This window comes from Corvus hawaiiensis, chromosome 30 (genome assembly GCF_020740725.1).
Source record: "Corvus hawaiiensis isolate bCorHaw1 chromosome 30, bCorHaw1.pri.cur, whole genome shotgun sequence".
Taxonomy (NCBI): domain Eukaryota; kingdom Metazoa; phylum Chordata; class Aves; order Passeriformes; family Corvidae; genus Corvus; species Corvus hawaiiensis.
The window spans coordinates 6,491,169-6,635,347 of NC_063242.1; the positions used below are offsets into that span (position 1 = coordinate 6,491,169).

The window sequence follows — 144,179 nt, forward strand, 5'->3', positions numbered from 1 at the left end:
ATTTCTGGCAAAGACAAAATGAGTAAATTGTCTGCAAACAAATTAGTCACCCATGGAAATGATACATTACTAACGAATTGAAAATTAAGAACATCATCTCTACCTGAAATTTCTAATGACATCAATGATATTATGCAAACACATCCTGCATCTCTTTTAAGTATATAAATTCTTCCACTGTTTCAGTTTTGCTTTTAAAACCCAGAAGTGCTGGACTCAGCAGAAGAAATGTGAGAAAATCTCCTATTTAAAATTACATGGACAGAGGAACTCTGCTGGTGACTTTCCGTGAAATTAATATACCGCTTGATTGTTTTTAAGGTCTCTGCGTCTTCTGAATTTTTAATTGCCTTTCCATTAAAGTGGAATACCCCTCGCTTACTAAGCTTGAGTTGGGTTCTCCTGTCCTTTCACCCCTGTGGCCTCTTATTTTCTTACGGGGGTTAAAGAAATGTAAGACTGGGCCCTATGGAAGCAAGTATGGAAAATATTAAGCATTTTAAGCATTACTCTGTCAAGAAATAGAGCAAGAACTGTGTTGTGTATTCTCATGTTTTACTGTCTAAGGAAAAGGATCTGTACAGACTCCGAGAGAAAAGGAGTAGGTCATAAAAATCACATTTTTAGGTAGAGGAGTTGAGAAGTCTCATGCACCTTTCATTGCTCTGACTTGTCAATTTTCGCCATATGGAAATTGTTAGCTTAATACTGTAGTTCTAAATACTGCCCAGGAATGCTGATTTATGATGGATTTCTTACTCTTTGTGTAAAGAAATACTAAAGTACTATATAAACTGTGATTAGAGAATCTACACGCTTGTGTTACAGGCGTGTGCCTGGGGTGGATTCTTCAGGCTCAGAGAGGTGACATCTGCTCTGGTCCACTCACAGGTAAATCTGGCACCAATGAACTCAGAATTCCCACAAAATGCTGCACTTCTGGAGTAACTGGGAACCCAATTTGGCCTGCGATTGAAAAAGTGTGCAGGAAAGATGCTGATGCATAAGGGACAAAATCCAGACATTCCAGATACGTTATTTACTATTGAGGCACTTAAAGACACCACATTAATGTAATGAAGCTGCCTTTGAAGAACAGGCAATGTGCATTTTTTAAAGCATGTCCTCTATATTTTGACCAGCTGCTATGCATGCCTAGTTATTTTTTCTTCTGTGAATTAGAATTTAATTTGATTGTCCCAAATACATCCCACTCAGGCATTCATGCTGAAAGCAGCAACAATTGTCAATGACCTTTAACACGCCTGCTATACAAATTAGTGCAGATCATTAATCACACATAGCTTACATTTTATGATTCGTGTATCCTTCATTACCAACCTTCCCCTCTCGCTCGCTGCCCCCCACCCCCACCGCTTCCCTTTATTCCGAGGGTTCCTGTAGTAAGCACTGGAAAGGGCAGGATTTAAAGCCTCCCCCGGCCCCAATTTTGTTTTCTTCTCATTGCTGGAGCAGTTCGCGTCCCAAGTGTGAGACGGAGGGAGGGTGGCAAGGGGCCGGTGCGCCCAGGAAGGGCCGGGACAGGGGCGGGGGCCGACCACGGCGGGGAGCTCGGAGCCGGGGTGCCCGGGGGCGATGGGGTTGTGCCGGCCCGGGGCGTCGAGAAACACCGTCCCTCCGTCAAAAGTGCTCCGTGTCAATTGTACGTCATCGCACATTACGAGACAAAGAAAGAAAGAAAAAAAAAAAGGCTCCATCCACACCCTTGATGTCTAGTACCGAGCGTTAAATTAGGCTTCCCAGCCATAGACTAAACACACTCCCCTCGCCTGTGGCACACACAGATTTGGCGTGATTAAACCGAGCTTCGCAAACAGGCAGGAAAACAAGAATTGAACTTTTCAGCCATAGGAAAGGAGGGTGGCATGGGGGCCTTTTCTGTTGCTTGTTTTTTATTTTTTTTCTTTCTAAAGCCATATGGCAGATTGATTTGTTCGGAGGTCTTTCAACTTCCCCAGCGTGGCTGTTGAACAGTATTCCTCTTTGATCTTGATTGAGGACTTTAATGTTGTTGTTTCTGCGCATTTCAATAGATCCATAAATATTTTACCAGTGGAATTCGCCCCCCCCCCCCCCCAAAAAAAAAAAAAGAAGAAAAGAAAAAATAAAGTTTCTCATAGAAATGCATCTGGGGCAACTCCAGCCCGCACCTTTCGCAGCGGAGGAGGTACGTGGGAACCGGAGCGCCGGTGGGCAGAAGCGCCACTCCGCGCCCGCACAACGCGGCGCCCGCCTTCCTCCCCCCCGCGCTCCCGCAGCGCCCGGGGGCGGCGGCACCCGCGCCCCAACTTTGCCCCGCGCAGACAATGGTCCCCGGCGTGTGCGTGCGGGATCCGCACCGGCCACACCAGCGCGACCGCCGGGGGACGCGCGGCGGGGCGGGCGGGGCGCGGCGGGGGCGGTGCGCGGGCGCGGGGCGCGGTGGGGGCCGGCGGGGCCGCCCCCGCCCGCGCCAGTGGAGCCGCTCGGCGGATCATGTGCAGCGCGGCGCCGCTCGCATGCGGCGCGTGGTTTCACCTTCAGGGCGGCTCGGCGCGCCCTTCCCCGAACGCTGCCGCCGCCGGCCGCGCAGGAGGTGAGGGGCGGCGGGGCGGGCGATGGCCCGGGGGGCGGGGGGGTCCTCGGTCTGTGCCCCTGGGGGGAAAAAAATCCCTCAACTTCGCGCTTCCCCCCGGATACGGGGACTGTCCCCCTGGTCATCGGAGCAGCTCCAAAATGGTAACTTTGCGCTGTTCCGCGAGGAGGAGGTCGGGTTTACTGCAGTGGTGGTGCCGGGGGGTGGGGGAAGCCCTGCGGGCTCCGGGAGCCTTTTGGCTTTGTACGCTCCGTCAGGGGCGTTGAGGGGGGGGCGGACTGCGATATTAATCCATTAAGAGACAAAGAACAAATTGCCGCACTTTAAAGTAAAAAGCTTCGGCTGAAGAAGGTGGGTGATGGGTCGTCGAGCCCCGAGTAGCCACTTCAATTATTAACAGTGGGTTGTTCCCCCCTTCTCTCCCTCCACCCCCGCTAATATTGATCCAGCGTGTGCGTGAAATACCCGATGTGGGGCTGGGTCCGTGTGTGTCCCCCCCTTGTTTGCGAGTCGCACTCGGTTCCGTGGCGAGTCGGTCGCTGCGTGATCCCCGTTAGAGAAGTACACAGTTTATCAAAGGAAGTTGGGGGTGGGCGGGCAGAAAAAACAATTATTCACATATAGACAGCGAGGAGGACTCGGAGGACAATGTCTCCGTAGCGATTATTTCCAGAAGAGGAAAAATAGCCCGTTTGATGCGGGTGGAGTGGGGGAGGGAGGCAGGGAGTTTAATGTACATGTTAAAAAAAAAGGGGGGGGGGGGCGAGAGGAGGGAAGGAAGGGGGGAGAGATAGGGAGGGAGAGAAAAGAAGAACAGAAATAATGCAGTTCCAGACATTTTGTGCTATAAAAGATTTCCTCCTCCTGGTCCCTCCCTCCCTCCCCCCATTACTATCTTCGGTGATCATTAGCATAGCGCCGAGTCGCGATCCTAATGCGAATTAAGCACTTGGGCAAGTTGAGGAAAGTTTGGATGGGTAAACTTTGCTATGAGGGAAGAAGGTGGGGTGCTAAAACTGGCAGTACGTGTGGGGAGGCGTGTGGAGCATGACAGCCGGCCGTTGTTTTTCCCCTCAAACCAGCTAACCTCTGCAATTAACTGCTGGAGACAAACCCTGTGTTTTAAGCCGAAAAGTGTCGGTTTGGAGTCAGCACCATTTATTAGGAGCGTTAATAAGCTCCCAGCAGCAGACAGGGATCTTCTGGGGAATGCGCATTGTGTGTGCCCACAGCTTATCCTTTACATTACCCCTATAGATACTGAGGCGCTTGGGCATTGGACGTGCAAATATCATTTTGCTCGGACTATTTTCGAAACATTAATTCTCTTCTTTATTTAATCCAGATGCAGGGTTCCCCTCCCCCCCCCCTCCCATTTGCTGCCTTATTGTTGGTGTACATTTTCTGAAAAGGCGACTGGTGTAACCTGTGGAATTTGAAATGCAAATAAAAGCCTGTGGGAGTTGAGGCAGAACAAATCAGCATTTATAAAGTGAAAAAGATTTAATGTCTTTGAAACCACTGCGAGATTTATTTTTTTTTTTTTAAATAATAACTGAATCGTGACGTCAAGTCGTTTGGGCAAGATTTTTTAAATTTTTTTTTTAAATGTCTGAAACGCGGGTATGCGAAGTGCTTACAGGAAAAACAGATTACAAGATTAACATCTGTTAACATGATCGTTTATCTCCAGCCAAAAATAGGTCAGTCCTTTCTTAAGGAAACACGATTGCTGGGCGCATGATTAAATAATGAAATTAGGCTGATGAGTTCATAAATTAGACGCTGTGTCGACGTGCGTTAGGATCCGACCTGTGACAAAAATATGTAATTCGCGGACCGCCGGAGAGCGGTGCGGGGTCAAAGTCCCTTTTTGGGGAGAGGCGCAACTCTCTCACCGTCTCCTCCTCCCCTCCTCTTCCTCCTCCCCTCGCTCCCCATCGCCAGGCGCTCCCCGCCGCCCCCCCCGCCCGCACCCAGCGTCTCCCCGGCTGGGAAGCCGAACTCTCCCAGCGAGCGGAGAAGTTTCCTCGGCGGGGAGGGACGCGGGGGTGCCGCGGTGAGGCGGGGTTGGGAAACGGGGCCGGACGGACGCCGAGCCGAGCCCCCGCCCGCCGGCGGCCCCGCCCCGCCGGGGCGGCCCCAGCCCGCGGGCCCGCCCCCTGCCACCGCCCGGCCCGGCTGCGCTCCGCTCCGCTCGGCCCCGGGGTGTCGGGGCGCGGTGAGGTGGGACGAGGAGCCGCCGTGCCGCCGCCTTTCCCCGGCCTTCCTCCTGCCCTGCCGTGCTCTGCCCTGCCCTACCCTACCCTGCCCTGCCCTGAGCGCACCCCCGGCCCGCCCTCGTTACTGGTGTCCGCTCGCCGTTCCCCCCGCAGCGCTGGGATCCGGCTTTTTTTTGGAAGTGGGTGCAAAAGTGCCTTTATGAAAAAGCTCCTCGGGCCTGGCGGGGCCATCGATCTTTTGATTTTTGCAGGGTTTATTTTAACCTTACTATTATTTTGAGGCTGATTCACCGGTTTCTGGAGATTCTCCCCCCAAAGCTGGTGGCTGGCTGCCGTGCTCCGGGCCGGCTCGTCGGCGGCCGGGGAGAGGTCCCAGAAGCCTGCCCGGCAAAGGGCCGCTGCGCTTTGGCCCCATGCCACGGACTTTATTTCATGCTTGCTGCACTAAATGAGTTAACAGCCAAAGGGTTTTTCATTAACTCGACTTGGCAACCGTGTATTTCGTTGGCTTCTCCCCGACCCCGCTCCTCCCCCCCCCCCCCCCCCCCCCCCAAAAAGCGTAATTTTAAGCAAAAGCTGAGTGGCATAACATGGGTTGATTTTGATTTGGGAGCGGGAGTCTTTTTCAAAATCTTCCGTCAGATTTCCTTTGTGCCCCCATCCCTGGGCATGGTGTGTGGGTGGGATGATAGCTGAGTTTTATTTTGTGAGATGTGATGTGTGTCCTGATTTTTGACCATTGCTTTCCAGCAGTGTTTTAAGGCCCTGTGTGTCCTGGGCCAAGCAGGAGGATGCTGACCCTGTAGGAGGGCAGTAACCTTCAGCTGCCCCCCCCCCGCCCCCCCCCCCCCCCCCCCCCCCCAGCCCTGCGAGGGATATGTGGATGGGGCCGGGGGAGTGTGTACATGTACCTGCTGGGGAGCTGGGTGCTGCATGCAGGACAGGTGCACGCAGGGCCGGGAGGGGCGTTGTGGCAGGTGGATAGGAGTGTGTGTGCGCAGATGCAAGGCAGGGATGGGGTATGTTGCATTGCTGCATGGGAGCCAGATGTGTGTGCCTGCAGGTCCTGCTGGGTATGTGTGTGCATGGCAGTGAGGCTCACATGGCTGCAGGGAAGGGGAATGCTTCATTGAAGCAGGTGCGTGTGTGTGCTCGTGCCCCCGTGTTTGTGGCTGTGTCCCACGAGTGGGTGTGGGTGGTAGTGCATGTTGGGCTTCTCTAGTGAGGCCCCCCCATGTGCTTGCCCCCCAGGCTGGCTGCTGCCAGTGGGTCGAAAATAACTGCATTGTAAGAGGTGTTGGCTGTTTTTGGGGGGAGCAGTGCCAGGGAGGGGTGATGGTGATCATAACAAAAGTTTCCTCTCAGCGTGGAGTATATTGGGAGTTTTGCTCCAGTCCCTTTGTCCATGGCAGCTGGCTGGGATGAGTCGTTTGTTAGAGAATGTTGTTGCTTTGTTTCTCCACCAGCGTGTCCTTTACCTCTGTCACAGCAAACCCACAATCATCAGCCTGGTCATTTGCTACTCTGTGCATCCCAGCTTTGTCCCACTAGGGTGGGCCACAGTGGTTTTTGGAGCTTTCCTCATGTTGAAACTGGAAGCTGAAGTTGCATAGGAACACCTGTGGTGTAATTAGTATCAAGGTGCGGATATTCCAGGAGACATCTTTTCACAAGAGCAGCTGCCGTAGCTATCTTTAGTGAGTTTTGTATAATAAAGTCATTTGCATGGGGCTCTGTGTTACTGGCACAAGAACCCCTTTACTAGCTCCTGGTGTAAACTGGTTTTTAGCTGTCTCTAGAAATTCTTGCCTGGGGTTTGTTTTCAAGCCTTTAGTTCCTATAAAACTGAGTGGTGTTGAAGTGACACCTAGTTAGTGATAAGTACTGTGGAGTCTTTGTGAACAATAGGGCATTATAACGCCCCCTCTAAACTGTTAGTTTAATATGCAAAGATAATGCTTACAGAAGGGAGAGAAAAAACAAAGCATCAGTGAGAATAACATTGTCCTAAGGAATAATCTAAAACATGTTTAAGGAGAGGAGTGATCTTTGTTAGCGTGGCACCTATCTAAGCTTAGCACAACCTTCTAAACTTCTGTACCAGACAAACTATGTATTAGTCCCTCTATGAATGTGAATGACTATTTCTCTGTGCATCACAGAATAGAAAAGAGTTTACATCACTAGGGTGAAATCTACCTATTGTTACTTGCAAGTGACCTCAGTAACTCTCTCTGCCTAGAATGGAACAACATTTTGTAGATTAAAGTTTTCCTGTGGCAGTGACTAATGTATTTGCTTTAAAAATTAGATTAATTTTATGATTTTATAATTGGTCATAGTATCATGCTGTCACCAAGATTTAATAATAGCAATTATCAGTACAGAAGCATTCATTGAAGGAGTTGAAAACTATTGTGCCATTGTTCTGAATCTCTCCCTGTTGAATTGATCCTTGTTTTAGCAAAGGAGGATGTTTATGTTTTAACATCTTACAGATCACCTTCAGAAGCTGGGCTGTTGGCTTCAGTTGACTGAAAAATGAGTAACCTTTAAAATGCACCTTTGCTGTGGGTGCTTACACCAGAGGGGGCAGCCTGGAAGAGTATCGTCATAGAAATGGTGTAGTTACCAACTCTTAAAAACTTTGGGCAGTCTGTTTATTTGGATTTTTTTGTTAAGGTCTTTGTGTGCAGGTGACTTCAACAGTTATTTTTAATTACCTATAACTATTATCTTGTATAGTTATATGTATGTATATAGTTACCGATAAGTATTATCTGTATGCAGTTACCTATAACTAGAGTTATCTATAGTCATCTATCTATAGTTCTCTGTGATTAAGATCTGGTGAGTTTTATGCTGAGGTCCCATCTAATGAAGGGCATCTATATTTAGTATGATCCAAAACCTGTCAGCTTTGAAAGGCCTAACTTCTGTGAAGACTTCAGTTTGTGCCAAGAACTTCCAGGAGTTCTCTGGAATTAAATGCAGTATGTAGAATAATCCAGTGCATAAGCTTTCATTGAGACCAGTGATGAAGTCTGCATATGTGTACTTAAACTGGAAGTCTGGGTTTGACTGTACTGTTTCTTAAAGTCATCAAAATAGAAAGCTGAAATGCAAAGTGATTGCATTTTGCAGGAAGCAACTTGTCCAAGCTTGAAGATTTCACAAGAAAATGTGCCTGTTTAAGTTTTTGAGACACAAGTATGAATTTGTAGATACATACCTTTCAAGCCCAAATGGGCATTGGATTTCTGCACAGAAAGGAGAAATGGACTTACTACTGTTTTTCACAGCCATGTGATGTTCTTCAGTTGGGTAAGAGCATGTACTAAAGAAGTCCTAAAAACTGACTTGTTGCTTGTGAATCCACTGCTGCCCCATAATAAGCAGCCTTTCCACTCCCACTGACTACTGGGAGTTGCATGAGGGTGATTCTGGGTGGAATTACAGTTTCTGTATGCAAATCCGAAATCCTTAGTTATATTGGCAGTTAATCAACTAAAACTTACTATGGTCATTTCTTTTTCTCTAGCCATAAACTTAATCCAGATACCTAATCACAGTGTGGCAAAAAAACAGGAAAAAAAAAAGTCACATTTATTTGATTAGGTATCTGCAATATAAATATTTGAAACTTGGAGCAACATTGCTTTTTCAAAGCAGACATCTTACATGCTGCAAATATTTATACACTTCAGTGCTAGGATAAAGCTGTTCTGAATCAGACACTGAAGGCAAAATTCTGTTTTTCAGTTACCCACTGTAACTGCACAGAAACTCTGTGCAATACTTGGGAGTTAGAATGACTTAACAGATAGCAATATTTCTTGATTGTCAATTCTATGTTGAAAGTAAATGAAACTTCCTTTCCTTTTCCACCAGGAGCGATTCCAGTAAATATTATGTTAGTGAGCCCGCCCGCACTAAGACTTGCTAGTGGATTATGGTCCAGGTAGTTAACACTGCCACGGCTTTCATTAGGATGATGACTTCATTACAAATGTTTACTTTCATTACCTAACTATTAGTCAGCAAATGTTTGGTCTCTTGATCTGCTGAACCTGCTTTACCATTTGAAGCCAGCGAGCTCTCTTTTTTTTGGTGTGATGATTACTCAACGCTGGTTGTTCATTTTTTGATGTTGTGTACATCTTGGTTATCTGCAGAGCCCCGTCAGCATTGTTACACACTTGGTGTTAGCAGTTTCTCCTTGTGTTTCTGAAACTGCATTACGGCAACAGCGCCTTGTGCTGAACACGAGGCATTAAGCGTGTGTTCTGAGATTAAGTTAGTGCATGGATGGACAGAACTTGCATCTCATAAGTTGCTACCAAACTATTTATTGCCAATAAATTCTAGCAGGTCTCATAGCAGTAGCACAGGTCTGCTGTGAGATAAGTTGTTTATTTACCACTCCCAGGTTGTGAGCTAATATTGCACATAGTGTCCATTGCAGGGACACTGGGACAGGGCTGCTGAAGACGCTGGTCTAAACTGTTTTAAGTCATGGAGGAACAGAGGCTCTTTTCTGTGGATTCAAGACTGCTTACCTTCTGAGAACTACTTAAAATTCATTTTTGCTAACCTTTCATTTAAGTGATTACATTTGGAAAAGAACTTAATTTGTATCATCAGGATATTGTGTAGCTTAACGCTTGTTCAATAAAATCCGCATTTCATTATGAGCTGTTGGAGAAGCTGTAGGCCTGGCATTGCTGTTGTACCGTCGTGGCAAAACCCAAGGTAACTTTAGTAGGGTGACTGAATTTACAGCACTGGATGTGGGGATGAATTTAGCACACAGCACTTAGCTCCTAATTAAAGCTTATAGTATTACATCTGTAATCAGGGCACTCTTAGAATCTCTAAGAAATTACTTTTTGCTTTGTCTGCTATTCTCCCTTTTCTTTCTCGCCATCTAACTGTGTGGTGTTGGGAGCTTGCTTCTCCATGTTGGGGCTGTCATATTTATGTCCCAAAGGAAATGCTTTCCAGCAGTGTACTTCAAATTGCAAAGTAGAAGAATTTTGTGGCTCCCCAAATCTTTAAGGCCGGTTTCTAAAATGATCTAGCTTTTAATCTTCTTTTCAAAGTAAAATAGAAACTACAAAGCATGTGTAATTACAATTTGTAGCTATTTTTAGACTCCTGACATGTTTCATTTATGGTATAATGATAAAAACAAATATTCAGCACAGAGGCTAGACAGACAATTTTCAAACCAACAGCATCCGCTTCAGCTACCCTGTGTGTATTTCATACGTGTTTCCTTTGTTTTTTTTTTTTTGTTCTTTTTCGGCTGGGAGTGTACTGAAACTGTATGTCTCAGTACATGCTGGGGGGTGCAGAGAAAGTGAGAGCTCTGTCTGTTGGGCAGGTCCTGTTGTGAGTGTTTGCTGAAAACCGGATCGTATGTCAGTGAGTTTTAACGTACTGCACACACACACACACACACAGACGCACGCATGCTTTGCTTCTCCGGCAGGTATAAGAAAGGAAGAACGGTGAGTTGGCTTGTCACTATTTTTACACTGCATAGAAATGCTTATGTTGGCTTTTTACAGGGATAAAGCTGACTGAATAGTAATTTTTCCTTGCCTTTTTTAAAAAGATGGTGAGCAGTGAAGTGGTGTTAGTTTTCAGTAAAGAAAGAAAGAGAGAAGCTGGTGGAAATTGAGGTGTTCTAGTCACAATTGTAGCCTAATTTTAAAATGATCACGTTTACTTATTTAAAAATAGATTTGGGAATGAAATTAGCCATGTTCTTTGTTTTTAAAAGGGTAACGTGTGCGCACTCACCATATGGTAGCATTTAACCCATATTGTATGAGCTGACAACAAGTCACATTTATTCTCTGATTTATTTCAGTGTTTCAGAATGTTCTTTTTCTGAAATCTAGTACAATAAAAGATGCATTTAAGATTGTGCAATGTAATTGTCTGTAGCTGTTTTGCTTCATTGTTACACTGATACCAGGTTCATGAGTAAGCAATATTTTTCCCTTCTGAAATAATTTCCTTAAGAAATAGTCATTCTCTGAATGTTGAAATGGTTTGCGGGAAGAGTTATGAACAATAGCCAGTGACACGGTGTGTTGTAAAGGATTGCGGGGTGAGGTGTTACAGTCTCTGCTGGCTGAAACTAGAGCTGCTCCTTTGATGGTTGAGTGTGTGCTTGCAAAGTCTTTCTCCCCCTCCCGCCCCCGTCCTCCAGTCTTTACACAGAGGTTGCTTAGTTGTCTATTTTAATGGATGCATTCTGGCTTCCTTTGCGGTAGACTCTGAGGCACCTGTATTGGTGAGCTGGTACCAGCATTGGCAGCCACAAGTATGATAAAACCATGAATCAGGCAGCTTAAGGATTGACTTAAACTATGCAGTTAGGGAAATAAGATATCTTATTTTCCCTTTGGATTTCCCTGGGTGTTGTATTTTTAGGCTTTCTTTCCCCTGTGCCATCCTATCTATGCACATCTTTGGGGTTTCAGGAGATTGAGGCTCTACTGCAAAGTTCCAAAGTGTGCAGTAAATAGGAGTCAGCCCCATACGGTGCGTAGCGTGAGAACTTTGAAAAGTCAGTGGCACTCCTCACTGAGGTACCGGTTGCTCACCATCTGTCTCCTAAAGTAATTTCTTTTAACCTTGGGACTCTAAAATGTTTCAACAAGGTTATTCATGTGTTTGTCTGAAGTGTCTATAAGTGTACCGAAAAACTGCTAAGCTTCTAATTTCAACGTGGTGTTTGAATACTAATGTATACTAATTAGGAATGGCTGACGTTGTAATTTACAGAAGTTGAAAGGAACATTAAACACCACCCTTCCAACACTAAATACAGCTTTTCCTCCTGTGTGTAGCTGCTTACTTGAAACCAAGGGTCTGTCTTCCAGACTGTTGTGCTAGCACATTGATACATCCTTGGATAAACTACCAGGCTCATGTATTATCATCACATCAGTCCCTTTGCAACATCCTGTGTGTAACTGTACCTTTAGGTGATTAACACAATGCTTTCTTGGTACTGTTTTTGATGGCTCTGTGAATGCTTATTTTAAGACCTTTTTTAAAGAAGTGTTTTCATCACTAAAGAGAAAAGCTGTATGAAATCTGTAAATACTTTAATTAGATTTGCTCTGTCTCTTTTTTTTCTCTTTCCCTCCAGATAAATTTTACCTCAGTAATGAATGCTGTGATCTTCAATGCATAATTTATATTGACATTAATAATGATAGTTGAAGAATATTTTAAAGCCAGTTTGAGAAAACATGACAATTTATGTTGATAACCTTGGTCCCAATAAATTTGAACAGATTTTAGAAGAGAGCTGTGACTATCAGTGGTGTGATGAAATAACCCACTTCTTTTCATTGTGGCAAGCATATTGGAGAGTTCATCTTATCATGAGCGGTACATACCAGGTGTCAAGTGACATGCCAGACACACAGCTTTGCTTCTGAATGACTCTTTCCAATTAGAAAGTAATGGCTTTAACGGGATCAACCAAGTAATCGGAGTCTGTCAGTTCTCCAGTGCCAGGAGGTGTATATTTGCAAATGTTACTTATTTATCTGCTTTTTAATGAGTTGCAAAATTGTTGGTAACCTTGAGTAAATTTGGGGGGTGGTGGAAATACTATGTGGAAATTGTGGGATTAATGGTTTAGCAGTTGGGATTAAAAATAGTCTCAGCAAATTACCCTGTTGATACTGAAGCCAGAATCTGTTAATGGGGTTACAAGCAGATTGGTTTATCGGTCATTTATTTTCTAGGTTGATTAGGGATTATAGGTTGCCATCACAAAAGTAAGCAGTGCAAAAGGCGAGGATTGCTAATATTTCACTTCGAAGTTTCATGGATTTATAAGGAGGGTGTCTGGAGCTCAAAAGTGGCTTCTAGATTGTGGGCAGCCTTTCCCCTCAGATTTTTACATTCTGAAGTAGATGTCTAAGGAGCCTAGGTATTGTAAAGGGGTGGTTTGGCTTGTTAAAAGTCTGAAAAATGGTACAAAACAAGAATTGTGAAATTCATGCAGGCCTCTAAGAAAATTTAAAATGCCTGCTGCTGAGTTGCCTGCTGTTGTGTCTCCTGTTTCAGTGCAGAACCCAGGGCGTTTCTCGCTCACAACAATGTGTATGATGTGCAGTCTATGCAACAGACTGGAGGATTTTGTGTGTCCTGTTCTAACCTGCACAAAAACTGTGTGTACCTCTGCATGACAAAATCCTTTAACTCCGACCTGTTTATTGCAGATCCCACATTTGTCTCTGAGGTAGGGATGGAGTTGCAAACCAGGCCATCCCCTCTGAGTCCTCATAAAAGGATGACAGCCATGATGGAGCCCTTTAGATATTACTCTTATCTTCTGCTATCTAGCTTGGGAGATGCTGTGACTTTCACACTCTTTGCTACCTTGTCCTGACGTACAGCTTGAGATAACCGAGTGACATTTATTTGGCTTTTCAATACTTGCCAAGTGAAATGCAATGAAATAGCAGGTGAGCATTTCTGCAACTTTTTAGCTGGATGTGGAGCACTGCACAGGACTGGTGGAGAGAACCATAATTGTTTTTGTGTCCTTGGCTCTGACAGAAAATAAGGGGGAGAACAAGAAGTTTAAGAAGAGAAATGCTGACTTCTTTTGTTAAAGGAGTGGATGATATGAACTTAAAAGGAATCCTCTGGGGACTGGCTGGTCTGGCAGGCTGGTGAAAGGGAAAGAAACGGGAACCTTGAGATATAAGAGATTCTTACCCTTCTAAAGACTAGGTCTTCTAATGTCCTTGCAGAAGGCTTGTCCGAGCTTCCTGCAGGTTCTGTCACTGGTATCCGAGGATCAAGACTTGTATCACCAGGCTGGAGAGGAAGACAGATGGTTACCTGCTTAATGTGGCTCTTTGAGTTTTGTGCTCCTGGGGGATGGGAGAGAGAGTGTAATGGACTTGATGAAGGACAAGTGGTCCAGGCCAGTGACCAGGGTCAAGAAGTTTGTCTGAATTTTGGTTCAAGTCTTTTCTCCTGCAGTTCAGCTTGCAGACCAGAGCAGGTTAGTCTGGAGTGTGTAGGGACCTGTCCTGCTGGCTCAGTGGGATTGGGAATGCTGTCCTCTGAGGTGGTACTTCCTCTGAACAGGAAAAAAAACACCTTTGCTTGGTACAGTCTGTGTCATCTGTGATCCGCGTGGAAGAAGAGCACTCTCTCTTAAACTAAACTCTCTTCAATATGTAAGAAAAAGGCCAAGATGATCAGAGTTGAGAGTCTGACAGCTAAGAAGATGCTAGACGAGACAGATTTTTGTTTTCTTACAAACCTGGTTTATTCTGCTTTATTCATTGTATTTTACAGTTTCAAGAAGATAACAGTATTTGAAGGGCTTAAATATCAGTTTCTCATTCTAATATGCAAAATGAAGTTTTGAACTTGAATCTTCCCTTCTTTTAAAAAGAAAATATCTGTGTCAGTGTAGCAGTATGTGAAGGTAGGAAAATAATTTAGCAGACGAATAATAAAAATGCTCTTCACACAGTCCTCCCTAGTTTCCTCCCATGCTGTTAGGGTCTTATGGATTTTGACTAGCATAACTCAATTCTTGTGGAATCTTACGGCAGCTCTGTGAAGTCTATTGAAGACCAGATAACCAGAACTACTCCTCGTGTAATTCCACCCACAAGTAAGATAATTACACCTTGTGTTTGGGATAGCGGAGCTGTGCCAGTATGAGCTGGTTCACTCATAAAGATCTCTCAGCCGTTTCACGTCTGGCATCAGCATTGGTCTCTTCGCTCGGAAGTGATGAAGAGCTGGTGCAAGCAGCAGGCACAGCAAAAGCTGGAGGAGAGGAAAACGGGGTGTGATGAGCTGAACACAGCCTTAAAGGAAAAAAGACAGTAACAAGATTGTACAGAAATAAAGAGGAGAAAATGGATGTTTGGAGGAGCTGTGAGTGTCCAGGAAGACTGTTGAAGGTGGAGGACCACTTTCCCCTGTACCTAGGGGCACTGAGTTTCTGTAGGTGGGCGTCTTTGTTTCATCAGAAATCACCATGGCAGGAATCTGTAGTTACCTGCATTAAGGTAGCAGAAGAATCATTGTCTTTGGTGATCCATTTCTTCATGAGTGGTGAGGCTGAGGTTGTGGCCAGGGCTCCGTTGGTCATCTCGTCCCTGAACAGTGTTGCTGGATGTCACTGTCTGGGATGCGTTAATGGGGTCTGACTGAGATTTGTTTTATTTCCTGTGGCACTGGTCTGCTGGGTGGTCGCTGCCGTCCTGCAGCAGCACCAGAATGAGATGAGGTGTGTGCAGAGTTGTGTACGAGCAGGATATGGGAGATACCTGGTGTTTTGTCTGGTGCCTAGCATGTGCAGTCCTGCTTCATCAAGGTTCTGGGAGAAATTAAAGTGGTGGTGGTTGTGGAGAGGAGATGTTAAATAGAAGGAGAAGAGGAGGTTGGTCAAGCACGTGTTTGCATATGCATGGGGTAACTGAATTTTTCTTCTGTGTTGTTACTTGGAGGGACTTAAGACTTGGTTCTTCTGCACAAATCACCGTTTGTTGTAGACTTCTTTCCTGTCTCTTGTCCCCTAGGTGTACTTTGCTCTGCAATCCCTTTTTCCTGGCTGTTGCACACTTCTGAACTTGAAGGTGGCAGAGACTTGGGATGAGTGGGTGGATGTGGCATGCTGAGCATGAGAGTTTTTGGAGGAGGAATATGAAGTGGAGCAGGTTTGTGTTCAGAATGAAAACAGGAGCGATTCGGGTGTTGCAAGGGGCCTGTGAGAAGGATGAAGCTATGCTGAAAAACCAGGCTGTTGGCACAGAAGGGTTGGGAGGATGTCAGGCATGATGCTAACAGCCACCTAAGACTGATTAATTTTTAGCACTGGTAGCAAACTTCCTTAAGAAAGGAAACAAAGAAATTACTGTTAATGAATAGAATTTGTTAGAACTAGCTGGGTTTGTGAAAGATGCATGTCAGCAAAAACAGCCATGAAAAAAAACACTTGGGAAGTCTGTTGTTCATCCCGTCTTTTTTGTGAATACTGTCATGAATCTGTCCTGAAAGCACATTTTCTAGACGACTTTTACTGCTACAGCCTTAACTCTGACTACTTTTGCAAAGAATGTGCTGGCTATAATGTTTCTGCTCTCCTAAAAAGAAGTAGTAGCTTTATGTTTTTAGCATTATAAAGGAGATAAAATGAGGACTTGGAACAGTTCCCTTTTCCAGGCTTTTGTAGCTCTGATCAGTTCCTTTTGCTAACAATCATCCTCTACATCAAACCACAACATGATGGTCAGGTAAAGGTGCATGGAAACACTGCAGGCATCTGTTTTTATCTGACACAAAGTCAGCGGTTTAGGCTTACAGAAGATGATGATTTATCAAGAGAGTATAATTATAAGCTGTTGTCATATGGTGGCACCCAGTAGCAGTGATGATCTGTTGCTGCTGTTCTGGGATGTGTACAAACACACAGTGAGAATAAGTCCCAGGACTTGATTGTATCTTGTCTGTGTACATGTGGTTGTAGGGATCCATTAAGGGGTCATTAAAGTTCTCCAAAGCATATCTGCTGTCAAATTAAGTGCTAATAAAAGACTGTTAATTATCACAGTCCTCTTCACAATAATATGTTATTAGAATTGAATTTACTGTGCATTTTACTGCAGTGGGGGGAAGCCAACTTTGGCGTTTGATCCTCACCTGGCATTTGAATGTGTGTGCATAATACGAGGCAAAATTTTGCCACAATCTTCCTGGTACTGAAGGCTGCCTGCATGGTGGTCCTATGGAAGTGCCCTCTGCTCTCCTCCAAACTCAGCTGGTTTCTGTGCAGGAACCAGTCCTGCCCCAGGCTTGCAGGAAAACAGCACCATGGGGCTCTGGTTCTGCATCACTCCATGGGTGCCTAGAAATGTGGTCAATGCCAGAGTCCCTGGGTCATTCCAGAAATTAGCCTGCCAGCTACCTGGAAAATACTCGGATGGTTCATTGTGTCCATTACAGAGGGGTAGTACTGAAAAGTCACTCAAGAGATGAGTGACCAAGGAGGAAAAGGTTCAGCATACCATATAGCATGGGTATAATCAGGTGAGTACAGCTTTCTTCCCTGGGGAAAAGTGTTGTGTATGGAATTCTCTTTCACTGCAAAGATACTTTCCTTTTGCAAACAGCAGCAGCGACTTTCTGGTTTTGGCAATTTAGCCTATTAGTAAGAGCTGTGTGGCATAGTAAATATACACAGATATAAAGCTAAAGCTTACTTTTATATATTTTCTGAGCAGTGCAGCTGGAAGTGAAGTAATGCCACATGCTGTGGACATGTAAATGGCATTGTAGTTTCTTCTAGACAGTGGTCAGAAAATGATACAAATTCCATTACTTTAGGACATTGCATCAACTTGACCCCAGAGAGTAAACCTTGCTCAGTTACTGTGCATTTTGGTGGTGTTTCTCCAGTTACTTTGGCCATGTTAGTTTAAATTTACATCAGCATACATTAGGCTAGAGCTTGGCATTAGGTGTGCTGAATATGCACTGTGGCATAGAAAGTGGAGCAGGATGACAGGGAACTGGGCTGGCAGAAGGAGGTGTGCTCATGGCGTCTGTTTTGTTCCTCTGTATACTTTATTTCAGCCCTGTACTCCCTGAGTCATGTTAATCCTGGTATCGATAGGTACCGCCTACGCCCAGGTTATTCCTTCCTTGAGGTCATGGCATAGGGTCATTTATCTCACTTTCTGACTGCTTTTCTCGGTAAGCCATACTGTGCTTTGTAGGTCAATGATGAATTCATGGCTTTCAGGGAGTCATGTCTGCTCATGTGCATGTGCACACACACATACACATACACACGCCCCACTACAAAATAGCGACTTCAAAGCCCTCACTGGGTAATCTTTACTGACATCAGTGAGTACTTGTTACTCATCTGAGGAGTCTTGCTGACTTGAGAGGCACTTTCTTGTGAGTAGGAGTTTGCCAGTGTTAGCAATGGTGGCCCAGCTTGGCCCCACAGGGTGATCGTATGACTCAAGTACCCTAAGCTTAGCATTGCCTGGGCACGAGCACATACACACACATGCACAAAGAAAAAAAAAAAGGAAAAAGGGTGTTGGTGTTACCAGGCCAGGATTTGAAAAATAAGAAATTGTTGGTTTCATGTCTGTTGTTGGTGCTGTTTCAAGTCAAGCAAACAGAATACCTGCAGCCCTGTAGGTACAAGTGCCTCCTTGGCTGCACATAATGATGTGGAAGACTTTGTGTTTATGACAGTGCAACGTGATGTGCGTCTGTCCCCTTGCTTCTTTCGTGACATTATGGGCTGGATTCTCCTCAACTCTTCGCCACCTCCACCTGCCAATCAGTTCTGGGGTGTAGGCCGGGCCAGTTTGGTTCTCCGTTTGTACAGGACATAGACCTGCATGCTCAGAATATATTTGTTTAAACAAGAGGTCAGTTGTTAACAGAAAATGGTATATGCCTTGCTGGGTAATGGGAAAATGAAGGCAATACTGTCATGATGATGGTTTTAGAAACAGAGATTGTTTTCTGTAGTTCCTCGAGTATGACAGAAGACACCTAGCTAAGTATTGTTAAAAAAAGGTGTTTGCTAGACTAGTAGTAAGTGTTTGATGAGCTTAATGCCAAAGATGGCAATGCAATTTAATAGAGTGACTTCATAATCCTGTAGTCATTCAGTATTTCTGCTTCTTTTACCTTGGTAAAGAGCAGATTTAATTTTTTTTTCCCTTCTCCTATTTCCAGTTTTGTGGAAGTAGGTTATTTGTAGTCCTCTATAGTTTTGAGGTTATACATTAGCAAGCATCATATTTTTAACCCTTGCAAGTTAGTGTTGATTTTTTGTAGTATAAACATAGTATATGCCTATACATGTGGAAACAAAAGTCAGAGATTTATTTTAAAGCTTTAAAGGTGGATATGTGGTGTTGGCAAGAAGCAGAGTGTACCCTAAGGCATCCTTACATTGCCAGTTGGGATTTAAGCTTTTATACTAGTAAATTTTATTGTCTAGGTTAAAAGCCAAATTCATTCAACCAAATTAATCTCTGGATCTTTTCCAGTGTGGCAGAGTTTAACCAGGGACAAGTGTAGCTGTTTGGTTAAACATTAAAAGATGCTGTTGATTTGATAGTTTTTTAACTAATATTAGAGTGAGCTCAAAATGAAAAGAGGTTTTGAAGTTTTTGCATGGGGATGCCATGCTGCCAATAATAAAATGGATCTTTATTTGTTTATTTATTTATTTAATCAACATGCTTGCCATGAGTACAAAGCTGGTAATTTAACTCTCCTCCTACAGGGTCCAGCAGGCTGATCCCTGTAGGCAGATGCTGGTGGCCACTTGGAAGTCTATTGAACTGACTGCAAAGATTTGATCGTGTGGGTCAGTCTGTACAATTTGGGGTTTAGTTTCAGAGACAGTGATTCACTGTTGCCTAATTTTGGAGCTCAAATAATTGCTTGCTATCTGTGCTTCTTTTGAAGTGTTCTTAACTAGGGTGTAAAAGCAGGTAGTTTATGTTAAATGGCAGGAGAAACAGTTTGCCTGCTGCATGAAACCACTGTATTTGTGTACTGGTGTAATGTGTGTAATCCATCCATAAGTTTATGCATTCAGTGTCCTCCTGGAAGTGTCAGAGATCCGCAGTGCCCCCGAGCACTAGATTTAGCATTTGATGTTCAGATGTAGTTTTCAGATCTATAAAGTGTCTGCATCCTTACAGCTCCCCACTGGCTGTGTTTTTCAAGGCATTGAGGTGCTTGGTTCTCCTCCCAAGTCAGCTGTGATTTATGCTCAATCAGAGAGGACTGAGGCAGCCCACTGAAGTTACCCTAAGGGAAGCTTTCATCATCAGGATGATTAAAAAGCCTCGTTTGGCATATGATGCAATACCAGTGTGCAGGATAGCCCTCCTGCAGGTCTAGGGCTCAGGCCCCAGCTGATGCTTCTGCCCAGGTACCTTAAGGATGGCAGAACCACAGGTGCAAAGTCAGGAACAGAAGGAGCAGGCAGGAATGGTTGTTCCTTGTTCCTGTGGATTTTTCTTGAAGCAGTAAGGGGAATGGGAAAGAAGGTTTAGGAAAGCTGAATTACCAACTTGCATAAATGAAAAACAGCTTAATAAATGCAGTGCTGACATAGCATAGGTGAGATCTTGTTGCCCGGTTGCTCCACATGCCCCGTTGTGGCAGCTGGGGCGGTTGAGCAGGGTAGCACGTATCCGCTCCCCTCTGCAAGTTTTCATGTTGCAACTCCTGTATGGATGTCTTCTGGCCGAAAACTTCTCTCAGGCATCACTTTAGGAAGCATGTTTTGACACTGCCATCTTGCATATGTGCTTAGAAGGAGTCACTGCAGGTGTCACTGCAAAGACAACTCTTCTCTCGTGTGTGGTTGAAAGGTTGCAAAGCAAAGAAGTCAGTGAGAATTACTTTATTTTCTTTGAAGAAACCAAACCCTAATCTTCCTCGTTAAAACTGCAGAAATGTTACAAAAATGTGTATCATCATTGAATATATCTGGGAGGAGGTGATTAGTTTTAATATGAAACATTGGGTTTGGAATGCTCCAGATCCAGGGCATGGTATTGCAAGTATAACATGATTTGGGTAAACCAAAACGGTATTTTAACATTTTGTTTTGTGTTTTGTTTGTTTCTTGTTTTTTTGTTTGGGTTTTTAAAATTATTTTAAACACATCAGTATATGCACTTGGGCCCTTCATTGGGACCTGTTTGTGGAGAGGTGACCTTAACAAGACATCCTGGCCCGGGTGGGTTCCAGCCTACTCTACTCCTTCCTTCAGCGGAAAGGTTTGGTATGGAGTGGCTGATTCAGTATTGAGAGGTATGGTTTTTTGGGTCTCTTTTTGGATTTAATCCATGTGCTTTATTGTCCCTTTTTTTTTTTTTTTTTTTTTCTGTGGTGGTGACACTGACATTTGTGAAAACCAGGTCTGCTGAGAAACATCATTAACACACTAGATGTCCTATGTCACTTTGCCAGGGTGAGGAGGAAGGGATTTGGTTGGGATGTAGCAATTGGCAAGTATACTAAAGTGTGGTAAGACCAACTGGATGCAGTCACCGGGGTGCAGTCAGATTTGATTGTCCTGTGCTTAGTTACTCTTCCTGTGGTTACTGACAGGTGAGGCATCCTGCAGTGTAGCAGGCATCTGCATGTTTGAGCTAGGTCATACAGTAGCTGATCTTACAGATTTAGTAATCTGGAGTGGTTTTGCAGCATAACAAAAAGAGTTTGCACCCTACTTCAGATTAATGAGATCTGTCTCTTAAAGCAGGGGTTTTAAGATGTAATTACTCTGTATTTATATAACAATCACTTACTGTGGTGGGAGGTAGCTTATATAAACTTTCCTTTAGGATTGTTTTTGTTACTGTGAATGAAAAGTCAGTTGAGTTTTCTTTTTTTTTAAATAAAATTTGAAGGTAAAATCAAGCTATTTTTTTCCCCCTGTGCATAGGATGTAACCATCGCAGTGGTGCAAATTGCAACGAAGGTGTTACTGCTTTATGTTGATTCAACAACATGGAAGTTCTGCCATGTGTTGTATGGGTCTCTTCTTCTTTCAAGCCCAGTGGGCCAGACTTCTTGAGTAGCCAAATCTCGTAAGAAAGAGCTCCTGTCTCTTGTGGCATGGTGTCTCTCATAGTGGCCATGCAATGGAGGGCAGAGCCCTGGTGGAGGGGTAGGGGTGGAAAAGGTGGAGACCTGAGGGCAGGACTATAGCCTGGAGGCGTTGGCTCACCTCCATGGAATCATTGAGACATTTTTGTTTGAGTTGAGGAGTGCTTTGAAGTCCTCCGGTGGAAAGCCTGCCTCCTCCCCCCGTCTTAGCTTTCAGGTGGGTAGATTTTTCTACCTACACTTTACCAGAAGTGTAGGTTTAGCTGCCTGTACTTTACAAGAACAAAATGTTTCCTGTGGCAAACAGAAATTGCATGCAGGAAGCCATGTTTGATTTCTCAACTCTAAGTCTCTCTGTTCTTACAAAAGAATAGGTTTGATGAACTTCTCTTTGTTCCACTTGTTAAGTTTTAAAGGAAAGGATTCAAATTGTGCTATTCAAGACCATGTAAAGTATTTAAGTCGTTGTCTTGTCGAACAGAGAAGACCTGGGGGAGTTGGGAGGTGGAAAGGAAGAGAAAACAATACCTGTTCAATTAAAAATGCTGGTGCAGATTCAGGAACCTGTAGCATTTTTATGCCAAAACTCAAACAGCAGTTTCAGTTCAACTGTTGACTGACACAATCATTGCCCCTGTTTCAGCATCTGAGTAACTGTGAGGAAATACCTGAGTATCTCCTAGTTGCTGATGGTATCTTGGTGACTTCATGCAGTGAGGTATGTTTTCTCCCACTGGTGCCTGAACACATGCTGCTGCCTGGGCTTTCTTCTATCCACAGTGGACGGGAGTGAGCACGAGGCTTCACCTCTGTGCTGCTGCCTATCCTTGATTAAAACTGTTGTTGCCTCTCTTGATGCATGGAAGCACATTCTTGGATGTTGAACGCTGGCATCTTACTTCTCTGTTAGGAGTGAAGGCTGCCCTCTTGAGCTTGGGCTTATGAAAATTGCTACCTTAGTGGTTTTTATGAGGTTTCCTTCTTCTGCTTCTGTTTGTTTTTCAGTAATTGAAACTTGCCAGTGTTTGAAATTTGCACGTGAAATTTTAATTGCTAAATAAAACTTAAGTTATTGATACAAATTATGAGGAAACCAGTTAACAGCTTTGTGTTTCTTACTGTTCTGGTTATGCCTACTAGGAAACTTTAAGGAAATATATGAAGCTGTCAAGGTTGCAAAAGCAAGAGTCTTGTTCTTGAAGAGAAGAGACTTGGATAGCTCATAAAATTGCAGCCTTTGGGTGCTGCGCAGAAGTAAATTGAAGTCATTATGACATTATGGCAGAGAGCATCTGATCTGCCAAACTGTCAGTGTTTGATGGACGTGGTATCTACTGACACGATGTTGCATGAGTGCCAGCCAGTTTCTCTTTCTGTCAGCACAGTGTTGATACTGCCAAGTGCCTGTTACTCCCTCGAACTACTGCACGTGTAGAAAAAGCTGCTGATCAATACTATAAAAGGGCAGTTTATGTTTGGTGATTATCAAATGCATATTGATCTGTTTTTCGGTTATGGGTGTGTAATGTTAGGAAATCAGTGATTGAGACGATTGAAGTATTGGTAACAGATAATTTCTCTAAATTACAACATAAACATTTGCAACACTTAATAACTTGCCAGATATAAATAGTTTCCTGACAGCTTTCCAGCATCAGTTTCATTTGGGAGCTGAGTCACTAACACCCTAAAGTTTAGGAGGAAAAAAAATCAATGGAAGTATCAGGAAGTGACTTTTTTTTTTTATAGTATGTTTGGTGTGCTTTTTTTTGTTTGTTTGTTTAACATAGCGCAAAATGAGCATCCCAAAGAAGTGATTTTACCACCCTGCTATGACTAAATGCCTCCAAAATGAGTCTGGAAGCAGGTTCTGAAAGTGGAGATGCAGCAGAAACAAAGATGAAAGTTGAAAGAGCAAATACTGATGTTATGCAAGATAGAAGATGAGAAATGATTCAATAATGGTTACAAGCATTCATACAAGGGAAGGAAAACCCCCCCAGATTCCCACTTAACAATATTGATTCCACACTTGAAAAATGAACTGCAGTTTATTGTGTCCAAGTTGTAGAGGATGCTCTCTGCTCATCCAGGGAGAGGTACAACAGGAAGGTTTTTGCTATGTGCTTAGACAACAAAGTAATACAGGAAGGATTAAAGGACTTCTCCGGTGAAGTCATCCTCTATTTAATGCTTATTGAGAAAGCACTACCATCTTGTAGTCTTGGCTGAATATATTTTGGAGGGTTAAGGATATTTCTGCCACTGTATGTGTGACTGTTGAAAAGAAGATCAAAGCTCCAGTCTTTTATTGGCATCCTCTCATAGCAAGGGTGTGTGCTTTGTATTTTACTGTGTCATAATTTCTAGAGGGTTGTTTTTGTTTGGTTTTTTTCTTGTTTTTGTGTGTTTGATGGTTTGTCATCTCTAGTACAATGCACAAATTAGTTATTCAGGTAAAAACTGTAAAATCTGGATGACCTAATTATAGATTTCTTAATTTGCACTCCTGTGTCCTGGTATTAAGTATTCCCTTACTCAGAAGAGCTGAGTACTTGGAAATCCCATCGCAGTCAACGGGAAATGCAATAATAAGCACTTTGGAAAGCAAGCTTTCCTTGTTAGGCACTTAAGCATGATGGTTTGTACAGATACCCGAGACATGAAAATTCTTTACTTAAATTAGTAACCTAGTTAGTATCTCCAGAGCCAATTAAGTGTTTGAAAAATATTTGCACATCATTTGGGAAATTTCAGGTTTAGTTTTAAATAATTCTGAATGTTGTAGGTATTTTTGCTTAGAGCAGATGACTAGAATTTGATTGTGTATTTTAAGTAGTGTCTTTTTGGAAGAAATTTTCAAGTTTCACAGTGGAATCTCTGATTTAGTTTTTTGTTAAATCTACTATGTCATGATTCTACTCAGACTTAAAAGGTATGAGTAGTTTTGAAAATAAGAGTAGCCCCACTGGATTTAAGCAGATTATTTATGTGTGTGAAGTTACTCAGTTGCATAAGTGTTCGCAGAACTGGGACTTGTGTAAAGGTTCAGTTAATGGCTTAAATTTCTTTTTGTTCCATTCTTAGTAATTTTATTTTTAAGATGTCTGAAAAGCTTGTATTTACAGCACAGCTCACTCGCTGCATTTGGTTTCAGAAAGGAAAATCATTTTAGGTCATCTTCTCTTCATGTACAAGGAAAAAAATTGATGTGGAAATAGAACGGATTTTGGCTTCATGCATGTTTCATCAGTGATACAATGGATTCATTCATAAACCTTTAGTAGGATGTATTTTGATATTTTTCCTTTCATTGTAAAACATAGGTGCAAGTTTTCCTGGAGAATTAACAACACAAAAGCCTTAATTTAGAGTTATAATTAGAAAATGATGACTTTACCATTTGCAGCAGTTTAATGGTTTTATGTGGAATGAGAACACGGATGAGGCTTTCTCGAATGCAGGCCACTTTAGGACACCGTGAATAATGTGCAACAGATAATTTTGTTCAAGCAATATACAACAAAATACGGAAATGCTAAGACTACATGTCTTTAGGAAAGTGTATTCATAAATGATCAGTTTTAAATACATCCTGAAATAGTTCCATACACTATGGACATGCTGTGAAGCTCAGGATGTCCTAGATTTCCTCAGACAATATAAAATACTTCTTGTTATTAAATTTCAAGCAGGATTCACTATGTGTCCTTTTTTGTAGTTGTTCTGGGTAATACCTGAAAGTTTGATGGTTTCAGACAGTTTTTAGTTTGCTCTGCAGACAAATTGGGGCATTTTCAAAGTAGCGGTTAAAGCAAACTTAACTCCCACGGACTAAAGGGTAGACCAGAAAGTACTTCCCTCAAAAACACACACTATAATCTCCCTCCCTCTGTCTTTCCCCATTTTCCTCCTATGTGTAAGAGATTTTTTTTTTTTTTCTTTTCTAGCTCTGCATTCTTGAGTACTTATCACCAAATTATCTGATTAACTCTTGTATAAAAACCCGATGAGGAGACTTACAAAAAGCATAGCTGAAGTTTTCAAAGGAACCTCCATAACAACATTTCTAAGACTCTTCAGCTACTTTGAAAATTTCAGTTCATGCCTCTCTCCCTGTCTGCCTGTATTGGGCATCTCTGCATGTGCAAGTATATAGAATGTACTGTATGGTGAAACTGGCTAAACATCTGTTTCAAATTAAATGTAGTCATTGACAAAAGATTGCTTTAGGCTCAGGTTATTTCACCAATATTCTACATTGAACTTCTATTCAAACCCAGTATTGCCTATTCACAGTCTGAGGAGTTGGAGTGAGGCTTGAGTGAAAAGAAATGTCTTCATGTGGCTGGGTGCCAGAATGAGCTGACCTCTCAAAGACATTTGACCTGTGGAACTCACTATGCCGAGATATTATCAGAGTAAAACATTACAGCTCAGGCTAACTAATGGAGAGGTTATGACATATGACTTTTGGCATAAGAGGGCTACTCAAAGCATGAAGTGAAGAAGACACATTTTCAAAGAAGGATGCTCTTGCCTACTTCTAAATCACTTTGTGCCCTCTGAAGTTGGGGTACTGGTCTCATCTCTTACTGCTTTTCTTAAGATGAAGGATGGCTGTGGTTTTAGAAAAAGTGGTTTTTTTTCATCTGAACCACTGCTATAGTGGCTCAGATTTTAAGGAAATATCCTCATGATTGTGCATGCTCTGTTATTTTGATACCAAATATGAACAGTGTGTGTCGCAAAAGGGAACTTACTATGATAAAATTGATTTTTAAAAAAACCAGTGCAACAGTTAAGCTTAGTCAGCCTTAGTAAAGCCACAAAATGCTTGCAATGTCACTGAAACTACACTAAATTGTATGACAAGGAATGACCTGGCAGCACTTGATTGTCCTGAGAATTTTTGTACAAGAGGTTCCAGTTCATATTAGAAACCAACACTGCAGTATTAGGAAAGCAACACACTGCTGTGGTCTGCAATTTACGTATTATGTGCTTCCCTGAAGATTAGCTTTGTTAAACCAGCCACTGCTTGCAGATCTGCTTCAGCAAGACCGAATCTGAGGCTTTTTTTAAACTTTTTTTTCTTTCCCTCAATGATGAAACAAGCAGAAGCAGACAGACTTACTGCATGTTGCTTCTCCATTCATGGAAAAGATGAATTCAGAACTATTAAGACAGTTTCCTGTTTAAATTGCTGGATTTTTTTGTTGCCCAGAACTGGAATTCAAATGAAGCAAGAACCACTATTTCTCTCTGACCTTGACACATGTTTGCTTTTCTTGGCCAGCTGGAAAAATGTTAGAGCAAACTTCATGGCAAGACACTAAGAGAATAATTAAAACCTTACATGTAGTTTTTCGGCTGTTGGGTTATGTTTCTTTAGAGAATTGATTCAAATAATTATAGATAAAAATAATTGTAACACTAGCAGAAAATCTGCCTGTGGATGCTAGAGTTGAAGGGTGAAGAACTGTGATTTTGTGCACATTTTATGATTGATTTTTGATTATTGTGGTGACTCTCCCTGAAAGATTTTATTGTGCTGAATGAATGTGACCAACTTTTGACTTCAGCCTTTGTTTTGTAAGGTACTTGAAATGAGGAGCGCCTTTGGTGCTCAGCAGCTGCATTTCTTCCTTTAGTGCTTTCATCAGTGCAGAACAAAAACAATAATGTGGAGATAACTTAATTATAAAATGCATAGATGTTGTTTCACTTACTTGCTCAATAGGCCAGAGACTTGGGAATATGAACCAGTGAAGCAATAAGCATTCTTCTAATAAGGATGCATTTACAAATGAAATAGCTTTTAAATTTGGTATTTCTGTGCTGTGCTAAAGATATGTTGTGTTTTTATGCCTTGGAGTTTAGTATGTTCATGTCAGGGGGTTATTGGAGTGGTTTAAATATTTTTGGGTTGCATATCCCTTATAAGGAAATGCAACATGATACAAGGTGTTGCACTTTTGGGTTATTTGATGTATACGGAAAAATACTTCTCTGTTTTGTGAAAAACACCACTCTAATAATACCAGTACAAAATGTGGGTCTTTTCTCTGAGCCCCACGCTGTGCACTTAAAACTAAGCTGGGCTATGAATTGCTCTTTTTTGCAATACAAGCACAAGCTCCATATTGGCATAGCTCACCCCTGTAATTAGCTGCCGCCGCACAGGCGTGGTGGCCAAGGGTACAAACTATTGCAAGCACATCTCTGGATCTGCATGTGTTGTTTTCATTTACAATGTTAATGTAGATGACAAACATTGCTAATATAGGGTAATTAAAGTGTACATCTATAACTTTCTGACATCTCTGCAGTTTGTTTTATTTTTGTCTGCAGGAAGCATTATGAACTCAGAAAAAGCTGTAAAGAGAGGTTAATGGAAGTTACTTAAAAGAATGTGAGATTTAAATGTGAAAGCCTGTAAAATTAATGCTCTTTCTCTTATTTAGATATTAACATATATTTCATGATTTCTAAATTACTTTGGTCAAGGGCTTATATAGATTCTGGGTTAGGAGAAAGACTTTAGAATAAATGTTGGGATGAAGGTTGATAACAGATGAGTCCAACTCTTTTTAATGATTTAAAGTTGTTATTCATTTAAGTTAGACCTTGCTGCACTGGTACACATCTGGTCATTACTTTCTTTTGGCAGGATTTCCCTAACAGTTTGCGTTCATTAACAGCTACCAAGTGAGTCTTTGAAAATAATTAAAATTTTATTTGATGGTATTTGTAATACGATGGCTGTATTGTTGCTGGAAAGTGAAATCAAATGTTTGTTAGCCACAAAATTTCTACAGATGAGCTTTACTGTTTCAAACAGAGAAACTATTGGTTTTACAATGAAAGGTGTGAAGTTTGGTGTGTGTGCCAATACACTGATAATGTCCTCTCTTCATGGTAGCATACCCTTTACTCAGAAAATCTGTACTGAATGCACTTTAAATCTTACTGACATCTTTTTGTATGTCATGATTTAAGATGTAAAAACTCCCTGTCATTAGTTACCAAAGTTTATTAATTTGATTTTTGTTCCTTCCCTTTGGATGCAAGATAATTGGTGTGAGTTGGTCATTCGATGGAGGCACGAGGAGGCTGTCTCTGAAGCCTCTTGTAGGCAGCCATGGCAGTGTCAGGTTTGTAGTAAGGGAGGTGTCTGTGTTCCTGGCAGCCTGCGTGGTGGGAAGTAGTGACGTGCAAACAGAGCAGGTAGCAGAGCGGGAGATGTGTGTGCTTTTAGAGCTTTTTTTTTTTTTGTTTTTGTTTTTGTTTTTTGTTCCAGGGAATCTGCACTATTTGCCTTCCCAGTTTGGAAGTTGTGTTGTCAGCTCTTTCGGAGACTGTTGACCTCTCACAGATGTTCATAAAAAGGTGGGGAAGGGAGTCCTCTTTACCTTGCCAAGGCGTGTTTCTGCTGCTGTGCCAGAGGTGGCGGCTGTGCTCTGGGTGGCTGCAGCGCCAGCTGTTTTGCAACTTGCCGTGGAAGATAAGCCTTGCCCTGAAATTCTGCGGCCACATAAAAGTGACTCCCCACCCTTTGACTGGAGGTGGCTGGGCTGTAACATCTGAATGTGGGGAGGCCTTTGCCCTTTTCTTGTACAGCAGCAGATGGCTTTGGATTCCTCACTAATAGTCATGGGAACATAAGAGGGTCTGAACTGGGACAGGCTGAAGACTCATGTGCCCCATCCCTTATCTTTTCTCTGACAGTGCTTGGTGGCAGCTGCTTGGGGAAGGAGCATCAGAAGCCTCTTGGGGTGCTCTCACAGTTTGACCTGTTTGCAGTTCAGTGACTAAGCTAGAGGTCATATCTGAGTCTTCTTGGTTTCTTAGCCTGGATGGGCTTTTCTTTCTGGAATTTGTCCATTTGCAAATACTAAGCTTTATGTGAATTGGGTAGATAGTGGTGAGGTGCTAGGTAAATTGGGTACTTTCTTAAAATTTTGGATGCCTTGGTTTCCAGCTAATGTACATCCTGTAGGCTCAGGCAGGGTTTAAAAAGAATTCTGGTGCAAAAGGAAATAATTCTAAATGTGTAAGAAAGATAAATGTCAGCCTTCCAGTTTAAAACAAAAACTGAAGGGCTGGTGTCTCCCTTCTTGTATAGGTATAAGCGTGCAGTGGGTGCTAAAGTCGTCACAGTAAGTCAGGAGGGACACCTGTCTGGCTTAGGTTAGAATTTGACCCATGGTTTGTAACTGAAGCCTTGAGTGGGTCTAAACTTCTAATATGCTGGCAGTCTTTCTGCAAGTCCCGAGATGAGAGAAACTTGTTGATTAAATGACCTGTATCCAGCTGCCCTAATGGGGTTCCCAAAAAGCAGTTGACGCATGCAAGAGGTATCATGATGACCAGTGACAGGGCCCATTGGTGGCCAAACTCCACTACAGAGGCTGGACCAGCCTCAGTTGGTCCAGCCATGTAGAAGGCGGCATGAGGAAGCATCTAGGTAACAGCATGAGACCAGTCTTTGTACCTTTGGTTTGTTATCTGAAGCATATGCAGGAATGTTGTCTTCCTAAGTTCCAAATTGATAATATGCTAGAGAATAAGTGGTGAAACAGAGGCTATTCTGGACCTTATTTTCCAGCATTATTGCTGTATCTCAGAGGGTTGGTCTGTTGACTTCTCCTTTATGGGATACCTCTTAATTTGGGTTGAAACAACCTCTTAGTGGTTTCAGTGTTAGCAGATGCTGCAACTGCCTTTAGCTGTAACCAGGACAGACACAGTTTTGCAGATGAAAAACCCAGTGAGACATAGCGGGGTTTGTCACCTCCTTCAGAGCTGTCTTATCTTACAAAGGTATCATGAACATCTATTCTGCTTATATTCAGGGTTACACTAGAAACATTCTGGCAGATCTTTCTTTTGCCTAATTTTTTGATTGCCTGTACATCCTGTGGAGTAAGTGGAGACTATGCATGCTCTGTAAATTGGACCATCCATCCACCAATGCACATATGGAGGGATTGTTCTGTCCCCCTGCATTAGATGTTTATAGGTGAGCTGGTGTAACCTTCTGAGGAGTATTTTATGAGTGAAGCAGCAGAGCAAAGGAATACCACACCTGTTTGCTTCAGTTATGATGTTCCCACTTAAAATTTTTCAGTGGAGAAGGTAGGGATCATTTCCTAAAGCCCCTTTTTCTGCAGTCCAGGTTCTAAAAGAGAAGATGTAAGCCTGTGAAAACAGAAAGTTCCTTGACTTCGTGGTTGTTGGAAGAAGCTTGAGATATGACTGAATGTACTGTAAAAGCTCAAAAGACAAATAAGAGAATCCACAGCCAAGATACAGTCAAAAACCTCTCCTAAGTCGATGGATGTACCGTATTTGAGTACTTGACCCATGAGGTTTAGTGCTCTGAGTTGGCAGTACTATAATAACCATTTCAATTGTGCTTTCTGTGCAAGTTTTATCCATACCTGGTTTTGGATATTGTATTTAATTAACACCTTGATTTTATATGTTAATTGAATGAATCACATTTGAATTAATCAAGTTCAGGAGATTCTTGAAAGCCTGTCAAAAAAGAAATGTGACAGAATGAGGAACAATACTTCTAGTTGTAAACCTGTATTTTCAGAATCATGGTACTGAAAGGAGTTGTCCTGCTTGAATACAAGCCTGATACAAGGGTTTAAGGAAAAAGTTTCCTTATGTTTACAAAACACTTGATTATAGATAAGGTGGTGTACTTTTGACCCCATACATGGTAGTAATAATGTGTGTGTTTTTCTTTCAAGATTGTGGGTTTTTACTGCTGGTGAAATTGAGGCTGTTTTTTTCTTACATATATATGGCAAAATTTTTCTTGTGAGAAAATCATCTCTTCAGATTATAAACAGTAGCTTTGATAAATGTACCCATTACTTAAGGAAGTGAATACAGGTGTGCTTATCTAAACCTGTTTAAAAAAAACCAAAATCCCAAATCCTCTGAAGTATTAGCAAACGTTGTAGCTGACTGTTGTAAACCTGCCAAAATTATTTTACACCTGCCTAAAAATGTGCTTTTAGTCGGGCATTTTCTACAACTTATGTTTGCTATTTCTACTGAAATACAAACCTCCCTGGTGTAGATTGGTTCTTTTTATTTGTATGCTCTTTGTTTAGTGCTGCAAGTGGCATAGCCATGGAGTACTAAAGGTAATATATAGTTATAAATGGTTTGTTTTGGTAGTAAGAAGTGTCAGGTAACTGTAGTCTAGCAGTCATTTATATATAGAGCAAGTATAATACTGTGCTGTTACATCATGATTATTTAGCACTGTCTATGGTGTAGAAATGTATTAAATAGGGAGTAAATGAGTAATAAATGGGTGAGATGCAGAGAAGTGAAAGCGATGGTAAAGATGGATAACCTGAAATAGGAGAACGGTCTTTATGTATGTGGCCAAGACAAATGGCGTTTGTGTGTTAGGAATAGCATCACAAACATCCCATAATGAACCAGCCACGCTGTAATCCATGCTTATTTGTTGTGTAACAGGTTTAAGGATTTAGTGGTGTGGCTCAAATTCTGCTTTTGGAGTTAAAGAGTCACAGTTATGTTGTGCTTCTCTAGTGGAAAATCTACTCACTTCAGCATTGCCCTGAGGGGTGAAGGAGTGTATTTCTATTTGCAGAATGGTAAAATGGGTGATATAAAGCACCATGCCCATGCTGGAGGAAAGTGAGTTTGAAGAGCTTTCAAATCATACCTACAGTCCCAGGTGTAGAAAGAGACTAACTCCTGTAAGAAGAATATGTCACTGAAGTGAGCATCACCTCTAAGGATCTTACCCTTTAATTTCATGTTCTGCATAGCCTAATTTTTTTCCAGTTGCTTGTGAAGAGATGGAGAGAGAAGTGCAGCACTTGGATTCTATTTGTCATTATGCTTTTTGTTTGTTATTAAATGTAAATGCATAACATTGGCTGGAAATGTATGTTTCAGAAAGGCAGACAGGCTAGAGGTTAGTGACGTGATTTATGCCATGTTAGCTTCTTACTAGCTTAGCTTTACCATTTATTTGATGGTCCTTTTGGTTAACTTACGAGATGAACTCTGGGTAGGCAGAAGAGGGGATTAGTTTACTTTCAGAGCTCATGGGAAAGAAGCTATTTCTCAACTTCTGTCTGTACCTCTGATGAAAAGAGGGACTTTGACTCTTTGAAAAGGTGAATCTTGACTTTATAATGATAATTTGCTCTTAGAAATTATTTGAAGTTGGAACATTTGGCACTGTATAAAAGTACATAAAAGAGCACGTATAAAAGATCTCAAGTTCCTGCCTTGAGGAATATACATACCAATTAGAACATAGCAATATATAGTACACATATTATGTATTAGGGGCAAGGAACTATACAAAATTGAGTGATGGATTTAATTTTGGAAAATAATTTTGAGTCATTTTTGGAAAATATGCTTTCAAGAATGAATGAAAATGTAATGAAAAACCAGTTCTAAATACAGTGTCAGAACACAAGCTCGTAAGTGGGAAACCGATATAAAAGATGTATTAGGGAGGGTGAGTCACTGCCCACACAAAAGAGAGTAGGGTGGAACTGTGTAGGTCCTTGAAGAATGGTGCTTGAACGTAACATGCGAGGCATATGGCATGGGTGTTGGCATCCTTTGATTTTTGGGAGAGCAGAAGACAGGGGGGCAAGTTACAGGCTTGGTGGCTAGAGATGATTCTATTGTAACTGAGGATATAAAAGCTTGAAAAGTGGGCATCTTCTGTGGAAGAGGACAGAAGGGGCAAGGAGACGGCATGTGAGTGTGTTGGAATGTCCTGGCAAACAACAAGCCAGTGAGCAGGGACTGAACTAATGAGGGAGAGCCCAAATGGAAGAATTAGTCATGAAGAGCCCAAACAGGTTTGGGAAAGAGAAGAAAGTGAAAGTGCTCCTGGAAGAGGCAGAAGTGTTGGGGACAACTGAGAAAGGGCTGGAGGGCAAGCAGACAGATGGGGAAGAGTGGGGAAAAGTCATGGCCTTTAAACTACATCTGCGGGATGGCAGTGGCTGGGAAGGGAGTGTGAGCCTGGCATCTGGCCTCAGGTGATCCAGAAGGAATCTGACAGGCAGGCAGTGTGCGTGGACAGCTGGGGCTGGGAGGCATGGTGGTGACGGAGGTGGGGTGGAGCCAGGTCAGAGAGCAGCAGTAAGAAGGTCAGTGCCACAGAAGTGGTGTGGGGGCGGGTGGGATGGACAGGGACGTGGGCTGCCGTGGAAGGTGCAGCGACATGTGCAGTGATGGTGGTGTGTTGAGTTCTCTGTTGTGAAGGGTGGTGAGGGGAGCGGGTGTTGGTGGGTGCATGTGGTACACACACTCATTTCTTTGAAATCAGTAATAAAGTCTAACTAATATTTTGTGATGCAAACAGATTGGTGTTCTTGGTGTATGTAATTCATGTTTTTCTTACCAGTTGATAGATTTGTCTTGCAAGTTTTAGTTGTAGTGTATTGAAAAATAGATAAACCAGCAACAGCCTGTGCAACAGACCTTTCTTCCTTACAGGCTTGCTTGCTTGCTATGCTATGAGTGATCATTTCAGAGGTTTTGTTTTGAAGTAGTTGCTCAGCATTTGAGTGTTGAGGCTGTTAAGAGAGTATCTAAGTAGGGGTGGGGTTTGTTCCTTTACTTTTTTCTGCTCTTAACTCTACCTTCCTGTACCCAAGGCCAGCAACGAGCTCAGAAATGGTTTTGGAGATTGATGTCCATCCAGGCCCTTCTTTTTCACAGAGGATGTAACACAGAATCATTTTCTGCACTTGGGTAAATTTCTGTCTATCTTTGGAGTTCTGGGAAAGTGCCTTGTACACTGTAGGTGAAGGACTGGCCCAAAGGTTCCAAGTGTTTGATTAAATGGCAAGGAGAAGTACATGTACAGAGTAGTTCCGAACAGAGTTATCGGGGCTCATCTTGTGATTCCACAATGTCCTGACCTGCCAAATTCTGAAGCATGCTTTACATTGTGCTGTTATGTGAGCAAAGTTGACAGGGTTGGTAAAATGTGCTTTGAAATTGTATTTATAAGGACCGGATGGAATGTTTGTCTCTTTTAGGTGATACATTACAGTGATGTTCCACAGAGATAGTTCAGCACTTCATACCAAAATAAGCCAGGCCAACAGACAGCTGAAAGATTTGATTTCAGGTTTAGTTTCTTTTCTCCTGACTGGAAGGTTTGAAATCCAGAAAAAGTCATCCTGTGCTTTGTATTCATTTGGCATACAAGAATATTGCTTTCTTCCCTTTGTGTTTAAATAAGTATATGAATGAAAAGAGGACACGAGTAGTTATTTCAGTGTGCAAATCAACTCATGCTTTATGGTTATGCCACTTTCATTGTACTGGCTATACCTCTTTGCTTTTCTGTGCTGACAGGGAAGGGCCAATACAAGATTCAGTATATTTCAAAGTTGGATTTATCACATATGTAATGGAAATGGCTTTTAATGATGATAACTGCAGAAAACTCTAAAATGAACTGTTGGAGTAATGCAGCAACAGCTGACTTCTTTAAAACTTATGCTGAACTTAGGAACTTTTGATCCTTCTTTTAAACTGCTAGCAGTCAGCTGTCTTACTGCTACATGTAAGATAAGCTCATCATCACAAATTACACTTGTGGATGGATTGATCTTCAGGGGTACTGTGTACTTCAGTTTAAAGAAGGTGAAATGAAGGTGTTTCTGAGACACCGGCTGTCCACAGATTGGCCTTTAGCACTGTCCTCTGCCAGTTTGGGACTGGTGGTGTCATGGAGCCAAAGCTGTGTGCGATTTAAGCAGCGCAGTAAGTGCTGAGTCTCAGCTGGTGTAGAGCAAGCTTCAGCTTGGCTGGTGTGGGATCTCTGAAGTGCAGTGTCTTTGCTTGGGCCTGGGCATAGTCTGCATGCTTGAAATTCAGAAATGCTGCAGAGTGTGGAAAAACTGTAGTTGAAAGTCTTAATGAATTACCTGCTTAAGTTCTTAAACGTTTAAGAAAGCTTCCTAAAATAGAGCTTGTCCATGCTGTTTTGTGTTTCACAAGAGCTTACAGTGAAATGCTTTATATATACACACATATACAGACACATACATATCTCTACACACACACACACACACAAAAAACTAGCCCAACATCTGCAAATGTGTGTTTTGTGAGTTTTGTGTTCCTTCCCAGTGCTAAGCAATGCTATCTCAGAAGGTAATGTTTAAGAGAATGCTTCTATGGTTTATTGCATATGATTATTCCTCCTTGTATTTCAGGGCACAGTCCCTCTGCCCTTTCTGTCCCACTCCTTCTCCCCTCCCCCCAATTTTTTTTTGTTTTTTTTTTCAATGCACTCTTCTTGCTTTTGTTTCACTGCTTTACAATTCCTTTATAATACTTTGGAAGGGGAATAAGTAAGCAAACAACTTGGTGGTGTTACTTCAGAAATAATTTTTGTTACAGTAAGAAATTAGTAGTTCATCAAAGCACAGTTCTGTAATTCTAAGTCTGTTAATGGGTTAACGCTTGGCAACACTTCTGTTTGTAAGGTAATGATTTTACTGTTGTAGTTTGAGCTGTAGGATATATTAGGTATAAGCGAAATTAATTTATTACCTTGAATTTCTGAATTCTTCACACAGCTTATCTTGCAGCAGTGGCCTATAGAAATAATATTTACTTTGCATTGACCTGGTGAACACATAACTGTGGCTAGTAAACTTGTTTGGTATTAAACATACAGCTTTATGCATTGAGGTCTGCTATGGACAAGTTGTTACAGCACTGCATGAATCTACTAAAGCACTGAAGTTTGTTCCTTACTGGTGTAATTGTTAGTTGTGGCAGAGTAGAATATGGGCTCTTAGGGCAAGGTTGCTTTGTGTAACTTTTGCTGGGGTAGGAAATGAACAATTCAAAATGTTTACCTTCAATTATGCTCATGTTTTTCTTGCATTCAGGTCTTGATGTACACAGCACAAAGACATTCCAGTTTTAGTTAGCGGTACAGCTTCTGAATTGATACAAATTGATTTCATGGCACTGTGTGCAGTTATGGCAGCTGAGGATGTGGTTTGTGTGTAGCTTGCATTGATGGGGCAGAGGAAAGAGGCAGTGAGAAGGGGAGGGTATGTGTCTGTGTGTGCCATGTCCTGCACTCCTGCATTTTCTGCCAGCTGGTGATCCAGTCCCTGTTCTTCTATACAGATAATGTAAAAATTGCAAAAACCCTAAGTATTTCCTTGTTGTGACACTGCAAATAAAAACAGATACTTTAAAATTTTTTACTGTTGTAAGATACAAACTGAGCTTGGAACAGAGCATATTGACAGAAAAATACCCCGCCCGTAGAGCTTGAAATCAGCCCCCACACTGGAGATTTAAAATGGCCATGTTACAACCCTGTGTAAATTGGTCTGCAGTGGAAACCCTAACAAGATCATTAAATATAAAAGCACTATTGGATGCTGGGAAAATACTGTGCTGCCCATATATATATGCATCTCCATAGACATGCATGAATAGACAGCATCAATGCCATCGATTTGAATAAGGAGGTAATACACAGTATTGAGGTGACTCTGCTTGTAACTGAACTTATTTTTTTGTTTGAAACTATCAGGACTGTAAATGTTTCTTCAATGTTTAAATCTTAGGCTTCGGGAATAATCAGCCACTGAAGTTAACGCCATTGGTGGGTGTGGCCAAATAGGAAGACATTACTGTTATACTGAAGTAAAATGGAGGGGGTTTTTTTGTTGTTGGGGTTTTTTAAGTGGGGGTTTTTTTTTTTTGAACCTAAGTTCAAACCTAAATTGAACCTAAGTTGATGCTTATTTTCAGAATTAATGATACTGTTACAGCATGTCAAAATAAGAGCTTTTGACTTGCCGGTATATATCATTAACGGCCCTAGGAAAAGAAAAATCACATCTGCACTAGTGCAGTTCTTGGCTTTTCTAGGGCTGATCAATAATCGCATTGTGCATTCATTCCCGCTAGCCCCCCACCCTGCGAGGTCAACTTTAACTACTAGTCTTTACATTTCAGAAAAAGGACATAGACTGCCTTATGCATTAGTAATATCAGTCTCAGTGTTTCCTTTGGGTCTAATTTACTGTTACCCATCAAAAAAATCGGTAACTTTTCTTTTTTTTAATTTAGGTTCTTTATCTGTAATTTTTCGGGAGAGCTTTTCTCTTCTGCCTTCTGGTGCTGCTGTGCTGAGAGGTCTGAGTAGAAAACTGGACTCAGGATGCTGAGGTTTGCTATGGTTGTGTTATTTAAATGGATCCTCTCTTGATTGTATTGTAGCATCTGACAATGACAATGGGAGAACAACGGTTTCAGGGCCTCATGTCTGGATGGTAACACAGCTGCTGCAATAAAGTCTTGTTATGGTTGACCAGTCACATTTGGACAGTTATTTCTAATTAGAAGTTCTTATTTACGTTGCATTAGAAAATAGTTTGAAGCAAGCTGGTAGATGGTTGGGTGAAGTTAGTTCATATTCTCCTCCTCGCCTTGAAAGATTAATGTTGCTTTTTGTTTTGTCCTGCAGCCAGAATAAGTAGCCTTGAAAAAATCTTGCTGTTAAAATAAGCTTTTTTTTTTTTTTTTAAAATAAAATGTAATTGTCTCCAGCAACTGCTGTAAAATAAAGGATTATTGTGGGTAGTTCTGTCAGTGTTAGACATCACCAATAGTTTTAAGTCTTGTGATGGCATTTTGTGATTTCTGCATTGTTGGGTTTTTTTCCATGAAAGTACTAGTGTTACTGATTCCCTTTTATTCATTTCTTCATATTAGGGGGAAATGTAGTTTGTTCATAATGGATTATTGATTGGTCTGCGAACAGCAGAAGCCCCAAGGCCTTGTCATCAATGGTACTTACTCTCCCAATAGTGAATGCATCGCTTCATGCAGCCATTCGCAACTTCAGTCTGTAGAATATAAGCCTGTAATTGTTACTCTTGTGCAGCACAGTTTTTAGGGAGACGAACTCTTCATTGTCATTATGGGATTTTCCCCCTCAATTTGTTCAAAGAATAGTCCCTTTGTTTTGGTAGCAAGATAAAGCTTGTCCTAGATGTTAATGATACATTTCAATTCATTGCTTAGAATACTACAGTGTAACTAGTAAAGTACATTTCTTTGTCTCTCAGAAGACAAACACGCACAGTACACTAAAACACAAAATATGTACTGAGTGGGTGACAGCTCTGTGTTTCTCAACATACCCTGTAGCAGTGAGAAAACAAACTCCCCCCACCCTGCCTTGCTCCTGAACTGATTCCTGAGGACCCACCAAAAAATCTGGGTTACAGAGGTTTTGCTGACTTCATTTTGAGAGCGATCACCTTGTTGCAAATGCATACCTCCAGCTTTTTTCAGCATCAGTGTTTTTACCTTTATTTCATGTATTTGTTCCCGTGCTAAGGGTGGGGCATCAGTTGGGAAAGGCCTGACTCTGCTTTCCTGGCTCCCGCTCGGAAGCCTGCTGCAAAATGTCATTAGCTCATGGAGGGAGAAAGACACAAAAACACATGATGTATTTGGAGAAGCTCAAAATAATATCTCAGGGTTCAGACAGCAAACTTTGAAAACGGGAAGAGCTTCACCAGCTGCGGGGGAAGGCTGGTTGAAAATAATTAGACAAAAAAAGTATTGCAAAATGCTGCCCAAGGATTTTAAAAGCCTGAGTGGAAATAGATTAATAGAAATTTCTTGTTTGTTTTTCCAGAAGCTTTTTATTTTTCTTTTTCAGTCCTGTGTCAGTTTTGGCACGCTTAAACAGACTTCAGGAGGTCTGTTGTCAGGATTGCGACTTCTAATAACTGAATATATTTGGAAAATTTGTCAGTCTTCTTGGGATTTTTTCATAGGGCTTTACTGGGTTAGTTTGGATTACTCTCAAAAAATTCATTCAGAACTGTGCTGCCTTTACCGTTATAGGTTGCAGAGTGCCAGAATTTCCTGCAAATTCAGGTACAGGCTGACTGTTTAAAGATAAACTTGTTCTTCTGTGCTCTGGTGTAGTCTGTGGTCCATAGTCTGGTGATACGGTCTATAAGAGGCATTTAGGTAGGACTGGTGTGTAAATAAGGATGGCAGGATTGAGCCTTTAGTCAGGGTGATGGACTGATGATGCCTGTAGGATCTGGCTGTTCGGAAGAAGCCGTGTCCCCTCCCAAAGTGAAGAGAAGGGTGTGCAGGTAGGGCAAGGCTGGTGTGTGTGGAGGACAGTCTGTAGCCTGGGAAGAAGACATGGAGGGGGAGAAGGGTCTCTGCGGTTCAGTGAGCTTGAAGGCTGGTAGGGCTGCTGTAAAATGTTCTCTGTCTTTTGTCTCCTCTCTTCTGGCCTCTTTGCTCTGAATGGCAAAGCCTGTTAGGCTCTGAGGCAACCTGAGCCTTCTCAAATCAGCAGAGAGCCTCTCTCCAGGTGGCTGTTCTTGAAATACACAACTTCCTCAAATTCACCTCGATATTTACGTGCTATGTCCTATCATTTCATCATCTAGAAGGAATTTCAGTAAGATATTTTTCCACAAGATCATGATTCCCCTTGGCTTTCTTTTTTTTTTTTAAGTCCTTGTTGCTCTTGGCAGAAGAACATGGTGGAGTGATTGCAGTATATGTTCAAACCTCTTGGAGATTAGAAGAGCGATTATTTCTCCAGTGCATTTATCTTTCAGCTGGGACTTGAAATACACCCAGACTGCAAGCAGCTTGTTTTAAAAGATACACTGAGCTATTTGAATAGGTCTATGTAGCTTCCCAAATTGTATTTTCTTCTTTATTACTTACTGAAGAGTTTTCCCTTCTTGCTACTATAGACCATGCAGTATGATTTTTAAAATCATGTTTAATTGAAGAGAAATTTAAAAGAAATGTATGTTTGCTTGTTGTATGTTGGAACAGGAATAATTTTGTATGTTTTTCTCTGTCTGCACTGCACAGCATATTTGTATGTAAGAAATGAATTTGCAATTACTTTTTCAGTGTGGTATCTTTTGAATTCTTCTTTTCTTGATTTATCCCCCCTCACCAATTTTCCTGTGTTGTTTATTTTCAATTTCTCATTTTACTAATTGTTTCCCAAGAGGCACAAAAGGTCCTTAGGGGGCTCTATCCTTCCCTGTGGGCAGTCCTCAGTAACTGGTCCTCTTCCAGAGTATTAAGGTGGGATGAAGAGAAATGTGTATTTCAGAGTTCTCTGACGTTACACGAAGTGCTCTTTCCCTGTACTTCTCTGCATGCTTCACTTCAAAGCTAAATGAGGGTCTTGCAGAAGTTGTGAGGATGATGCAGCCGTGCACCAGAGTACCTGCCAAGCTGCCAGCAGGGACAGGCTACCACAGCCTCACTGGGAAAGCCACAGATGATGATGGAAAAGATGCTGGGGCTCTCTGGTGAGAACAAGTCACTTTGGTCAAATGTGCTTTCTCTGAAAGGAAGCAACTCTGTCTGAGTTAATTTTAAAAAACAGAGAAGTTTTGATGCCTAAATGTTTGAAATAGAGTAGATTCTGACAAGTAGTTGCTTTAAGAGGGTAGGAAGGCTTGTTTTCCCTTCAGGGGCACCAGGGGGATAAAAAAAAGTTTGTTAGTATTTATTCCCATGTGGGTCAAGGCAAAGAATCTAGTGAGGCAATGGTGCAGGAAGAAACCTTATAACTAAAATACTTGGCTGTGCAAAGGCATTTCTCAGCACAACACCCCTCCTGTTTTTGGTTTTTTTTCATGTTTCTTTACCATCTTGCTTTATATACCAAACTTGCATGTAAACAGTGATGATAGCTGTATTTTAAAGGGGCTGAAAATGCCCCTTTATACCGGCCAGCTGCTTCTTACACGAACTGCTGATTCCTTGTTCAACAAAATAGACTGAATCTAGTTCCTGTGCCCCTTAGAGTATCACACCTCTTCCAAGTAGCTGGATGGCATTTGCCATAGACTGCAGCGCCATTAAAACACACAAAATATTTTAAAAGACTACATATTAATTTACAATTTACATTTACTTGTGTTTTCTTATGGATTGCCTCTCTGCTAGTGGGGATTTCTCTGCTGTGACAGTCTGGCAGGAGTCCGCAGGCTGGGTGTGACTGCTGTGCATTCTGTGTGATGAGCCAGTGCTACGGAACTGCTGGGTGAGCTTGGACCCAAGCAGTGAAAGGCTACTGGTTACCACCTGAAATTACTGAGAGGTGAAACACTTTTGGTAGCCTGAGGGTAGCTGGAGATGGCTGCATTCCATGCATGCTGATAGAGAATTATTTCAGAATACTTTAAAATTTGGAATTACTTCAAAATACAGCTATGTTTATCATCACAGCCGGAAAGAAACAGATAACTCTGGCAAAATTTTACTCCTAATGAAAGAGTAACCGGTGTTGCTGGATGTACCATTTGATGTCTTCCATCCATTCTGCCACCTTTGATGTTTAGTAATTAATCCTGAGATAAAAATAATTAAGGCAGAATGTTATTTTCTATTGTTAGGATTCTTTACAGGTATTTTTTTCCTTATTTTGTAAGTTCAGTCCTCTAAATTGAAGCTTTTTTAAAAGTTGTTACTTTATTTGCACTTTCCAATGAACAACGAGCTTTGCTGTTCTGCAGAGACCCCTCTAGAAGAGTTACTTTTAAGTAGCACTCAAATGATATGAGGAGCAAGAAGTGAGCTGTTTATATATTTTTGTTTGTGTCAGTCAAGTTACCAAAGCCTAAGGCTGACCTCTACACACCGTGTAAAGCAAGCTCAGGTTTGGTGAACACCCTTCATCCCCCTAGAGTTTTGTCTGTGGAATATCAGACGTGAATTTTTGTGAGTCTTACATGTGTATGAACTCAAATAATCCAAGTCTAGGAATACTTTATTTCAACTATTAAAGTCACAGATTGCAGTGCACTGGCCAAGATAAAGTAATAAAGATGAAAAAAAATTCTCAGAATATTTTTGTGAAGACGATAACACTTCCATTAAATATTTTAGACTAATAAAATTATTCAGTAGTTCTTTAACTCTGACATTTTTCCCCCTCAGGCCTAATTTAATATGGGACTAGGGGGATCTCCTGTGAGTGGCTAATACCCTTCTTATAAGTAATGCTTTCTTCATAGCCTCATTTTCATAACTAAGTTTCATTAATGAAAATGCTATAAATAATTAAAGTGAAATATGTCAAGACTAAGCTCAGAGAATCTGTGGCCAAGTAAACAAAGGGACTCTGAAGCTTTGGATCTACATGTGCTTGGACTGCTGCATACAGCATTCTTGTCTAAGCTTGGCTCTTAAAGCTCTTTTGAACTTTCAGACAGGAAACACTGCAGAAAGTTGAGTTAAAATGGGCCCTACATTTAAAAATAATAAAAAAAAAAGTAGTTAGACTAAAAACTAGCCTGCCAATAGAAGCAGTGTTCTCACTGGTATAAGCTGTAGAAAATTATGAATGTATAAAACACATGAAGAAAATTGTTCCCAAAGCTTTCTGGTTTTTTTCTGCAATGGTGTGGAACATTTCAGAAGAAGCTGTTGCTTGCATTTAGCATAGTGTACTTGAACAAGGACCTGGTGGGTTTTTTTATGATTTAATGACTTTTAGGTTAAATCTTTGATTATAAGAGTATAGGTTGCTAGTTGGCAGTTTTAGATTGTGGGTCAGATAAATAAGATGTTGTTACTCTAAGTTATTTCATCCACTGATAGGCAGTATAAACTGCACTGGTATTTGCTGTTTGGTGTGTTTGTACCTTCTGGTGCAGCCACAACTTCAGTGGCTCACATCCTTTATTCACCCAGAAAGTTTCTTCTGAGGCTGTCCCTCAGTTTGGTTTTAAATTACTAATTTCAAAGGTTAGTTTAGATACTGTAGTTCGTAAACTTCCTGCTCATATGGACTTCTGAATTTGTGATACCTATTTCTTCTTTTTCTTTATTAATAACAAAATGCTTCATTCAAGAAATGAAATTGCTTTTGTAACTCACCCCTTAAATGTTATTGTCAGCTCTCTGATGAAAAGGTAGTTCGGGTTTGATGCTGTTTGATAACTCCTAACATGCTAAATGGATACTAGATATGCAGAATATCCAACCCAGAAATGAATGCTTTGTAGCAAATAAGAGGGCTAGATTAAATTAAATGTAATGAAGTTCTTCTGTAGCCTGTGACTGAGATGAGAATTGCGACAGTCTTGCCTTGCTTTTTGTTAAGCTTGTGCTGGTGATGTGATTAGACTGTTTATGTACGTATTGAAGAGACTCAGAGGTGAATACAGTGACAAACCTTAAAATTTGCAGCTGTAGATCTGTAGCTCTTGGTTGAATCATAGATGTCAAGTGATGGATGTGGGAATATATGGTCTTGTTAGTGCTCTGCATATTTTTAGCTACATTTTGAGAAGCTGATGTTTTCTTAATGTGGCAATAGATCAGTTCTCTTCATTAGAGAATGCTGTGTTCTTTGATCTTAGTCATGTGGTGTTTGTAGTCCTTAATGAGGATAGGAGGGTGGGAAGATTTTGTTTCACAGTGTAGTAATTGGAAAAGAAACAACCTATGTGGATTTTGATCATTGTTTTTTGCTGTGTACAGGGTGGGGAGTTGCTAGTGTGTTCCATCTTGCACTAAGATACTGACTCTTGAATTTAATCATGAAATACAAAGACATTTAAACTTTTATTAATCTGTTCTGTTAATCAGAGTTTTTTCTTGTTTTTGTTTGTTTATGGTTAAAATTCTGTTTCATTGAGGTGGGTGGTGGTGTCATTTCCTGTGTGTCATGTTGACATAAATCACTCACATTTCAGGTAATTTGATCCATACATTATCACTTTGCTTTGTTAGTTTGAGACTAAAATTTATACTTGGAGGGGTTTTGTAGTTTACTGTCCAGCAGGAAATAACTTAGTTTTCATGAGTGCTTTGTCAGGCTCTGCATTCTTGTTTGCTCTGTAATCAAAGTACTGAGCGTCCTCAGCCTTTGCGCCTGTTCTGTGCCTGCTACTTCAAGCACAGCAGAGCTGTCTGAGACACAAAGTAATGCAGTTGCCAGCAGGAATATGATACTTGCTAAAGTCTCTAGGAAAGCCTTTTATCTTTGGCAAGTAAGTATTTTACATGAAATTACACATGATGGTAAAGCCACAGATTTAAAGTGTAATAACCCCCACAAGAAATGTTTTCCTCATTTAAGGTGTATTTTTAGCCACTTCTGCCTGGTTTTAAAACAAAAAATACTTTTCAAGTTTGCACTTCCTTCAAGACACTGATAGCAGTGTATGGAAATGAGTATTTGCTCTTTTATGGATTTTACTTATTTAGTAATTATGCTTGTCACTGAAGTCTAGAACTTCAACAGAAAGAGAAACTACTGCCTTTTGGTGCAGTAGATTGTCATATGGTGCGCTTCTGAATGCGGAGTGAGTGATGGAAGCTGTTGAATTCAAAACATGAATAGGTTTGAATATATTTAAGAATCTGTACATTTGTATGATTTTGTTCTTGTTTCAGGTGATCTATGCCATCTGCTTACAGAGCACACGGAAATAAATTGGTGCTTTGGACTCTGTGGAGCAGCTGAAAGGAGAAATGCTACCCTGAGAATGAAGCAATAAAACACCTCTCTGCAGAACCGTGTGATTGAAAACGCGGTCCAGCCCTCCTCTGCTGCCAGACATGCTTTTGTCCTCCTGCCCCGCTTACCCTCTGTTGCAGTAATACAGATGGATCATAGCAGAGAAGCAGAAATGGAGTTACGAAGATCCTCCAGCCCTGGCAAGCTAAGCAAGAACGACATGGATGCTGACAAGACCATGTGCCACAGTTGTTGCATCTGTGGTAAAAGTTTTCCTTTTCAGAGCTCCCTGTCGCAGCACATGAGGAAGCACACAGGTGAGAAGCCCTACAAATGCCCTTACTGCGATCACAGAGCTTCCCAAAAGGGCAACCTGAAGATTCACATCCGCAGTCACAGGACAGGCACTTTAAGTCAGGGGCATGAGGCAGAGATGGGAGAGGCGCAGCTGGGGGAGATGGGCGTTTCAGAGGGCCTTGGCGGGTGCACCAGCCCCACTAAAAGTACGTCTGCCTGCAACAAGATCTTGAACGGTACTGCTCAGGTCGATAGCAGCAAGATCTTGTTGAGAAGCAGCAAGAAGGAGGTCACAGAGACAGCACCAGCTGAGGAGGATGGCAAGCTGACCTCTTACAGGTGCACCTTCTGCAAAAACAAATTTGAAAGGAAGAGGGACCTGGAGCAACACCTGGACCAGGTCCACAAACCGTTCAAGTGCAGGTTGTGCAGTTACATGACCCTGAGGGAGGAGACGCTGTTAAACCACATAGAGAAAGACCATATAACAGCTCAGGTCCCCAATGGGGAGGTCTACACTGAGAACTGCAAGAGTGAGCTGAATGCAGGCGAGTTCCCATGTGAAGTCTGCGGTCAGACCTTTAGTCAAACCTGGTTCCTGAAAGCTCACATGAAAAAGCACAGGGGCTCATTTGATCACGGGTGCCATATTTGTGGCAGGAGATTCAAAGAGCCCTGGTTTCTCAAAAACCACATGAAGTCGCATGGCCCCAGGTCCGGGAGCAAAAACAAACCAAAAAATGATTTGGAGCTGATAGCCACTATCAATGATGTGATACAAGAGGAGACAATTGTGACAGGCCTATCTCTGTATGAAGTTTGCACCAAGTGTGGAAATCTGTTTACAAATATGGAAAGCCTGAAAGTGCATAATGCTGTTCACTACCGTGTGCAGCCAGGCAGCACTGGGGATAAAGCTGAGGGCTTGATTGATGGGAGCCTGAGCTCCTCAGTAACCAAGCAGTTTTTCTTGCAGTGTCTGAATCTACGGCCATCTGTAGGGCTGGATAGAGTTACGAGAGGACAGCCTGGGAAAAGAGTAGCTGAGCTGGATCCGGTCAGTAGCTACCAAGCTTGGCAGCTGGCCACCAAAGGAAAAGTAGTAGAGCCCTCAGAGTATGTGAAGTATGTGGGATGGGATGAGGCCCTGGCAGATGCAGACGTGACTTATGACAAGGATAAGAGGGAGTATATCCTTGTGAACCAGGAGAAGCGCAAGCGAGATCAGGACTCACCCAGCAACCCCAAGAAGAAGAGCTGCACCAGTGGGCGCCTGGAGAAAACTGGCAGTGCCCCAGCGGGGGAGAGCTGCCCGCTTGCCCCAGGGGATCTGGACTATCGCCCTGCCTCGCGGCAGAGCCGGCGGGCCACCCAGAACAAGTCCACCGAGTGCTTTGAGTGCGGGAAGATCTTCCGCACGTACCACCAAATGGTGCTGCACTCGCGGGTGCACCGCAAGGAGCGCAGGAGCTGCAGCGAGAGCGGGACAGCCGCCCCGCCGGACCGCTACGGCTCCAGCAGTGAGGAAGGTGACTCGGGGTCCGTCAGTGGGCCCAGCACCCCTGGCTCCGCATCCGCCCCAGAGGACTCGGCCACCTCTGGCTTGGGAGAGGAGGGGGCTGAGGAAAGCTCGGAGGAGGGAGCAGCCAACCCCTTGCTAGGTAAGATCGCTCCTAGCTTTGCGTGGTAATTGTTGCAGGTCCCTGTGTCTCCTGGTCTGGGACACAGCGATGGCCAAAGGGAGAAATACATGAAAGCATGTGAGAGGTTTTAAAGGTCCCGTGCCCGCTGCTTGTCTCAGTGGGGCAGCTAGTTTCTGGTGCAGGTAATAAAAGCGAGATGATGTTTTTGTAATGTGCTGGTGAACTTGTATTTTGGTGAAGGATACCTGAGAAGTATTTTAGTTGCCTATAGCAACACGGTAGGGTAGGGTTGTGTCTTCCCTGGATATCTCGGGGGCTGTTTTTCCACAATTCATGGGTGTCCTCTGCAATGTTCTGCCTGCACTACACAGGTGAAGCCTGCGTAGCGTAGCCCCAAAGCACATAAACTTGTTAATCACCAGCGTGAGAGGAGTCTCTCTCCTCTTCTCCGCTTCACTTCCCAAATTGTGTTTATAACTCCAAAGGCTATAATTAATCTCTCTGGATTAAAGTGGTCCTTTGAGCCCAATGCTACTAAATGGAACAAATTATTCTCCAAATAGCAGCAAAGTAAATATTTAAAAGAACACCATTAAGCACTTTAGTATCTTTTTTTTTTAAATCCTTTATTTTTGTTGTTCACCATGCTTTGTTTATAATACCCTTTTAGAAATGTGAGATTAACCATTCTTTCCTTACTAGCCCTTCTACTGGTTTTTGTTTGTTTTCCGTTTGGTGAACAAAAACGCTTTCCTCTCATTTTCATTCCTTTTGTTGTGAAGAGCATAGTTATCTATAGAGTTAAACTCATTTTCACGACCATCGTGGATGAAGTAATCTGCACCATTGTGGAAGAGGGTGGGTTTCTTCAATTACCTTGCTCTTTCAGGATATTATATAATGTTGTCTTTTCTCCTGACTTCAGACCCCACAGCAACAAAGCAAAATTTTCCAGAACTGTGTATTGTTACATGTTTTTCATAAGTTTTTGAAGCAATGTTGGATATATTAAAATTAATCCAAGAACACCACTTTTTTTAAATGCTTTTTTACCTTTCCATGAAAAAACAACTCCAAGTCGTCTAGTGACGAACTAGATTCTTACAGATTCTTAAATATTTGCAGTATGGTTACTTGCCCATTTAAAAGACTCAGAATCTGGCTTTCCCATCTGCTGTTGAATTCTTGAACACTTAAATTTCTTCACGGGAGTGTGCCTACTTTGTGTGAAAGTCCATCAGCTGCCACCTGAAACACTTCGGTACAGCTGACATGAGGTGTGGTGATAAAATTGCAGCTTTGTCTAGATTTAAATGGGGCTGCCATGATTCACCAGTGGAATGTACAGTGCCATAATCAGAACTGCTGTGGTGGAAAACCATCTCTCTGGAGACGGGCTGAAAACAGCGCAACACTTTTTCGCATGGTGTTCAGATAGGAAAACTGTTCTTACATGCTCTCCATATTAAGCCTTTTATTTTTAACAAGAGAAGTTGTCTCATATCTTTACCTGTTCTGCTTCTTGCCTCAACTCAAGCTTTGAGCCGTTGTTGCAGGAGTGAAAGGGGAGAATTAGAGTCACACTGCAGTTTACTCTCACAGGAATTAAAGTTACTGGCTTAACTGATGCCAGCAACTGGAAACTCACTTCTTTGGGTACCAAACTGGTCCTTGTTTTCTTTAACTATAAAGAAGCAGCAAACTGATGGGCCTGAATAGAGGCACATTTTGGAAAAGGGATATGTTTGCAATGATGGGCCAGGAGGGTGGCTGCTGAATTTTATATTTGCTAACATCACAGCTGAAGAGCTAATCAAGTATTTAATTGGCTACTAAGAAACACTTTATTGCTAGAGAAATGTTACCTATTATTAGAGGTTACTTAACACAAATCACTGTCTCAATGAAGGGAACATTTTTTACAAGTGACAGGGTTTTTTTTTATTTGAAAGAAAGTTTAGGGGTTTTTTGCTTATTTGTTTTGTTATTTTTAAAAGGAGTTTTTGTAGGTCAGTGTTCAGGACTAAAGTTTCCCAATTGTCTCTTTCTGATATGCAAGTTTATTGGCACTGCCCTTATATTGTGTTCTGAGGAACTGAGGTCCTTCTTTCCAGCAAGCTGTAGGATTAATTTTACTCTTTTGCAGATTGCTGCTGTAACTCCAGAGGCTTTTTTTCCCCTCCTCTGTGAGCAGTAACTTAAGGTGTATGGAATATAGGCCAGATTCTGCCCTCATGTATGTGCTTGCAAAAATGAGGTGTTCTGGTATGGCCTTGAAGTGCATTTTGTCCTAGAACTGCTGTAGTTTGCTATCCTTTGCTGCAGCCTTTTTTAGTTCCTCTTCCAGGTGAAGTTTTTCCTTCAAGAATAGAGCTCCAGCCCCATGGACAGGATTCCTCCCCAGTGGAGGCAGGCAAGCAGGGCTCTTGGTTCCTGTTCCTGAAATTATTTCTGCAGTTTTTTACTGCAGTTTTTATTTTTACTCAGGCCATAATCAGGAAAATCTCATGCTACTCATAAGGTTATACAATATCTGTTGTGGTTTTTTTTACTTTCCTATCTTTACTCTTTCCTTCCCCCTTTGACGCATTACTAAGTTACCCTGTGTCAGAAAAGGGCCTTGAGACTGCCAAGTATTGAATGTTGTGACGTTGACTCAGCTGAAAGTATTTCTTTGTGCATTTAATTCTTAATAATCTGAGGAGTGCTGTTGATGCACAGCGTCTCACAGCAGGGAAGCTGGCAGTGCACCTCTGTGGTCACTTAGGGCCAGCAGGTTGTCAGGGCTGAGGGTGGCCAGAGCTGGAGAGTACTGACAGGGCTCACTGGGAGAAGAGCAAGAATTGGGGTTGAGAGCCTCTAGGGTAGGCACTCCTTTGTTCTTAACCCTTCTGTAATTTGCCACTGCTGCCTTTGTCGAGTAACATCATGATTTCTCAGGCACCGGGGGTGTAGTGTTGCAAACTCGGTTTATCAGCTGCCAAGGGTAAGCTAGCTGATTGCAAAGTGTACTTCATCTGGTTGGAGGGAGGGTAGAAATGAGTTTTCTAGAGTTACACATAGTGTACTGTGTGATACCTGTCATGCAGAGATCATGCATGAAGTATCTGTGCTTTGTGTGACAGCCACGTGGGAAGAGGTGGCCCAGAGCGCATTTGCTTTGTTGAGACCAAACTTTGAATATTTTTGGGGTATTCCTGCCCCAGGTGATTCTTCATTTTTATTTATCATTCAAGCCATTGGTGAAACTGTACCTGAATGTTCACCAAGTTGCATCCAAAGCTGTGTGAACCATCTGTAGGTTTTTGCTCAGCTCTTCCCCAGATTCTTGGTTGGGTTTTTTGTGGTTTTCATTTTTCCCTGAAAGGAACCCTAGAGATATGACTGAGAGAGCAGAGAGGGATATATACATGTTGATAAAAGTGAAGGGAAAGCACTATCTTTCTAATCTTCAAGCTTCTCACTTAAAATGTAGTTTTAGATATCTCAAAGTAATTTGGTGGTCAGTGTTTTTAAGGCATGAGCCCCTTCATCGCCATGGTGTGTTTAGCAGTGAAGGTGTTTGGGTTTGTTACATTAGGCTCTGTGTCAGTCCTGAAATGAAGAAGAATAATTTTTGAGGCTGCAACTGCTGTTGTCAGGTGGGAAGATGAAAAAAAGAAGTGGAAAGAATTTAAATACCTCTTGGTTCTTGGCAAGCATGTAGTAAAAGCACAGACCTGTGATAGCCCAATCAGTGAGGGAGTTCCAAAAACATGGTACTTCTTGCGTGTAGGTGTCAGACTGGAGTGGAAGTAAATGTTGAAAGTAATCTAGGAGAGGAAAATAAAGAAAAGAAAAGTAGTGTTACATAGGAATGAAGGAGAGGAATGCTGCTTCTAGTGTGACCATGTCAGGGAAGGACATCAGGGAAAGGATGTAGCACCTCAGAATGCTGCTTCCAGTGAAAACCATCTTGTCTCTTCTATTTCCTTTATCTCCTGCCTCCACTCTCCCTTCTCTTTGCCTTTTTTTTCCCCTTCTGTCAGACTCCTCTGATTTTTTAAATGATTCAGGGAGATCCACTTGTATTGCGCACATGCTGTTTCTACTAAACTGGACATTGCAGGAAGGGCCTGATTGCGAGTGAGGACTGTTTTGCCAGGCTCTGTACCAATACTGCTTTCAGCCCAAGAAGCTCATGGCCTGACTAGGTGAGGTGGACACAAGTCTCTAGACTCTGCAGAATATAAAAAACCCTCAAAACAGTGGTGTGTGGCTGTACTTGGTCTACATCAGGAATCACTGGTGGTGTGGTGGGACTTGCTTAGAACATGAGCACCATGTGGGATGAGTTGGGAATAAGGTGCAGGGTGGAGAGTAAGGAGAATGGGGGAAGGCAGAGAGAAGCAGGACTTCGGTGAAGGGAGCTGTGCCATGTGATGAGGTTTCAGAGGTGATGGGGGCCTGAAGAAAGGTGTGCAATGGCATTGGGGTTCAAACCCTCCAAGGCAGTGTCAGCATGCTGGATGGCTTGCACTGAAGCTGTAAAGGCTCATGATGTGCTGTGCACAGGTGGATAACTCCCAGAGGATTTCTATGTGAAAACCAGAAGGTCTGGACCTCTTCCCTTGTGTTTGTTACATTTCAAAAACTCTTAGAAGAGCATGGCCAGAGACTGGTTGAGTATCTTTATTAGTAAACTGAAGAAGAGACAGCTGCCTGTGAATTGCATACAGGTTATATACAGTCTTGGGGATGTAACACCTGGGATTTATCCCAGGCATGTTATAAGAAAATCCTGTATGTAAACTGGAATGCTTGAATAGAAACATAAGAACATTAGCAAGTTCTGTGGAAGAAGAGTAGGAGAGATTTATGAAGCATAAATTTGGTCTTTGTTTTGCTCAGATACTAATTATAACAAATGCAAGACCTGGGACTTTAATGAAAAGTGTGTAATTTCAGAAGTCATTTGATGTAACATAATTCAAAAGTAAAAGTAGTTTAGAGTTGCTTTAATATTTTAGTTAAGAAGCAAGGCTGTAATTTTGGGGAGGAAAACAACAGTAAGAATAAAACAGCTAAGCAAATGAAACTAGAAAAATAAAAATGTACAGTAATTCCAGAGAACAGAGAAAGATAGTCCTAGTAGATGATTTCTGTTGCTAGCATGAGTGTATGAACAGCTGCCAGTATCCAGTACCAGGACTTCATTGTTCTTACATGAAAAAATGTTTCTCTGTGTGCAAGGGGAGGTCTCTCTATTATCTAAAAAGCAAACATTTTTACTACATATCAAGAATAATTACACTTCAGATACTTCTCATGCCAGACTCTCACTTACTGGAAATCCCACAGTATCATGCTGCTAAAGGCAGTGCTCTTGGGGCATTTTACACCAAATGATACCTTGTTCTATATGTACAGTCTCAAGTATGTTTAAGTTATTTAGTATATTTAGTTTGCTGAAGGAGCATACAATAAACTGGAGAATGTTTCAGTGCTGGACAATTGGTAACTTTTGCCCCAGGCTTCCAAGAAATAAGGTAGTTTCATGAAGGAACAGTGTCTCAGAACGGCGAAGATAAGAGTGTTATGCTGTGATTACACATTCACCAGTTAATTTGGGCATTGCTGAGGGGTGGTTGTTGGAATATAAAACCCTCTCAGCTTTACAACTAAAACTAATTGTTTTGATTCTTAACTCCACTGGGATCAATGGAACTCTGGGACTTGGAAATACAAGCAATTGATGATTCAAATCATAGGGGATGTTGGGCAGAGGCAAGGACACTGTGCTAGCAGTAAGAGATCCATTAAATGTTGGTTGGGAACTTAGCAGAGTTCAGCTGTTCCTTATATCAAATTTGGACTAGATCAGTTACCTAGTTTGTTACCTAGTTTGAACACATCTAATAATACCATTTAGAAATTTCTCTTTCTTATCTGCCTTGCTGTAATGCACGTAGTCCAATCCTGATGCATGTTAGCAAAGCCATATGCAGTGTGGTACTTTCTCATTATCTGGGGTTTCTCTGCAAATCACTGCAGGTTGAACCATCGTTTTTGACCAGTACAGGCCTGTGTGTATCTCCACAGCAGCACTTAGTTCCCTTTTTCCTCCCCTTTGGATTTGTGTACTCTCCTCAGGACTGCAAATGAAATCTCCTATATGAGTATATATATTCCTGTGGTGCTCCCCTCAGCAGTAGTATTTGCTTCTATTTCTCTTTAACTGTGGGTTGATGTTAATGGGAAGAACTATTGAGGAAACAGAACAAAATAGAACTTACGCTGATTGTCCCAAGAAAATGGATAGCAAGAAAAATTCTGGCAGCCAGGATCAATCCAGTGTGTTCTGAGAGGAAGAGAGAAAAGCCATGGGACATCTAAAAAGTGGTTAAAGCCTCCCTTGGCAGGTGCACCTCACACACATGAAGTTGCTTGTCCCGTCTGTATTTTAGGCTGATGATGGGAGCTATGCTTCAAGAAACTCATGCAAAAAGTGTTTGACTGGAGCAGGGCAGCAATGCTTTGGCACAAAGCAGTCTCTGTACCCTTTAATACTATCCATTAACCTGACATCATACCGACTAAGGAACATGTAACCATTGCCTTGTAGGTATCTTAGGTAAATTCCACTGTGCTCCTGATTACCACACTCTGCTCTGCTTTACCAAGGCCTGTTTTACTCAGTCACATGTAATGTGGGTGGCCAGCAAGAGTGTTAAAAAGCAATTCCAGTTCCTCTTGAAATGGTGCATGGGGCATGGTGGTGACGAGCAGATAACACACGGTCAGCTCAAGTCAGAACTAAGGACTGCTGGCTGAATTTGGGATACTTCAGTAGATTAATGACTTCTTGTGACAGAGATTGCCTTTATTGTTGCTCAGAGACAATTTCTTATGCAGCATTTTGAAGTTATTAGACCGACTGTAGCACTGCTTTTATTCCTTGTAAACATTTCAGTAGGGGTTTTAAGTACAGGAGAGCTTTTTGCCTGTCAAAGATACTTCTACTCTATTTAGTTTTAATTGTTGATGTTCCCTTTTTGCAGGTTACCATATGCAATAACAAGCAACACAGTGAGATAGAAGTATTTTTTAGGCAGTTTATTGTAGCTGTCTTTCTGTGATGTGAGCAACCAAAACACAGCTCAGCTTGGAAGAAAAATTGTACAAGATGCTAAGAGAGATAGGTTTACCCAGCCTTTATTTTATCTGTTAGGAAGCAAGGAAGTGAGTGTGGTTTCTTAAAGACAGGTGATAGTAGGATATGCTTTGCCCTGAAGCTTATAGAAGATGCCCAAGATTATTTCTTCATACTACTACTTCCACAGTTTTTGGAAATGTAGTCCCAACAGCTGCTTCAAAGGATTGCTTGTGTCTATGTTTAGTCCTTCCTGAGCTGTCAGTCACCATTCCACGCTTACCATGCACACTAGCATATTAAAAAGAATATATCCAAAGGTGGAAAGCTATTGGCTACTTGGTTTCAGTTTGTGCATTCAAAAATACCCTTTTAAGTCAGTTGCACAGGGACTCCAGTGTTCATAGTAGACTTTTAGCTCTTCTTCAGTAAATACTATAAATGTCTGCACGTAGGGATGTGTGCTTGGGAATCCAGCTGCATAGAACCTCAGTTTTAAAAAACCCCTCACTTCCTGGCACCTACCCTGGCCTTGCTGCCTTGTAAAAGTCAGTTTAGCATCTCTGGTAATTCTTTGTACTGGATGTTTCTATTACATCAAACTATAGCCTGTGAAATACTGCTTTGTGACATTTATAGTCAAAAGATCACATTGTGTAGTGCTTTTATTTTCAAGCAGTTTCCGATCAGTGAGCAAGGACTGCCTTCCCCCCAGCTAGTAAAACAAGATTCAGGCAATGAAAATGGCGATGGTAGTGTTTTAATCTGATTCCCAAATACTTCCATAGCTCCATGACTCTGTTTAGTGGGATTCTACTGATCTGTAAATGACTGCTAATGAGGGGCTTGTGTAAATGTCTTTAATGTTAAATCTTTTTGCTGTTCTTACCATTATGGTTCACCATTTGCCCTCAATCGAGAGTCAGACTTGCTTTTTTAATGCATTAAGTTTGGCAGTAGGCACTCTCGGGGGATGGAGTGGGCTAAATTCTGCAGGAGCTGAAATGTGGGAGAGTCCCAGGGTGGCACAGGGTATAAAAGTAATGTGTGGTTGGGCCTAACATTGATAGATAATTTGTGTTCTGCAGGTGCGTTTTACAAATACAAGTTTTACTAGGTCTCACTTGACTTCACTTTATTACTTTTTAACCCAGTAGTCTCATTCAGGCACTGGATTACTTTACTGTGAAAGGACCTGACTGTGGTACCAGTCACACCAGTAAAAGTCAAGAGCAACTTAGCTGCAGTTAAGGGAACCCTTAACGATGGGAGCATTGATAACTTTTCTTATTCTCAGTTTTCTTTTGATTGCCTACAAGATTTATCATCGGTAAGCCTGTATTTTTTAGGGACATGATAAGCATATAGTGAATTGTATTGAAACTGTGGAGGAAAACTTTCGAGTTTTTCATTATAATTTTCAGTGCCTTAGGCCTTGAATGAGACTTTTGAATGCTTGTACTTGGTGTGTGATTGCTACTGTCCCATATTTGGAACTGACAGCTAGACAATATTTTCAATGCCCTGAATGGATTTGTAAATGTGTAGGGAACTTACTTTCATGGTGAATTTGTTTTTCTTGTTTATAGACAGCATGGGTTTGGACTGGAAAATTGCAGAATACTTTGGCCCTGATACAGCAATAGTTATAACTGCTGGCTTGATTTTAAGCATAAGAGCAGTCAGATTGGAATCATTGTTAACTGCTTTGTTGAGCCACTTGGCACGTAATGGCCTGAGATTAGAGAAGAATAGAGAAATCTTTCTTTTCTGTAGTCAATGCCAGTGTAAATTGCATATCCTGAAATGTACCGTAGCATGCAAACTTTACAGGGGATAAGACTAGGGGAGGAGCAAGTCTCAGAATTGTCTTTTGTGGCTACTCTGTTGATGGGTTTGGTTGCACTTTAGTGATGCTGAGGGCAAAAATCCAACCCTTCATCCTTTTTAAGTGCAGAATCTCTATTGAGAGCGTGTCCATGTGAAAGACACAATAATCATCAATTGAGTACTTTTAACTTTGATTCAGGTGCTTACTTAACATGGATTTAGAGCGTGAGATACTCATCCTTGTACAGGACGCATGGGGGAAGATTTGCCCTCTTTCTTTCAGAACTTTTTTTTCCAGGTTGGTAATCTCAAACCTCAGCTATTACTTCATTATCTCTGTTACTTTAACAGAAAAATAAATAGCCATTAAAATGATTGTTTTTGTGATATCACAGGGATAAAGCGAAAAAGTTTAGTTTTGTTTGGGAGCCAGAAGTTAGGGTTTACTCCAAGTCAGATCTCTTCTTTTTTCCTTTTTTTTTTTTTTTAAAGGATGCAAAATCACAGTTTTTATTTATTTATTTAAAGACTAAAGTTGGGGTTAGTTTTTAATATAAGGCACTCCCAAACCTTGTGTTTCTTTGAGATAACAAATTCATCAGGCAGTTGAAGGCATCAGCTATACCTAACAGCACTTCAGAGGTGTGTGTTATCTTAGGATAGCACATGTCTTGTGATGTCTTATGCTTAAATAGCATTCGAGGCAATCTGTTATCAGCAAAACCTAAATATTTGGTGGGGGCAAAAAAGCATAACCACAACAGAAATATATGGGTTCTTTGGGAAATATGAATCTCAGGTCTAAAGGGCTGTTTTTTTTCTCTCTCTCCTCTCCTCCTGTGAAATATTTTCTGGGTGTTTCGACAGTAGAGGTCATTCACCAGTGTCACGATGGTGAAAGACTGAATGCAATGACTCGGGTTGATAAAGGGGTATAAAAGACTTCATCTCTTCCTATGCCTGCGGTACCCCAAGGTAGTGGAGCAGATGCTGCATTTCCTTGTTGCCTTTTGTATGTTTTGGTAGGTGTGTAGCACTATTGAACCAAAGGTACGTTCAGTTTCCCGTGATTTAACCTTTATTCAGTAGGTAGTAAAGTCTTTTTTTACTAGATAATGAAGCAAACAGATCTGTCTCTTCCCTTAAAAGAGAATTCAGGAAGTACAGCTTACACTGCACATGGAACATATTAATCCTAAACCCCTTATAATACTTTGCAGAAGTTTCTTGTCCTTGCACATGTCTGTATCCACATGCACAGCAATTTCCCAGAAATGTCTTAACCTTAAGTACTGTTGAAGCCTGGAGAAGCCTTAAAAAATACCCAAACACAGAATGACAAGTAATGTTGTAACAGGAAAAAATTAATCCTTACTTGGATTGTTCTGGGACAACAAAATGGGTGCGCATAAGTGAGGATCACTTAGTTGCTACTGTAATGTTAAATATATTGGACAGAGAAGCCTCAGTGCTGTTATTTGTGTGGAAGTAGGGAGTGTTGTGCTTTTATTAGTTTAATACACACAGACATGACACATTAGTTATAATTCAAACAATAGTTTCATTTCGCAAGTTATTAGGATTTTTTATCTTAGGTGTTATCAGCATGCAAGTGTCTTAATATTAAGGCTCATAATGGAAATGAAGTGCTGTGAATTCATAATGAAGTTTTTATGTGCCTAGTAGGATTTTCTGCTCTACTTGGTCAATTATATTAGAGCAAGATTCTGTTAAAAAAATTATATATATATATATATATATATATATATATATATATATATATATATATTCAGTAAGTTGAAACACTGACTTAACCAAGGCATCATGGAAACTACTCTTCATAAAGTATTTCCTCTAATTCCAGTTTTGCAACTTTCTTTGAGGCCTTTAGAAGCCAAAAGGATAGAAACATGATACCTAGGGAGGAAAGAAGGGTTGGAAAGGGCCAAAATCATCACGTAATTAAAAAGTCCATCAAGCAGAAAAAGGTTTGAGAAAGGACAGACAAAAAATTCAGAAAGTGTCTGAGTTTATGTAGCAAATATAGATAAATAGATCTAAATGGTAAAGGGCTGATGTGTTACTATTAGAGGTGCATCCAAATGATGTAAACAACTTCTTCTGGAAGCTCATTGATAGTTCCAAGCAGATCTCTGCTACTGACAGCCCTCCAGAGATCGCTGTTGTAGTGGGGAGTGGGAGCCATGCAAAAGCACGAGCCAGAAATGTGGTTTTCTGCAGTAACTGCCCTATCTGTGAATTTGCTTTCTGACATGCACGTTTGATCTGATGCACGGTATCTAGATCATCTCACAGCATATCCTCTGTAAGATAACCAATCTGTATTTCTTCAGTTGAGGGTCCGAACTGGGAGCGAGCCAAAGTGCCATTTCGTGACATGATGTGTCCCAGTGTTGCTATGGGTGAACAGGGCACTCAGGCTGGGGCTGCCGAGAGCTGGGTGATAGATGGGACCTGGCTGGGGGTATTTTCCTTTGATCCATCTTGTTGCAACCATCGTGTGTTTGTAAGCCAAAGGAAGTGATGGAAGAGTTTGTCTTGGAGGGTCTGGGTTTCAGGCTCTTGTCAGCTGCAAACCATAGGTGGTTTATGTAGGAGTGGGGAGGCTTAGGAGCAGCCTTGGAAAAAAGCTGAGTCAACGGCAGAAGGAAGTAGGCTGGAGATAAAAGCATGCTGTGTTTGCATAAATAGTGTCACAGTGTTGGCTTACTAATGGGAGAAGGTCCACGACGATAGCCATGGCCTGGAGCAGAATGTGCCAGGGAGGTTGGCACACTGTGGGGACTCATCCTGTGTGGGCACAGCTGGCACTTGGGAACAGAGTATTGTTTAAAGAAAGGAAATGAGTGACCATGGAGAGAAGGTGGAGCACCAAGGAAGAAGGTGCTGGTAGCTCAGTGTCATCCTGCTCACGTTAGGGGGTGGGAGTGAACTGGGGAAGGAGGTCACACAGTGGGCCTGCTACAACCCTGCATGAGCAGTCCCAGCATCTGAAGCTGTGCATAGCAGCAGAGCAGGTGAAAGAAAAACAGGTGAAAGTTTTTCAGGTCCTGAGAACAGTGCAAATGGAAAAGGGAAGGAAGCATGATAGGGAAACATAGAAATGAGGGATTCCGTTTTGATACGTTGCATGTCCTAGTGTTTCACCTGGCAAATCACAAGGATAAGATGTTCCTTTGTACCTTTTCATCTGAGTGCTTGAGTGTCAGGAGATAATTGTTAATATTTGGCGAAATACTTAGAAAACATTTGTACCTCTATATCTGTTTCACTTTCCTGGTATGCAGGGAGAAGGATTAAATGTATTTTTATCAAAAGTGTTATTGAATAGGAAGATTCAAAATGATAAAGTGCTGGACTATGAAAACACAATTATTCAAAACTGGTGTGACTGGACCTCTTAGCTTAAATGCAGCATGTCATTTCAAAGGCGCTAAAGCCAGATGGGTAACTTGCCCCAGATGTTTAGGTTCAGTGGAGCAATCACACATGGTGTTTTGAACAAAGTGGCCTATACCCTAATAATGATATTTTGTGAATAATACTGTAATTTCAGACACCTTTCTTTGTCTGTATTTTTCACACAAACTGGCACCCATGGCAAGCACAATGTTTGTCAGACTAGCTTCAAACTCTTAATGTGTTGCTTTCTTGTTACAGTGACTTGAAAGTACTTGCTCTGTTTCTTTTCTTCAATGAAATTAACAGCTTGTTGAAAGCTAAGGTTGCATGTTGGATTCATAATCAGTTTTGTTTATACAGAATATTTTATTTTCTGCCTTTCTTTCATTTTGGGGGGCATTTATATATTAACAGAACTTCCATTAACTCCTGCTGTTTATTCTTTTCCCTTAAGCTACAGCCCTTTGTTGTAGCATCACAGAGTTGACCCTGGAACCAATTACTGTGCATAACATCCAGAAGATGATGAAGCTTATTCTGGAGCTATTGTTTTCCAGCAGTCCTGATGTACATAATTCTCATAGTGCAGTAGGATAACTGTGTTTAAGAACTTCGTGACACTACTTGGCCAAAACCAGTAGTAAAACCAATAAAAAAAGGCTCCTTTGCTGATCTCTTGCTTTACAGTCCCAAGAGCACAGCTGGGAAAGCTGCAGCATTCTTCCTGCATTTGGAGAGTCGGGATGTTCTCCATTAGTTTGATGTCTGTCGCTTCCCTGGAAGTGAGCGCATGTGTAAATGTGACACAGATGTTGTATGAAAGCTTAATTGTGTCTCTCTTTACTTTAAGCTGTGGTGCTGTTCTGTTTTGACGCCCACCCTCCCACCCCAAAAGGTTTTTTCCTGAGAAGAGAAGGGAAACCGTTTTCCCATTCCTCTCTTACTCAGGAGTTAATTATATTCTGCACTGTGACTATACCTCAGCAAAAGCTGAATGGAAAAACAAGACTCTTGACAGAAAGGCGGAAGTTTTTAGGCAAGCTTAGATTTTGTGTTCTTTCTGTTTCTTCTAAGGACTTAGAAGTTGTTACTGATTTCAGCCAAACGAAGAAATCCCACCCTGAGGTTACGTTTCATCCATGTGCTTTGTTTCTGAGAGAGCTTAAATCGTCATGTTTGGCTGCAGGTCGTTGACAGCCAACTTGGTTAAGTTGTCACAGGTGCAACTGTAAGCAGCCAGCAGGAACTGAAGAAACACGGGTAATCCCACTTAGGAAATCCCCTAGTAGCTTGGTGCTCCCTTGAAGCAGAACACCAGAAATACAGTTAGTGGCAGTTAGGGGGAAAAAAAAAGGAAGAAAAGAAATTCTCGCTCATGAATCAAAATTAAAGTGATACACACACTTCTCTAATTTCTGGGGTTACCATGTTATCACTGCTCTTCTTACAGTCTTCTTCTTCTTGCTGGACTGCTGAAACCAAAGAAGAAATCGCTTGATCATTGTCTTAAACTAATACTGTACTCTGGTTCTGGGATGCAGTCAGACTGGATGAACCTGTTTAATTTTATTCTGCTGTATTTATTTTTGCTGTATTTATTTCTGTGTATGCCTTTGTGCCCATAGAGTTTTCATGCTTTCACAATCACCAGTGTAATCTCTTCCTTCTTTATTTGCAGCCCCCAATACAGCAAAATGAAACAAGCTGTTTTTTCAAGATGTCTGAGACCCAATTTGTTTATATTTTCAGATAAGCAGTAACAAGAGTAGTCTCATAATTTTTATGAATAACTGTAGCATAGATTTTAATTTTTTTCAGTTACCTGAATCATGAGGTAATGAGATTGTCAAAATCCAGTTCTAAACTAACACGGCTTGTAACCTGTGTTTGTGGAAGAAAATTAATTGAGCAGATCTGAGACAATTTTGGTGTTTGTTGTTTTTAAGGTTTTTTCCCAGAAGTGGAGCTTCCTGTCTCTTTCTAGAAAAATGGTCAGCTTTTCTGGGGAGGAAGAAGTATGTGAAATGCATTATTTCATATGTCATTTAAAAGAAAAAAAAAATAGCAACCTTATCTTGTCCATCAACTTCTGTTGGTCAAAAATACTTTTTTTTTCTTTTTTTTCTTGGATCTTTTAAGAGCACGGCTTCCATTTTCACAGAATTATATGTATGTATATTATATGTATGTATATATATGTATTATATTTCACAGAATTATGTGATTTTTTTCTGTTAGAAAGAGGCACAGTCACAATGTCGCAGAATCATTTTCAAGTGGAAAGCTTGACAAAGTCCCCAAGGGAAAAGAAAAAGAAAACTTTAAACAGGGATCAAACCAGAGAATTAAGGAGTAGATAATGGTATACCTGAGAATTGTGAAAGTGTTAATGACCAAAGTCTTCCAGAAGGATTTCCCACTGCGTGCTACCATTTTCAAACGTACAGCTGTGTCTAATTACCTAAAACTGATGTACAGTGCAATTAATGCTGCATCTGAAGAGCCAGGTAACAGGGCAGCTGACTACCTATGTGAGCAAATAAGCCAGCGTCTGTGCAATCTGGGCGTACAAATTCATGAGGCGCATATTCAGATGTTCACAGACCTTTGCAGGCCTGGCTTGTGAGCTGGTGCCATCCCCTGCCCTCAGACTGGACACAGATGCATGGAAGTCAAGTGAGAAAACAGCAGAGAGAAGGCCAGTCAGTCAGGAGCATGGTGTCTAAAGTTCATGGAAAACATTTCTAGATTCAGTTTCAAGCCATAAATAAAAATAATCCAGCAAATAGTTACTTCAAAAATAGAAGCAATCTGACTTTTAAAAATTTCTGAACAGCTGATATCATGACCCTGTATTCTTTGTTATTTATGGAAATCTGTTACTTGCCAGACTGTGAAAATGGCTGCCTGCTTGTATATATATTATTTTTGAATTGCTTATAAACTAACAGCAGCATTTTTCACTGAAAGCTTAATAAAAATATGAAAGATGGAAAAGACAACATCTCTTTATTAATACCTAGATATGAAGCTATTTCAATACTTTAAACATTCAAATCATTTGTGTGAAACAAAAAGGCTGGAGAAGCTTTCCCAAATAAATGGCTGTCATCAAAGCTTCTTTCCATATAAGGCTCATATTTCAGCTCCAGGCCCAGCTAAAAAGAACAGAAGTACATGATCATCACATAATTAATAAATTACTCCCTTCTGATGGTGTAGTAATTTTACTACGCTTTCTTTAAAGTGCAATTAGTTATTTTCCTACATTATGAAGTTTGTTTGAGCTTAATATCTTGTATTTTGCTCAGCTGTTGTAAGGCAAAGCTAATCTTCATAACTGATTTACTAAATGCTGCTGTTTGTATTTGCCTGTCTATGTCGAGTATCACACAGGCCTTTAAACTAGCTGAGGAATTACGTGGAAGCAATGGAGTGAAGTTAGTGATAAATTACTTGTTTGCTATCAAATCTGTTTCCCTCTTTGTCTTGTTTTCACTTCACCCTGCCACCAAACCAACGGCTCAGCCAATTCAGCTGTAAATTTCTTAGTGGAAACTCTCCGGTCTCTTCAACTGCCCTGTCTCCAAACCAGTGTTTCGAACCAAATTCAGGACTTGCCTGGAAGTCTGTATCCATAAGCCTTGGGGGTGGAATAGCTGAGAGTCTGACCCATCAGAAGCAACTACTGACTGTACATGTGCAAGGTGTCTACAGCCTGACCACTGCACACAAGCTGTTGAACAAGAGCTTGGTGTGAGAAAAATATTTTAAAGTGAAGATAGGAGTAGGATTGGGTTTTGCTGTTTACAGGAAGCGTGAGAGAAGAGGCTCTACTGGTGTGTTCAGACAGGATGTTAATGAGTTTCTGGTCAAAATGTGGCTCCAATGAGTTGGTGGAAAAGATGAGTGGCAGGTTGTAAAAAGTCAAGTATAAAACCAGTATTACTGATCTTGGAGTCTGCAAGTCCAAAGTATGCAGGCTCCAAAACTCAGTCAAAATAAACAAAATTTATCTCTGGGTAAGAAAAGGTGGAGATTTGCACAAACGCTTCTTCAGGCTGGTTTCCTAACAGGCTGAGCTGGGGAGAGGATGGCTTTTGGCAAGGAAAGTTTGAGTTTGTCAGAAATACTTTAGCATTTTTTTGCTTCTGTCAGACAGAAGCCTAGGAACTGTGCTGTTTACAGAATATGTACTACTACTTTGCCAAAGCCCAAACAGGTTTTTTGACAATCCTTATGCTTCCAGTATACTCTGACCTGCCTTATATGCAAAGAGAGTGCCTTAAGGCTGGTGTCTAGACAGAGCCTTGTATTTCAGCAAAGGGAATTAAAAGCAGGCTCTGATATCCCTAAATTTGCAGAGAAAACTGTATTTTGGCTACCTGCCTCTCATAGTTATTGGAGAAAATGTTACCTATTTTGTTGATTCCTGGGATGTGCAAAGATAGGGAAGGCATGTCAGGTGTTGCTTGTCAGGACGTAACTATATCATGGCTGTTTCAAATGCCACTGCTGAACTGCTGTTGTAAAGATTAAAAAGTGGGGCTGCTGTTCGTAGACAATCCTATTCCATATCTCAGGTGTCATTGTAGTAAAGGATTATTCTGCCTTTAGAAACCATACAGAGGCAGCTCAGTGAGCTTGACCTTAAATCTAAAATGAAATTGTGATCTGTTCTGCACCCTGCAGTATGGACTGAGGGAGTCAGGATGGTGATTCTTCAGTCATGGTGAATTGTAAGTAAATAAACAAGGCACTAGTACATAGGACTGTTTGTAGTTAGTAGATGCTTATTTGTTGTATTAACCTTTCTCCAAATTTCAAAGATGTGCTACCATTTGCTACCATTAGAATTAATACCATCATGGAGTAAGTTACTTGGGTAATGTCTCTGTCAGGGTTAATACAGTGTGGGTCATGTTGCAAGACTTAGTTCCTCAAACGCCCAGTGTGTTCGTAAATATAGCTATTCCTGGTGTATTATTTACTCATTTTAAAAGTAACATCAAAACTTTGGGCCATAACACAAAGGTTTTTTATTCTTTGATTTTAGTTCAAAGTCACTTTATCAGGATGAGACATAGTAGATGCTCAGTGCAAAATATCTAAGGGAGTGTGAGGCAAATACGCTTCCCAGCCTTCAACTCAAAACACTCTCAAAGCTCTCAAACTTTTAAGAGATTTAAGACTGAAACTTCAAGTTCATATTTGCCTTATGGATTTTATTCTTGACAATAAATTGTACAAAGTAGGTATACATGAAATGCTGTTTTGCTGATTCACTAAGAGTAGTATCATAGGTCTTAGAAAAAGTCAGCTTTTGTTTTCAGATCATCTACATTCCCTTATAATTGCTTGCATTGTTGAAAATAGTTCCCTGTAAATGCCCCTCTATCCTTCATCTGCAGTGCTCTGCTGTTGGTGAACAGCAGGTTTAGAGTTTTGACTAATAGCCTGGGACTCAAATGGATGACCTCTATCAATTATTCATCATAGATCTGAGTAGCCAGTGTATAACACTGACAACATTCATACCTTTCTGCTGTAATATGAACTGCAAACGATATAGTGATTGATAGATTACCCTTGGTCATTTTTATTAATTCCTGTTGCTGAGTTCTGTAACCTGTTTTTCATTGCTTAAGCTATGGACCCACTGGGTTTTTAAAAACTCCTACTGTCCAGAGCTAGGAGAGTCTCTGAATTTACTGGTTTTTATCTATTTGTGTTCTTTGGACTGGTTTTCCTTCTTTTGAGGTTAGTAGTTGTATCATTGGGGATTTCACTGGGATCACAACAGGCTTAGTGTACATATTTAGAAGAGTATTAGATGAATGAAATGAAAGGTGGTTGGGGGAATCTGTGCTGTGGCTGATGGTGAGTAGAAGTGAGTAGAGCTATGGGAAGGGGAGTTCTCAACAAAAGCAGAGAAAGAAATGTTGCCTGCCCTTTGCTCATGGACTGCTTCTGTTTGCCTGGTAGGTTAATGAAGAAAGAAGGTTGAAATACAAGGGTTGAGGTGTTTTGCTTCCTAACTGCTGCATAAGGGAGTTCCATTGTTTTACCCTACATTATGCATACTGTGCTGTGAAGAGCCTCGAATACAAATTTAGTGATTCAGAATAAGCTGAAGTTTTAAGAGCATTTAAATCAGTTTACTCAGGGTCTTACTGGAGAAGTGTTTTCTAAAGTCCAGAGTGAGAAAAGGCCTTGAATTTTTAATTTATTTTGGTTATGGAGTACATTGCATATAAACACAGTAATTTGTGTTTTTGCAAATATAATAAGAGCTGTAGGTAAAGATATGTAAAAACTTAGTTCTGCATTTAAACATGCTGCTTACCAGGAGTTCATAGAAAGGGCCTGTTTAGAAGGTAAGAATAAAATTGAGTCAGACTTGGGAGAAATCAACACTGGCCCCTGTGCTGGAGACAGAAGGGGATGGAGGGGAGTCCTAGTTTGTGACAACATCCAAAAGTAACCCAAAATTGGAAGATAAGCAAGAAGTACCTGTTTCAAGGTGACTTAGATGCACTCTGTGTTGCAGGTTCTGCCAACAGAATTGTCTGTGTTAGGTGTGTTAGGCTTAAAGCAGCATTACCCCTTGAGCCCTGTAGGTCTGGTGGAAGGGACCCCAGGTGCAGATGCAGCACTACCAAGTGGCACTTCCAGCTGGGTTTTGTGTTGAGGAAGGGGTTGGAGGAAGGGCTGTGACAACACAAACAGCAGCCTTGCCAGGGTATCTCCATCCATGCTGACAGTCACATAGATGTCTGGTTTTTGGCTGCTGGCATGGATGTAATGTTGCTACTCTTGGCGTGAGGATCCATGCATTGACATCCCCTAAGACCTGAGCAAGGGCTTCTTAGTGAGGGGTGACAGGGATGGTGGTGACGTGCTCTGTAGTAGCAGCTACACCACGATTCCCTTGTGTGTGAGGGTGCTGTTGTACTTGGGGTTTGCACAAGCAGGAAACAAGAAGTGTTTGGAAACCCTGCCACCTGTGGTCACAAGTTTGCTTCAGTCACAGGCATTAAACCAGGAAATCTCTTCCCTTCAGCTTCTTTCCAGGGAAAGAGCTGTGGCAGTTGTTGCTTTATGCATTGCAGGAGACTGTACCTGGTGTGTTAGGTTACCAAGCAGACCTGCTGGCACATCTGAATCCTGATCTGTCTGCCTGGCCTCTCCACCAGCAGCCCTAGTGTGTCAGGCACCTTTCCCTAGGAGCACCAATCCTTGTGCTCTGCTCCCTTGTATTTGCTGTGGGTCTTTAGCGTAGCTGAAAGTAGGACTGTTCTCCACTCATCAGTCCACCTTAACAGAGCATTACTAGCCAACATATTTTGTTGATCAGTGTGATTCCAACTCTGCAGCAATATGTAGACTAACCAGATGGAGGCTTGTACCTCTTGTGATTGTAAAATTAACCAGAATCATTGATAGTTACGAGAGTGATGACGGAGACCCAGGCGCTGTCAGAACAATGTGCTTTGAGGCATGCTTAAATCTGTTAGGACAATATTTCATGTTGCTGCGTGCTCAGTACACAGTTCTACAGCACAGCAAGGCACGTACGCCTCATTCAGCTCTGAGGGCGGATAAAGGATGAAAATTATTCACTACTGAATTTGACTCAGCAAAGAAGGTGCAGGTTCCGCTCCATTCAGAGGCATAGCCAAGAAATTTTAGTCGAAGGTCTGGGTGACTGGATTTGTGGGTTTTGTTTATTTTTTAACAGGCCTAACTAGGATTTTCTGTCTGAATAAAACAAAGTTTTTTAATTGGTACCTAGTGTGAGAACTTCCAGGGAATCAGTGAGAAATTTGTAAGGAACAGCTGGAAATAACAGTGGAGACGGCAGTGCCATCTCTTTTCTCTTCCTGCCACACAGCCCACAGGCGTACTGTGGTTCCCTGTTCCATTTACATCAGTGACTGAAGGACCTATTTAAGTGAATGAAGTTAATGAATTAATAAATGCAGAATGGGGGAGAAACCTGCATTACAAAAGGTACTTTGTTCTTAGATGCTGAGAGTAAGAGTTGGGTTTGATACTTCACAACATAGCGCTGACTGCTGTTTGCTGTATTTCCTAATACACCCCTGGTACCATGAGATCACACCACAGATTCCTCCTATTAAATGGTTATTCAGATGTGTTGTGCTACCCGCAGCTTTTTGCTTGCATATGAATTATTAGGTGTTTGAATTAGCAAAACGTGGATTAGCAGAGTTTTTGCTTCGCTAGTGGTACAGCAGACTCTTTAGCCATTTGGTTGTCAGATACAGTCGTTCCGTGTTTGAGCTTCTCAAAATAATGCCTGCTAGTGCCTCTGTAATTAAACATCTGTCAGGGTTTTAGAAATGCCCTATGGGTTTTCTTTTTTTGGGGGAGGGGGAGACAAGCCCCTGCTTTTAGGGGGAAAAATGCTATGTGCAACAGCAAAATACATTTTATCTGTTTTAGCAGGAGGGCAAACTTAGGAGATCAGCAGCTTTCTTCTCCATTTTGGCTGATGTAAATAAGCAATAAATTTATTGAGACATCCGGCACAAAACTGGTGTGAGAACAGAACTTTGGGCCTTGTGTGGCAGCTTGAGCAGATGGGTGCTTCTTACTATTTCTTAAAAACTGAAATGACAGGGAGATTAGGGTTTAAAAATCACAGCTTCTGTCGCATGCATTAATTAAAGGGTTTTAGTGTAATAATTCTATCTTATTGTTCTAGAGCATACGCTCAGCTACTTTCAATTTTTAAAAGTACTCAGCCTTTCTCTGGGAGCCACGGCTATTTGTTCAGTTAAATTCCTTCTGATTAAAGCTCCCTGAATAGTCATTGCCTTCATATACCAAGACCAGCCCTGTTTTCTCTATGCTATGCTGGTAATGGGGTCACTGGGAGATTTCTAAATTACAAGTTCTAACTGAAGTTATAGCGCTTCAGGGATGCTTCACTGCTCAGCACAGTCTGATGCGCCTCAAAGTGCCGTTGGAGCACTTGGGGCAGTGGCTCATACATTTCTGTTCCTGACTCATTTGGCTCACAGGGGAAGCACTGAAGAAATTTTGGTTATTTCCTATCAGGTCCAAAATATCATTATACTTTTTAATGTGAAAAGAAGTTTGAACCCAATGTCTGCAATGATCCAGCAGTACTAGCATTTCCCTTTTTTTTTAGATATGCCTACACTAGCATCTCCTTTACTACTGCTTCACTGCAAAATACAAACCTGCAGATTTTTCAGATCTGAAAATGGCATGTATTAAGAGTACCCATGTAGCAGCGATGTAGGTAGTTCTCCTCTGGGGTCCCAAACTGATGAGATGTGACAAGGTTGCTTAAAGAAAAAGGCCCTTTAAGTAACTGCCATGCAAGTTTTATTTAAAAATGTCAGTCCTATGTATACTGCGGATTTGTTACTGGTTTTGCTTCTTCCAGCAAAGCTTGACATTCCCTGGAACAGCAGATGTTCATGGAATGAACTCCTTCTGGGGAATTAACTAATTAAGAAGGTCGAGCTTCTGCGTTCTTCCAAACCGTGTATCCCGAGGCTGCAGTGTAGTGTCAGGGCTCTTCCTTGGCAGTGCTTGATAGAACATGCAGGTTGAGAATGGGTGATGCCCTGTAACTGTCTGCCAGGCTGGTAATCTGGTGTTGGACTTCAGCAAGGGAAGAGGAAAAAGCTGCCAGTCCAACAGCTTTCCTGTTTTCCCTTTAAACTGATGATCAAATGTGGTGGAGGTGGCATCCATTTCAAGCAGTTTGCTGGGAGAGCCTATCTTGATACCAGTTCAGTGAGTGAGTAGGCAGACTTGATTTATGCTATCTCTGGCCAGCATCACCTGATAGACATGGGCTTTGCATCTGGGATATGCAGATACTGTCATCAGCTCTGAGATGAACTTAGTGATGAGTAGTAAAATGATGATTTTTCTTCTTCTTTCTGTGTGGGTTTTTTTTGTTTGTTTATTTTTTGTTTTGTTTTGTGTTTTTTGTTTTGTAGTTTTTATTTTTTTGGCCAAGCTGGCAAATGCCACTCCCAGCAGTTGGGAACCTCAAAGGAGTGGAGTTATTCTTTGCCTCATTGAGTGCTACAGCTGCCTGTAACGAGCTATTAAGCTGTTAGAGCAAGCTGATCTATCTTTAGACTGTATTGACCCATTGTCACCCCAAGTCTTCATGTCTTAGAGGACAGGCCACATCAAGTGAGGGATTTCTTAGATCCTCTTAGATGCAGGAAGGAGCTTGGTTAGAAGAGGTAGGATGGCACCCACCTACAAGAAGACAGCTATGGTAAAAGGGGGTGTTGGTTGTCTGTTTCCAGCTTTGGGGGAATGGAAAACCTCCTCAGAGGGAGTTTAAAAATTAAAAAAGGTGACACTTTTTCAGTGGTGGTTCTCCATTTTGAGGCTGCAGCCACCTCTTGCAGAGAAAGTCTGTGGAATGGAGAAGACTAACTTGGCAAGGATTTGAGTTTGAGAAGACTGGCAGAAGGATAGAGAAAGCCCCCACTACCCCTCCTCATGCATTTCAGTTTGGATTATAGAGGCCGTCAGCCCAGAATTTGGAGGCAACTTTAACTGAGCTCATTCGGATACATTAAATTTCTCATACTTAATTTTAAAATGAAGGTTAGAAAAATTTCAAGAAAGCTACTTAATAATGGGTCTGAGATCTAAATATGCTTATTTTGGAAGTACCATTTGCAGAAAGTACTTGTAGCAGTGTGATACTATAATACTAAAACCACTGCTTTCCACAGAAAATAATTAATTTCTTGTGATTCAGTTATGTTAGACAAAATATTGCTTTGTTTTTCTGGGTTTTTTTTTTCAGCCTAGTAACAAGATGACTCAGATAGTAACCTGGATAATTAGGTTGCATAGAAACAACTTCTATTAAAAATATAGGTTTATGTTCTCAACATTACAACTTAAATTTGTTACTAGTAGCAGTAGATCAGTTTTGAACCAAAATAGGATATGCATAAAAAATTCAGCTCCATTTTAAAGGTACTTCTCATTGTAAATACAGGAGTATGACACTGCAGTAGCACTTTTTAGCTAAACCAAATGAAGAGATTTTTAGAAGAGCTGCTGTGACACACTTTTGATTTGTTTGAAATGAGGATTGTGTTTTACCACAATATTGAAAGTACTCCATAGTCTTAAAAGTTTTAAGTTGTGTCTGTTGAGAGGATTTCCAGGGTAAAACTGTCCTTCACTTTGATGTCCAACGCTAAGCAGCAAGAAAACGTTTAGCACAGTGTAAGTGCCAGTAATACTCAGCTGTATGAAATTCACAGTAGGCTAATTGAAATCTGAATTTTGTGTTTAGGTTGAGGGAGCATGAATTTCTTGGGCAAGAGTTTCTGCCTAAAGGAAGTTTTTTGACTTTGCCTAAGGGCAAATACAATGCACTGGAAGTAAAAAGAAAACTGAGAAGACCTAAAGAGTGGGTTCAGAGATGCTGGGACAAGGGAAAAGGCAAGGAGAATGTAGAAGGCTGTTTGTTTATTTTAAATTTACGGTTTTTTCATAATGACTGGGACTTTTTTTGCCATACATAATTACTCTGAGCTTCACCGCAACTAGTTAACTAGAGTCAAAAGAAGGAATAACCAAAAGAAGGAATAAGGGTTTACAAACTCTGATGTAAATGCTCAATTGTAGTAAATGATGAGGACTAGATATGGTGAGGAGTTATGATCAGCAAGGGTGTTTTCAATGTGTTACATCTTCAAAACTGGAAGTGTACCAGTTTATTAAGTTCTCTGTCCTGGCCAGGGCAGGTGATCAAGGAACCACAGCTGAAATTAACAGAGACTTCTGTGTGGAGAGCTGAGTCGGGGAGAGGACAAATCTTCCCAGTTAGTTGGAGCTAAGAGACTCTCACTTCTGAGTAACAGTGCTCTTCCTCCAGAGGATAGAGAACTTTAATCTCCCAGGGATTGAACAACTTTCTCATGGTTGTTTATGGGACATAAAGTATGTAGCAAACCCAAAAACTGTAGCTTGGAATGTCTTTGGTTGTCTTTAACTACAAAACCATCCGCCTTCTGAGATGCATTTTTTTGTCTTGTGAAGCAGAGAATGGAGCAAGACAAAAGGACAGAGAAAGAGTACTGATGACTAGCAAAAAGGATGTGTTCAGAAGATACTGGAAGGGTGTGGGGAAAAGAGGTCCAGAAGGCATCTTTATAGTTTTCGTGAAGGTAAAAGGCATTACACCTATGTAATGAACTTTTCCACAGGCAAAAAAATACAGAAAGATAGGAAGATTCAGACAGGAAGGACAAAGGAGAAAACCGTTGGGGTAAAGTTCTTTAGTGGAAGAGATTGGAAGGTTGACTCAGGTTCTCAGTTGGCAGAAAGTTTTGCTGCTGAACTCTGTGTGCCGCTAAAAAGGGCGGCTTTCACACCTGTGACCCTAAATACAGACCTGGCTTATCTAGAAACCATGCTAAGCATTCCCTTCTCATGGGAAGCCTTCTTGCACAGCCTAAAAAAAGATGAAAGGAGGTACCTCATAGTGCAGGATTTCTTAATTATAGACAGAAGAAAACTTTGAAGACTCTTAAAAACCAAAACAACCAAGGGGAAGGGGAATTGTCAGCCGTGAGCTTGGGAAAGCCAGTATTTCATCAACAAATACACAAAATTATGACAGAGCCTTGGAAAGTCCCTGGTAAACTCAGTGCTCATTTATGCTCTTATATTTTTCTGGGAACTTTCATTCTGAAATAATGAAGGAATTATGTGAATTAAGCCTAAATATTTAAACGAAGACAATTTTTTTGAGAATTTACTTTGGAAGTGCTGGCTTTTATAAAACTTTGCTAAAACATCCTTAAACTGCATGTTCCGACTCGGCTTCTACTGTTGCTTTCCATTCCCAGATAGTCAAATAGAGAAGTGAGGCATCAGGGAAGAGTCAGTGGTATGCTCTAATTTCTTCATAGGCTGGAAGTGAAAACAAATGCCAGAGAAACAAGTGCACTTGGGTGCCCAGTGGCAGTGCAGAATACGATGAAATGTGCTTGTCGTCTGGAACGTCGCTTGCGAATGAAAGCATATGAAGTATGTTTTAATGCTATAAAGCAGGAGTACCCAAAATCTTGCATTGCTTCAAAAAACCTAGGCCTTTATTTCAGGACTCCTTCCTCTAAATAATTGAATTCTTTTTTTCCTGAGAATAGAGTTGGCTCCATTTATCCTTCTCCTGGTCTTTGTCTTAAGTTGGATGCAGAACATAATACTGTACTTATTTTTCTTCCTTGCTGTATTTGGCAAAATCTGAAGTTCTTATTCACGTGCACTCTGCAAACATTTTGAATTTAATAATGGGTTGTTGCAACATCCTAATTTGCCCTCCTGTAACCACAAACCAGCAGTCTGGAGTAGTTTAAAACTGACCTGATTGCAAATGTCAGCGACCATCTCCGCAGATACCTGTTTCCTTGTGCTAGTTACTGCTTATTAGTTTACTTTCCTGTTAGCTGTTAGCTTCTCCCACTACCAGAGCACTTTTTTAATTGGCAAGAATGTTCTCTCAATTAGCACTTGGCAGGCAGAGGTTTTTGCATTTGTGAGGTCTTTGTATTCTCTTCTGCCATGTTTCTGTATTTTCCCCAGTGGCTGTGCTAGGAAAGTTCAAGCCATCCTTTCCTGTGGAGAGGAACATGTGGGCTAACTGATTACCACGCATCAAGAAGGACACTCTGTAAAGAAAGATAGAGTATGGCATTATCTCATCCTGCTGCTGGCCACCCAAACTTCAGCCTGTTCTGACAGGGATTTTTCTACATAGTAGGGGCAGCGAACAAAAGTCAAAACGTCTGTGTTAGAGGTTTTGTCTACTCTAAAATGAATGCCTTTCTACCATCTGCAAACATGGTCCTACCTTGTAAAGTAATCTATATTAACCTGTTAGGAACTAATTGCATCAAGAGAATTTTTGATTTTTTAAAAGAAAAAAGAGAAAAATTACATCATACTGTTCATTAAGAAAACCCTTGGTCTTCCTGCAATTACACCCAAAGTTACTGGACTCAACACAGCTTTATTTTTTTGATGGTAGCAAACACTTTGACCTAGGGTGAATTGTCTGTCACCATCAAACACATCAGCCCACCACAGTCCTGCAGGGAGCATTTGCCGCTTGATGGAGCCTCTCTTTGCCCCACAGCTCTGACAGGAGCCCTGCACTTGTTCACCAAAGGACTTGTGTCCCTATTACATGGAGGTGGAGTGATACGTCTGCAATTGGTTATGGGTGGCAGGAGGAATGGTGAACTCAGAGTGGGGACCAGGTTTCCCAAATTCACAGCTGTCCCAGGATGTAATGGGAAGAGCTGTGGGATGCTGGCTGCCCCTTCCTGGTCCCGTGGCCGTTTGAGCACTGCAGAGTGGATCCGTCTCCATCCTTTGGAAGTGTGGTGGTGGGCGCTCACACGAATGGCAATGGCTGTATGATCGCATTCAGTACAGGGATGGGGCTGCCCCGAGTGGATGGTTGAAGCAAGGAGGAATCCCTCTGACAGCTGCCTCTACAGCGAGCTGTGTCCCCTGTGGCACTGCTGTCACCTGGGGATGCTTCTGTGGGGTCAGCCTCTTCTTTTTTGTGGTGGTGCTGTTGTGTTAGTTGGTAACTTCTGTTTAAAATATTTTATTGGGATTTTTCCCCAACTTGTCAGCGTTGCCTGGTGCAGGAGACTGAGCTGAGGCCACAGGTGCCGATGGTGCCAGGAGGGGTGCATGCGCATGGAGGGGAGGTTTCTTCCTGTGCTGGGTCAGCGATGCTTAGAGCCGGTGGTCCTGAGCAGCAGCGGGGGGGGGCGGCACTGTCGCCTCCCGCCTTTTTCTGGCGGGTATTTTTGTTCTTTTGTTGTTGTTCTTGTTTGTTTGTTTTTTATTCGCCTGGAGGTTTGTTGCGCCGTGGGTAGGGTTTGGAGCAGGAGGCTTGGGCAGCCCCCGGACCAGGCCCCCCTACTCGAGCCAGCGAGGCGGTGGCGGTGCCTTGGGAAGCGGCTCCGACATCATCCGCTGGGCGGCGGCGCCACCTGGCGGCCACAGCCGGAGCGGCCGGCGCCGGCACCTCCTCCCTCCCTCCCTCCCTCCTCCTCCTCCTTTCTCCTCCTCCTCCTCTTCTTGCCCGGCCTCCTCTCCTGCTCAGCAGCCCGCAGCTGCCCGCTCGCTGCCGAGCCAGGCACTGACATCGGCATGCAGGGAAAATACCTGCGCCTTTAGTGACAGTGAAAATATGAGAGCTTTCTTGCAGGCGATGTGCTGTACAAACTGATTTCCCTGGGCTCTCTGGGGAGCTGCGGTGGGGGTGTTGGTGGCGGGGGAAGGCCGACTGGGCTGCACATGGCAGTAGGGCCCTAGGCTGGGATTTCAACTGAGCGCTTACCTGTGTGCAGGTGAAGGTGCCACGGTGAGCTCAGTAGTGCCGAGAGCGCATGGCTGAACTCCCGGGGATGGGCAGCTCCGTTCGCTATGGAACCTCCCTCACAAGGGCTTAAAGTCCCTTTGGAGGCTGTGTGTTTCTTCTGATTAAGGAACTAAAGCTGAAATTGGCTCAGTGGGATTGATATCTGTGCATAAGGACTAGTTATCACCTGGACTTTGTGTGTAGTCAGGTGTGCCGGTGGATTAAGTCATGGATTAAATGCCTCTTAGTGAATAGATTTAAAATGACTCTGACTTTGAGAAGGATTTTCAAAACATTTTATTTTTGTGACGTTGGCCTAATCTGTATCTTTACCAGAGTAGTTGTGGTGCTAAGTACTTCTTTATGTGGTGATACTGGGAAGACACACACACATGCTCTTTGTAAATATCTGGGCAAATACCTGTTTTTCTATATGATTCTCTACTATTTAAGAATCTGAATTAACCAGATTAATTTCTTAAGCCCATTTTTCTGTAGACAAGTTTTATTTCAGTCTGGAAGCAGTCTTAAGGGGCCAGCTGTGGTTGGGATGAGTGGTGTGCTGCCATTTGTAACAGAAGGGTGTGGATAAATGATAAGGAAGTGATGTCAGAGTTCTGAGGAATGCCTTCTTTATTAGTAAATTAATCTTTCTTTTTTGTTGTTTTTTTCCCTGTGGAGTGTTATGTTCATAAAAACAGACCCTACAATTGATACGTCTGGAGCAGAGGAGTGGGGGTGGTTTGGTTACCTTAGTTCCCCTCATCCCTCCCCAGTGTATCCACTCCCCAGTAGAGTTGTTCTGACCAGACGTATTGTGTGCTGCTGGGAAAGCAGATGGCCTTCCTGAGATTCCAAAAAATCAGGTCCCCATAAGTCCTTAGCACCAGGGAATAATTAACACTTAAACTCCGCAGGAGGAGAGGTGTCAGTACTGCTTTCTACAAAAATACACCAAGCCACAGCCCTTGCCCAAGGTGCAGCTTGTTCCTTGTTCCCAGTGAGATGCATTTCCATCCTGCCAGGTTTGCATGTCTGAGCAGACAGCCTTTGCACTGAAGCGTCAGACATCTTTGTGTTTAAGGACACCTCATAAATAACTGATCATTGACATTTTAAAATCTTCTTCTGTTCATCCTATGGCAGGCCCAGGGATCTTTTGTGGGGTTTGCTCTCAATATGGAGGTGAGAGATGGTTAATGGAGCCCCTGGCCCAAAGTGATGTTTGCAAAATGCTGCAGGTACATGCGTAGAAGTTCTTTTTTATCAAACCAAGTTTTTAAGCTGCCCTTAAATATACTTATCTGCTCACTTGTAAGGAATGCGATAAAAGGAGTGCTGGGGGAAGGAAATAGATCTGAAGTACTTTCCTGCCCTTCTGGATGTGTGTATTTGGTTGTTTGGTTTTCTGCTTTTAATCCCTTTGAAAAGGAGAAGTTCCAAATTAAGCCAGCCTGTGGCAGTGTTTTTCAGCATTTCTTTTGCTTCTGCTGCTTTTAAAGCTTAAGCCTTGGTGCTAATTGGAAAGTGGAGAAGCTTCCTATGTGCTACATGCAGTAGTTAGTTTCAGATTTAATAATGTTTTAGCATTTTCACACAGCTGTTATTAAAAGGAGGGGGTGATATAAAGATTCATGGCTCACAGGTGCAGAATTACTGTTTCATTGTCTCTGAAGCTTATTTTAAGTGATGTGCTTCTATTGCCATTTTTCAAATGGATTTGATTTCTCTTTCCCATCCTCCTTTAGTATAACAAGGTTTCTATTATTTGAAGGATTAATTAAAACATGTTTACAGCTGGTTCTTCTTTTCTTCAAGATGTCTTTGAGACCCTTGTCTCCTGACCTTTCTGAGTTACATGATGCACCCTGGGATGATTCTCATCTGACTTCTTTCCCAAACAGAAGACTTCCTCTGTCTCTTCCACCAGAGTTTAATAGATGTTGGTATTTATTTATTTTATCTTTTAAATGACATCCTAAAAGTTATTTTTTTCCCTTTACTCATTTTTTCAGAAGAGAATTTAAAAAGTAAGAATATAAGTGAACCCAGAACTCTGGTGTTCTCGTGAGCTCTCTAATTTAATTCTTGGTGTAAAAGGAATGGTGTCAGGAAAAATGCTAAAGCTCCATATCCCTTTTAGAGTGCATTTTGCCTGCAGACAGCTGCCCTTTCTGCTGCTGTGCTGGTGGTGCTAGGTTCCAGCCTGCTTTGTCTATCAGCTCTTCAAGGGGATTATGGAAGTTGCCAGTAAATGGCTGATGTCTTTAGTGATCTGCATGAGGCTGTCACAGAGTAGTTTCAAGCCAGGTCTGAAGGACCATTTACTTTTCTGGAAGCCTTCCGTTGTTATTGTTACTGCAAGGAGGACAGTGCACGGAAGGGGAAAGGGAAGGTACTTACCTAGCCGTTAACCAACCTGCAAATACCCCTGTCCTGTGCAGTCAATAGGGGCAAACACTGCCAGTGCCAAGCCAGAGGCAGCTGCAGGGGAGCTGTGTCTGGTACCTGCAGCCCGTTCTCTTGAGGTCTTTGGCTCAGGGCTGCCGGTTGTGTGTCACATGTACAGCACCTTTGGGGCAGTTCAGCTGCAGTGGGTACCGAGTCAGTGGCCTTCGCTGAGTGACCAAAGGCTGCCCTTGTGCCTACAGTCGCATCCTCCTCGGGAGCCCTGGTTCCCTTTGGTCCATCCAGAGAAGAGCTGTTCAAATCAGCTTTTGGTCTTTCAGTAGCATAGGGTCTTCTTCTGCCTTGAGGAAAACTGCAGGGCTCGGTACCTCATCTCTCCTGCCACGTGCTTGCAGCATCACATAATGGTGCTAGTTATGATCCAGCAATATCACATCTCGCCAAGATCATCTAGTTTCCAGTGGTGGTCACAGAATCATAGTTCAGTTTGTCCAGCCTATGTGTTGGGTTTAATAAGGCGTACTTCTTTCCCTATTGCAACCCTATTTTCTTCCATTCTCTTTTCAAAGTCCTCTTTCCTCTGAAGGCCAGAAAAACAATAAGCTCAAGAAAGCATATTTTCTGTCCAAGCACTGCGTAACTACTGAATCTTTAAATTTGTGTAACACGTAGCATCTAAGTTCCCCTTTCTGTCATGTGCTCCTGTATTTTATGTGATGGACATGCACAGTAGGGATTCTCGACTGCCTTAAGTCTGTTTGCAGAGTCACCAGCTATGGTCGCATGGCCTTCAGCAGGAGAAACAAGGTAAATTAGGTCATGCAGAGCTCCTTACTTCTGTGACTGCTGCTTCTGTTACCATGCTGGGCTTGCCGGCTGTAGCTGAGGTATTTCTGCAGAATGCTGGCTGACAGCACAGCTGTACCCTCTGTTTTTAGATTGAGTAGCTGTAGTAAAGGGCTTTATGATGTATGGCAGTACACTACCCATGCTTAATAAATGATGGGAGAAATGAAATACTGGATGAGGTATGTTAAGCTGTGTGGGACGGCTGCCAGTCCACAGTCCTGGCCTGGAAAGCCTTCCTCCTTTTAAAGCACTTGAAGGAAGATGAACAGGTGGTGGTCAAGAAGATGCTGTGGAGCAGACATTGTGGCAAATCTGACTGTTGGAATGAAAGGGAAAATCTCCAGGAAGATTTACAACTGTTTGGGTCTGTGTTTGGAGGGATTGTACGGGCAAGCTGCCACTTGCTTAAAAAAATCTGAGTCATAGTTTTCCATCTCCTCTGCAAGTATTTTTGATGCATCAAAGCCAATTGCGCTTCTCTTCCTGTGCCTTAAACTAAAAGAAAAGTACCAATACCCAAAAAACCGCAAGAGCCCTTGCTCAAATCCAACCCTCTGAAATTTAATTATGTATCCTGCTGTGTTAATGGTCTTACACCCTTTCTTTTTCCTCCATCTACCTGCACCAAACTTCACAGGCAGGCCACACACGGAGAAATGTGCAGCAGCTACAGAGCGTACTGGAGGCATTCTGCCTAGGTTTTGGACCACTTCTATTGCTGTTAACTCTGAAATTACGACAAAGCTGTGTTAAGAGTCAAATTGGTATCATCTGGCCTAATCACTGCCTAATTTTGCAGAGCATTCCAGGGGTTTTATATCCCATAATTTTCTTTAAGTATATTATGAGCAGCAACATTTAAGGCGATACCAAATGGTACAGTTTCATTTTGGCAAGCAGTCCCTGCAAATGTGTTTGTATTGGTTGTGTGTAGGTATTGCTCTGTCCCTTTATTCTACCCACGATTTTTAGGTAAGTAGTTACATTCCCTCACCACTTTCCAGGACCCAGACTGTAGCTAGAGCAGCCCTCTGTGAGATGGGAAGACATCAGGATGCTCTTGAAGAGGGCAAAGAGGGGCTGTGGGCCATGACCGGGAAGTCCAATCCCAAGTCCCAGAAGGCGCTGTGCTGGGGATGCGAGCAGGATGTGGCATCAAGATGGGGATCAGATGCATTAGGTGCAGCCTTGCTTTGTAGAACTGGTCAGACCAGTGTCACCTGCCCTCAGCTCTAGGATAAAAGACAATAAACTTTGTTCACAAATGGTGAAAGTCCCAGTGAAGTCTTCACTACTACCCTTGGGTCGATACAATATGGATGAAGGGTGAAAAAGGCACTTGGAAATGCTGTGATAACAGGAGCTACAGCTTCACCTGCAGATAAGTACCTGTTATTTTGTGGGGCTTTTTGCCTGCTGCTGGGCAGAGAATAGGCTCATGGACCTCTCTTGAGAAATACACAGGTGAAAGGACTGGTAAGTCATGACTAGCTCTGCCATTGCCCAGAATTCCTATGTGCCATGTATAGAATGACTTGCCAAAAAAATGCCACCGAGGAGGTACAGAGAAGTGTGATGAACACTGTAAATGTTGTGTCTGTGGCATGCTGCCAGCAGCAGCCATTTTACCCACATTTGCACTTTCACTTCATTACGTGCCCTGCTGTGGATGCTTGTGGGGTTCCTTCCATAACCCCCAAGTCTGTGTTGACTCTGGTACCTGGGAGACAGATCCCAAAGCACCTGCCCTAGAAGAGGGTTTGTGTTCGGGGTTCAGTACAAAGCTTTTTGCACCTGAGGCACACTGGTGCGAAGCTGAGGGTGATGAAAAGATACTGTGCAAGAGGATATTGGAATAATTTGTGCATGGAGATGCTGTTTCAACCAGTTGACTTCTGGGAGGCTGGTAGCATCAGTACCCTAGATAAGAACAAAGCCAAATATTCTTCAAGAAAACATTGTAGGCAAAGTAGCCGGAGAGAAGTTCACTGTGAACTTTCAGGCTTGTTTTTCCAGTACCTAACAACGTGCACTTCACTCTGAGAGATTTTGGACCTGATACCCTTTACAACCTAGTTCCTTAGTTACTTTTTTGGTGCCTATTCTCTTGATTATGCTTGAAATTCCAATAACCTTGCTGGCATTTGCATCTGTAGCTGTGCGGATGGTTTCAGACCTCCCTTTTCTTTTGCAAAAAAAGAAGTGATCTTGAAGTGTGACATAACTCTAAAGCATTTCTGCTGTGCAGAGGAATTTGTAATTTTACTGAGCTAGGGAATACCACAAAAGGGGTCTTTTGTGTGCTGTACTGTTACTGTTGTCAGACTCAGATTTCACTCATCTTAAAAGGTTACGTATCAAATGTAATCAACTAAAATTTTGTGCTTTTTTCCACTCACTTTGGTGACATTTGAGATTCTTTCTGAAATGCAAAACTGATGCAGTATCTCTGATGATAACAACACTAATAATCTAAAATAATTCAGAAATCTCAACATGTGTAGTCCAGAAGTGAACAAACTTTATTAAGTCTGATGGTCACATATTCATGTTTTTTGCTGTCTGGATTGTAAGAGCTCTGTGGATTTTGTTTTCACAAGCAGCAGGTGTCATACTGGACAAATCAGTCAAATGGAGACCAGGAAGCATTAGAAGTGATGGGCTCGGCTGGCCTGTCCTGCTTTTGTCCCCTGCAGTGTCCCCCAGTTCTGCAGGGGGAAGGATATGAACAATGCAGTGGGGCCCTTCAGCTGTTTGCAGTCTCTGGCCTCGGCAGGATGATGCATTTGACAGCGAGGGTAAAAAGTAACTTGCAGGTAAAATTAGAAATTGTGGAGGGTTAAGTTAGTGAAATGAAGGAAACAGGACTTTGAGATAAATCAGTTCATTGCTGTTCCAGGAATAAAGGGAAGCCTAGGGAAAAAAAAAAAAAAAAGGAGGAAAACCAGCTGAAAAATAGCATAGTCATAAAAATAATTGAATTAAAGACACCGACCATTAGTCATATAATCGTTGTGGCAACAGCAGTAGTACTGTTTGGGAAGTAAATGGTGTAAAAAACGTTAAATCTTGTTACTCTAGGGTGCCTGTTGTGCTTTAGGAATATTATTCTCCAATTTGGTATTACCACTAACATCATGCTGCCACTGGTCACTTCCTCCTCCACCTCCTGTTGGAAGCACAAAAAGCAAAAATCACAGATTGAGATGAGCAATTTACTGGAAACAGAAATGAGATAAAAAAACAGTAACAGCAACAATATTAATAATAAGAGGTATAAGAAAAACAATTTACACTCAAAAAAACCCCCAACAACAAACAAATACAGGACTTTTCTGGTCTGCAGGTTTCTCCCTTCTCCCAGGCAGTGAGAGAGTGTCCCTTTCCCCCGCCCAGCAATTACCTGAGGTGGTATCAAATGACATTAGGGTCCTGGCCATGCCCCCTCCCAGCTCTTGGAAAAATTAGCCCTGTCCTGGCCAAAACCAGGACAGTGCCTAAAAAAAGTTAAATTTTTTTCATGAGATAATTGTTTTTCACCTCTAGGCCCACTCCCCTCCCAAAAAACCCCCCCGAAACAAAACAGCAGTTCTTATGTCTCTACTTGTGAGATCATGGGTTTTCATAGTCATCATCCTTCCCCAAGAAATATTTGGTAGAAAGTAAAGGGTTCCCATGAGGATCCTTTGCTTGAAATTATTTGCTAGGAGTTTGAAAAGTCAGTGGGTAATCATTTTAGGAACTATGAAAATTTAGATGTAGAAAAAGAGAATGGGGAGACAATGAATGCAAACTGTACCAAAGGGCTGCTACTTCTGGTTGGTAAACCCATGGCCTGGGTCTATTGGCTAAGGATGGAAGAAGTATAGTGTTGCTAGAAATGTATAGGTGATTGCGTGGAAGTGCAAAACTAACTCCCTGTCAACTAGCCACAACAAAATAAGAGAAAAAAATGCTCAAAAGTAATAAGAAAAAGCAGTGTAATACAAACCAGAAGCATCTTGCTCATGACCAGGTGAAGGCAGGACTTCTTGGGGCACCTGGGACTTGCTTTCCATGTGCTCCTGGGTTGTGGTGTGGGACAGCATGACTCCCCTCATGTAGCTGAAGGGAAACCTCTGTGGATCAGGGTGTGCTGTCTGACTGATAAACCATCTGTATCAGCCAGCATCAAGAGCTGTGCTGTGTTTCTGCCCTGTTAAAACCTCAAACCTCAGCCAAAACCACTCACCGTCAATTCTAAAATTAGTTGGAGAGAAAGCAGGGATATTAGTTGATTGTGTGTTTTCTACCCTTCAGTATCACCCTCTTACCTGCTAACCTACCCCGTCCTGTGGTGCTGAGTGCTTCAGTCTAGTCCTTGATCTTTTTCTCTGAATTACTGGAGAGCTGGTGTAGGAGCCCCTCAAAACATCTAACAACGTGTAAAGCAAGAGGAGCTTTGCAGACGAGAAGCTGTATCTCTTATCAAAACAGCGTAACTTTCACTTAGCAGTGTCTCATTGTGGCACGTGGCCTTGTGGTGTAAGAAAACCTAAGAGGGTTTGTAGGAGTTGTCTCTCACCTCATGCCCATGTTGCCACCACGCTGGGTATCCTCTGAGTGGCACTGATGCCTGAAGTGGCCACCTAAAAACAGAGACTAGACAAGAGTAAGGGAATAAAGGTAGGTATTTATTTGAAAGGCCTTCAAAGGTACAGTCTGGGGAGCCAGAGGCTACTGCCAAGATGGACTCCAAGGTGGACAACAGGTCACAAGTTCTTCACACTTTTATAAGTTTATTTCATTTGCATATCAGGGTTAATTCTCCATTTAAAGCTTCAGTTAATGATGTAATTTCCCCAAGCTTGCCCCCCCTTTAGAGGCTTTTGGTTTATACTTTTGGGCCTAGGACGGTCTGAGTGTCCTTGGAGAGCAGGCCTAGCACGAGAGAGCAGAAGTTATCAGGCTACAAGAAACTTCAGAGTTACACAGTAGGCAGCACAGGGTTTGAAAAATATGAAGGTTAAAACCTAAGGCATCAGCACAACTGGATCAGAAAGCAGGGGAGGTGATGGACAGCGTGTGGAGTATAAAAACTTGACCCACAGGCAGCTGGAACAGAGGGCATGGCTCGGGTAAGACAAATCCTCCTCTGAAAAACAGATACTAGGTCTCTTTGAACAGCCTGAGCTACACTCAGAGGATAAACCTGCTTCGAAGGAGTGTCATAGGCTCACTGTTGAATGCTCTAAAAGTCCTTTCTTAAGCTAATTGTGTCTGGAATTAATATGAAAGGAAGGCTAGTTTTTGGCATGTGTCTGTAAAGCGGTTACAATTTGTAGATACTGGCTAATGCAGGGTTTTGCTTTGCTGTGCTGATAAAGCGAAGGGGAGGAGTAAGTCATGCTTTCTGCCTCCCCATGAAAAAGGTGGATTTTTATGTGTTGATAGTCCATGTTTTTGTCCATACAGGTTTTACAGTCCAAGTGGTGTTTCGCCTCTTCCCTTGACATTTATTCCTCAAGCTACAAATACGTATTATCTTTTTTTTTCTTACTGTTAATCATGAGTTTTTCTGTGTGCAAGTGTATCTGATTGTTGTTGATAGACTCCAGTGCTCTGGATGACATAATTCTTCTGGAGCTTGAACTCCTGGGAAGGCTGCAGACATTGGCCTGTCACCCTTCTGTCTCCCCTCAGCCATGTGGGGGAACTGTTTGTCTTTATTTTCTGGTGGGTTACTTTTCTGTGTCAGTTCTCTGAACTCCTTCTGATTTACCTGTATTTGCAGATCTGCACAGATATTCTAGGGGCATGGACTGTTTTTGTTGAACCTTACTTTCACAGAATAAAAGACGTGATTTTCTGCTGCAAAACTGCTTTTTGCTTTTTTTCCCCTGCCGGGTCCCATTGTATTATGCTTACTGTGGGCTTTTACATATTGCCCATTATTATGGTGTGTATATATATTTATATAGATAAATTTTTTTATATATGTTTTTCATATATTTTGTATATTCAAACCCCCCTGTGACCAGCATGGCCATTGTGTCTTCTTCAGAGGGGTAGGGTTTTTTTTGTTTTTATAATGTGTACTTTTATTTCTGAAAGCTGAGCTGAAGAACTTCTATCTAGTACACTCATATTTAACTTGCTGTCTATTGTAACATCTGTTATTTTCAACATTACTTCTTCCCAGATTCTGCCTTCCCACTGCATGGATTTTTTTGGATCATTTCCCTTCACTTGTCTTGGCCTGCTTTTCTTCCCCAGAATGAATCTCATTTGATTATTTTCAGACTGCATTTCTATTCTCTCTGAGTTCCTGTGCATTATTTCCTCATCCCCATTATTTTTGCAGCTCCTCCAAATGTGATGTTTCCTGGAGATTTAAGTTAGCATGCTGCCTAGAATCTCTTCTGGAACATTAAAGAAAATACCAACTGAAATAGGACCTAATACAGGTCTTTGCAATATTGCACCTTCTTCCCATGTTATCCTTTGCTTTTATCATGATTTATTTGCAGTTGGTTTTCAAATCAAGCCACAGTATTCATCTCAAAGTGCAAATCACTATCAAATGTTTACTGAAAATCAAACACACCACATCTGCTCCTTTTCCTTAGACTCCTAGTGCTGTAACACTAGCCAGAAAAGGGGCCAATTTCTAGCCAGTTCTGCTCTTCTGAATAGAAATCACGGTTTCATTGTCCTCTGCCTTGTAGCCTGGTTTACTTTATAGGAAGCCTCATGAATTAAAACAGCTGTGTAGCCCATTCTGAAATTTGGTTTTGTGGAGACACAGTGCTGGGAAGAAAACAAGTGGAGTTTATGCATGTGAGGGGGAGAAAGGGGGATATATGTGTGTGGGTAGAAGGGGAGTTTCTTTTATCTATGTGTGTGAGTAACTGAGCAATGCCATTAGGTATATTTCTCAGGAACTGCTCAACATCCCTGAATGTTCCTTTGTTTCTAGACTGTGGTTTTCATATAGTTAAGTGTTTTGCACTCTCCTGCTTTGTTTTCCCTGTGGCCTGTGATGCTGTTGATATTTGAAGCTGCAGCCAAACTGAAGTCCTGAGGTGGCATCAGCAGCCACCTCGTAGCTGGGCACCTTGGAGAATTCCTCTGCTTTAGCTGTTGCCCAGGTGTCTGTGACACAGAAAAGCTGTAACACTTCAGGGTTGTGGTAAAAGGACCTTTCTCACTCTAAAGTGAAACAGATAAACAGCTGTTTGGGGTAAGAAACAAAGGAATTGAGAGAAAATAAATATAAAGAGATGATAGAGACTGTAGGATAAAAAGCAAGAATATGCTAAGCAAAGAACTCTTTCAATGAGAAGTATGATTTATAGTCCCTGGAGATCAAGCAGAAGGCATCTCATTCATAGCTTTTTGCTTTGACCTGGCCCTAATAAAATTCCAAAAGTTTCTGGTGACAGTAATGCCTGCACTGCACTGATTACAGTGATATTTTATAACAGTGATTTAAAAGGATTATTAGTACCCTTTTTAGCTGGGGCAAGTGGCTGGGAGCAGGCAGAAATAAATTTTATCTGTTTTTCTGAAAAGACTTTACCTATATTTTAGGTATGCTTACCATCTTCTCTTGCTCTTGCCTTCATCCTCTCTTCCACCTGGCTTTTGTTACCTGCTCATTACCCAGCCTGGACCACCTGCCATGATGGGAAGGATGGCACGTGGCAGTCTGGGTGTTTGAGGTCTGTAGTGTTGGATCCCTGGTGGAGAGCAGGATGGGGCTAGGGAAGAGCATAGGCTGTGCTTTGTACTGATGAAGAAGTCTGAGTTGGCCTGCAGGTGAAAATTGTTTCTGTCCAAATCTTGGGAAAGAGGTGTAGGGGGTTGGGGGTTTTTGGTTGGTTGTTCATTTGTTGTTGTTTTTTTCTGTTTGTTTTTAATTTTTTTTTAAGTACAGCTTGAGCAATTAGCACAAATACTGCTATTGAGCCTCCTGATCTAAGCTTTAAAATTATTCTTGGTATGTTCATTACTGTTCTTGTGAGGCATCAGAGGAATTTAATCTAGCAAGACATTACTAAGAGGTGTTAGAAGGTTGTGTTTTGTACTAGCCTTACTAATTTTCATCTAATGCACTGACAGTATTGCAGGCCTAGGTACACCTCAGGAATGCCTTCATTGTTTTCCTGCTCTGTGTTAGATTTTCCACCTGGAAAATCCCTTTTTCATAGACAGATGCACTAGGAAATAGGACAAAAAGGACTGCAGCCACCTCAAAGTTTGCAGTCCCAGGCTTTACTGGGGCACATGGGACTGTGTGCTCTCTCTGTTTTCTCCTCCTCCTCCCCTCCCCAAGTACAGACCTAAACTGAACAGTCCAGACCTAAAGACCAAGCCCAGATCTGACATGTGCCACCTCTCGCAGTCTGACCATGTCCTCTTTGCTGAAACAGCTTGGTACATTGATTTTGACCAAGCAAGAAAGTATTCAGGGATGTCTGTACTACACAGAGCAACCCGGGAGTCGCAGGTATCTGCTGATTCCCCCCTTCATCTCGGCCGCACAGGTGAACCAAGAGCCTCCCAGCTCTGCAGTGCCTGGAATGGGGCTGGCAGTGGTTTCCCGCCTCCCTCCTTTGCCCAGCACAGCCAGCAAATTGGTTCTCTCTTCACGGAGTACTGCTGCAACCAAAGGATTTGGTTTGCTTTGCTTTATTATTTACTACAATGATCAAAGCAGCCACTCCTTGTGATCATAAAAAGAAACCTTAAAATCTTATTTAAGAGCACAAATATTTTGGGCTTTGACAGATATGCTTTGAAAACAACACAGATGTGCAGTGTCAGATTTCACTGCTGCATGTGGTGTCTTTGTTTCAAACTGTAAATTTGGCTAGTAGTGCTGGGCATGTACTTTCCCAAAACCTTGTCCCTGCAATATGGGAAAAACAAGTTTCTGGGTTGTGAGGTTTTTTTTAGCCCCTGAATATACCCCCTTGGAGAGTTTGAAAGGAAAATGATCTTAGCAGAAGTGAGCATTCAGCCCTGCGAAGCTGCAAACCTATGGGTTATTTTTAACCTAATTACCTCGAATTAAACAAAAGCTTAAGAATGTTTTTGCCTGAATTGAAGGTGAGGCTAAGTAGACTCTATTTGCAGAGCAGCTCCAGCCAACAGCGTGGTTCTTCCATTGCGCCGTGCAGAATAACGCCCGTGGCAGTGCCCTGCGCTAATGAACAGTGCTCGATTTTCTGAAGGGTTGGCTTTTCTGAGCTGATGTGAGAGGATATGCAGCTCTAGAGCAGTTCACTCCTTCCCCCTTCTCACCCCTCCTACAGATGCGGTGATCACTTCGGACTGGTGATGTTTTAGATGGAGCACGGTCTTCTTACACTTGCCTGGCAGTGGCTCATTAACTGCGTGTTAATTGAAACTGAAAGTTTGTCAGATGATTCAATTCAGTTACATGCTAAATGGATTCAGTGCAGTAAGCATTACTGCTGCGATGAAAATCTCTGTGGAATTGATCTGTGAACTGATTTGAAAGGATTCATTGGCTTCATCAGTGGCTCTGAGAGGTCAGCATCAGGAGAGCAGGCAGAGGTAGCCATGCTCCCAGCAAAACAAATCCTACTCTCCTCTTTTGCCCTAAACAGCTCTAATTGCTGCCCACTATGTTCCCTTTCCAGGACATATGTTAGGTGGATAAATCTACTCTGGAGATCTGAGAAATGAAAATGAGGAAAATGAAAAGAGTGTTTTGAGCTCTGCAATCTAAATGGCTGAAATGTTGAATTCTTATCTTCCTATGGATTGAGCAGTCACAAAATTTTCCTAAAGTTTGATTGAAACATAAACACATGTTACAAAGAAAAACAAATTTAAAAAACAAAAGAAAAATATCTGCTTTTAACTAAAGGACAGAAAATTAAAAATTTGCATCCTCTACAACTCATCCTTTATACTTGGCCGCTGCAAAAGTCCCCCTTAAAGTGGGCAGTTTATTCTGTATGCTGTACCTGCTTATATGGTTGGTTTCCGTGTGGAGCCAATTTTTATTGCTGAGTTATAAACCCTTTGAAAATAGGGGCTTGTAATGGAAGAGCTGACAGACCTTTAACTAGGTCAGTTTTATCTGGCTCCATTATCTTTGCTTTTGTTAAAGCATTAAATGGTTGCAGATTTGTTTATTTTTCTCGCAGTCCCAGAATTTTAACATGGGTATGTTATTGAATTGTTTTTTCTTCAAAATGTCATGAACATGCAGTATTAGAGAGTTTATCCAGACTCCGCAGTCGTCTTTAAAAGTAAATTGAGCTGTTGTGTCTTATTTCAAGATTTTCTTGCTCATGCAGTACATTTGGTCTGTAGCACGTCATTACAATAGTAATACCAAAGTTTCCTTTTTCTCCTGCTATCTTACTCTAATCTTGAATTATGCTTTGTCTTTTGGGCTCCTTTCTGTGTAAAACGACAATGATATTTTTTTGTTTGTCCCATTCAGATGGAAAGCCATACCGCTGCAACTTCCCTGAAGAGGAAACCCCAATGATAACGTATCAGTTGGATGAACTCCCAAAGCTGGGAGGCCGCAACGCCAGAGAAAATGAGGCCAGGGAATCTAAACCAGAGATTCCTGCTCTGGTCTCAGCACTGGAGGGTGTCATCAAGGAACCCTTTTCAAAATACCAAGGTTCTGCAGACATAAAGATGCCAGTATTTCATCACAGCCAAGGGCTTCCTTGCTCCAGTCACATTGCTAGCTTTGCTTCGGGTGTGGGCCAGACATCTTCAGACATGGTCATGGACTTGAAAACATCACTTGAAGTGCAGGCTAGTCGTGCTAGAGAAAATTTGCTGGACTTGCACAGGGAGCATCCTCTGATAGAAAAAAGTGCTGAAGCTCTAGAGGTAGCTCCACTCGATTTGAGTGAAAAATCAACAAGGGATAATTCATGCAATAAATACATGAATACATCCTTGCAAGCTGCTTTAATTGTCTACCCGTGTCCTTTCTGCAGTCACAAGACCTACTACCCTGAAGTCCTGTGGATGCACAAAAGAATTTTGCACAAAATCAGCTGTAACTCGATGGTACCCCCTTGGGTTCAACAGAATGGATTCAAGAGTATTAAAAACAACCTGGTCTTTCTGGCAAGGAGTGGGCGCACTGGCCCCCCTCCAGTTCTTGGTGGTAAGGAGTGCCAGCCTTTGCCCATTGCCAGATTTACACGTACTCAAGTGCTAAGTGCATTGCCAGGTTCCAAACCCAGCTCTATTTCTGTCGGGATGACTGCAAAGTCTGTGAGTACGCATCCATCAAAGGACAGTCATGCCCTCGGCCAGTGTGGTTCACACGTGTCAGGTCTGGATGGGTACAGGCAGCCCAAGTTAAACCATTCCCAGGAGCAATACGGCATAGCAGCACAACAAAAAAGCAAATACGAAACGAATTCCAAACTTACGCAAATGGGAACCTATGGCAGAAGCGTAACACCTACTCAAACGGTCATATCCAGGCCTAGCACACAGCCCACCAACAGTAAGCAAGTGGAAAAGTATGTGGTTCCCCAAGGAAGTACTGGGTTTGCCTCTCCAGGTAAGCACTGTGCATCTGACTCCATGAAGGCCAAATACAACCCCCCGCTGCAGTACCATCCTCTTTGTAAGAGTGAGCAGTACCCTAAACATGAAGAGCCGTCGGTGCCTCAGAGGGAGCCTCACATGAAGGCTGGGAATGAGATCAGGACATTGGCAAACTGCACAGCGGTAGCACGAGTGAGTCCAGTGCTGCAGCCTCAGCCTAGCGCCGTGGGAGTTGCTCCAGCTTTACACTCCAGCAAACAGGATCTGGGATCAGATGGGCATGAGAAACATTTGGACATTTTAAATATCTTTAAAACATACATTCCAAAGGACCTTGCTTCACTGTACCAAACCTGTGGTGCCAACAGCCCTGTCCTAGATCACACAGGTACGATTTTCACAAGGCCTTCCATAGCTGAGGACATAGCTTGCTTGTTCATTCTTTGTTCGGAGTCATGACATGCTGTTTCCCCGTGTTTTCCTTCTCTTCCTTTAACGGTTAGGATTACAAGTTCACTGTTTTTATCATTGCTGGATAGGCTTGAATAGGTTTGTTTACTGCTCTCTTAACATTGCAGCATCCCCCCCTTGTGCACTTTGTGACATTTCTGTCGCAGGTTAAATGTATCTGGTTCCACCTGGAGTACTGCTGTTCCTTTGTCCTCTTGCTTCAAGCAGGCTAGAGTTACACAGATGTGCTGTCACAGGAAGATCCCCCGATATGCTGGTGCTGGCACACATCATCCTCTTTTTGCTTCAGGCGAAATAAACGTCCTCTGGGGCTTATCTGTGATGTTATTTTGGAGGTTTTGTTCAGTTTTGTCTGCAAACAAGTCTTCCAGCAACACAGAGGGATAATCACTTGTCACTGTCCTTTGTCTTTCTTGACAAAAGTCTTAAGATCTTCCTTGTCCATATCAAAGGCTGCTAGATATTTTTCAAATGAGTCTTTTGATCTGTTTGTATGCTTATAATTAAAAAGAGGTAGAGCTGAATATGTGCCTACTAATTCACATAAGCAGAAAAATCAGTTGTGCAAATAGCCAGTTTAAAAGTTCAGGGACTAAAAAAGCTCAACTGCCATGTAAATAAAAATACACCTACATATTTGCGTTTGAAACCATACTCTTCTGATGATCTGCCAGAATTAGTTTGTCTCAGTGGAAACTGAAAATCACACTGGTTGATTACACGTGAGAGGTGTGTGTGTCTGTAGGAGAGGCGAATTGGAGCCATAGTCTCACCTCTCACCATTTGTAAACCATGCTATTTTTTATACTCTTCTCTTTGTAGAAGTTGTGCAAATCAACTCCACATGAAAAGAGCACACATTCCAGGCTGGTGTTCCGGTGTCCTCACTTGACATAATGTGCTCTCTTTTGTCAAAAGCATGTGTGAAATGGAGCTTTTTGCAAGTGGTACAAAATCCAGGACACTTGGAAGCTGCTAGTTTTAAGGACAGCTGTGGTCTAGTGCCCAGAAGGTGTGTGCAAGTTGAGGCAAGGAAGGAGCCCAGAGCGTTAGGTCAAGTCTTGGTGGAAGGGCCTTTTAGAGAAGACAGGAAGGCAGAATCTGACATAGTCCATGGGTGAGTTGCACCTTTCAGCCACCCCATTGTCAGTTCTGCTCAGTCACTTCAAAGGTGGTGCTGTGTAGGGGCCTGTTATTTATTGAGCAGATCATTTCGCAGGTGCTTAGGGGCTAACCAACATCAGGCTCCTGGGTTTTGTTAAGGAAGCAGAGGAAGACTGCTTAGTTTCTAAAACTGCAGTTTCAGCGTTCCTTAGAGTTTTTTTTGTCCTGCCGGCTTTGCTTTCTCCATCCCAGTGGATTGTTGTCTAAAGTTTCTCCCTGCCCACTTCCTGCTCTAAGTACCAGTTCCACCATTGTTCCACCCCCAACTTGGAGTACCTTCATGTGGGTGCCCTCCTTGATGTTATTACATTGTGTCAGCCTGCTCAGAGAAATCTTACTGATGCAGTGAGCTCCCAGCCATGTTAGGAGGGGTAAGAGAGAAACAGTAAAAGCTAGGAAATAGAAGTTGACTTAGTGAAGGCAAGGACCAGAAAATTCATGATGACTTTTCGAACAAAGTAAAATAGGGGCAGGGTTTCTAAAGAGGTCTCTATTTACCTGCTTTTTAAAGAGGAATTTTATTGCCAAAATGTTTTTGCTGGGCAGTGATTTCTAGAGACACTTTAACTGGAAGTTATTTAGTGCCCATCTCTGCTTTGAAACCTCTTCTTTCATTCCAAGTGTTTTACAGCAATCAAGTTTTCAGAATTTGAAACCTCTTTTTTTTTTTAATGTAGCTTGTCTTCATTTTATATACAACTTCCAAGTTGTTGATGTTTCTCCAAACCAATTGGCGTGATGGCTGTTTTTCATAGCACTCAAATAAAAAGCTGCTTCAGGCAAAAGGAATGAGATCCTACCAACTGCAAACAGAGGAGGGTAATTGAACTTCGCCTGAAATAACATATTGCTCTACATAGGCTGGGTCCTCTGAGTCAGTATGCATCATTCAATTTAGCCTTAATACTGTAATGTGAATATGGCAATCATGACATAAAGGACAGCCCAAAATCCCGCTTAGGTACACTATTTGTCATGGTTTTTCCTTAGTTGAATATTCCCAATAGACTTTACTTGGGGCTTTTTGGTATATGATGTCATCTTGGATCACAATAGACTATTTTAGTGTGTGGTAGTACAGTGCTCAACTTCCTTTTGAGTGGCTACATTTACTTTTGGGATCCTTTCTTTTACATTCGTGTTTGTTCCAGTGTGTCCTTGGAAGAGAGTTGTTGTGTGTACTGTTGTGATACAGCTGCAAACATGAAGCTTGCTGTGCTTAGGCTAGGTTTGTTTCACACTGCCCAGTCTTCCCAAATGCTTGTAGAGAGAATCTTACTGTTATATTTAAGAGTGGTTATTTATTTTATTCATGCCATTTAGGTATTGGGTGGGTTATGGCAGCAGATGCACTCTTTCTTCAGGGTTGAGACCAGCTTTGAGCATGGATTTCACAGGAATTCCATTCACACAGTCCTGTTCGTTTACCTTAATTTTTGAACACCTGTAGTTATCCACCTTTGTTCACCTAGAGGATACCCTGAGTGATGACTCATAGGGTCATTGTCTTTCAGCAGCCACGCCCATGGCTCAAAGCTCTGAACTATCAAAAGCATTATGGTGCTACTTAGGAAATGCAACAATGGCAAATACACCTGGGAGCTATCCATTTTTTCCACCAGCTTTTTTGAATAACTCCCATAAAGTGAGTGGTAGGGAGGGGTTAGGTGGAAGTCTTAACCCACTCACCCTGCGTGTTTATACATTGGCTTACAACAGCATCCTCAACTGTCCCTCATGAGTGGGAGCAGTGCTTCCATGAAGGCTGTTGGATCAGGTTAGTGATGGCTTCTGAGATAAATGTATTCCCCTTCAGCAGAAGGAGACGTGGGTTATAGAGGGATTAAATGTCTCTCCAGAGGTGTCAGAACCATGACTGGAAGAACCCAGCTCTCCTGGGCTTCACAAAGCTGCTGTGCCAGTCCCTGCCTGTCCAGCAGTCACCATGGCACTCCTGCAAAGGCCACAGCTGGTTCCTCCACACGCTTCCCTCAGCTTTGTTTTCCAGCTTGCAGCTACAGTTCTGGCCAGTGAGGGGAAAAATACTCGTAACAGCTCAGAAATCCTGCTTCAATCTTGACTGCCTTACAAGGCAAACCCCTCCCATTATAGTTCAGTAAGGTTCTCATTGATGCTTAGGACACTTACGTGATGTTTTAAAATAGTTCTGTTAGTGGTTTTTTTTGTTGTTGATTATTTGTTTGTTTTTGTTTTGGTTTGGTTTTTTTTGCTTTTGTGTGTGTGTGTGTCAGTATATCTGATCTGGATTTTCCCCCAAATCATGATCTTGTATTTGACTGCCAGAAACTTAATTTTGTGAGCGAGAGTGTTCAGGTGTATTATGCAGACTGTGCTGCCATCTGCAGGAGGTGCTATTATAAAAGGAGAAAACAGTCTGTGAGTGGGGTGTTTGTTTGGAAGTTTTTTTGCAGCAAAACACTTCTTTGCAGTATATGGTGTGGTGGAAACCATCCTGGGATGCTTGGTGTCATACCAGCAGAGTAGATTGCAGCTGTCATCTTCTCCATTCATTTTCAGCTGCAGCATCCATATTTTGGATGAATCCTGTGGCATCCTGCAGTAAATTTTTCAGTTGTGTGGAGGTTTTTTTATTGCCACTTTTTTGTTCCAATTTTATTCTTTTTAAATGCTGTTAACTGGGGAGGGGGGATATGAAAGAAAAGCTGAAACTTCACTTCAGTTGACAACCCTCTCAGAATTTCTTTAAAAGACGAAGTATTCCAGTGGCAAATGGAAACATCGACTCTTTTCTTCTGAAGAGGGTGTTTTACCAAAATAGAAAAGATGATGTTCAAACATTTTTTTTAATAATAAAAAAGCCCAATAAAAGTCAAATGTGTCTTTTTTGATCAGCAGCAAAAAGACAAAGACCAGCCCTTTAAGTCAGATGCTGTAAACTGACCTTTGGAGAAAAAGGAGAGGTTTGAACGGTTTTCCACAAATGCTAATGGCCTAGAAAACATGTTTACCCAGGGCTGGGGAAGGCTGCTGTGCTGCTACCAGCTCAAAATGTCCGGAATGACACTTTCATTCACAGATGTCTTTCGTCTGTGCCTCAGAGGTCCGGGGTCAAAGCATCACCGGCAGGCAGGTAGGCAGGGGCGAAAGGTTTGATCAGTCTGCGATGGCTCTGCTCGCTCTGCATTTGTCTCTGAGGTATTGCCGCCTGGGGGGGACAGTCGGGCTCTGGTCCTACTCACTTCCTATTATCCATGTGACTTGTCTCCGCCACGCTGGAGTCACTTTGATTTGCCTGATGTACTGCTTGACAAAGCTGGGTGATGGCTGAGAAGTGGATCCAGCTGCTCTGAAAAGCGCACACCTGACATGCCAGTCCTGGTGCGGGCACATCATGGGGAGCATTTTTTAATTCAATGTAATTTATGCATTCTTGCAGTCCTGTGTGTGCCTAGCCTGTCAGCCAGTGCCTAGATGAAGGCTGACAGTTGTCATCCAGGGCCTGAAGGTAGCCTCACATAATGACACATTAGACATACTAATGATGTTTTCTTCTGGCATAATGTTTTCTTCTCAACTTTCCTCTCTCCTCTCTCCTCTCCCCCCCCCCCCCCCCCCCCCGTCCACCCCCTCCTCCCTCCTTCCCTCCCTCTCTCCTGACTACAGGGATGCTCAGGACACAAACACGCCAAGGAGACTGTGTCTGCAGAGAATGTGGAAAATGCTTTACCCAACCCAGCCACCTCAGGACTCATCAGAGGTCCCATGCAGGTACCTTTTCACACTCGCTCTTGCTTTCTCCCTTTCCCACTTGCCTGCCTTCAGATTCAGCTAACAAAATGCCAAGAATTCAATTTCACATACCATGTTAACCTAAGTAATTCCAGTACCTAAATCTAATAGACAGGTTTTTTATTTTTATGACTATTGCTCTTGTTCTCCATATATTCCTTACCTTATCCCTGCCCAAACTCCATAAAATTGCAATGCATTTAAGATAAGTCTATTTGCAAATGTTTTATTTTAATTAGAGAGTAGGGTACTCAGAAATGAATATGCTAATGAATTCTGTTGCCACCAGCACAAATTGAAATCAAAGTACCCCTTTCAGCACAACATAAGGCTTTGTTTTGCCTCGTCGTTGCTGTTGACAGGAACATTTTTGTGGGAAACAAGATTTTTCCTCAGACTGGTCAGCCCTAAAATGGTAAATCCCTATCAACCATTTTTAACCTGACACGGTCTGTGGTTGAGGCTGGAGGAGGCTGAAGCCACCGGTGTCATGAGACCTCCTGAGCATTGCATGAGACAGTGAGAGTAGCGGGTTCCTCCTCAAAAGTGTGAATGATGCATACATAAGCCAGGCTGATGCAAAATGACAGAAGCCAAATGGTAAGTAATGCAAGAAGAGGGTCCCTTTACACATACACTGATAATTAATGTTGTCAGTGATTGCTTTCTTCAGTGCTGAAGTCTGAATTAAAAAGGGCAGTGGCCCTAGGCTGCCATTAGCACACTCTCTTCCAGTAAGTGTTACGGTAAATTGGTATTTTCCGGCCACAGGCTAGTAGCTGGTGTCTTTTTTTGAACGTGGTTAATCTGTAATGGTCTCAAATAATGTACACACACTAACGAAGCTTGAATGTTCATCTGTTAACAAGCCCCCTTGTTCCCACAGTGGTATTTGAGTCTAATGGACTCCGAGGTACTGAAGTTCACACCACCTCCGCAGATGCCTCAAAACAAGTATGTTTTACAATTAATTGGGTGTTTGGTTTTTAATGTGGTAGCTGGGAAAAAAATTGCACAATGATACTCATCACTAGAGCACTGACTGTTTTATAGCATGTATAAATAATAATGGTATTGCTTAATTTTTAAAAAATCTTAAATTTTTTAAGCATTTTATCAGAATCTGATATATAGAGCATCAGTTAACTGTAAAACAGGTAGTTAGTGTTCAAATAAACATGTTACTGGCTTACTGGGGACTGGGTGGGATAGGTAACTCTGTAATGTGCCCTGACATGTAATAGTGAGATAGTACATAAAGAATTCCTGGAAATTTGCTTTTACAATTAACACATTTTCTGCTGCAATAAGACAATTAATGTTTAGTCTTCATTTTTCTGAAAAGTATTTGTACCCTGATATCCAGTATCTGGCCTTTGAAAAGTTCTTATCCACCAGTTTCCCTGGACTCTCTTAGTGTGCTTTCCTGTTTCTAGTATATCGTTTCCTGTCTTAACAAACACTTCTCAGAGCTCTGAATTATACATGACAAAGCCGTTACACAGAAAATCGTTAAACAGAATTTGTTTCATGTATCTTATGTCTTTGGAGAATAGTGTTATAGCCTGGACCTTCCTATTCCATTTGCAGCTTGGCAGGTGGGTTTCAGAGCACACCTTCTCCTGGGCGCTTCTCTGCCACTGTGAAACAGCCTTCAGCATCACTCACGTTTCCTTTCATCCTCACTTTTAGTTTAATTTTCACTATAGCAGCCCTTGTCCTCCTGTCTCTTACTAAACTATTGCAGATGTTTTAGCCGTGCTTAGAGAATGCATCTCTGTGCTACTCCCAACATTATGAAGTTTATGGGTTGGTTTCCACTTGCTCATTAAACATTCTCACTGGGCACCACCACATTGCCTAGTTCCTGTGCTGCACCCTTCATGAAGACTCTTGGCACCTTCTCTCTGTCCTTGCATCTTTCTGGCCCAAAGGCTGCATGGAGAACCCAGCCTCTGTCACAAGAGCATCTGGATTGACACCAAGCCATAGGAGTGGCCAACAATTCTCATAAAAGTTTCCAAGATGGCATAGCACTTCAGTTGTTGTAGCTGTGGGCAATGTTTACTTTGCTTTTGCGGGACAGTAGCTGAAAAGTTATGCTGTAGTGTCCCCCTTATGAGGCTTATCTGATAAAATTGTGCAAGGACACATCTCTCAGTAACAGAGTGAATGACAGAGACACACTGTGAGTGTGTCAGAGTGAAACACTGCAGCTCTGCCAACTCGCTCAGCTAGTCTTTGGTTCTCATCAGTTCAATAATGTAGATTTAGTAAACCTAAGCATCTTTTAAAACGCTCTTTCATCTTTTCATGCTCATGGTTTTCTCTCATGTGTAGTTGAGATCACATTCTGAAGGCATCTGGGCTTTCTTCTTCTAGAAGACAATGAAAGGTCAAAGTTAGAAATACATTTCCAAAAAATTCTGAAATGGCCATATATATCCAAAATGAAATGGGGTAGCTCAGACCACATCTGGACTCTTTTTGTAATTTGGGTTGTATTACTGCACAATAAATTGACTCATAATCTTGTGTTTGTAAACTATTGTCATGCCAGAATTTATTGGCTGACTTCTTCCATGGTGAAGGTAGCTTGCTTGTGCTATCTGCCAGTCTGCCTTCAAAGCATTTGATTAAATTACAGCATCTCAATACAGCAGAACACCGAGTAGGGGTTAGCTTCTTGAATGGCTTCATCTCATGCCAATCAGTATTTTCAGAGAAGATGCAGTGTGATCACTTCTGCAGGAGATAGTTCCCTTTCTTTTGTCCTGTTTGCTCCTCAGTACCAGCCTTTGTCTCAATTTGTCAGTGTCTGTGTCGGGTAGGATTATTCAGTTGTCTGCTGTTTTGCCAGCTCGCGTGGTGGGCAGGCATTGTGCTCCCCCAGAAGACTCCACCTGCACAGTCCCTGGGCGTTACAGAGGGAATACTCTCATTTCCACATGCAGCTGTAGGGGCCTTCAGAAGCACAGAAATGAGCTCTCACTGAGAACGGTGCCTGCAGCATTCTGTTAACATTACCATTTCCCACTTAAAACGTTGTCACTCCATGTCTTCATTTCATTTCTTAATTGGGGACAGATCTATTCGTGAGAGTTTATGGTGTAAAGTCAGTTCAAGTTACAGAAGTGCCACGCACATGCTCCGAGCAAGAAACAATAGTTACCATGTACGGTAGTTTGAGAAGGAAAGAGGGGTTTTTTTGATGTCAAGTGGAAATGATTCACTTTACATAATGTTTCCACCTCACAGGTAAAATATCTTCCCCTGAGTAGTCTGCCAAAGAGTAAAAATATTAACATTAGTATTTCATGGTTCCCCCATTCCCTTCTCTAGTGAGCCAGAAGATCATCTCTAAAGGTTTCCTTTATGAAACAGTGTTAGGTAGGGCTTTTCAAATCCCCCAGCATGGTAGCTTACAACAGTGCTACGTTGAATAGCAGTTTTATCACAGAATAATTCTAATTCTGCATGTTAAAAATAGGGTCTACAGCCAGGCTTTTTCAAAAACGAACCAGCTAAATCTATATTTAGGTGTCTAAATAAGAACCCTATTTTAGGGTAGTGAACCACCAACAGGAGGTGCAGGTGTTCAGCATCACTGAAAAGGAGGTCACCTATAGCACTGTATAAAAAAGATCAAACACACAGAGTTTTACTACTGTTAGCACTGGGCTAACAGTAGCTAACGTGTGTTTCATGCTTTGTTATCAGCACCAATGAAATATAAATAAAATGTAGGAAATAAGATACTAATTCATAACATTATTTATTGTGGTTTCTTATTTCTACCTGAATGCTTTAAAAAAAAACCAAACCAAAATGACATTTCTACATAAAATGAATTTCCCATGAACTTTGGAATATTTCCTACTCTTCTTTATCTAAAGGACAAAAAATGCTCATTACATACCCCAAGTCAATACAATCTGTGCTAAGTCATGTGGATTCTCTTGAAAAGCTGCCATATTAAACATATTGAATATTCTGAATATTTTTATAAATGCTAAATCTCCCAGTATATACATAATAAAGCTTGCTTATCCACAATGAATATGTATCTTAATTTGGCGTAGTCTAAGCGACATCCAGAGACATGATTTAGTAGGCATGAATTTGGGGAGCGCGCTTCAATTGCATATACATGGCAAGACAAAAGCTGGCTCCCCTTCAGAAGGGGCCCTGCAACCATGTGTGTCTCAAAGCAAGGCTCTCCTAAAGCGTGGGGTCATTTCAGAGACACTGCCTGATGCTGCAGCACTGCAGCCAGAAGCCCAATTCCCAGTGGTACAGGAGTCAGTCTGGAGCCTGCTTTTTCACAGTGGTGACAGCAGCGGTAGCAGTTTCTAAGGCATACGCCGTGCATTTGACTTCTCCTTCTGCGTTTTTAAAGCCGTATAAAAACTTGGCCCACTTTAGGAATATAGTTTATGCTCTATCAGTGTCAATCAATATGCTCTAAAAATTTTAAGGGACAAGAAATTGGGTGTTCAGAAGGCATGATTTACTGGTTGGCAGTGAGGGAGAGCTCTCTCTAGTTGAGTGTATATATATATATATGAACTATATTTGCAGCACTAGAGTCAGAGACACCCAAGTTCTCCATCTTCTGTGTGAGCGAAACAAGGAAAACCCCCAAAACTCCAACCTTTGTCCTCTCCAGAAAACCACCCTTTTATTCACTGAAAATTAATTAGAAGCTGCAGCCCAGGGAAAAAAACCCAGCTGTTGGTATCCTGAATTCTCTGGCTGAAGCTTCCCCCATGCCAGAAAGCACTGATTGTCCTTCTTTCTAGACAGCACAGTTCTTGGGCCTCATTCACTGAAGAGAGGGGTGTGCAGTAGGTCCTGTACCTACTGTGTGACAAGGGTAAAGTACCTTCATTAAGGGGTCCCTAAACCTTCATTTTCTCCACTCTAAGAATTTTAAAATATTTCTTGCAGCATTCAATATTTGAAATAGCATCAATTTGAATAGCAAGAACTTAGGGGATAGATGGGCTGGAGAGAACCATCAAGAAAACACTATATATATATATATATATATATATATGTATATATGTATATGTATATATGTGTGTGTTGTAAAGGAGCTTGGGGGAAAAGCTGGGGACATCTGTTACCTGTAATGTTTTTATAGTCCAGCAACACTATAGCTCTGCATGTCCTAAAGCGACTTTACAGAGAAGGGGAGGAGGCAAAAAGCCTAACCCAGATTAAAAAGTTATTTAAACTATTGGTTTCTGAGTTTGCCTGGTTTGGGTTTTCTTGCACTCAAAATTCTAGTACTGTCTGTTAGAAGTCCTATTTATGACATTTGTTCATATGAAATGTCTTGCCCCAGTTCTTTGCAGAGTTTCTTCCAAAGATCATGATTAATAGTTCAGTCCTCATTATTGCAAATGTTATTTTTAAATAGTTATTCTGAGAACAAGAATTCCATTAATCAAAATAATAGATAATGAACAAATAAATGGCAACCTAATTTGTCTCGTTCATACATATGGAGATTATAGTGCAAACAATCAAGGAACCATGGAGGCTGCTGTACTGGCATCTGAGTAATATGCATGTACTGTATGTCTGTTACTTTATGAGCATTAGAGACAGGATTAGGAGCTGTAGTTCTTGTCCCAACACTTGTCCCTTGCCAGCAAACTGCAGTGGTATTTGTGCTTCTTGCAATTTACTTCAATGTCATGCAATAATCTGTCTCCAGCATATTAACATGCACACAAACCGGGTTTTTCCTGTTAACTGGGGAAAAGCCCTGGAAGTTGCTATGAGAGCAGCTTTTGGCATGGAAGCTGTAGGTTTCACGTAAAGATCTGCCACTTCATTGAAAGTGAAGAAAGCCTACTTTTTAAAAGGGAAAACATTTTTATTTCAGGAAGAATTCAATCCAACTCTGTATCAGCTGGTTCAAAATCTGACCGTACCTTGGGACAGTGTGAGTACAGGGGGCTGAGCCACTGAGTGGGTTTTGGCACACGTGAAGCTCAGGTGCTGTTCCCTGGTGAAACAGGGAGCACAGCTGTGCCTGAAAGGGGCTCAGCCACCCATCACCTCCATCCCCTGTGCGCTATCCCTGCAGGTGGGGAGGATGGATTGTCCTTTTCCTGGATCCCTTGTTTTGTGTGATCCGTGACATGCAGGGCATGCCTTCACCACTTTGCAGGCTATCCATTGCAAAAGAGCGCCCCTAATGACACCCCTTTTTCAGTTCCTGCCCAGGGAAAGTGGGACAAGGTGCCTCCCCTCCCCTCCCCTCCCCTCCCCTCCCCTCCCCTCTCCTCCCCTCCCGCCCTCCTCGCCAGCCCCGCGAAGCTCTGCTGTGCTCCCCCGTGTACACGGAGCCGGTTCGATCCGAGGCGTTCCAATGATGAACGCCTCCTCCTGGAATTGTGGCTGTGTCTCTCAGGCATGATGCAGCCGCGCAAAAATGTAAAGCATCTTTCTTAGTTTACTGCAGGAAATTCAGCATCCAACTAAGGAAGTTTTATCACATCTCTCATTCAGTTACTGTTTCCTACATTTCAAATATACTGCGGTCTGTACAGCAGCTTTTTTTTTCTTTAATTTTGTTGCAAATCTTTCCGCCTTAAAACCAAACTTTGACTGGTAAATGTCATGAATCTCAGGCCAGGTTTAATTAGGAATTTTCTAAATCTATTAACAAAAGAGATGCACTTAATACGTTATGTCAACCAGAGCTGGGCTTTCTTTAGCTATTTCGAGGGCTGCCATAGGCACAGCTTGAAACTTGCTTGGATTTTACATGGGTGCCGTATTTTATGTTGCATTAATTTAAAATGGTCTGTTTCACTTCATCAAGACTTTAGCTTAAGGATAATGCATTTATGTAAGATTAATCTTGCCATGTTGTTTTAGGATCAGGATTGTAAACTGCATTGTTCCGACAGTGATGTTCTAAATGTCATTTTAAAGCTTTTCTTGGGAGCTGCAGGCTCCCACTTATTCATGATGTTATCTTTAATTTCACTTGATTTTAGAATATCCCTGCTATTTTTTTTCAATGTGGTAATTATTCATGAAAATTGGCTAAGAAAATAAAAGGAAAATTACAAGGGGGGAAGAAAGTTGCCTTAGCATTTGACAGACCTGCACAAGAATTCAGTTTTTTTTCATTTAGCTGCCTCTGTGACATCAAACTTCAGCCTTTTTAAAGCACTGATCTAGTTATGAATCCCTTTTGGCTAGCACAAAATTCCACTTTTTGGAGGCCTCTTCTTTCCCTCCTTGTTCTCAGCCTTCTCTGAACTGCTCCGCCAGATCCTGTTACTTCTTGTTCTAGTCCATCAGGGACTTTATATATGGGCCTGACGCGCTTTGCTCTTGGGGGAGATGCTTAAAAAAAACCCCCCAAAGTGTTCTCACGTGGTGGGTCAAGATGAACGTACGTGATGCTAATAAAGGGTAACGAATGCCGGCACAACTTGCTGGAGGGTCGTGCCTGGGAGCAGGGGCGAGAATGAGCTTTTCCCCGTGTTGTCCTTCTTGCAGGGGAGAGAGCACGGCGGCGCGGAGGTCACCCACACGCTGCATCTCCGGAAGGGAACCTAGATCCCGGGCGGAGGAGCCCCGGCAGCCCCCCGCGCTCCAGAGCATCCCCCTGCCAGCCATGGCCGCACCCGGAGCTGCTGCGCGAGGCTGGGAGCAGCGCTCTGCCAGGAGGGGGGTGCCTCCTCTGTGCTGTTAATCATCTTAAAATAAATGAAGATGCTACACAAGATATATATAAATTGACGTACTAATCAGTCCCATGGTTCCTTATTTCCTTTATAATAAACAGTGGAGTTGGCAAGCACTGTGGCGGCACAAGGCATCTGTATTAATCAAGAGAAGTTTGAGACACTGGAAAAATTAAACTTTATGTGATTTGGACAGCATGAAGAAGTTAAGCACTGTAACAAAAACCTCCCTGATGCTCACAATGACTATTTGATACATTTGAAAAACAGCAGTGGATTTGAGGGCTGGAGAAGTATTAATTAATGAAACTGCCACTGCCTGTCATGCTGAAAAGCAAATTAAAAAAAAAACAACAGAGAGAGGAAGAATGGGGGGTGCAGGGAAGAGGTGGCATTCGGTGCTGAGAAAGCAATGCTTGATGAAGGATTAAAGGGACTAAAGAGAAAGACCGTCATTCTGCAATGGTTTGTTTCATTACAGTTTGGGGACCACTTGGATTTCTAGTGCTCTTGCTCTTGACTGCGCACCATTAATAGTATGTGAATATGGAAATTGAAACACTTCCAGAGAAAAGCTTCTATTCTGCTTTGGAAAAGAAAAGCTAGTTGAACACTAAGAAAAAAACCCAGGCTTCTGTGTTTTACTCTCAGGACCTTTTTTTTGTTAACAGGGCTACTTTCTTCAACCTGGTCACAAAGGAAGTCTTCACTTAATGAAAAAAAAAATGGAAATAATAAAACATTCAGCTGTCTAACACCGCTGATCTGTCTATTTAGAAGAGAAAAGGTGTCACTGAACGAATTCAGGCAGCCCTGGGGCCATAAGGTGCTCTCTGCTCCTGAGTTCGGTTCAGCAGACCAGCTGCCACTCCTCCTTGGGCCCGCTGACGTTCTGGAAAGACAAGGAACTTCTTTTGTGGTGGCAGGTTAATGTTCATATAAATGTGTCATGTCTTGTACTTGGTGATCACTGGTGGTGTTAGGAAAAAAAAGAAAAAAAAAAGCTTTATATACCTCTTCTACAGTAACTCTTTAACTGCAAGTTTTCAAGGTGGGGTTGTGGCACATAACAGGTTGTTAAACCATGCAGTGTAAGCAATTAAAAATGTATTCCACAGATATAAATATTTTCTTTTCTTATTGCTGTGACACTATGTGTGATGGTAATATTTCTGAGAGTTTCAGATTTTGCACATATAATTTTATGCATTATCAAAAGTTACTGCTGCCTTGAAAGAAAATGTTCTGTGAAAATTTTTGCAAAAGCTTTACTAGTTTTTTTTTTTTTAATTGTAACAGTTTGTAAAGGCAGGAAATGGAGTTAAAAAAACAACTAGCATGCTAAATATATTTTTCAAAAAAGCAATAATTTTACATGTACAGAAATGATGCTAACCTTTAATACAGGTGAGACCACAGTTTACTTAATACAGTAATGGAATAGTGCTGTTTTTGTAGAAATGGGCTTCTGACAAACGATTTGTTAAAAAAAAAAAAAAAGCAGAAAAAACCTTAAAACGTGATCTTTCTGTTCTAACAGTTTTGGTGGGCAGGGGGGTTCCTTTTTTTAAAAAAATCTAGTCAGTAATTTGGTCTGGATACTACTTGTTACTTGTTTTAAATTACTTGACAGGTTTTGTTACTTTGCAACACTTGCAACAATGCAAATTAACTTTCTTACGTATTTTTTTTAAACTAGATTTTCCTTATGCTATTACACGAGATGTAAACCAGAATTCTCTGTAAGTCTCGGTGTAGTTAGGAATGTCTGTGCAAGTACTTAAAAGTGACTGTAATTAACTGTTCTGTGAAGTTATTTTGAGGGAGGTCGCATAGACACATTCCATTGTACACCAAAAAAAAAAAAAAAAAAAAAAAGAAAAAATTAAATATTTTGCTGTGTTGCTTAATGATTATCATTTTGAGTTTGCACTAGCTTTAATTTTGATTTTTTTTTTTGTTGATTTCTTCTTTTGTTTTGTTGCTTTTCTGAGTCATATTTTCCATGAGAGAACGTAATGGTGACAGTTCAGGAATGCACAAAAGCTAGTTGCTTAACCTGTTTGTTTGTGGTTTAGTTATTAAAAACTCTTCCATACCCAAAATGGCACGGAAGTGTAGTGTACATTTGTAATTTCTCTCTTTTTTTTTAATTGTATTTTTTTGGCAAGCTGAACTAGAACTAGAAAATCTGAGTTAATACTTAGAGCCAAACCTTCTTTCTGGAATTTTCTTCCTGAATCCTTCACACAGAAGCTAGTGCTGTCACTGCCATTACCAGGGTACTAATCAGCAAAGTTTACAATCATAATTTAGCTTCATGAAGAACAACAGTAGGGGAAATCAGTTTAAATAATTATATGCTGTGTATAGCACAGAAGTGAGATTTTCACTTAATTAAGCAAGAAATAAGAGTGGGTGGGGGAAAACCAACCTTAAGGACCATCTGTTTTTGGAAGTGAATCCCATGATTTCTGTTTTTTCTTTATCATTGTATTGTATTGATTTGCTATTTTAGTTAGACCATAGTATTTAAAATGAGTTGTGTTCTTATTTATTTAGTCAAATGGGCTTTGATCAGCTCTTTTAAGCAAAGTCATAAGCTTTTTTGGCATGACACACTCCTGTAAAGCCCTTTTATGACTGTTACAGGGACTTTCTACTACCTCTACCAATCTACTGTTTCTTCTTCTTAACAGGTTTTTATGGTGTTGCAAGTCTAATGTAACTTAGACAATAAAGGGTTTGATTATCTACGCTGCAGATTCTCCGTGTATCTGCCATCTCTCCCTCTCTGCGTCTCTCTCTCTCTCTCTCTCTCTCTGGTTTGTGTGTGGTTTATTATAGCTGAAGTGTAGGAGATCTCTTTTATTATGGTGGAAGTGAAAGAGGCAGACCACCTTCACCAGAGTCTTTTTGTATCCTGGATGTTGTATGCTGACCAGAAGTCAAACTTGGAGAAACTTTCTCCACAGGCCTAATCAGCTACTACATTGCCACCATGCTGCATTCTTGAAATTCCTTCTGTCAGAAATGCTGTGTATAAATGGGTGCATTCTACAAAAAGTTAAGCCAGTTGGAAAGCCAAGACAATTTTTAGGTTTGTATTTTAAAACCTCTTAAATGTCCTTAGTGATAAACCTTACCATAAATTGCTGCGTCTGTCCTATAGAAGACCCAGCTTTAATGAAAACAACTGGGTATTATCCTTTAGAAAACAGCATCTGCTGGTAGGTGCAAAAAGTGTTTTGCTGTTAACTGTAGGATACAAATCTCTCTCTAGGGGGATTTCCAGGCACTGATATCCTGCAGGTTTCGTGGTAATCCCAGTAAATGTGTTGCTGGGTTCTCATGCTTTGGGGAGCTGTGTGGTGTCTTCGTTTATCCTGCTGGAGGCATCAGAGCATGCTTGCCGTTCGGAGCCATCTTACAAAATCCTCTTACTCTCCTGGGAGTATCTGCATCACCCCTGTTCACTCCTTCTCATGCCCGAAGAGTTTCTGACCAGGCCTGTGCTTGGTATTGTTCTTCCAAGCCATATTTCCATGCTAGGCTACCTCAAGTATATCTCAGCAGCTCCACCAGGAGTGCTGGAATTCATTGACATAGGTGGGGATTTATCCTTGAAAAACCAATCTGCCACAAGACCTGGAACAAAGCAAGAGGTAACTTCTTCATTAGGTTCTTACTATGTAAAATGTGTTGGATTATTAGTGGAAAAGGTTGCATTTTATGACAAGTCAAATTTCCCAACCTCCATGCAAGCCACTATTTTTAAGCAAAGCACCGAATTGCAGAGTCTTCTCTCCTTATTTGTGCTCTCTGCTTTCTCTTTTGCTGTGTTTGGGAACTCCATACTTCAGGGCAGTCCAGTGTTCAGAGACAACAAGTAGATTCACTGGGAGCTCACAGGTAAGGAACACCAGCCTGGTCCACTATTTTAGAAGATAACACAAATGAAATGGAGTGTGCTGATCTATAAAAAACCTTCCACTTCAGGTTTTTATTACAAATTATGAAATGATTGTTTCTGGAGCAGCAAGTGATGTAAAGCAGTTGAAGATAATTGAAAGCATAGACATGCTCCCCTATTAGCCGCTTTCCATGGGGCTGTGGGAATGCTGGCTTTTTGAGAGGGACTGTAACCATGTGATGACATCATTAGCTATCTCCAGGTAGACAGTAGCTGTTTCAAAGATACTTTTGCTTGGTTTTTCATAATCCCCCCAAAACACTAGAAAAATACTCCCTTTGTTCGAGGCTGGTAGTCAAAGAGTAAATTGTACAGGGGAAAAAAAATCCATATGTGTTGGATATAAGCAAGTATTTCCAAATTGACCACCAGTTACTGGTCAAAGTAAGGGATGCTTTTGCTAATGAGAGAGGCAAGGGTATGTTGTGAGCAGGCACAGACCAGAGGTTTATTTTGTTTGTGGCTTAAGTAGTGGCATCAAGAGCATCAACGTGGCCCAGCTCTGTGGATTTGGATACTCACATACCCTGGATTGCTCACAGGGCCATAGAGAAAGAGAGGTGACGAAAGCACATGAAGATCAGTAAGGGGTTAAGTTTTGACCCTCTGAAATTGAAGCAGATGGAAAGCAGTCTCTGAGGAAGGGCAAAGCTGAGAACAGGACCAAGGAGAGGCTAGAAGTGGAGCGAGAGGTTCAGGGAAGAATTGCCATTGAGTGGAAAAGTTGCCAAAAAGGGCAAAGTCAACAGTTTGAGAGACAAAAGGATTTGGAGATGGAGCAGAAACTCTGAAACCTAACCAGATGAGGTGTGTCCCTATTGCGGAGTGCTTCTGTTTAAATGAAAGGGAGGAGGAATGTGCAGGCAGCTTCTGGGAAGATGGATTGGAAAATTCTGAAAATAAGCACATAATTTAATCTTGGTGAATCATCTTATCCTGCAAAAATGTTCTTAGGGTGAATGATGTTCTGACAGAAAATAAGGGAATGCCTATTTTGATCTCTGCTTTCTTGACTGATGAGTGAACCAGAGGTAGAACTGTAATTATGAGTAGTTGAGGGTGGACTGAAGGGTCTCTCCAATACCTAAGGCATTCTGAGAAGCATATTGCTCTTTTAGAGAAACAAGCAAGCTGATTAGCCCCAAGCAGGAGGGGGAAGAAAAAGGCAGGCAAGAAGTCTTAGTGTTTTAAGCAGATGCTGAACTGGAGCAATCCTTTGAGGATGCTAGAGGGTACATTCAGATAGCATTCTGTAATACAGAATGTTTTAAGATGCCTTGTAGTATGTTGGATAAAAGAGCTGGAGATGCTTAAAGCTGTTAAGAAAAAATGTCCAATATTAAAATGGCTTAGACACTTGGCTCTTTCCTTTATGAAATCCTTTGTATCTCAGATTTAAGTTGTTCATGTGAGATTGGTACAGATGGCTTGATTTGTTTGTTCCTGTGTCATCAGGTGAGTTACCTGTCAGGAGTTTAGAAAATGTGAGTTACCCATGTTGCCTTTCTGTAAGTGAAAATCTGTGCATGTCATCTTTCATCATCATCAACCCAAAGTACCACAGGAACCTCAGAAGGTTTTTCTAAGCAGAGAAAAATGATTTATTTATCTTTTAAATATTCATTGTTATGATATGACATAAAAGGGACACTGACCCTCCCGTTCATCTTACTCCCGGAAATCAGCTTATTTTTCTGGGACAGGGCAATGTTGTGCTTTGCCTGAGACAATTCTTGAGCCAGTGGTGGTTTCTGAGACCTACAACTTGTCACAGAATGCTGGAGCAGTGCTCCAATAAGCACAGTTCTTCTGTGAGGGGCTTCCCTTGGCGAAGGTAGGTCACAAACCAAGCCATTTCTTGCTTTTACCACGAGTTTTCATGAGAGTCATGCTGCTGCTGCTGCAGGGACACGGGATCTGTTTTTCCATGTGGGAGCCAGCAGTGGGAGGTCGCTGCAGTCACCTCACCCACAGAAGACCATGGAAATAAAATGGTAACCAGTTTGCTGGTACTGCTTTCCCAAATTTTTCTTCCTCACGTGTTCGTCTCCTCCTTCAGAGAAGACAGGTGTAGGTGGTTGCTTGCACCACAGAGAAGGTGATATGTCCAGAGCAGTGGTGGGGACAGGCAGCTGGCAAGAGTTTTCTCTTCTTTTACAAGAAGTCCACCTCGGGAGCTTGCCAAGTCCCGTCCCCTCTGCTGGGGTTTCCTACTTGCTTGTCCTGTGAAATGGCAAATCAGTTGTGTGGCCATGCTCCTGATAATGTGCAAGAGCCTGCTATGGATATGGGAATGATTGGCTTTTCCCAAGGTTTGTTGTTTTTTTTTTTTTCCAAATATTGACAAGAGTAGGGTGTGTTCTTGTTAGAGTGTTTGACTGCATTGTTAGAGGGACTGTCAGGAGGAAGCTTAGTGTAGATGTGACATGAAGCACATTTTTTATCTCTAGGAACTGTAGGTCTAGAGGTAGGTTCTAGGAACTCTTTACAAAGACAGATTTTTGGAAATTTGCTAACAAGAAGGTGAAATTACGTAGAAATTTGCTTAGGTGCCCAGTCTCAGGTTGCTCACCATCCCTGTGCCTTGAGAGGACAAGGCTGCCTGCTGCCAGTGGCCCTGGGCTGGCACCAGGATGGTGAAGGAGGGCCTGTACTCGCTGTTTCCCCGGCAGTGACACACGTGCATGGCTCTTCTTGCACTCCTTTCCCTGACCTGCTCACTTCCCAGCTCACAGCCTCAAACAGGGAAGCTCTGCTCTCTCACATCCCAAGAGCCGCATCCACCAGGACAGAGGTGTGAAGGGAATTGGGGCTGGTCTCAGCCCTGCCACTGAGGAGATGGTCTCGGCACAGCTGTGTTCTGGCATTTTTGGTTTTGCACCAACCATGCAATGGGACCAGCCCAGGATCCAGAAGCCCTGTACTCCCTTAGCTGGGGAGATGTTCAGGCCTCTCTGGGGCCCTTGCGTGTGATGAACAGCTGAGAGTCTAGGCAGTGACTTCTGGAAAGGTTCACTGCAGCTCTGTGTTCATCCTTTGCAAGTTAGGGCCTTCCTTGCATTTGGCCAGAGGTCATCCCTGGTGCAATGAGAGCTGCAGGAACTTCTGAGCTAGCTTGAATGCAAGTGCTAGAGTTAAATCCAAGCAGACCTAAGCGAAATTCCAGGGGGAAGGACAGGCAATAAGCAAGGGTCAAAAATGACATGGGCTGTTTACTTGCTGCTGACAAGGCTGATGATTTACTTCACAGCACCATTTCCTACACAGCCCCTTAAAGTTCTAGTGCTTTCAGGGTTACAAACATATGGAATTCCCTGCAAAGTTATATAAATAAGTTTCATTTTTTCTCCTCTGACAGCATATGATATGAGAAATTCCATGACCTTTAAGGTGAGGCAAGTAGAAGGAGAATAATCCAAGTGGCAGCAGTGTTACTCTCCTAAACTGTTACTTTTTCAGACCATGACATTAAAGTATTTCGTAACTCAAGTTAATTCTCCTTTGCATTGATTCTGTTGAATAAACAGTGACTTTAAAATGAGGCACAGCTGGAGGCACCATTAAACCCACCTGAATTTTGCTTCTCAAGCTGTGTTTTCTGAGTATTTTGCAGAAAATGAGTCTTTGAGAGTTTTTAGAAAAAAATAAACACGCTCCTAAGTTTAGAGAAATCATCTTGACTGTAGCTAGAATTGCAATGCTTCAGGAAGCTGAACTTGCAAGGAACAGGTGAGTGGCTGAGGTGGCACAGAGAGAAGCACCAGAGCTATAAATGTTGCTAGAAGGTGTTATTACTAAGACTGGTTGGTAAATACGATTACAGGGAGTCCAGGTGCCTTGTAGAGCCTCTTCTGATAAATTTTCATGCCAATTTTGGCAGATTAATTAGTAAGATTACAGTTTCCTTCATTATATAAAGAGTGTCTTAGGTGATTGTCCATCTGTGCTGGGCACTGTATGGTGAGGGACATTTCCTGATGCTTAAGCTGCATGTGGGCTGCCGTGCAGAAGTGATGCTGCACCAGCCTCGGGGGCAAATTCCCCCTCTGACCACGACACTTCCCTGCTTGAATGCCTTTCAGCTGCATGTGAGGCAAACGAGTTGCAGCTTGGAGAAGTGAGGCGCAGTGCGCAGGGCACACACGCCGTGCTCTAAAGGCGTTACCTGCTGTGGGGATGGGCCCTGGCACTCCTGGATTTGGCCAATCTGCCCCAGCCTCTGTTCTTACTGCAGCCAAGAGATGGAACAAATAAATGTGGCTGGGTGATGGACACTGCTGGCCACAAGGGCAGGTGCCATGTGTAGGCAGTCTGGCTGCAGATTGAGCCCAGGCTGAGTGCCAGGGGAAGTTAGATGAGAGCAGGGTTTCAGTTTCACAGCTCAGATAAATGCACAGGTGAGAAGGAAGGCTGCAGAGGAGCCTCGCCTTGCACAGCTCGGTGCCCAGCGCAGTGTGCTGAGCCACAGGCAGCAGAGACTGTGTGAAACGTGTGCTGACAATCCACTGGGCTGATGCAGAGAGAGAGTAGCTGCTCGCTGCCCTACAGCCTTCTGTAAAGGAAGATGTGCCTTTTTGGCTTCCAAAGAATGCTCTAATGAGAGGACATTGAGCTGAGGGTCTGTGGAGACACAAGAATTGATAGTCTTAACCTGCCCAGGTAATGATGAGGAAGGGTTGATACTTGGCTGCTTCTTGGAGCACTTAATTGTTTGTGATTATTCTATCTGTGGGCTGTATCACTTTTGTACCACTGGAAGGAGGCAGTCTGTTTCTCAGAGGAGACTGAAAGCCTTTGGAGTTCTCCATATCTGTTGCCAACATGGAAAATGGGCAAACTATCTTCTCCTTCCCACCTGTGTGTATTTGAAGGAACTGCATTAGCATCAGTGGGATTTTTGCATAGATGCATGGCTGACTGTGAGGACAAATTTGACCTCCAGTCAGAGATGCATGGGAACGTGATACATGCCTGTTTACAGTTACTTTACACAGGGAAGGGGTAGAACAGGGTTTGCAGGATGATGACAAAGTGGTTCTGCTCCATACCTGCATCTGGAGAAACTGTGACACTAGTCCTAAAGCCAAGCTCTAGTTAAGAGATTAGTGTGAAGCTGATGTCATACATTAGTGCATAATGTTTTAACTGAAGTTTCTTCTTTTGGAAAGAAACCTGCTTCAAAAGAAACCCCAATAAAACCCAACAGAAAACTTGCAGTAAAGTAGTCTCAGAAGATGGAGGTAAACAGATGTAGTTGTCCCAGTGAATCAATTGCAAATAAGCAATGAAAATGATACTTAATGTACTTTAAAAGATTTGGCTTTAGTATGGAAATTATACTAGCTGAAGTGAAAGCAATACTATCTACGTGGGAAAGTGGCATTGAAATATTCTTTCTTTCTGCTGCCTTTTGTCAATAAGAGAGGCTTGAATTATGCATTAGCAAGCTATAGAGTTATGGAAGATAATACAGCAAGGTTATGAACCCAGAACAAAAGAAGGGGAATCTAGGTTCAACTCAGTAATATATCACTTGGAACATATATAAATGGTTATAATGCTTTGCACATTATAAAGAGAGTAGTCACGTATTTAAATGAGAACAGAGCCAGTGCTTCAAGATTTTCTTCAAATATTAATTTGGGCATTGTAATTAGTTCTTCTTGGGAAGCCTTGCAATGTTCAGTATGTTTAGAATTTTGTGGAATATTCTAGAAAATGACTCTAGCAGATGTACTTTAGATGTAGGATTTTTCATAAATATCAATTTGTATTCACATAAACGAAATTCTAAATCTCTGGCTGTGAACAGTCATCTTTTGAAATGGAAGCGATCTTCGGACAAAGATGGTCAAAGCAATACTAATTCTAAATATTTGGAGGAGAAACCATAAGTGAAGAATTATTCACAGCATTTTTTTTCATTATTAATATTTGTATAATGTGCTTCTCTCTCTAAATTGACAAAAAGAAAGGGAAGCAAAATCCATTGGCTGCTCTATTTGCTGTCTGCTGATAGTTCTGAAATGGCTTGTTCCTTTAAAGCCTTTTTCCTGAGTGACATCCCAGCGCTGGGTGCTGGTGCTTCTGCCGACCTTGGTGTCCACCCCCGCCCACCAGGCTGTGTCCACCCCTGCGAATGCAGCAGGGGAGAAAAGCAGCCTGCACCTAAGCCTGACCTTAGCAGCCCCAGGGTTATTTAAATTGCTTTGTACCTGTACAGGAGGGCTCCTGTCCCCAGGTCAGTTTTGTTTGGAGCTGGAGCGCACTCTAGTTCTCAAAGATGGAGCAGCAGAGGATGGGGATTGGATCATGGGACAGAGCTGTGGTTGAAACATCGTGTTTCCCAGTGATCAGTGGGATGATTCAGCTGGTACTTCTCTGCCCCAGGGGCACGGGATGACCCTGGGAGCTACTGCTGTGTTGGCTCTGAGGTCCTTGGCTGCCCCACCAGCTTTTACTTGGGCAAGTGGTGGAGCCAGGTCCACTCCTTCTTTGTCCTCTGATTTGCTCCACAGCCGATGCTGAGCCCAGAGGCTGCATAAGCCTGTTGAGATACGGTCTCTCCCTTCTTTGCTCGGCTCTGGAGGCAGCCTGACTCCTTTGGCTCTCCATGCTGGGCTGTGGGTACCACCGGTCCTCGCTGTGCTGCTGCCCACACGTGGCCACCTCCTGCTCCCAGAGCTTGTCTTCCCTCCTCCTGCAGTATCAGGGAAAAGATTCCATGTTTTTGTTGCTCTTGCAAATAATGAAGCTAAGATTTAATTTTTTTTTTTTCTAATAGGATTTTGGGCAGTGATCAAGTAGAGAAAAGTTAGCTACAACATTTTGGGTTTTTTTTTGTTTCTGGAAGGGAATTACGGACTTTAAAAACAAGGTCTTCTGATGGCTGAAGCTGTTTACTAAACCAATGAGGTATCTGAGGTGCGCTTGCAGTTCCCTGAGCTGTATCATTAAACAAGTGTTAGTTAACCAACCTTCAGACCACTGTTATTTGCTTTTAATCACAGCTGAGGAGCTACTTAAAAAAGCTCTTGGGAAAAGCAAACCATTTCTTGAAGAGAGGAATAGGAAGTCCAAGGTAAGCATTTACCAGTTGCCAAGAATCTTTAGATCCATTTAGTGTCTCATTATTTGGTGAATAAACCACCTGGCATTGCTTAGAAAAACATCAGTATAATTTCATTCCAAGACAGACCTAATTGTATAGCAGTGTGTGGCCATCATTTTCTTCCACTCCCAATTGGAGACTGGGAGTACACGCCATGTAGTTTCATTCTCTTTTTGTTTCAAAAACAGTGTCCTTAAAAAATTAATAACTGTGGAGAAAGGGTGCTGTGTTGGGCTACTCATGCTAACTGCCTTGCTTAAGAAAGGTGCCAGCTGAACCCTTACAAAAGAAGTAAAAATACACACACTTGCCCCAGCATTATTGTGCTCTGCAGTGAATGGTTATGATGAGGGAAAGAGAAGAGACTTTGGGTTTGTCCTTTGTGTGGTTACTCTTTGGGCTCAGAGATGAGGGCTCCATTGTCTTGAATCAGCCATCAGAAACCTCTCATTTTCTTCCTCCTCATTACACAGTTCCAGTCTCCCGTGCACATAATTATGGAGATTGCGGCTTTTGGTTATGAGAGGAGGGTTAGTTCCTGAGGTTTGGTTGTTCTCACTACTTGTAAATTTTGAAAACTGATTCTGACAAGTGTTCAGTGGGAATGGGTTGGAATGTTGCAGGAATATATGTACAGCTCTCCTTCATTTTATTTAGCCACTCCTTAATTTTTAGTCAAGGGACTGCTGCATATTGCACAAGGCATGGAGGCTTTTTGAACTTGGGTTTCACTCCTGAGCACATGGTGCACTGCCTGTGATTAAGATTGACAGTCCTGGACTCACAGATCTCTTTGAGAGAGCGATTTCCACTTGGAAGAAATGTCTCAGGGCCACCTAGGGGAAGAGGTAAATGCAAAGTAATTACCTGAGTTGTTTAGCCACTACCAGTAGAAAGCGTGGCAGGGCTGAGTTCTCAGGTACTGATGCCCTCCTGCAGGTGTGAAGGCCACACCTTCACCCAGCTGTTTGCTTCTGCTTGTGCCTGTCTCCTTGTCACTGAGGTCTACTCCCGCCAGTAGCTTTTTAGTGAGTTTCTGGTTTCAGACAGGCTCTGGGAGAATTCGGAAAGTGGGACCTATGGAGGGTTGATGGCATTTTCCTGACTTTTGTTAGCTGCTGTGGTACGCAATGGTTGGAGCTCAGAATGGATGTGGAATAGAAAAAAATATGAAAATATACAGTCTGTGGAACTTCGGGGTGCACTGTCTTTGGTGCCAATGTCCATCCAGTGCTTATTTTGTTGCTACACAGCCCAAATAATTTTTTGCTTTTCATAAGATTTTTAGAATTTCCCAACTCTTGGAAATTTAACAGAAGTAATGTTTGGTTCATAAAACATAACATAGCTTAAAAAAAAAAAAAAAGGCAGTGAGGATACAGCCAGTTTCTGGGTAGAAAGTAATTCACAACTTGGGTGGTTTCAGGTCAGTTTTGGGTCTCATGCAGGCTGAGAAAAAAAGCTGCTGCTTTCCATAAAAATAAGAGGCTGTCCTTGCTCCTCATTTCCAGTACTTATTATTTTTACCACATTCATATATTTATATTTTGCTTTTGGAAGACACAGGGACAGAATGATACTCCCTTGCCCCTGATCTCACTGTGATTATCTAGCATAAATCTCCCTTTATAATCTTATCACTGTGCAATTCGGTTATTCTAAATGTGAGCCTTCTTGCCCACTAATCAGTTCATCTTCAGGTTTTTAAAAGCCCTATTTCATAATTCTGCACATTCCAATTGCTTCTGAGTGTCCAGCCCAGCTCTGCCGTCACTTATCCCCTTCTCCTTCCTTTCTGACAAGGCAGCCTCTTTCTCTTGCTCGCAGTCTTTGCATTGCTTCCAAGTTGATGCACATAGTCATTTGTAATCAAGGCTGTAAATTGTATTTAAAGCTGTACTGCACTATCCATGGGCATTTGAATCATAAATGAGAGTATTGTCCTGCCTGTACTCTCACTTATTCTTTCAGCCGTAATAGATCCTTTCATTTGTGCTCAATTAGCTTTTCCACTCCCGCATTCAGACCCTGAAAGTTTCCACTCTTTTCTTCAGGTCTTGAATGCTGATGGTGTGGCCATGTTTGCTTCTACCCCATGATTTGTTTAGCTCTTTTGTGCCACAGATTTTCCTGAATATGGTTTGTTTGTTTTGACATGTCCAAACACCACGACTGTATTGTGCCATAATACAAAAATGTTCCCTTTAATTATTGCTGGGGTGCTGTGGCTCTGGGATGGACCTCTTGGGTGTTTTGGCTTTTGTCTCCAGGTTGAACGTAAACAGAATTTTTCTAGAAAATGGATTTTGAATTGTTGTTGTTTGGGTTTTTTTCTTTAATTTGGTTTGTTTGTTTGTTTATTGGGTTTTTGGGGGGTTATTTTGGTTTTTTATTCTGATAGAACAGCGAGCCAAATCACAGCAATCATGTGTCAGGAAGAATGATTTTCAGAACAGCACCCCACGGCGTGGAAGCACACCGAGTCCCTTCCTTTCGCGGCAGTGCCCCGGTGCCGGGACAGTGGATCCAGCCCGGTTTGGCCGAGCGCGGGCCCAGCCCCTGCCCGCTCTGCCCTCCTGGCTGCGGGCACGGCAGCCTCGGGGCTGCGCCTGCTTGGGCTCACAGCTGCCCTGGCACTTCAGCCTGGTGCCAACTGCAGCTCCTCGCGTTCCTCACGGCTTGTCCCACTGCCGGCACAGCTTTCCATGCTTGCTGGCATCTCCAAAGGTGGAATTAGAGAGAACCATCTTGTGACAGAGTGTTTCCTTTTCCCTGCCCACTTTCAACCACACTTTTTATTTCCTTTTTTTGGTGTCTTCCTTTTCTGAGAAAAAAAAGACACAAAACTCAGAGAAAATTAGCTACAGCTTCACTTCCTTTCTTTTTACTACAAAATGTGCACGTACTTCTGCAGTGTGATCAGACAGGTTTTATTTCTCTTCTTGTTTCATAAATGCGGGCTGATTTTTATTTATTTATTTTTTTAAATTGATGTTCATTTCTGTTTTGAAAGTATTTTACGGGAATTTTCTTTCACTTTGAACACAGCTGGCATGTTTAAATAAATGTTTCTCTCCTGTACTGAGCCCTGGGATAATGTTGCAGGCAGAGTAATTGATGTCTGTTTGAAACTAACATCTCAAATGTCAATACAAAAATTACTTTGTAATCCTCTTCCAAGAGGAAGATGATCATGACCTTTCTTTCCAGGACTGTCCATGGTTGGAGGGAGAATCTAGTTGGATTCTGTTTTGGCTGAATGTTGTCCTTTATATTTTTGAAGGTTTTAGTAGGCTTTCTCTTGCTATAGATAGCCATGCCTATTTTACTCTTAACATTTTCCAATCCTGTGATATTCTAGAATTAAAAACTAAAATTGAAAATAATATATATCTCTGACAGACTAAAATGAAGAATGTTCCACTTTGTGTGTAAATGCACACAAAGACGGAGAGAGACACAGGCAGTGCAAGTGTTAGGATATTCATCTGCAATGTGAATCTGAAAGCAAACCAGGAAAATACAGCAGCTAACAAAACCTTTGTTGATCTGTATTTTGTGGGGATGAATTGGGACAAGAACTCTGTCCCTAAATCTCACCAGTAGGAGATGACAAATATAATAAAATGTTATGCTTGGGGCTCCACATCAGGGACACCTGAGCTTGTTGGACAGAACTTTCTAGAGCAACCAACTCTAACATTAACCCATTCATGAACATCAAATGTATCTAGATTGTCTTTTCATATTTAGGGATATCCAAAGTATAAGCCTGCCTTCCTGCCTTCCTGCCTGCTTTCCTGCCTTGAATGGACTTGAAAACTCCCCCAAACCCCTTTTATTTGACAGTTTTGAATTGTTTAGATCTTTGTGGCTCATGGAAGAGCCCTATATAACTAACAAAAACTTGGCACGTCTTCAAGTCCTTTATATATGTCTGTATAAAATCACAGTCGCCATTCTTTTCTGTGGACACTTTTCCCAATCTATACAAAACCCCAATTTGAAATCCTATGATTTTCTTCTGAAAGAAGGGTCAATGTGAGCCTCTGCTGGTACAGATTTTTTCCACATAAACTGACCTTGTGCAGCATTTCTAGTTAGAGAATTAAAATCAGTGGAGAGAGCCAGCCATGTACGAGTCTCAGTGGCCTCATTTTATTATATGCACTTTAAGGATAGACTGTTAAGGAGGGACATTGCTGGGGTGATTCAGACAGGCAAAGCACAGTGGAACTGCTGGGTTAATATCCTGATCTGGATATTTCCATGGCTGAAAGTCCTGTGCTATCCTCCCTCTTGTTACATCTGTAGCCTCACATATTATATTTCATCTCCAGAGCTGCTGCCATACTGCAGTCATAACATCTAATATTTCTACCAATATATTTTTGGTTTTTAGTTTTATTTTGGATTTGGACATTGTCTGAATTTCAGACTCCTGGCAAGAGAGAATTATTCCCTTTTCCCAGTCCAGAAAGTTGCCTTTCTTTACCATGACAGATGTGTACCAATGCTACAAATGATGACATCCTGCCACATTCTGGCAAGGTAGCTCACTTAAAACACGGATTTGGATTTCTACATGTTTCTTATTTCTTTATATTCCAAGTTCTCCACAGTTTAAGGATGGGCTGAGAGGGAGGTAGATGGAGGTCAGGGGAAGAGAAGACTGGAAGGAAAATGTGATGCAAATTAATAAGCATTATTACCAGCAGCATGCCAGAAGTGCATTACAGGGACTTGGATGTAAGGAAGTTTGAGTCTGGCTGGTGATATGGAAGAGAGAACCTCTGTTTTGGGGAGTGGTCAAACAGGGGAGGAGAACCAAAATCATCTATTCCTGGCTGCTCCTGTACTGTTTGAAAGCATGCTCATGCCTGTTCCCTTTGGTATAGGTCCTTTGGGCACCTACCAAACTGGAATTTCCTGGAAGCAAAGCAGAATTTGTCAGGATATAAAAATTTCCCTGCTTTGCATTTTCAAGTGAAAACTACCAGAACGCTGTAAATGCTGTCTGTCCATACCCCTGTGCACAGAGCTTTGGTGGCACTGTTTCCTGACCAGAGACCTCCAGGAGGTCTTGAACTAGAGATGAGACATTAAAGACAGATTTTTTTCTCCAAGGAGAAGTGAGACTTACTATTATTTTATCATAGTGTTTTGGTATTTAATATACAAGGATTTGATAAAGTACTACTGTATAACCTTCTAACAATACCCATTTTGTCCCATAAAATTATTATATCCAGTCTTAAAATGTTAAATATGGCACTATTAGGGTAGAGTATCATAAAATACAGTTTATAATATTAAAACTCAAAACTGACACAATGCTATCAATTACATTCCTTGGTAATATTCAACTTTTTTCATTCTTCTTTAATTTTGCATTTTAGTATAACAAATTGAGATTAAAGCCGTAGCCTCCAGTTCAAGGTCTCTTGGCGGTGAATGGCTGTAAAGTTACAAGTAAAGTGATAAGAAAACAAATCACAGTGAAATCTAATATTTAATAACATTTCAGACAGATTACAGAGATTTAAGGCCCTGTGCTGCAATCAGCATTGGATCAGAGCAGATATGCTAGTAATTGCAGAGGGAAATGCTCTCATCTTCTTGAAATAAATGCAGATCATCAGTAGAAGACTGTAAACATACTGAACAACCAGTATAAAACTGAAATTTCTGTCTGGTATGATTTAAAAAAAAAATTTCTGGTGCACTCCCAGAAGACAGAAATCAGTGTTACATTGTTTGGTTTTTTCTAAGGAAATGGTATATTCCCCCTTCCCTTAAATTCCTGATGACCTCTCCAGTTGGTGCTGGTATTACACATCTTTCATCTGGACTTCTACATTTCTTGAACAAATGTAAGGAAAACTTCCCTAAAAATGGAAAAAAAAGGCCACAAAAGAGGCTTTAAATGCTCTGATGCATTCCTATGTATTTTCTACTTTAAAAAAAGTATCTTTATCCTGTATTCTATTTTTAGAGTACCAGAATGGAACAAAAATTTTATTCAGCTCATAAGGGACTAAATCTCCTTTTGAAATTTGTTCAACTGACAATGAGCCAATGGCCAAGTTACACAATAATGCGAAAAAAAAAAGGAAAGTTACACATGAGTTAGCGGGGCTTTCTTTGCACGTAATGTACATATCAATTACTTAGTGATGCATTATATAGCATAATCTAATTCAGCATGTCAAATTTTTCAACCCAATTTATAAATTCAGCTGCATCAGCCTCTGCATCATTTACACTGGGTAATTTTTAGCTTCTCTTAAAATCAGCTCCTATGGAAAAAAAGAAGGCTCGATTTATTGTGTGTGTTATACTCTGGGACCTAGTTTGCTCAGTGAGCAAAATGAATGCAGTGAGTTTCACACAGTAGAAGTAGATATTGTGTATTGTGTTTTGTATGCTGAACCTTTTTCTTTCTTTTCTCTCTCTCTTTCTTTCTCTTTTTTTTCTCCCCCTCCAATAGAGCTATCCAGTCTTGAATATGTCAGTGTGCCTTGAATGTGCAGTCACATTCTGAGGTATGTCTTTGAACTCTTCAATGGTGCTTTGCATTTCTTTGAGACCTTTTATGAGAAGGAAATAGAGAAATGTGGACTAAAATGCTGTGCAGTTGTCTCATTATTTCTCTTCCATTAAAAAAAAAAAAAAGGAGAAGGAGTTAGTTTTTGTTAGACAGGGACACCACCGTTATATCGGATATTCAGCATCTCCTGTGCATGGCTCCACACTGATGCTTGCAGACAGCATGGGGTATGGCGTACCAATTTAGGAGGCCAAGACAATAGTTCTGTATCTGCTCTGAACAAAGAAATTATCATCCCCAGCTAGCAATTACTTTGAGAAGAGGAAATTTATTTTCAACATATATCTCATTCCTGGCCATTAAAAAAAACCCCTGTTTTTTAAAAAAGCAAAGAAACCCCAAAGAACCCCCCTTCCCCCCCCCCCCAAAAAAAAAAATCCAAAAAACTCAAGCCCTAGAGAAAGATGAAGACTAATGGTTAGTAATCAGAAGATAATAAAGTGTGACCAGAAAAATTAGAAGCTCCCCTGCAGCTCTAATTAAGCCAGTAGGAAACTAGAAACATTAAAAACCTGTGGAAGGATGGCAGAATGGGACCTGTAAATACATGATCTTCTTTAGGTCAGGATTCTGTCACCCTTCTTCAAAGTAACTTTTTGGTACCTAAGTGGTCACAAGCAGCAGGCAGTGGAGCGTGGGGTCACAGGACAGCATTTGGCAAGTTTCAGCTGGAAAAGCTCATGCCACACACTGGATGCACAGTGTGTAGGGTACAGCCAGCTGCCTCCATACTGCAGGGATGTTCAGTGTGAGTGTCACCAGCCAGAGAGATATAAATTAAATATATTTAAGGAGAAATTTCACAAAGGATTGTTCTGGCATATAAAAAGGGAAGGCAATAAAAGTTTGGTACAGAGGAGTCCTCCTAGAGATTGTATTAATATATTTTATGAGGTTTCTTTTAATTAAATTTACAACTTAACAGGTTTAATTTCTATGTGTGTCAGGCATGAAAAGGAAAGAGGACAGTTTGAGACAGTTTTTCTAGAACTGAGGCAATTTTTTTTCCTCATAGTTACAAATATATCCCTTGCTCAGTGACTGTGTTTATCTTTTAAGTGATGGGGAGTATGGGTTTACTATCTCAGTTAATTCTCCGCTCTAACACCCATGAAGTGTAATGCATTAAACAAGTTTAATTTTTAGAATCTATTTTGCACATGCCCTTTTGACAGAGACATTCCATCAGCAGATAGCTTTTAATACTGTACTTGGGGCACAGCGCCTGACAGAGATTACTGTATAACCTGAAGTAAAAGTATTAGTGTAAAATACAAGACTGTGTACATGGGATCTCATCCAGAGCACTCAGCCAAAAGAAATACTGAACCACTGCTAAATCATCCTAGTGAGTTAAGTATTGTGTGTGGTTTTGTTATTCTAAGCAAATGCACTTGTATTTGTTTCTGGAACTATAAGGGATCAGTCAAGCAAATGTTTCCGTGAAAGGAAAAAAAAAAAGATGTATGTTCATAAAACTTACACTGCCTTACTTCATGGTGGCAAAGTATTTAAAATAATTGTTCAATGGAAGACTAAACATTTTCTTGGAAAACTCATTTAACTCAAGAATTAGCCATATGAGGTGTCCACTCCACTGTGTAAAATAATAAACTTTGTTCTTTCTTTTTCTGTTTTACCTTTAATACATACCCACCTTTATAAAATCCATATGTTACATGTAACTAGGCATTTTCATTTGAAAAAAACCCCAACACAAACCAACAACTCAAACCTACGAAGAATTAGACTTGCAGGCCTAAGTAAAACATTTGACTGGTTTCCAGCTTAAAATGGGGGTGAGAGAGTGGAGAGAGGGGCGAGGTAAGGAGGAAATGGTGTTGGGCTGCCAAAACGGGGGCTGGCAATAGGAACAAGCAGAACTGCCTGAGCCTTTATGCTCTGCTCCAGTTCTCCGTGGGTGTAGGGATTAAGTAACTACTGCCATTCACACACCAGCGGTTTCCCTCCCAGGTGTGAAACATCTTCCAGATAGATCAGCTGGGGGTTTTGGAAAGAGCTGGTGCTCTCTCTTCTCTTTTCCCATCCCCGCCTCCTGGTTATCCCCACTGTGATGCATATAAGAACGGGAAAACAAAAGGGGCAGTTCCAAGATATTAGCACTGGTAGCTTTTGAATAAGAGCTGGAAGTTTTCCTTCAAATGCATTGCAGTTGCTCTTGTGGGTAGTGGAACAAGGAGGGATAAAAGTAGGACAGTGTTTATGGGGGGTAATTCTGGTGGGTACCACACCTTCAAAACGATTCTGCCTGGCAGGGGAATTCCATCCCAAAGGCCATTTGATACAGCCTGAGTCAGGGGGCTGCACAGCACTGGCCACTTCATTATATTTTTTGAGGTCCCCCAAATCTCAGCCTACTGTGAGTGAGAGTTCATTTCTGCTGTAATTTGGTGTAGTCACAAGTGTGACCCAGTCACCCAGGGGGTTCTCTCATCAGCACCGTGTTGCTGGAGTCCCTCAGGTGGGACTGTGCCACAGGCTGATTTTAAAATGATTTTAAAAAGCTGTCTGTCTTTCTGAAAAAGCCTTCAGATGGTCATTTATGGCAATGCATGAGACTCCCAGGAACAGAGGACCTCGAGGTATCCTCCCTACTCCAGGCTACAGCCTTTTCTTTAGTCTTCACCAGGCAGTCTCAGTCCCTGCTCACTGTGGTTTGCTCACACACAGTATATAAATACATTGTTCTGGCTGGATTTGCTGGGTTTGCACTTCTCCTCTCCAAAAAAATCCTCAAGCTGACCACTTTAGGAGATACTTCACTGAGCAGCATCTACAACTAAAACATTTCAAAGGATTTTCCCTTGTGATACAGAAAGACAAAACCCATATAGAACTGTTACTTTGTTTTTCTTTATAAATCTCTAGTATTTAAAAATCATAAAAATACACAATTCTGTTAATTAAATTTGTTAAAAATAATCCTCACCTTTTTGCGACAAAATATGTTTCAGCTAAGTACCTTACTGGTGCATTTTCCCAGCTGTAGTCCAAAAAGACCCATTTTAGCATAGATGTCACAAATTCAAAAGAGCAGAGGCCTATAAAACACAGAGTGTGCTTTCAGTTTTGTCATTACAGGCTAAGGCACAGTGTGTCCATTACCAACAGCTGGAAAATGAGACAATGACTAAAAGTGGCATCATTGTGTTTCTTGGATGCTTTACTGGCAAAGTTCAGTGAGGTGAAGACACTTGTGATGGAGACAGCTCAACAGGGATTTTTCACTTCGTGTCACATGGTAGTTTAAAAAAAAATTCTGCTAAGAGATGTCAGAGGTGAACTGAACAGCTTGAGTCTCCTACGAAAATCAGTGCACACAAATTGTTTAGGTCCCAGTTTTGCTCTACAGTGTGTGTGTATGCCTACAAATTATAAATATGGCTGTCTAGGAAATGATGCCTTTGCTGTTTGTCACCTACTTTATCATTGCCACGTGTTTCAGTGAGGTCAGTAGATGTTTGCATAGCTACTGCAACTTCCTCTTCGCAGGAGGGGACAGCAGAGTCCTGGCGTGGCACAGGGTGTTGCAGGGTCATTTAGGAGATGGTGATTTCCTCCCCCCTCCATTTCCATTTGTTCACCTTGTGTTCTGCTGAGCAGCTTCTCTCTCAGTTATCTGCTGAGTAAGGATATTTCTCCACAACACCTTTTTCAGGCATCCACGCTGCCCATGTGCTGGGTTGACAAAAAGCCCTAGGGCCACCATGAACCTGAGCCCACCACCCCCTCTCTTATGAGAGCAAACAAGTCAGGCCTTGGCAGCTCAGGTGGAAGGCAGAAAATTCTTGTGTAAGCCAGGGAAATGTCACAGAGGCTGTATCTTGAGTCTGCTGCAATTTCCACACCCAGATGACTTCTTTAGTGTTATTGTTTTAAGTGAAATCTAACCTTGATTATGTGGCAGAGACCTATTACATTATTTGACTGTCGGGTGCTAAATGCATTTGCAGTGCAGTATTTGATTATGAAATGTTAACAGCATTTGTGGTATTGCCATGATAACTACAGACCCCAGCTACTAACAAGGCCTTACTGTGCCAGTCATTTTACACATCTGGAGCAAAAGACAGGCCTTGTCTCTGAGACCATCAAGTTTACAGAGAAACATGTCTGAGCACTGAACTTAAGCACAGACCGACTCAGTAACTTGCCTGAAGTCTTAACAGCCAGTCAGTGGGGGAGCCAGAGGGAAAAAACATGTTCCCTGAGCTCTGGTTGTGCTGTGTTCTCCTGATCACTTTGCTTTTAAATAAATCTGGTGTTTAAAGTGCTGTTTATGGCTATTTTTCCAAGGGAAGTTGATAAGGTCAGTGCACAAGCCCCAAAGACCGAGGAGAGTTATATTTGGAGGTGCTGCAGTGCACGGGCACTGCAAACATGGGCAGCGGTGGAGAATTTTGGAGAATGGTGGAGTAATGAAATGAGTTAACCTGTGAAGTGGGAAAACTATCAGACCTTCTTGTCTGAGCAAGTGTCAGGATGTGTGGGAGTATGGAAGCAGAGGAGGGAGAAGCAGAGGGGAGAAGCAGAGGGGAGAACATATGGATGTGTCTATGTGTCTTCTCTTGCAGTCACAGTCTCCTATGCAGGGGAAGGTCGCAGTGTTATTAAACACAGCAAATGTGCTGCAGCTGTAAGGCAGACAGTCTGAATAATCCACTAAAAATTGTATGCATGTATGGAGATTTAAGCATCTGTATATACAAAGATAAAACTTTCATTTGTGGTAGAGGGTTGACCAAAATTGTATTTAATTTTATTTCCTTATTTAGTTGAGAATATGTGATTCACATTTAAGGTCCAACAGAAGCTGAACCCATCTAATTTAACTAAACCACAGTGGGTGTCTGGTACATCAAAAGTGCATGAGTAACTGATGGGACATGGCAGGGATCTGGTGACAACTCTTCTCAGTGCTGACCTCAACAGCAGCTCCTCCTGTTCAGTAGCAGGGACAGATCAATGCTTGAATTTATTTATCACCTTCAGTTTAAACACTGGCAGTATTTCAAATATTTTCCCAAATACTGTACTTTCATATAACCAGATCTGGAGGAAAACAAAGGATAGAGGATTTATTTGAGGAAAAATGGTATTTATCTTAATGAAATGATTTCTAAATGAAACTTGTTTTTAAAAATACAATTTGTAACCGTGCAACATGGAATTCAGTCTTTTCTCACTGAAGGTGGCCACAAAGCATTCCCTATGTAAACAATGGTTTCCTTGGATCTCATTTTAGCATAACATTTGTATTCCATCTTAACTAAAGGTCGGCTAGAGTCCTGTTGTTGTTAAAAAGCCTAAAAGTTGGTGTAAAAGCTTTGATGAATGAAGATTAACGGCTTAAATAGTAGAAGAATGCAAATTCTCTTATGAATTGCTAGAGCTAGTCACCTTTTTTATCACTGTGGAACAGAGGTTTCCAGTTTTCTTTCTTCATGTGACCAGAAAAATCTCTGTTTTAGAGTGCTACTTTAACCATTTAACTTTGAATAAATGCGCATGCCACAGGCAGGCAGAAGTCGTTGGGCTCAGAGGTATCTGTAGGCTTGCCTTCTTACCTGTTCTGACAAGCAGCTGTAATAAGTTAAGGGGTGTCCATGTGCCATCTGTTCTTTTCAACCGACCATGTGAGAAAGTTTGCTTTCGAAGTGATTTTACTGCTTTGATTCCATTCCTCCATGTCTTTTACTGCTTCTTACTTGCCATTCTCTATTACTTTTCATTGTTTCCCATTATTAATCCTTCCTTACCCTTGATATGTCCCCCAGGGCTCTTATTCTGTGGTTGGTGAGCACTGCCCCGGGCACGAAACTTTTGTCATCAGGCGCTGACTGATGAGTTTTTTTCTGAAATCCCATGAAAGCTCAGGAAACCATCTCTCATGTGTGTCCCTGTAGAACAACCTTGACACCTACCAATGAACTTTTTCATATGTTGTTTAGTCTAGGTATTAATGTGCACTGGGGTAGTGGCACATCTAGACATGAGTGGCACAGAGCTTTTCCTGCGCATTTCTCTCTGTGTGGATCAGGTGTATCAGATGTTACTTTCGCCTGGCAGTGTCCTGCCTCCTACAACTTCTGAGTACAATGTTGGAGAATCGGTAGCATTTCAGGCTTTCAAAAAATGAATAGACATGGCTGGACCTTGATGTTGTTTCAGTGTGTCTTGGGGTTGATCATTCTCCGCCTCACATTCCCATAGGAAATGTCCTCAGCTTTGCTCCTAAGCTCATGTGATTGTTGGCTCTGTGTCATTCTCTTTTCTGATCCTGCAGAATGGCAAATTTCTCTCTGCCTTTCCTCTGGGTCTGTTTGAAAATATGAAAGGTAAAATAAGATGCGCACACATGATTCCGCCTTGAAGAGTGTGGTAACCTTGAGGAGTTATAAAGCCTGATCAGTGAAGATACCCATGCCAGAACCTGATGTTGCAGGAAAATGACATTTTCTAGGTAAGTATTTTAGCCTTCTGTCTGTTACAGATAGACCTTTTGATGTCTCTTGTAATTGAAAAGGTATTGCTTCTCTGTGGTAAGAAAGAGACAAAGGGCCAGGTTTTCTTCTTGGGCTGTGTCTAGATCTGTGCTCTCAATTTCAGCCTGTATGCCTTGAAATACTTTCCTGAACTGAAAAAGTCAAGTTCACTATAATCACCTGAGATGCAGGTTCACAGTCTTTCCCCACTGCTGCCAATTTAAAGATGAGGTTGTGTCCCTCTGCTCCCCTGGGGGCTGGGTTGGTTCCAAGCCATTGCAGCAAATCACCCAAATGTGGGGTCTCTCTGCCTCTTATCACTGAGTTTAATTTAAACCAGGAGATACATTGAAATACCTGACCTCACACCTCCAGAAATGCAGCCTCTGAATGAAACAATGCACAGATGTGACCTCAAAAGGCAAGTTTCATACTCAGAGGCCAGGCCATTCTGATGTTCTCAACTTGCAGGCAAGTCAAAGAGTAGCTACAGAGCTGGACAGCATTGGATTTTGGATGGAATTTGGATGTTGACATGTGATAGACATGCAAAGGTGATATCCTCTTTGCTGACCATGGATCACTCTGCCAAAGCTTTATCCATGCGGGGAGCGTCCCTTCAGACTGTATCTCCCATTGATATATGCAGGACATCAAGGAGTTCCTCTCACATCTGAGTGTATGAAACACAAAGACATGCAGAAATAAGGATGGATTTGGCAGAGAAGCAGCTGAGGTTGCTCTTTCAACAAAGAATTCTGAGACTGACTTGTAAGTGTCACCTCTCAGGTGGATTGTAATTTGAAAGGAACTGGGGTCCAGAGATGTCCACCAGCCTGTATGCATGGCCATGTATTCATTTAGTGTAAGGAGGTATTAATAATATTTATAAATAATTTTTTTTTGTAAATTCATGGTGAAAATATCTCCAGCTTTACCTAGAGGGGACATATAACCACACAAAGTCATAATGTATACGTAAAAAATACTCCTGTCAAGTATTCTGTTTGCTCTGCTCTCACTGGCGCTCACTGATATCCAAATTAACTTTCCCAGGAGGAAGACTGCAGGCTAATTGGTCTTCTGGCTGGAATTTCCTTTGACTCAAAGGTTGGAATGTCCAGGTGAAGCTCTATGATGGTATACAGAAGCCCCCACAGCACAGGGTACCACTTTTGTTATCACTATTAGAATTCACATCCAGGCAAGAGAGTCATAACCAACCTGAATAAAACATAGATGGTGTCCCGCTGTGCGTGACTTAGAGAACTTCAGTTCAGCTGAGGTCCTCTCAAATGCACAGATGACTGATTCCAGCCATGTGCCATGAATGTTATACCCTTTAAAAATGTCTTCCTCAAAATACATGAGAATATAGAGGAGCACCCCAAGTACTCAAGTATCTGGGAAACTGGCTTAGTATTGTTTGACAAATCCTCTCTGCTGAGCTAAATCAGCCAATTAGTCATGCTAGTGCTTGTTAATGGCATTTCTGTTAGAAGAACAGTGTAATTTGGTTCTAAATTCTAGCAACAAAAACCCCCAATATGTATTGATCCTATATTGCAAAGGAATGATGTTTCTATGCTACTGCAACTCAAAAATGTGTGATTGGTTACACCTTGCTACCATCTGCCAAGGCAGCAACTCAGTAGTACTTTCACACCTTCCAGTAAAATTTCATGATACGGATCCCAGCAGAGACCATTAAATCAAACTTCATACAGGCAGGGCTACTTCTCTGAGAAAAACAGATCAGGCCTAAAGAAGCACCAACAGTTGGCTTGTTTGATCTGAACCTATTAATTGCACTGGCGTCCACCTCCTTTGTGCTCAATTATGAGCCCACTTTGAAAGGACACTTTGTCTTTAATGGGTTAACGGATGCCACATTAACGGAGGAGCTATAACACGATAAACAAATATAGTTTAATGCACCCTGCTTTGAATGCAGAGTTCATATGTATTCCAGACAAAAGGCCAAACAAATTTACAACACTTCATGCATTTCTATAGCTGAGCATTTTTTTACTGAAGGATATGTAAATCCTGCACTAATCAGAGGTTCTGGGATTCCAAATGCCACTAAAGGTTATGACCTGAAGCCCTGCTAATAGATGACTGAGGGCGTAGACTAAGTAGTTCTGAATGACAGCAACCACAGGGTGTTTTGCATGAAAAGTAACCTCTAATAAATGACCTCTGCTTTTTTCCTTTCAAAGCTATGACAGTAATGAATATGAAAGGGGGAGCTTTGTACACACCGGGTGTTATTTACACCTAAACACTGCAAGAGTGTGGATGTATGTGAGGGTTTCAGTTCGGCTGAAAAAAGGAGGAATGGGTGTTTTCGCTGCCTTAACAAACACTGCTGCACTTCTGCTAGCTTCATTAATAATCCCTTTCTTAAACAGTGGTACAAAACAACAAGGTCATGCTGTTAAAGGGAGTATTTCCTCCTTCATTGTGCGTTTGTGTGTGTATATAAACATCTGTATATATGTATGCATGTAGATATGTTTACTGAATGGATTATAGGCTTTATGTGAATTCTCCTGGATTGCTAGAAGCATTGATGGAAGAATTCAAATTTCTGCTGTTTTGTGACCTTTAGTTAGGCAGAACACTGTGTCTTTGGTGGTATGAACAAAGCAAGGATGGTTTTAATGGCAGAGTCGCTTCTCATGGATGATATTTACACTTGGACTTCTTGCAGGAAAACAGTTCTAAGATCTTTTTTCATATATACATGCAGAACTAGAGTTCTGTAATTTTTTTTCCTTGAGTGAAGGTGATCAGTTGCTGAAACCTTTCACATCCTGATGGAGATCCTGGAGGGGGAATAGAGCAATTATGAGTGGACTGTGTTGTCTATGCTCCTACCAGCTCAGGATTGTTCCCAGATGCACGCATTGCTTTGCCTTAGCCATTCTCCATGTAAATCACTTGCAACGCATTGCTTTGGGAGCTCCCTTCCTCTCCCTTCCTGGTTTCCGTGAGTGAGAGCAGACCAGGAGAGGGGAAGGCAGGCAGGCAAGAGCATGCCTGTTCTCTGTGCAGTTGGGAGCTGAGCCGTGCAGGTCTCCTTACTGCAGCTGGCAGAGGGATTGTGGGGACAAAGGAAACCACAAAAACTGGGGTCACATCAGATGTCCCTGAGCTGATGTGCTGAGGCACAGGCTGTATGTTTGAAACACGGGGTGCAGGTGTGCCTGCCTGGGACCCAGCACCCTACAGCCAGCTCAGACAGTGCCAGAGGGCATTGATTAGCCCTCCACTTCCCTCTGCCAGCTTGCAGTTTGGGGGCTTGTGTGCTTAAATCCCATTGTAGGCTTTCTTGACAGTCCTGCCAGAGTCATATTGAGGGCCCTGCATCTTCTGGGTGCTCAGGTGCCAGTCTTGCTGCTGAACAGCTCAGTCCTGTACGGTGCTGCCACTACACACTGCTGTGCACAGACTGCCTCCAGACACGTCACACATGGCACTAGGGTGGCTGTGACACTCCACTTGCCCCTGAACCCTGTTAGCTTCCCTTTATAAAGTCTGTTTATTTAGGATTCAGGCATGTCAGCAAGCAGCATGTGGCCTACAAAGAGCATCTTGATAGCCAAATGCACTTCATACCCCAGGAAGCTTTTGTCTGATGCACAAGTTTTTTGCTTTTCTTAATATCCAAATACTTTTTCATTAGTTAATCCTTAATACAGGTGTTTTCTGTGCAGAACATAGTTATGTTTGTTCAGGTATGACTGCCATTTTGTTAGGTGGCAATTTAGCCTGAGTAAGAAGACCAAAGCAGGGCTTTAAAATGCACTCCTCATAAAAAATTAAAGAGCTATTCTTTATTTACATATTTACACAACACTCAATCCATCGTGTAAAGCTTTCTCTGCCTTAAACCCAAATCTCTGGGGTGTACTCTGTGCCTGGGGAAATTGGATGGCTCGGAAAAATGATAAAGAGGTATCTGTCCATCCACCTATCTATCATTTTTTACACCATACTCATTACCATGGTCTCTGAGCTCCTATTACACATATGGAACCTTTCCCATTTCGGTACAGAGCTGGTCAGCAGAGACAGCAAAGCCATCATTATTTTCTGAAGAGTGCGAGCCTGGGGAAGGACCGGCTGCTCACTCTGCAGTGGCCATTTGGCAGCAGCCAGTTTGTACAGAAGACAAATCCCTTTTATTAGCTGCCTGGGAAGTCCGGTTTGGTTTCTGGAAGATGCAGTTCAAATGGACTGTGTGCAGAGAATTAGCCTTAGGTATCAACATTGCTGCTCCCACATTCACTTCATGTCACCTTGAGAGAGAGGCTACCTCTTCCCTGCCTTCCTGACAGCTGCTTACCAGGAGGCGGACTTCAGCTCTGAAAAGGCATCAAAAGACCTGGCAACTTTAACTTAGACTGTCCAAGAGACTCTTCAAATTAACAGAAATAGCAGCATTTCTCATTCTCTTTCATGTAACTGTTTGGCCACTTTCAGGCCATGTCATCACACATTTGTCTCATTGTTACCCTGGGGCCCACCTGTTTCTTTGCAGAATTCACTTATTGTCTTTTGACTTGTGCTTCAATTTCAAGCTCTGAAGAATGGCAGCTTTTTATTAGGTTGTATTCAGGACCAGCCATAGTGGGGCCTGATCCTTGACAAAGACCTGTAGGCATTCAGCAGACAAATATTAGTTAACAATGATCATTACAAAGAATAAAGTAACATCACCACTCTGCAGCTCGCTTCAAGGCTGACTCTATTACAGCTGCTATTGCCAGTGATTGTACCAGCACCATTAGCCATCCTGTAGCCCATTTGTTTTAATCTTTTTCCCTCCTGCGCTAGGAGGAGAAGTTTCAAATCCATCTTAGTTTGCCCTCCAACTCTGTCAGACATACAGCACCAGCCAGCAGCCTCCTGTTCACCCAAGAGGGCTGTTCCTGGGATGTAGCAGTGTGGCCAGGGCATAACACTGGGGTGTGGGTTCCAGGATCTATAGGGTGGATGGATGCTCCAAACAAATACATCCTTCTCTTTCCCCGCTTCCTGTGCCATAAAGCAGCAGAAGAGCAGGAAGAGTGGTAGTTTTGTTCGTCTTTTATTGGTAAAGGGCAAAGTGGTCTGTCCTAAATCACCAGCCCAAGAAACATAGAGCCTAAATGTCTGACTTGTACCTTCTCTACTGCAACCATCCCTCTCGTTCAAGCATCCCTCTCGTTCTAGCCTGGCTCAGGCATGCTGTAGTCTACTCCTGGCTTTATTTTAGAAATAGAAGCAGACTTCATCAGTCAGTCATCAGGAGTGGCAGACAGCCTTCAGTTCACAAAATGAGTCCAAAAGAGAAGATTGTATTTTTGAAATAAATGTAACGGAAAAATTATAAACGGTAAATGAAGAGCTGGAACACCCCTCAGGCCAGACTCTGACAGGACTTTGTAGATCATCTTTATCTAAAATTGGATGGTTTTGATTCAGGCTTTCCTGTTCTTCTCTTACAGAAACCTTCTGGCACAACTACAGGCCCCCTGAGTAGAGCCAGGACAAAACTCAAAAAGGTGTACTATTAGTTTAACTTGAAATGCTTCATAGAAATATTTCAAGTGTGACAGATTTGTGGTGGAAGTCTGCCTTTTTTTCCTGGTCAGTTGTTGGCACCCTGGGCTTTTGGCCACAAGTTCGGGATTCCTGCAAACCGGGAGTTCTTTGCAGCCTTGGAGGACTTTATTTTAGGACTGATGACTGACTGATACTCCAAAAAGAGTCCATGGGACATAGTACAGTACTTAAAACATTTTATTTTCTCTTCCTTTCTTATTGTTGTCTTATAGAGGCAACAAAAATTAGTTTTCTAATAATATGCAATAGAAATGCATTTTCTTTTAAACATTGAAGACCAGATTTTCATCTCTTCCCAACCAGCCTAACTCAATTGATACTTTTGATTTATGCCAGCCTAAGGAAGAAATTGGGCAATTTAAATTTTAACTTCCTCTCTTAGGAACAATCCTTTCATTCCTGAAATCTGCAGATGAAGAATGAAACTCTAAAAAACCTGCTCAGTCTGGCCACAGCTTGACTGCAGGACTCTGACAGCAGCAGTCTTGCACTGCGGTAAAGAGGCGATTAAAAGTTTTACTATCCATTTTATCATCTCGGTTTTTACAATAAAGAGAGCTGTCATTGTTTTAGGATTATTTTACTTATGTCTATTCATTTTGTTTCATTGTCTTTACAAGTCTCACTCCCATTTCATGCTGCTTTCGGTTCTGCCCTTTTCAACTCCTCACGGATGAGTGGGGAAGGAAGAGCAGGCTGGCCAAAAAATTGGGTAGGGAGAGAGTGTGGAAACTGAGCTCCTATGACAACCTCTTACTTCATTTGGGAGGAATGAGAACAGCATTTTTTTCCCCCCCTCTCTATTTTTACAATGTCTTTGCATCTTACAGGTGCACTAGAGCATTGTATTTGCTTACATGATCAAGCTGTGCAGCAATATCCCTCAGTGACTGCATTTTTAATGGTCTTGGGAATCAAGGCAAAGATATGGTCAGTGTGCTGAGACCTAGGTGGGGAAAGCAAAAGGGAAATATTTTTAGTCTGGCATTTGGAGGAAAGTAAGGGAAAAAGACTGGCAATGGAGACAATGGGACAAGAGAAGACAAGAGATGGAAAGGCAGAAGGCAGATAAGCAGATACAACATTTTAAAATGCACTTTCATACAATCATGGAACTGCTAAGGTTGGAAAAGACCTCTAAGTCAGTGTGATAAATATCTAACCCAGCACCACCATGTTCACCACTAAACTATGTCCCCAGGTGACACATCCACATACTTTTGCGGTGTTTTAAGCAGCTTTTGTAGTTTTAAACATCTCAGTAAACAAATATTTCTATCATTAGATGATAGAATTACTTCAAAGTTCAGTGAATTGTAGCTTTAAACTTTATGCCTAAAAATTAGGGATAATCATGCTTGAACTTACAGGCTTTTCCTTGTACAGACAGGAAAATTTCCTGAAATACTCAGTTTGTGGAGAGAGAGAGAGGATGGTATGTTTTCCAGGTGTCATGCAAGTTCAGAAGTCTTGCAATTTAAAAACACAGCTAAAACCAGAAAATTTGTTCTGGGAATATTCATTCCAATTTATTAAAGAACTAAGGTCCAGCTGTGCTTACTTTCCACAACAGTTTGCTTTTGGGACATTTTTCATTTGCTTTTTCAGCAGTTTCTGTATCAGAAACATTGTTTTAAATGTCACAGTTGTCAAATCAATGAACTAAAACAGTATCACATGGCTTAATTTGAACAAGTAATGCACTTGGAATTTCAGATTTGGAACAACAGGCTTCCTGATCTGTTCACTGTCCCTCAGCAGATGAAAACAGAGAAATTGGAGTAAGGTTAGGCTATGCCCTATCCCACAGGGCTGCACAGAAGAAGGAGGAGGGGAGGACATTTGTGTATGTGTTTAACCTATCTATAATGGAAGTTCAAATTATGGAAAAAAAAGCCCTGTTTTGTCTATAACTGTCTGTCTGTCTGTCTATCTATCTATCTATCTTTAATTCTGTCACTGAAGGTTTTATCCAACATCCATCTAAGTTTCCATGGACTTTGGTTAGAGTTTAATGGGGTTCCTGTTCCTGCCCACAGGAAAAAAAAAAAACCAGCAGGAACAACTCTCACTGGTATCAAGAGGAGTAATGTTCTTAGCTTTAGGCTGACAATCTGATGACACTATAGAAAGAGCCTTTACACACAGTGTATTTATTTAGGACACTAAGAAGTAGCTCAAAATGGACACACACAGCTGGGGTACCCATAACCATGTCTACATCTGAAATCTAGGTAACCAGAGCGGGAGCCATGGCTGGGTTGTAGAGCAGTCCTTCTTCCTCCAATTTCCACCCCCCCCACCTAATCCAGTGGCTTGTTCTCTGCCTTTTCTTCTTCCCACATTTCCTTCACAGCCCTCCTACTCCCCAGCACTCAGTGTTAGTATAGCCCTAGAGAGCACTGGAGAACTTTGAATAGCACCAAAACTTATCAAGTCCCTCTCTAAGCTGCTTTATTCTCCTTGCTGAGCATGGCATGGACCCACCAAGGGCAGGTCAATCCATAAAGAAGTAAGGGATGGTGAGACTGGTGGGATGCTTTCAAAAAGGAATATTGCTTCAGGATTTTCTTATGTGCTACAGAGTATGGATTAAATAGGAAAAAAGTATAAATACCTGGAAAAGCAAACTATTGGTTAGGATATGTTTTTTGGTTAAAGAACCACCATTACCCATCCCTCTGGTTTAATCTTCACTACATAAGGGCAATACCAGCAAAAGAATTGTCTGGTTTCATAAGAAATGCCTACCTTTTAGCCCATCAGGGTTTGTTTTTTTTTTTTTTTTTTTCCTAGTGAATATCAAACAAAAATAATGGACTAGGTGTGTTTTCAGAGAAGAATAGTTTTAAAAGAATTATTTTAATTAAGATGATAAGGAAGAGATTACAGAACTGGTTTTAAAATTGCAAAGATTTGGATTTATTTTACTTATCTGTGGGCATCATAATCTTGAGTGTTCATGCTTTCAAGCTTTAGCTTGTAGTCATTACAATTAGAAATTTAGGTTCAAAAAATAATGTGTCTGCCAGACATCCTGGCAGATATTTGCAACTGGAAGTTTAAAAAAAGGTGGTGACACACTATGAGTATTGTTTAATTATGAGATGTTGGTGGAAGAGGTTCTTTTACTAAGGAAATGTTGGGAGCACATATTTTACTAGCAGTAAGAAGCATACTCGTTACAGTCACAAAGTTTCTCTGCCTCACACTAGTCACAGCTCAAGTTCATCCACTGAAGAATCAAGTCTGTATCCCAAAACATGAAATAACTGAATAAAGCCATCCATCATATCAAACTGCATGTTATCATTTTACCAAATTTTCTAGCTCTCACCACCTACTTGCCCTACTGTAGTTACTAATTTATCATCATTAATCCCTTAGCAGGAACAGGGAACATTCAGGCTGGTGTAGCACTACTATAGAAAGCATCTTGTGAGCAAAAATGATGTGGTGTACCAGGACTTTGTTCTGCTGGTACAGCTCCACTGAACAGGGGTTATGGCTGCTTGAGAGTTCACCAAACTCACAGGAAAAATAACCAAACTACTAAAAATTAGGTTTGATACCAGATATGGTGATAAGGCAGTCTTCTTAATTTGAGGTAAAATTCCTGAAGTTTGGCCATCATTTTTATTTGAATTGCATTTAGATTCTGCCTTAGATATGTAAACATAAAATCATACCAAAGTGACAATCTGGCCAAAATTTTTTCCATTTCTCTCTGTGCAGTTTGAACATGCCTTTGACTTACAAAAACATTTCTGCAAACTATTCTATTTTAAGCAAGCTGTGCAATTAAGGTTTGAAAGGTGGCTAATGTTCAGTTAACTTTTTGATATATATGGCTTTGGAGAATGGATCATCTTACCAAACTGGGAGCTATTATGAATGTGTGTTTGTGCATTGTGCATTCTTAGCCTGTCTCAAGGTAAAAGTCTTGAAAGGATTTTATATTTCCTAAATACGTGCCTAGTGATTAGATCACAATAAATCTGAAAGGATCATAATATGCCTATTATAAATTATCATGTTTCAAACAAATTATTTTTTTTTAGTGGGTAAATATGCATCAGTGCCTTAGGGAATAACAGAAATTAGACCATGAAATGTATATAACCTTGAAGATCTGAGAAAAATCCAGAACACCAACAAAGAAGGCTGAAAATTTGGTCTGACACCATCTTTATGTAGCACTATGCTTCCTTCACATGCAAAAGTTTCCAAAATGTGTGTGATTTAGTTTGATACAATATAAGGACAGCTGTTAATTTGGGATTACGACAGCATGTGTTAAAGGACAAAATGTCAACCGGATTGGATTTTCAGCTTTGAACACACTCGAGGTTATGGTTTTAAGTCAGGGCTTAGCTGTCAATCTGATAAAGGACTATATTTTTTTCTGTTGGCATGTTTAATTACATGAAACCAAGTGCTCAGATGAGGGAGAAGAACTGGTCAGCCACAGAACTAGGGCTGCCTTTACATACTGCTAAATTCTAGGCTGCAAGGTAGTGGCTGTAATCAAGAATAATGGTTTAATTTGTATCTGACAAACACAGTGCATATCACTTTTCCTTCCTGAGATGGCATGACTGTTGATGTTTATGACACTTTGGAATACATGGTATTTGAATTTGCAAAGAAAGGTCAAGTCAGTGCAGAGTACTAGGGATCTTAAACCATGTGTTGGTAGTCCTGGTGTCTGAGCTGGGATCCAGTCAGTCTTCAGCTAGAGTCAGTATTCTGGTTTTCACTGATGCAGATCTCAGTAGCTGAGGGGCTTACTTAGCTAAGTAAAGCTCCTTAATAAGGAATAGGCTCTTCCTTGTGTGAAGATAGCCATGGTGTACATTTGGGATTGGCAGTGGAGGTGCCACAGCTCTTTAGGAAGGGGAGACAAGTCCAGACTTGGAAGGTTTCTGAAGGGTCCTTCTTCTGTAAGTTTTTCCCCTTTGGTTTTCTAGCTTCTGATTTCACTAATCTGAAACTCCCTCCCCATGCTTAGATAGGCAGCCCTCTCCTTTGATGGGTTTCTAGATGTTTCTTAGCAATGGGATTGGAAGAGCAGTGTAAGCCATTTAGTGATCTACCTACATTGTGATAACTCTGGACATTATCAACTGTCTGCTTTGAGACACAGACAGAAGGAAAGAGCAAATATCAAGGAGTTCCTTCACCACAAATCTATCAACGGGCTGATTTCATCGTTCAGACTGCCTGAAAGCTCTCATGCCCAATGACATTATTTCTAGCCCAGAGCACAAATTCAGGCAGGCTAAGAGTTAGGAGAAGACCAATTACTGAGATAAAAGGGTTGCTCCAGCCCTCTGAAGGCACTGACCTCTAGGCCCTCAACCAATTCCTCTGAGACCTTCCAGGTGAGCCAAAAAAACCCACTTTTGGGAACCCTGCATTCAGTGGCCTTTTGCCCCACATTTGCCATTGAGATGGAGAGTAACATGGAGGAGGTGAGGAACTGGTATCACAATTCATCATGATATGATTGATCAGTAACATCATGGTTCCGTCCGCAATATCAAAGCTGTCGAGTGCTGATATTACATCAGTATCTGTAGTACTGTTTTGTTTTTCTGTCCTGGCCTTCATCAGTCTCTCTCCAAAGAGCTGGGGTAATTATATCTCTGTGACATCTCTGCTTTGACAGAGAGGATAAAAATGAACGGACAATATGATTGTCTTCCTCCAGCTGGCCACACTCATCTGTCCACCCAGGAGCACATCAAAGCAGACCAGTCTGGCATGGAGTCAGTGTCAGTGGGGTCAAGAAAGGGAGGGAAGAAGTCCCATGGCAGGGATACCATCACTTTCCCAGGCAACCAGCACAAGCTCCAGGTGTTCGTCCAGCAGAACAGGAGTCCTCCTGCAAGAATTCTATCACCTGAATTACCAGACTCCTGAAAAAACACCACACAGAACAGGCAAATGTGTTCCTGATGGATCCACAAACACCAATGCAAAAATCAATGGCTCTGTGGTACTTTTAGGAGCCGACACTTGCTTCTCCTTTCACATCATGGCATAAACTGAAGGCATTTGCTGTTGTGCCAGTAAGTAGATCAATCACCAGTCAGGGAAGGCAGTTTAAACTCAACTATAATAATGTAAGTTCCTATATTAGTCTTCTTTTATTATAATATTGTATTATATGGCATTATACTATGTTTCTTTAGAAGATACTTTGATAGTTTCTCTACATTGATCCAAAGATAACATGGCTTTCCCATTATACACCTAGACATTGGGTGTTAGAGAAGAGCTCTGCTCTGAAAAGCCATACCTATAAATAATCTTCATTATTTCTCTATTTCGTGACCTTGTTTCCAATTTTGTGATCATCTCAACTTACATTTTGCTGGAGTGAAAATACATTTTGCTGGAGTGTGAGTAATTTCCTTTCTTTAAAGTTAGTCTGGCAACAGGCAGGATTTGGATGGACAGTGTGTGCTTTGTTTGACCTGGTTACAGCTGGAGGTGGATAGTCTTCTGGTGTCCACAGCTTGAGATGGGGTTTTGATGGCCATGAAATGTCTATGCTCCTCCCACCCAATGAATAAGGTCAGTTAAGGGATTATGGGAACAGGACATAAATCTGTGGAGAAGACTTTTCCACTGCAGGCAAAATCCATGCTGAAGTCTTGGAGCATGAGCAAAGAGGCCTCACTTGTCCTAATTCAAATACTACCTGATTCTTGGTGATCTTCCACATGTGTTCTTTTCAGCTGTGTGCTGGAGATGTTTAAAAGAACCCAGATTTCTTGAGTGTCTGTACCTAAAAGAGGTTATGAGGAAAAAGAAGTTGGGTACGTGGGTGTGATAAAGTTGCCTAAACATCCATTTCTAGTGTCATTTTAGATATTAGGCTCTGGGGACACCCTACAGCAGCCTTCCAGTTCGTAAGGAGGGCCTACAAGACAGCAGGAGTGGGATTTTTTACAAGGGCATGTAGTAAAAGGACAAGGCGTAATGGCTTTAAACTGAAAGAGGGGATATTTAGATTAGATATTAGGAAGAAATTCTTTACTTTGAGGGTGGTGAGTCAATGGAAGAGATTGCCCAGAGAAGCTGTGAATGCTCCATCCCTGGAAGTGTTCAAGGCCAGGTTGGTTTGGGCTCTGACAAATGTGGTTTAATGGAAGGTGTCCCTACCCATGGCAGTGGGGGTGGAACTAGATGATCTCTAAGGTCTCTCCCAAACCATCCTGTGATTCTATGCTCTTGACCACCTACCTGGCAATCAGCCACTTCTCTGGAAAGATATGGATCTTCTGCAACTCGTTTGTAATCTCTTTCAGAGTCATGAAGATATTTTGGAAATCCCACAGCATGTAAAATAGTGATAGAAATCTATGTTCAGAAACCTCAGATTTTCTTATGGTGTTTAATAGAGGGAAAGGCTAATTGGGAGATTTGCCATTATGCGTGAAACGTTTATATACCTTACATTTAATATCCTCAGCATCCTGAGGAGCGTGAAGCATTTAGTCCCCTTTTTCTACCGGTGAGAACTGGTACATTACAAAACTTTTTAATGCTTTATTTAATACCTCTGGGGAGAGCAGGTGGCAGTACTGAACAACTTCACAAGCAGGAGGTCTATTAGCAGAGGTCATGACTCCACAGCACGCCCTTTCCACCACTGGCCTTTCTCTGTCAGGAGGTCAAAGTTTACAGGCATTTTGGGGCCAAGGAAAAGAAGGATTGTTTTTTTCTTCACTGTCTCTCCTCGCAGGGGCCTGTTGAAAGCTCATTTCTGACAGCAATTACAACTCCTTTGGCCTTTTTGGCACAGGGATGTGCTGTCAGACAAGGCCTGGAGTTTGGATTCTCGTGTCTGTTCCTGGAAGAACAAAAACATGAGTGAAGACACTATCTGAAAGACTTGGGGAAGGACCAAAACAAACAAAAATAATTGAGGACAGACTTACAAAGGCCTAAACCACATGCATTGTAATTCTGCTGGCCCAGCACACGGTATCTCATCACCACCTACTCTGTCTAAATAAAACCATCTCCCTGCAAGGATGTCTAACCCAGAAATGTGCGGGCACAGGCTGGAGCGCGCTGTGCTCGTCTCCTTCCTCTGGCACTTTGGCTCCAAAAGAGGCTGGTGTGAGGAGCCAGGGCTGAGAAAGGAGAACCCTTCCCTCTCCCCGGCCTGCTGACACAGGGAAGAGCACCATTCCTGCAAATCTCCACCCCGCCCCCCCTGCCCGCAGCTGCCTAAAATGGAGCGTAAAGGCAGATGCGTCCCCCGGCTGCACTCAGAGTTAGCTTAAGGCAAGTTCTGTCTCCCACTGTCATTTAACTTCCAACAGGAAGAAGCGGGCTCCTCGCCCGGAGCATTTGGAGAGCCCGGGTGTGGCTGTGCCAAGAGGGGCGGCCGAGGGCCGGCACAGGCGGTGTCCCCCGGCCGCCGCCTCACGACCCCGCGGGCCGGGGCGGGAGCGGCGGGGGCAGTCCCGGCGGCGGCCACACGGTGTCACCCGCGCCGCTCCGTGCGCCCGCGGCACCGGCGCTGGGAGCGGGAACGGGGCCGCGCGCGGCAGGGAAGGAATCGCTGTCCTTTATTTCATTTCATTTTATTTTATTTCATTTTATTTTATTTCATTTTATTTTATTTCATTTTATTTTATTTTATTTTATTTTATTTTATTTTATTTTATTTTATCCCTTTCCCTTTCCCTTTCCCTTTCTCTTTCCTCTTTAATTTTGTTCTTTTATCTTTATTTTCCTTCTGTAATATTTTATTTGATTTTTTGTGTGGTTTTTTTGCTGGTTTGGTTTGGTTTTTTGTTGTTGTTGGGGGGGTTTGTTTTGTTTTGTTATGGTTGGTTTTTTTGCCTCAGCCCCAGTATGTGTCAGTCACTGCCAGAGCTTTCAGGGCTAGAAAGGTAAACACACCCCAGGAAAGGTAAACTAGAGGACAAATATAGGGTCTTTGGTGCCTGTGGGACAGTCACAACGGGGAGAAGACACAGGTTCCTACTGGTTAATAAAGATTATTCACAACCTTAATTCTGGTTTATTAACTTTAGGTATAACAAGTTGTGCAGTAATTGTGGTTGTTAAGGGAGTGCCAGGCAGCTTTTTCCTAGAGGGTATCAAATTCTGTGTTGTTATTATTATACGTGCACTAAATCTCCATTAAAAGGCTTTCTGTAAATGTTTCAAGGGTATGCCAGATAGAAGGGTACTTCATCTTGGTTTCCAAACGAGGTATTATCTATTTTAAAAACCTTGCAATAACAGTTACCTTATTTGTCTCCAACCAAAAAATATGGTGGCTTATGAACGCCTTGTTTTTGGGGGAAAAGAAAGACATAAATTGAACTTTCGTGACTGCTGTATCAGTCATTAGTAAATCTGGGTTCAAATGTGCACGCTCCATAGAGCCTGGCCGCGGTCTTTCACAGCCTAACAAAATAAGGAAACTACAGGATGGAAACTCAATGAGCCTAACTATTCTGCTTCCTTTTATTTTTTTCTCCCTTTCGAATAAATCACACTCTTTTGAAGCTGCTGCTTTTCTTTTGCAGGCACAAACCCCTCATCTTTTAAAGTCTGTCTTTCAAGCTAATTGTTTCAACAGGCCAAGCAACTGGCAAAAGGCAGCTCCAGCCTATCTCTATATTGTCTCCCCAGCACTGTTTATAAGAGAAATACACGTTTATACAATAGACGCCACTGTTTAAAGGCTGGCTAGTGAAGGAGTATTTTTAACGAGATTAGTTAATGGGTTTGTTCAGTGCCTCGAAGGAAGTGTTCACTGCTGGCAGGGCAGAATTGCTGTGGTGGGGCTCAAAGCCAGCGGCAGGTATTGGATGGGCTCCCAAGGATTTCAGTGGTCTTTGAATGAAGGACTCAGCGACAGATAGAAGAAGTTGAAAAGTGCAAGCGGCAGCGCGGAGAAATAAAATGGAGAGCAGCAGGACAGATGAAAGCGAAGAGCAGTGATGTGTGAGCCTCCGGAGGTGCTATTTATGTTTGTGAGGAAGGTCTGTGCTATTAAGTTTCAATTTGACAGTGCGTTTTAACAAACATTTTAGAGAAATGTGTTTGCAGGAAAGATTAGAGATACCCAGATCTCTGACTGCAGTGAAGCTCAGTGTCTTAAGGGAGACCTGGAAAACTTGAAATTAGGAAAAAAAAAAGGATTGGGCAAGATTTTATGCTATTTTTGCAAAGGCAGTAGGGTGAATGATGCTGTTCCTGTAGGATTGCAGACCTCTCTGAAACTGAATCTACCTGAGTCTTATGTATGTTTTTCAACTTGCTTTTTGCATCCCAGGAATCCTCAATCCCTTTAAAAAAAAAAAATCATATTTTTATTTTTAGAGATATCTAACTAGATGTTTTAGGATCCAACACCATCACTCTCCTGGCAGTGGGTTACACTCCTGTTGTTGAGGCCAATGTTCTGCTTGTGCTCTCAAAGCCAATATGATTACTCACCCAAGTAGGACCTAAAAATGTGAATCAGCATGGTAAAATGCGTCCCGGAGTCTGTAAATGGAAAACGTTTGCTTCAATAGGCAGGGCTCTGTGTCTGGTTTAGCTCTCAGCTCCATTAATATGTCCATTAGTTAAATGAGTGAGATAGCAGGCCTGCCCTAGAGTAACAACTTCCCCACTATCCCATTACAGGAGGCCTCAATGTCTTGTTTCCCCCCCCCCCCCCCCCCATTCAGCAGCCTGTGCAAAGTGGGATAAGACTGCCAGTGATACAGCCACGACTTATTTCCAAGGAGCAGGATTTTCTAAATGTGTCCACTAGATAGCACAATAAACTTCCTTCTTTTTCTGTTGAAAAACTTTCTCTCCCACCCAAAGAGCCATTAGCCCTTCAGTCTCAGAGTAATGGTGCTTCAGAAGGAGATCAAAGTTTCTCAGATAAGTGTTCCTTTACACAATGTTACCGACACTCCACTTTGTAAACAGGCTTCTTTTTTATGGTTAAGAAGGACATATAAACATGCCAAGTGAGATGGATAGACTGCCACTTTTTCTTTTTCTTTTTCTCTTTGTATTTGTGTGTGTGTTAACTGCTCAATGAGTATCATGGTTGGGTTGCACTGATACTGTTGAATGTGGTCTGTCTTTTGTGTAAACAGAGAGAGAAAAGAGAATGGCAGGAAGGAATCCCAAGCTTAGATTTCTCACTGGAGGCACTGCAGCTCCAGTCTCACTTTCTGCCACCTTTAATGAGAAAACAGTGGTGTGTCCTTCTGAAAGACGATGGAGACTCAAATCCATGTGCTTGTATGGACATGTTAGACCTAGGTTCTGCTTTAGGACCTAAGATAAGTAGTGTAAAACCTAAAAATGAGGTTTCTGCCTCAGTTAAGATTTCCAGACTGCCTCAAGTCCCCTTTAGGTTGAAGCAAAGAAGAGCATGAGTCCCCTCTAAAGGCATTTGAGAAAAGCTTAAGTCTCCCAAAATGGACCTTACAGAGAGAAGGGTCCCTGCTACAGGGCAAGTCAGCATGTCTCCATACTCAAGGGAGGGCCAGCTAGAAATAGCTGGTAGGAAGCCCAGGAGGTGCATGGGAATGTTCCAGGTGAAGCACTGTGAATGCCTC

At 42.0% G+C, this 144,179-nt stretch overlaps 1 protein-coding gene across 3 annotated transcripts; it reads left to right on the forward strand.

The window, feature by feature from the left end:
* The first annotated feature begins 2,471 nt into the window (after window positions 1-2,471).
* ZNF516 (zinc finger protein 516) lies at window positions 2,472-102,714 on the forward strand. Of its 3 annotated transcripts, none has more exons than XM_048289461.1 (6): window positions 2,472-2,596; window positions 45,004-47,025; window positions 88,552-90,021; window positions 94,914-95,018; window positions 95,926-95,993; window positions 102,570-102,714. In XM_048289461.1, exons 2-6 carry the CDS (start codon window positions 45,216-45,218, stop codon window positions 102,627-102,629), a joined length of 3,513 nt encoding a protein of 1,170 aa, XP_048145418.1. In that variant the 5' UTR covers window positions 2,472-2,596; window positions 45,004-45,215; the 3' UTR covers window positions 102,630-102,714. The 3 variants fall into 3 exon arrangements, with proteins under 3 accessions (XP_048145418.1, XP_048145420.1, XP_048145419.1); XM_048289463.1 differs by lacking the exon at window positions 2,472-2,596 and adding an exon at window positions 2,690-2,739; XM_048289462.1 differs by lacking the exon at window positions 2,472-2,596 and adding an exon at window positions 10,257-10,331.
* Window positions 102,715-144,179: the final 41,465 nt, after the last annotated feature.

Excerpts from the sequence above, each read along its gene's own strand:
- ZNF516 (XM_048289461.1), top strand. The coding sequence starts at position 45,216 with ATGGATCATAGCAGAGAAGCAGAAATGGAGTTACGAAGATCCTCCAGC. Across the intron at positions 47,026-88,551 it reads AGCAGCCAACCCCTTGCTAG|ATGGAAAGCCATACCGCTGC; the intron begins GTAAGATCGCTC and ends TGTCCCATTCAG. Across the intron at positions 90,022-94,913 it reads CCCTGTCCTAGATCACACAG|GGATGCTCAGGACACAAACA; the intron begins GTACGATTTTCA and ends TCCTGACTACAG.